The 113,128-nt window shown below is 39.6% G+C and overlaps 13 protein-coding genes, 2 long non-coding RNA genes and 1 pseudogene across 21 annotated transcripts; 7 read left to right on the top strand and 9 right to left on the bottom strand.

Moving 5' to 3' along the window:
• Positions 1 to 5,832: 5,832 nt before the first annotated feature.
• Positions 5,833 to 6,921, bottom strand: LOC116206782 (calcium-binding protein CML42-like). Its single transcript, XM_031539586.1, has one exon. The coding sequence runs from the start codon at positions 6,725 to 6,727 to the stop codon at positions 6,164 to 6,166; it is 564 nt and encodes a 187-aa protein (XP_031395446.1). The 5' UTR covers positions 6,728 to 6,921; the 3' UTR covers positions 5,833 to 6,163.
• A 5,896-nt stretch (positions 6,922 to 12,817) lies between these two features.
• LOC116207978 (probable LRR receptor-like serine/threonine-protein kinase At1g29720) lies at positions 12,818 to 20,054 on the bottom strand. Its single transcript, XM_031541125.1, has 9 exons — positions 19,981 to 20,054; positions 19,802 to 19,867; positions 16,606 to 16,642; positions 16,398 to 16,522; positions 15,626 to 15,662; positions 15,417 to 15,541; positions 15,180 to 15,241; positions 15,052 to 15,069; positions 12,818 to 13,014 (listed from the first exon to the last, which is right to left on the bottom strand). Exons 1-9 carry the CDS (start codon positions 20,052 to 20,054, stop codon positions 12,818 to 12,820), a joined length of 741 nt encoding a protein of 246 aa, XP_031396985.1.
• Positions 20,055 to 24,237: 4,183 nt separating this feature from the next.
• Positions 24,238 to 24,882, bottom strand: LOC116207975. The gene has a single exon (XM_031541122.1). The coding sequence runs from the start codon at positions 24,880 to 24,882 to the stop codon at positions 24,238 to 24,240; it is 645 nt and encodes a 214-aa protein (XP_031396982.1).
• A 2,109-nt stretch (positions 24,883 to 26,991) lies between these two features.
• LOC116208856 lies at positions 26,992 to 28,199 on the bottom strand. The gene has a single exon (XM_031542420.1). The coding sequence runs from the start codon at positions 27,981 to 27,983 to the stop codon at positions 27,360 to 27,362; it is 624 nt and encodes a 207-aa protein (XP_031398280.1). The 5' UTR covers positions 27,984 to 28,199; the 3' UTR covers positions 26,992 to 27,359.
• A 2,798-nt stretch (positions 28,200 to 30,997) lies between these two features.
• LOC116208512 lies at positions 30,998 to 35,407 on the top strand. The gene is made up of 8 exons (XM_031542000.1): positions 30,998 to 31,433; positions 32,859 to 33,006; positions 33,100 to 33,250; positions 33,347 to 33,472; positions 33,548 to 33,628; positions 33,976 to 34,168; positions 34,440 to 34,716; positions 34,851 to 35,407. Exons 1-8 carry the CDS (start codon positions 31,242 to 31,244, stop codon positions 35,105 to 35,107), a joined length of 1,425 nt encoding a protein of 474 aa, XP_031397860.1. The 5' UTR covers positions 30,998 to 31,241; the 3' UTR covers positions 35,108 to 35,407.
• Positions 35,408 to 44,082: 8,675 nt separating this feature from the next.
• LOC116207974 lies at positions 44,083 to 46,279 on the bottom strand (annotated as a pseudogene).
• Positions 46,156 to 50,449, top strand: LOC116208062. 2 transcript variants are annotated; one of them, XM_031541275.1, is made up of 8 exons: positions 46,156 to 46,319; positions 47,752 to 47,899; positions 47,993 to 48,143; positions 48,242 to 48,367; positions 48,443 to 48,523; positions 48,856 to 49,048; positions 49,320 to 49,596; positions 49,731 to 50,449. In XM_031541275.1, exons 1-8 carry the CDS (start codon positions 46,278 to 46,280, stop codon positions 49,982 to 49,984), a joined length of 1,272 nt encoding a protein of 423 aa, XP_031397135.1. In that variant the 5' UTR covers positions 46,156 to 46,277; the 3' UTR covers positions 49,985 to 50,449. The 2 variants fall into 2 exon arrangements, with proteins under 2 accessions (XP_031397135.1, XP_031397136.1); XM_031541276.1 differs by having other exon boundaries at positions 46,237 to 46,319; positions 47,747 to 47,899.
• A 5,050-nt stretch (positions 50,450 to 55,499) lies between these two features.
• On the top strand, positions 55,500 to 55,886 carry LOC116209278 (SKP1-like protein 1A). Its single transcript, XM_031542872.1, has one exon. The coding sequence runs from the start codon at positions 55,509 to 55,511 to the stop codon at positions 55,752 to 55,754; it is 246 nt and encodes an 81-aa protein (XP_031398732.1). The 5' UTR covers positions 55,500 to 55,508; the 3' UTR covers positions 55,755 to 55,886.
• A 2,962-nt stretch (positions 55,887 to 58,848) lies between these two features.
• On the top strand, positions 58,849 to 72,738 carry LOC116206871. 3 transcript variants are annotated; one of them, XR_004156811.1, is made up of 11 exons: positions 58,849 to 59,227; positions 59,933 to 60,108; positions 60,214 to 60,284; positions 60,730 to 60,870; positions 60,958 to 61,029; positions 61,124 to 61,195; positions 61,513 to 61,584; positions 61,680 to 61,748; positions 61,858 to 61,929; positions 72,018 to 72,255; positions 72,343 to 72,738. It is a non-coding gene; the product is annotated as an uncharacterized LOC116206871 (long non-coding RNA). The 3 variants fall into 3 exon arrangements; XR_004156810.1 differs by having other exon boundaries at positions 61,680 to 61,929; XR_004156812.1 differs by lacking the exons at positions 72,018 to 72,255; positions 72,343 to 72,738 and adding an exon at positions 62,543 to 69,739 and having other exon boundaries at positions 61,680 to 61,929.
• Positions 72,739 to 82,761: 10,023 nt separating this feature from the next.
• Positions 82,762 to 84,092, bottom strand: LOC116206869 (protein LURP-one-related 5-like). The gene is made up of 2 exons (XM_031539697.1): positions 83,612 to 84,092; positions 82,762 to 83,268 (listed from the first exon to the last, which is right to left on the bottom strand). The coding sequence occupies exons 1-2, from the start codon at positions 83,888 to 83,890 to the stop codon at positions 82,837 to 82,839; spliced, it is 711 nt and encodes a 236-aa protein (XP_031395557.1). The 5' UTR covers positions 83,891 to 84,092; the 3' UTR covers positions 82,762 to 82,836.
• Positions 84,093 to 93,294: 9,202 nt separating this feature from the next.
• Positions 93,295 to 94,173, bottom strand: LOC116206870. The gene is made up of 2 exons (XM_031539698.1): positions 93,928 to 94,173; positions 93,295 to 93,672 (listed from the first exon to the last, which is right to left on the bottom strand). Exons 1-2 carry the CDS (start codon positions 94,019 to 94,021, stop codon positions 93,389 to 93,391), a joined length of 378 nt encoding a protein of 125 aa, XP_031395558.1. The 5' UTR covers positions 94,022 to 94,173; the 3' UTR covers positions 93,295 to 93,388.
• A 1,223-nt stretch (positions 94,174 to 95,396) lies between these two features.
• On the top strand, positions 95,397 to 98,851 carry LOC116206864 (2,3-bisphosphoglycerate-independent phosphoglycerate mutase). Of its 2 annotated transcripts, none has more exons than XM_031539690.1 (9): positions 95,397 to 95,761; positions 95,923 to 96,050; positions 96,150 to 96,300; positions 96,396 to 96,599; positions 96,711 to 97,135; positions 97,268 to 97,460; positions 97,550 to 97,645; positions 97,734 to 97,892; positions 98,430 to 98,851. In XM_031539690.1, exons 1-9 carry the CDS (start codon positions 95,597 to 95,599, stop codon positions 98,592 to 98,594), a joined length of 1,686 nt encoding a protein of 561 aa, XP_031395550.1. In that variant the 5' UTR covers positions 95,397 to 95,596; the 3' UTR covers positions 98,595 to 98,851. The 2 variants fall into 2 exon arrangements, with proteins under 2 accessions (XP_031395550.1, XP_031395551.1); XM_031539691.1 differs by having other exon boundaries at positions 95,399 to 95,761; positions 97,737 to 97,892; positions 98,430 to 98,848.
• A 45-nt stretch (positions 98,852 to 98,896) lies between these two features.
• On the bottom strand, positions 98,897 to 101,388 carry LOC116206865 (ataxin-10). The gene is made up of 3 exons (XM_031539692.1): positions 101,208 to 101,388; positions 100,330 to 100,968; positions 98,897 to 100,224 (listed from the first exon to the last, which is right to left on the bottom strand). The coding sequence occupies exons 2-3, from the start codon at positions 100,931 to 100,933 to the stop codon at positions 99,341 to 99,343; spliced, it is 1,488 nt and encodes a 495-aa protein (XP_031395552.1). The 5' UTR covers positions 100,934 to 100,968; positions 101,208 to 101,388; the 3' UTR covers positions 98,897 to 99,340.
• Positions 101,389 to 103,088: 1,700 nt separating this feature from the next.
• Positions 103,089 to 108,138, top strand: LOC116206866. Its single transcript, XM_031539693.1, has 15 exons — positions 103,089 to 103,435; positions 103,561 to 103,688; positions 103,828 to 103,960; positions 104,736 to 104,892; positions 104,971 to 105,049; positions 105,406 to 105,446; positions 105,533 to 105,649; positions 105,784 to 105,864; positions 106,372 to 106,434; positions 106,522 to 106,573; positions 106,889 to 106,963; positions 107,246 to 107,293; positions 107,381 to 107,416; positions 107,512 to 107,586; positions 107,722 to 108,138. Exons 1-15 carry the CDS (start codon positions 103,276 to 103,278, stop codon positions 107,794 to 107,796), a joined length of 1,320 nt encoding a protein of 439 aa, XP_031395553.1. The 5' UTR covers positions 103,089 to 103,275; the 3' UTR covers positions 107,797 to 108,138.
• A 13-nt stretch (positions 108,139 to 108,151) lies between these two features.
• Positions 108,152 to 112,137, bottom strand: LOC116206867 (bifunctional protein FolD 1, mitochondrial-like). 3 transcript variants are annotated; one of them, XM_031539694.1, is made up of 6 exons: positions 111,894 to 112,137; positions 111,148 to 111,435; positions 110,102 to 110,418; positions 109,374 to 109,610; positions 108,855 to 109,022; positions 108,152 to 108,681 (listed from the first exon to the last, which is right to left on the bottom strand). In XM_031539694.1, the coding sequence occupies exons 2-6, from the start codon at positions 111,344 to 111,346 to the stop codon at positions 108,511 to 108,513; spliced, it is 1,092 nt and encodes a 363-aa protein (XP_031395554.1). In that variant the 5' UTR covers positions 111,347 to 111,435; positions 111,894 to 112,137; the 3' UTR covers positions 108,152 to 108,510. The 3 variants fall into 3 exon arrangements, with proteins under 3 accessions (XP_031395554.1, XP_031395555.1, XP_031395556.1); XM_031539695.1 differs by having other exon boundaries at positions 111,907 to 112,137; XM_031539696.1 differs by lacking the exon at positions 111,894 to 112,137 and adding an exon at positions 111,512 to 111,822.
• Positions 108,614 to 109,295, top strand: LOC116206872. Its single transcript, XR_004156813.1, has 2 exons — positions 108,614 to 108,741; positions 108,811 to 109,295. It is a non-coding gene; the product is annotated as an uncharacterized LOC116206872 (long non-coding RNA).
• Positions 112,138 to 113,128: the final 991 nt, after the last annotated feature.

The raw sequence follows: 113,128 nt of genomic DNA, 5'->3' as shown, positions 1-113,128 counted from the left end.
GATATAAGTAACCTTAACTTGGGTGGTGCTAATTGTTAAACAAAGGATGATAACTTGAGAAGGAGAGAGGCGCCGGTAGGGGACGAAGCCGAGCGCCACTGTCCTAGGAGAGGTCACTATAGACTTATAGATCTATCAATGTTTCTCTTTACAATCACAATCGTCATTGCGCTTTACAACATCATCCATTGCATCGCAAGCATGATTGGTGGCTATCGAGGTACTATTGCCTCCGGTTTTCTATATTTTTCCATTTCTTTACTTGTAAATTCGGGTACTGATGGTCCCAACGCAAACCCCCTTCTAAAATTGCCTACAACCTAAACGCTCGCTCCCTCTCATCAACTTGAATAGGTTCATGATTTTACTTTTATTATTTTAATTTATTTTTTAAAAAAATTAAAATTTATTTTATTTCTAAAATGTTGTGGTAGGATTTTTATGGAAAATGAAGTAGTAGAATTATAAGAATAAAACGTTTAATATTAAGAAAAAGATGAACTAAAAAAAAGAATTAGGATAAAATAAGTAGCTACAAAATGTTGATGATCAAAATTAAAAATTTCTTAAATAAATTTTTTTATAAAAGGATGAACATAGAAAAGTAAGTAAATAAATTGGATGAAAATGAACCAAGAAAAAGGAAAATGACTAACATAAAAGTATCCAAAACTATAGCATGTAAACGATTAAAAAATAGAAAAAAGACTAAAATTGGAAAAACAACCAAACTTAGAGTACGAAATATATAGTTTTCCCTATAATAAAATTGATCCAATAGCTAATTGGGGGCAATGGTAATCTCATAGTAAGAATCAAATCTATAATATTTTAATTGACAGGCGAGAGCGTGCCCCGTGGTGTTACATCCTTTTTCTCAAATTCTTCTCGCTTTAAAGGGTTACTAGGGACATGCCCGCACTTTGCCGCTGGAACAAAGTCCTCTCATATAATTTGTTAGATAAATTAATGTAATATTAACAAATAATTTTATTTCTTATACCCGCTTATTTATATATGATTATAGTATCTTAAAACAATAGATGTTGAATATCTATAAGTCTTCTTGTATGAATAAAGGAAAAAAATATTACTTATGATTCAAAAGTTAAGTGAATAATTAGTATACTTCCCCATGAAAGGTACCTAAAATTTGAAAAGAAAAAAATTATTGCATATATCTTAATTTGTATATATTTCTAATATGGAATTTTTCTTGAATTTTCTAGATAAAAGTTGAGGAAATTTTTTTAGAAATAAGTGGTCCGACTATACAATCGAATTATGTGGTATAGAGAGTCGACCGAATTACCTAATACTTTATTCGGGTTGCATGAAGTAAAATCTTGTAGTTATTAAGGAAAAAAATTGACTAAAGGCTGTATACTGTATGGGCAAAAAGCGTGACGTTATATTTACTTATGAATACTAAAAGTTTGCTTCCATAAGTTTGCTTCTAACAATTATGATCGAATCATTTGACCTGACTGGTCAACTGAGTTATATCGTTACCTTGTCAGCTCAGATTTAAGAAAATTAAAATAAAAGAAAGACACAATGAGAGAAAACCTTTACTACCCGCATCCTAAAATTTGGGAAAATATATTGTATGTAGTACTTTTAATATTAAATTTCTTCTAACTTTTCAAAATAAAAATTGAGAGAAAATTATTGCTTTGGAAATAAATGGTACAACTATAATGATTGGATCAATTGACCGAACAGGTCAACCATATTGTCCGATACCTTATCATGCCATATTTGAAAAAATGAAAAATGGAAAAAATTCTAAAAACACTTGTAAATTTAAAAAGTTAAAAAAATATATCTTTTTAGAAATAAGTGATATAATTATAACGATCGAATCATTTATCCTCACAAATCTATTAGATTACGTGATATCTTATTTAGGTTGGAATCGAAAATATTAAAAAATAATTTTGATTTGAAGATTTAATTTTTTTTAAAAAAAAAAAGAGAGGCAACTGGGTAAAAGCTGTTAACTCGCCCCAAGGGCCCATAAAGGGAGCATGATCACTATCTTTTATATAATAATAATATATAAAATATATAATAATAATATTATGACCCACTAATCTTGTTTTGTACTTAAAAGCAAGAAGAATCATGCGATATTCCTGTGCTTGGACATAGCCCATAATAGCGTTCGCCTTCATGAAATTAAATGCAATAATTCATCATCTTTTAATAAACAAAAGCAATAATAATTTGACAGATGGAAATAATTGCAATTATCATTCATGACTAATGCAAAAGACGGTTGATATTAAGGGAAAAACCCATTTTAGAACTACAAGAAATTGTTAGAACTTTGAACCTGCAAAAATAATGTTGTGTAAAGCTTTACAGGTGTCCGTTTGTTTAGAGTTTATTATCTTTATCATCTTACTATACTTTCATGTCCTACAAAATGTGATGTCCTACTGTTGTGAATTGTTATTTGGCGGCTGCCAAGTTAAGATTCTGACGATCAATGAATTCATGGTTTCGACAATCCATTGACAAATATATAGGCATAAAAACACGATGAACGAGAATTGAATTCAAAATTTCTTAATTATAATTAAAATGCGAATAAACTTCATCATAATTAACCTTTAATGATTCACAATCTATATTTTATACCCTTCATTGATGATTTTCTGGGGAAAAAAAACACTCATCTGGGATCACTTAAATGTACTAATTATATATGTTTGTTTGGTCTAATAAACGGATCCTAATACTGATTATATACAATTAAAAAATAAAATCTCCAGATCAGTGGTTAGTCAATTTTATCGTTATCATAATCATTCATCGATTTTATTTTATTTTTTATAATTCTGGAACTTAGAAAAGAGAGAGGACAATAATTTGAGTGATGCCACATGTATATCGGAATATTAAATTATAATTCTTTAACAAATTATATATTTCATTTTCCTATGTCATTTGCCCCTTCGAGGAGACTCAGGAGAGCTTTATCAACTCCATTGATGATTCATGTGACATGAGAGGACAATACTCTTTATGGTAGGACCCGGGAAGTAACTTCTGTTGTGACTGCCTATTTAACATGTTCAATTCCATTCATATGCAATTAAAGTGGCAGTTGATCGATATGCATGTGTATGCGAATCGATAATATACCATATCATCTAAGTATAATAATAATGTCATCTCGGAATAATTACTATAGATCCATTTGTGGAGGAGATCCTGGAATGCCTTGTATCCACGCTTTTTGTGGTGGCAATGGGATCAATGGGACCCTATGAATATCCCAAATCATTCTATTAGACACGAAGATACAACATCGCTTCATCAAAAGGATTATCGAATCGACTCTTAACTCCTTGTTATTCGGGTACTCATCCACTTCCGTTGCATTATTTGTGGTTCGCAAACAGATCTACAATAACATCACATGATGACCGAGAGCATATACAAATCTAACATATGCAACAATCACCCATCAATGTATACACACACACACACATAATATATATCTTCTGCGCTTGCATGGCATCCTTTATTATCTTTATATGTGCATGATCGTGCGTGGTAAGTCGAAATCGATCAATCTACACCAAGTAGTCAATCACCTGGTCCTCTGACGTCCTCCAACAATAACGAATTCTCCTTAGGCAATGGAGAATATAGTGTTGCTCCATTCGAGGACCGATACCTGGTATCGAGAATCATAAATGGTCGGTCCATATTAATCCGTCCATATTAATAAAGAAGATGAAAACCGGCCTATTACCTTGATAGTGTGGCTTGATCTGTCGAATAAAAGTAAAAGAGGGAACATATGCACTTCTGGGTAGGTATCAGATAGAAACTTAGAAACCAATGCTGTCCTTTGCTTTATAAAGCAAGCACACACTTACCCAGGGCGAGCCAAAAATAAAGTTCACGAGGGACAAATTAAAAGTTTTGGGACAAAAGTCAAATAATAAAATAATTCAGGGGGGCATTGATGGTTTTTTAGGGGCAAAAGTTGAAATTTTTACAAATTTATATGTGAAATTTTTAAAAAATGAAAAAGTAGGGGGGGCCCCGAGCCTTAATGGCTCCGCCCCTGCACTTACCACTAATGTTGTAACGTGCAACATATAATTGGACCCGTTCGATCAATCGGTGTCATCGAAAAGGGACTTCGACCGTATTACCTTTTAATCCACTCGGTAGTTATCCCTGACTGTTTACTGAACTTACTTCACACATGGTACTGTCGATTCACACGGTACTGTCAGAATCAACCGGATTCGAGCTCTTTATCATGACATGGTTGACAAGCGTGGATATGTTAAAGCGTGTACCCTTACGAGATAGGGAAATTTCATCTTAGGCCCAAACTTTCCTCAGGCAAGAGAAATCCGAAACCGTGTGTGAAAAGGGAACTCGGGAGGAATCATAAACTTAGGATAGCTATGAGAGACATATCACATCAGCATCGGTCATCAAAATCAGATCCAATTGGGTCCCCCCTTCCATATGCGTCCCGATAATACTCGATGAGATGAGATAAGGCGAGGGCCGGCGACATTTCAGGTTGAACATGGCCGGGTTTTTGGCCGCTCTCCCTCCACAGCAATAATTGACCTCGGCACGAGTTAAGAGTCCGAAAGTACATCCGCATGCGTATGCGCTTTTGGAAGTTTCATACTCCAGCATCTTCGCGAGTTTGAATAATATAGCATTCTAGATAGTCGTGGACAGGCAAGAAAGGAGAAGTTCCATTTCGCATTGGGTTCTTATACTGATGTGTTGTACGCTGATGTCTTGCAAATCGACAGTCTTGATATTGACCTTATAATAAACGTCCTTGGAATATCCGCAAATTTATGTACGTGTGTGATACTAACAAACGAACCGTCTAAATGTATAGATTCGCTCTCCGAATGATACGAAATTACGAGTAGAGATGATCTTAGAGGTGCAGAAGAAGAATTCCTGCTGCAAATATGAAGTGGTAAACAAAAGAAACGAGGATGTATTTACATCGACATCTTCTCGGGAAGAATCACACAGAATTTTCGAAATAGCTGGATTGATATTGATCACGATTCCCCCGGACCAAATTAGGAGAAAGTTCCCTTTTATATGTTCTTGGACGTAATGGGGCTGATATACAGGACCGATTATCCTTCCCCAGACTGGTTTGAACAGGCAATCGACACGTGATCTAGCACGTACATTACGAGAACTCCTTTAGGACACCTTTCGGTAGGAACTGAAGTTAAGATCATAATACGATGATCGAATTCGCTTGCCCTCCGTGTCAACTGGATTTAGGATACCTTGTAGACGTTTGTGTGCTCAAATATCCCTACTCTATTACACAAATCACAGCTTACCCTTGTCTTAGTTAAAAGTGGGCCAAAGTTTATAGGGAGCAGGTGGTAGGCCGTGAGGGCTCAGATTCGGCCCAACCCATGGCAATAAACGGGCCGAAAATTTTGTGGACTTATCGCCTCATGGGCCCATTTGCAAACTACTACTTTCCCATTTTATCCTTAAGAAGTCTTCTATATCATATATATTCTTCTTCTTTTTTTGTTTTTATAATAACGAAGGATGTTCAGAATTCACTGACTCATTTCTTCGGTCCGCGTGGATGTCCTGCGAGCTCACAAAATTGGTAAATTCGCCAGAGACTGTTGGCATCAAGAGGATTTGACTTTGAGTGGAGAGAGAGTAAAAAATTATTCACACTTTGGCTAAACCAAACTCCTTGAAGGTGATCTTCTTCTTGTTGCATTTACTAAACATATGCATTGTTCAATCTTGGTTGTAGTGTAGGTACTAATGCAAGATTTCCCAAAGTTTAATGTCATCTTAATTTATCATTTATCATGATGTGAGACAGATGATGCAATTCTGTCGCGTTTTTTCGACAAGTTCGTATTTATGTCTATCTGGGACTATGGCGACTTTCACTTTATATCAGGTTGCAATGAAAAATAATAAAGGGAAAAGAAAGATGCATATCCCAGTACGATAGTCCTAACATAAAAGTAAAGGCGTACATATATATGTGTATTGTGTAGTAAGACGTAGAAAGCTCACCACGCAAATCCGCTAGCATCGTAACACAATACTTCTTGGGAACGAATATGTAAATATTGAATCTTTGTATATTTGGAATGTCGAATCAAGTCCTCTTGTTGATGACATTGCGCATCATGTCCTTAAACTCGGCAAAGTCGACGCGCCCATCTCGGTTCCGGTCAACGGATCCGATCATCTGCTCGACCCGTGCCAACTCCTGTCCTTCCACCATTCCCAACTTCTTGAGCACCGCCTGTAGCTCCTTCGCGCTGATGTACCCGTCCCCGTTCTCATCAAACACGTTGAATGCCTCGTGCAGGTCCGTTTGCTCCTGCACCGCCGCGTCGACTGGCTCCAACTCACTCTCGCCTCCGCCGAAGAAGTCCCTGTCGAGCTCCCGGTGCAGGGCTTCGAAGTCGTCGAAGCGGAGGCCGGCAGAGCCCGGGGGGATGTGGGACCGGATGGCGGACTCGAGCTCGGAGGGGGCGGCGTCGAGGCCGAGGCGGCAGAGGGCCTGGCTGATCTCGTCGATGGTGATCAGGCCGTCGCCGTTGCGGTCGAAGAGGTCGAAGATGCGGCGGAGGCGGAGGGAGTTGAGGCTCGGGCTGTGGAGGCTGAAGGACGTCGATTTCCGGGATAAGGACCGACCGTCCGGGGCTGCGGCCATTGCAATAATGCAATACTGGAGATCGGCTAGCTCTGTCGCGGTTGATGAACGTCTCTAATATTGCGAGTGAATGCAATGATGAGGACGTTGAAGAAGTTGAAGTCAAGTGTGTGGTGTGGTTATGCGGAGGAGCTGCCGCGTGGGACGGGTGGCGCCGGCCGCAGCCGCGGTCCGCGGGATGTTTCCGTGTTTCGAGATCTCCGAGACGACTTGTCCACGGTATATATGGTCGGTCTCGGTCAACTCCCGAAGTAAATTTTTATATTTGTTTTGTTATTTTTAATTTCTTCTGGCCAGTAGATTTTTTTTTTTCCGTAGGAAGAGGAAATATATTATAAATTAGCCAGAGTCCGCCTAGGCGAATCGGTCGATACAAACAGTACGGGTATTAGACACACTTATCTGATCAGCCAAAATAATGTCTAATGTCAAGGACTCGACCAGGACATAAAATACATATCCTGATGATAGTAGGAGTTATCCCTAGTTAGGCGTGCGAGATAATTGGCAACAGAATTGGCCAATTATATCATAGATAATTTGGAAATATGAATGTGATATGGGGTCCACCAAAGAATTGATTTTTGTTGTGTAATAAATAGAGTTAGAGTCAGAGTTAAAATCTTAAAATTAGATTGCAAAACCAAACGGAGTGTCAATACTCGTAAGTTATTGATTGAACTTAATTGAACTTCATTGATCTACTATCAAAGAATTGTCTTTAATTATTGCTTTGGTCAGAGATCTCTCATACAACAATTTCATGGGTTCTCCTCTGTCGACTTGCCAACAATAGCGTGTGTAAGTTCTTTTTATATTTATCGTAGAAATCAGAAAACTGGGAAAACTTTTCTTTTTGTCTGGAAAGATGTTTCTCATCTGATGTTTTCTCTTTCTAAGTTCGTTTCAACACTTTTCCAGAAACTTGATTTCGAGTTTCCCATCCACGACAGCTAGGTAAGCATTTGGGTATTATTTGCTGCTTTTCTTGTACTTTTGGATAAGTGATCATCTTCATTCAAACTCCAAAGCTTCCAATATGTACAACAACCCCTACTACTCTTTTTTTTTTTTTTTTGTTGATAAAACAAACTTGTACAAAGAGCCTACTTTGGGCACAAAAAGCTGGCCCAAGAACAAAAGAGTGTAGAAGCTCTCAATAAAACAGGAAGAGAAGGGATGGATTACTCACCACATATCTAACTACAATCTCAGAGCCTAAGATAAGCTCAGTTTGTATATCAGGATTAAAAGGGTACCTATTAATAAGTTCATGGTGTACAAGAGGTACCATTTCCCTCAGCCTAAGCCCAAATATCTTCCGGATCAGCTTTGCAGTAGGATATAATGAGGTCATGAGCACTTGTTATATAAACGTTACCTGTGTTGCAGTTGGAAGGTAATTCTCAAATGGCGTCACGATCTCCCCTCTCCGGTTCCTATATGTCAAAGCAACTGGTTCTCGTAGAGGAAGATAAAGGCTGATGGAGTCATAAACTGTGTCCTAGTGAACCCCATAAGCTCAGCAATGCCAATCTATCAAAATTATTACAACAAAGTTACATTGCAAGAGCCAGCTCGTTCGTTGAGAGATATAGAAAACAGCCTGAGGCATTGGAATGCGCGCCTCAACTATGACTCCCTGTGTTTGACACGGCATCACCATCCGGATGAACTTGATGGAAAGGCCAAGTAAGACTACCTTGTTCCATGGGGATGTTTGTGTTTGTTGACCTGGATTAGCTAATATATAGACTCTCTTTTTTCCCCTCTTGAGATCAATATGAATTTATGAAGGTTACATACATCAAGAATCAGAAGATCTTTATCCTCTTGTTTGACGAGAAGCTTCTCGTTGAATTGTTCGATGAAGTCCACCTTATTGCGATGACCATCCTGTTTTGATAGGATGGTTAACAGTGCTTAAACCTTTATGTATTGACAGGATAGATGATAGCACTCAAAGCCTTCAAGCATCTTCAGATTCTTGATGTATCCTTATAACTTCATATTGATCTCAAAAAGAAAAAAAGGGACTCCATATATTAGCTAGTCCAGCACAGCAAACACAAACAACCCCATGGAGCAAGGCAGTCTTACTTAGCCCTTCCGACAGTGGCACAGGGAGTCATAGTTGAGGCGCGCATTCCAATGCTTCAATCTGCTTTCTATATCTCAGGGGTGTGAGGGTCCGAATACCCTATTTTTTTCACGTTATCTATACCCTATCTTGTAATGGACATATTTCAAGATTTTGGAACCGAACCCTATTCTGTTGAGTCGTTGAACGGAACCTAGGGACTTGTATTATACCACAGGTTCCGGGTATCTTGTTGGAATCTGTAAATTTTTTTTGTCTCGTTAAATAAAACCGAAAATTTCGCATGCATAATTAGTAATCACGCAAAATAGAATGTCGACATAGATTTATATATTTTTAAATTAGTGACTATATCTTTTAAATATATAAATATTTGAATATAACTATATAACTATATATATATAATGGGGGAAATTATTTTGGGTAAATGGTGAAACTTCATTGATAACAAAATGAATTTACATCAGAAACCAGTATCATTTACCCCTGTACAGAGCAGAAATAACTGAAACTACCCAAAAAAAACTACCCCCCAAGTCAACTAAGTGCAGTATCAAAGTGGTAAAACATATGCCTCACAATGATAAAGTGTACAATTTTGCATGAGAATCGGGGAAGTATGGACAACTTCGCTTGCACATCCGAGAGGATCCTTCGTATAATAACTGTTGGGGATGAGACTTGCTTCCGGTAGATCCTGACGTTCCTCTCTCTCCAGATGCAATAAATGTAGTGAGTCCAAAGAAGTTTGAGGCATATAATGTCAAACTTCTTTTCACGGAGAGAGGAGACCGAACAGAGTTCCGTATTCCAGTCGACATTGGGTTTGTTCAATCCAACCCGAGCTAATAAACTTCTCCAAATCCCTTGGGTGATCGGGCATTCAAAAAAGAGGTGATCTCGGGTCTCCAACTCCAAACTACAAAATTCACATTCGGTTGCAGCAATCGAGATTCTCCAACTTAGAAGCCCGTCTTTTGTACTCAATCTATTATGTACACAAAGCCAGCTAATGAAAGAGGATCAAGGGAACTGCCCCTCAAACCAGATTGCAATCCTCCATTCCATCTTTAGACCCCTGGGTCTTAAGCATTTCCATGCATTTGCAATAGAAAATGACTCGGATTTGTGAGCCGTCCATGTGACCCTATCATGGTTGGAGGGTCGGATTGTTGCTGCGAGATCACGGATTAGAGCAGCTTGCGGGTCCGAGCTTCTAGGCCAATGCCAACAGCCATCAACTAGAATCGAACTAATTGTTGTGTGTTCTTTGAGCGACGAAAAGCACTGGAACCCCTTAGTGTAGTGATCAATCAAAGATCCGACCGGTAACCACATGTCATACCAGAAGGACACATTCGCGTCGGAGCCAACACGATAACAGATATAGGGAGACATCAAAGTCTTCAACTGCAATAGTTTTCTCCAGTTCCAAGAACAATCACCAGGTATCTTTAAAGACCATATACTTCAGCCTTTGATTGGATATTTAGCAGCCCAAGCAACCCAAAGAGACCCTGAACGCATGAGGAGAGACCAAAGGTTTTTTAATACGCATACCTTATTCCACAGAGTTAGATCCTTGATGTCGAGTCCTCCGTCAGACTTTAGGAGACATATAGTTTCCCAACTGACCTTTGCTCCACCTGTATGCTGCTCAAGGCCTTTCCAAAGAAAGGATCTGCACTGCTGCTGCACCAGTTTGACCACTTTCTTGGGAAAGAATAAAGTGGGTACACCAGTAGCTGGTCATGCTGAAGAGTACAGAATTGATCAACTGTACCCGATCCGCGTAGGACAGGTGCTTCACTGACCAGCTCCTGATTTGCTTTAGGATTCTCTCAGTATGAGTCTCACAGTTCTTCGAGGAAAGCTTTCCAGAGACAAGAGGGAGCCCCAGGTATCGCACCGAAAGAGTACCTTTCTTAAAGCTAGAGTTGTTCACTAGTATAGAGATACCTTTCTTAATGAGGGAAATTATTATCGAGTCTGGATATCGGTTTCAATTCTAGTTTTAGGTACCCTATATGCAATAACCGGAATCGAAATCGATTTTCACCGGTATCGTATTTTAATACCCAGACCTATCCTATTTTCAATACGCGCTACCCAGATCCTACCATAATGGGTAGGTTCCGACCGGTTCCGAATATACTCGGTATCTGTGCACACCCCTCCTATATCTCTTAACCAACGAGCCAGCTTTTGCAATATAACTTTTTCGTAATGATTTTGATAGGTTGGCAATACTTAGCTTGTGGAATTCACATGGACACAGTTTATGACCCCATCAGCCTTTATCTTCCTCTACAAGAATAAGTTGTTCTTAACATTCAGGAACCGGATAGTCTCTGTTTGAAACTTCTGAGGGGAGCTCGTGACGTTGTTTGACGATCACCTTTTGTGGTACCCCGACTGCAACACAAGTAACTTTTATATAACAAGTGGCCAGGATCTCATTATTGCAAAGCTGATCTGGACTATAATTGGGCTGAGACTAAGGGAAATGGTACCTCTTCTACACCACGAATTTCTTGAGAGTTACCTTTTTCATCCTAGTTTACAAATCAAGCTTGTCTTAGGCTCTGAGATTGTAGTTAACCGGGGAGTGTCTAACATAGTTACTAAGTTGGAGTCTCCCAGCATAGGACAACTTTCCAACGATTCTATCGGTTATTCTTCCAATAAGGGGCTTGCACACCTTATCCCTGAGTATACCTGGCAATAATAGAACTCCCAAGTATCTCCTGGCAAAGAGCCAGCCTTGAATCCATTTTTAGGAATCGTTTCTCGTGCTACATTCTAGTGATACCAGCATGGAAGATCTTAGACTTTTCGGGATTCAACTTCAAGCCGGACATTTTATAAACTGATCAAATATTTGCAGGATGCCTCTAATTAAACTACCCTTGCCCTTAAGGAATATTATCAAGTCATTGGCAAATCCTAAGTGTGGTCAATTCCACTTTCTTACAAGATGGATGATAGCCAAGCTCCCTTGGAAACAATGAGTTTAGACAACACTTCCACATGCAAAACCAATTGATAAGGAGAAAGGGGACAACCTTGCCTCAGGTCCTTCTTTCATAATACCATTGATCAAAACAGAAAATCTAGGGCTGGTAATGCATTCAGAGACCCAACATACAAATCGAGTAAGAACTACATTTGCTAGCTTGTTTTATCATCATATTGTATTAGCATGCATTTGCTAATTTTCTCTTTTATATCTTGATTTTAGACTCGATTGGTGCTTGAAGAAGAACCTTCCATGCTCCGAGAAAGCCCGATGTGAGTCCATTGAACATAAATTATCTTGTTTTTCTTTCTTTTCAATGCAGGTAGCATGGCTCTTTATTACTTAAAACATCAAAAATACCACATAGTATAGATTTGAGCTCACAAACAAAGCTGGGAAAACTCAATCAAAGTAGACATAATTTGGTCAGAAACTAAAAGGTAGAATCAAACGGTACAGATTTCAGGGAAATGGTGTAAGTGGCACTGGATTGACTGAGAAAGTAAAGGTATTTGCTATTATCAATGAAGGGAGATGGGAATGGAAGAGGAGCAAATTAGCTGAAATGCATATTATTGGGAGTGAAGCTCAGGGCATAGAGAGAATGAGGTGATAGGATTGTTTGGATTGCTCATAAGAAGGGCACTTATACTGTAGCAAGTGCATGTGAGAAGGTCAGCTAACAGGATTTAAGTCTACAAACAAACAGTATATAAAGGAATTATATATGTTGAACTGGACGAGAAAACACATTGCAGAAATAATACATTAGAATTTAATTAGAATCTTGCTTGACAGTCGAGTGACCCTCCTCACGTATTCATGAACCATGTAATCATTGCCAATTGAAAACAAAAACAACCATCACAGGTAATCTCAGTAGCTTAAGAAACAAACTCGATCCGTACTTAATTAACTAAAAACTTACATTATTCCAGTGGGTCTAGTGCTCATGTATGTCTTCTCCACTTCATAGATTTTTCGCCAATCCGAAGTCCGAAATCTTCGCATTGAAGTCTGTATCAAGCAGCACAATTGTCACTTTAATGTCTCGATGCACAATTTTGAGGGCAGACTCCTCGTGCAGATATGTCAATCCTTTGGCAATTCCAATGCAAAATTTCCTCCTTGTGGCCCAGTCTAAGTTCAATCTCTGCTCCTCACGTCCTGAAGGAAAATCAATGAAAGAAAAAAGGAATAAGACAATGGGTGCAGTAAAATCTGATTAAAAAAAAAAAAACATTAACCACGATATTTTTAAGAATAAATGATTTACTGGAAAGTGCCCGTTCAAGATTGTATTGGTTCCCTTCCATACAACACCCATGCGGCTTTACAAGATTATGGTGTTTTGGGTTAGAAATTTTGCGTATCTCATTCAGAAATTCTCATTTTCCCCGCTTTGATGTTTTAGACAGTTGCTTCACGTATATTAAAGTCCTATCTCGTAGCTTACCACTACAAGAAATTTTGTATGTAGTGACAAATTATATTGCTACGAAGGAAATTTTATCACAAGAAAAGTAAATTGTGATAAGAATGTTAATTATATTAAATAAAGTCTCATAATACACATATTTGATATGTATGTAGATACATATTTATTTATATGTATAAACATTTCTTCAATATTATATGAGTTTTCATATAACTTACATATATGTATATACATACTTAATATGCATGTATATACATACTTAATCTGTATATTGTGATAATAATGCTAAATTATACTAAATAAAGTCTCATAATGCATATACTTAATATGTATGTAGATACATATATAATTATATGTATACACATATCTTCAATATTGTGTGAGCGCCACAAATCAAGTATTCCCATAATAACTAACATATATGTATATACATATTTTGATAAATCATGACTCACATTATATAATGTTTTCATCGCGAAAATAAGTTTATCACTATAAGTTATAAGATATTGTGACAAAACGTTATTTTATCACGACATACTTATTAGGACGAGCTTATTAGGATGAGCTTATTTTGACAAGACCCATAATAAATTATCATCTATTTTGATGACAAGCAGTCTTATCTATTATTGTGTACCCTGCAATCAAATTCAATAACAATCCTTCTGCACTACTCGGAATGAGCCCTTAACGCCATTAGGAAAAGTTTATTTTGATATGACCCATAATAAATTATCATCTATTTTGATGACAAGAAATATTATCTATTATTGTGTACCCTGCAATCAAATTCAACAACAATCTTTCTACACTATTCGGAATGAGGCCTTAACGCCCCTAATCTAGTCCAATCAGATGGTAGAGACATTGAACATCAACCTTAAAGCCCCTGAGACGACACAAGACAAAAGGGAAAGCGGTCATGATGTGACTAGACTCGGGAAGGACTCGTCCTATGACACGAGGATGATCAAAACAAGCCTCAATGGACCCCTAGATACCTTATTCAGATCAGACCTGAGCGTGAATGCAATGTAAATCGATCTTAACTAGCCCCAAACAACATGAAACGTAAGAGAAATCGACTCGAAGGTGTCTAGACACAAGAAGGATACATCCCATGAGGTAAAGGTGACCCAAACGAACACTTAAAGTCCAAAAACAAGACAGACCACCAAGCACAAGTGCCGTAAATTGACATTGAGGGGCCCATAATGATATGAGACAAACCTCTAGAGACCTCCACAACCAATACTAGTTTATACCCATAGTCGACAAAATCAAAACAAGGATAATTCTACCAAAATAAACCATTCCCAAGTCAATGCAAAAAGCGGCCATCCCACATCTTAGCCGCTCATCCCTTCAACATCCATCCTCAATATCACGTATCATCTCCTATCACCGTTTCAATTCAGCTCGTACCCAACACAATATCAAGCATAAGCCATTGTTTATTATTATCAACAAACACAACCCTTTATCATCATTCACTTTAGCCCACATCATAAACACAATTCATAGCTGACAAAATCAAGCAAAATCATTCCAGGAATCATCCAATAACTCAGCCTTGAACAACCCACTGTAGTAGAGTCTAAGGAGCTCATTGGACCCTCACTTCCAATAGGTATATATTTTGATTAGATTACAATTTTAGAAATTTACTACCTTGTAGACTGGTCCAAATCCTCATTCTCCAATCCGATTATTCGGATCGAAGTTTTCTATAGTAGCTCTGAGTTGTCTTAGAGTAAACTCACCAGCCATTAATTCTAGCTCTAAAAAAAGAAACAAATATTAAATTACACGAAATAAACATTTGTAAATGTAAAGAAAAAAACCATAGGTGACTAATTACTTTACATGAACCTTGATTAGATTGTACTACTAGTATGATGCAAATGAGTAAAGCTATTACAAGTCCCACGATTTGACGTGTTGACATTCCACCTGGAACATTTAAGTCTACAAAAAAACAGTATATAAAGGAATTATATATGTTGAATTGGACGAAAAAACACATTGCAGAGATAATACATTGGAACTTACTTGGAGTCACGATAATAGTAGTTATGAGCGGTCCGTACACCCCATTTCAGGAATAGCCGATGTTCCTTTTCCTAACCAATAGAGGTGGATCTCCAGCATTGAAGTTTTCATGTCAACCATTGCATTAAAATCTCGATAAACTCCAATTCTAGCACCTCCAGCTGCTTCCATGATATTGAAGTTTTCTAACACTTTCTTACCCTGCAATAAAGATGAACTACTTATTAATCTAAAAGCTTATCATTCAATTAATGGAAGAACAAAAGAAGTGAAATTTACACTCACCTGAATATATACATCGAATACTCGTTTGCTGAGGCTACTGAATGTTTGATCATCATAAAATTGTATTTCAGCAAAATGAAGACGGACTCGGTCATTGCCCGGGATCATGCATAGGCCGTAGTGTTTGAGAGATAGGGAGCAAGTCATGCAGATTGGTATAAAGCTGAGTATGATTCATTTATAATGAAAGGACTATTTGTGGTGTATGAGATGGAGTGTCGCTCTCATGCTTGAGTGCATCGTACTAGGCTAATTTGGTGTACAACGTCAATGAACTAGAGAGCGACAAACCGTCGCTCTATACAATTTTTGTAGGAAACAAAAGCAATGTTAAGTTGCTTTCTAGTTCATTTCCATCGTACACCAATTGTAAAGCGCCCCTAAGTACGAGAGCGACACCTTGTCGCTCTCTAGTTCATATGCATCGTACTGCAAATTAGCTTAGTACAACTCCCTAAAGCACGAGAGCGACGTTCCATCGCTCTCTAGTTCATTTCCATCGTGCACTAATATTAGCCTTATACAACGAAAATCAACTAGAGAACGACGGAGCATATTAGACTTGTACGACGAAAATGAGCTGGAGAGTAGCTCTCGTGCTTGGGTGCGCCATACTAGGCTAATTTGGTATATGATGTAAATGAACTAGAGAGCGACAAAGCGTCGCTCTCGTGCTTAGAGACATCGTACAAGGCTAATATGACACCATATTAGCAGTTATGAGCGGTCCGTACACCCCATTTCAGGAATAGCCGATGTTCCTTTTCCTAACCAATAGAGGTGGATCTCCAGCATTGAAGTTTTCATGTCAAATATGGCATTAAAATCTCGATAAATTCCAATTCTAGCACCTCCAGCTGCTTCCATTATATTGAAGTTTTCTAACACTTTCTTACCCTGCAATAAAGATGAACTACTTATTAATCTAAAAGTTATCATTCAATTAATGGAAGAACAAAAGAAGTGAAATTTACACTCACCTGAATATATACATCGAATACTCGATTGCTGAGGCTACTGAATGTTTGATCATCATAAAATTGTATTTCAGCAAAATGAAGACGGACTCAGTCGTTGCCCGGGATCATGCATAGGCCGTAGTGTTTGAGAGATAGGGAGCAAGTCATGCAGATTGATATAAAGCTAAGTATGATCCATTTATAATGAAAGGACTCTTTGTGGAGTATGAGATTGAGCGTTGCTCTCATGCTTGAGTGCATCGTACTAGGCTAATTTGGTGTACAACATAAATGAACTAGAGAGCGACAAACCGTCGCTCTATACAATTTTTGTAGGAAACAAAAGCAATGCTAAGTTGCTTTCTAGTTCATTTCCATCGTACACCAATTGTAAAACGCCTCTCAGCACGAGAGCGACACCTCGTCGCTCTCTAGTTCATATGCATCGTACTGCAAATTAGCCTAGTACAACTCCCTAAAGCACGAGAGCGACGTTCCATCGCTCTATTGGTCATTTCCATCGTACACTAATATTAGCCTTATACGACGAAAATCAACTAGAGAACGACGGAGCATATTAGCCTTGTACGACGAAAATGAGCTGGAGAGTAGCTCTCGTGCTTGGGTGCGCCATACTAGGCTAATTTGGTATACGATGTAAATGAACTAGAGAGCCACGAAGCTTCGTCGCTCTCGTGCTTAGAGGCATCATACAAGGCTAATATGACACCATATTAGCAGTTATGAGCAGTCCGTACACCCCATTTCAGGAATAGCCGATGTTCATTTTCCTAACCAACAGAGGTGGATCTCCAGCATTGAAGTTTTCATGTCAACCATGGCATTAAAATTTCGATAAATTCCAATTCTAGCACCTCCAGTTGCTTCCATGATATTGAAGTTTTCTAACACTTTCTTACCCTGCAATAAAGATGAACTAATTATTAATTTAAAAGCTTATCATTCAATTAATGGAAGAACAAAAGAAGTGAAATTTACGCTCACCTGAATATATACATCGAATACTCGTTTGTTGAGGCTACTGAAGGTTTGATCATCATAAAATTGTATTTCAGCAAAATGAAGACGGACTCGGTCGTTGCTCGGGATCATGCATAGGCCGTAGTGTTTGAGAGATAGGAAGCAAGTCATGCAGATTGGTATAAAGCTGAGTATGATCCATTTATAATGAAAGGCCTATTGTGGTGAATGAGATGGAGCGTCGCTCTCATGCTTGAGTGCATCGTACTAGGCTAATTTGGTGTACAACGTAAATGAACTAGAGAGCGACAAACCGTTGCTCTATACAATTTTTGTAGGAAACAAAAGCAATGCTAAGTTGCTTTCTAGTTCATTTTCATCGTACACCAATTGTAAAGCGCCCCTAAGCACGAGAGCGACACCTCGTCGCTCTCTAGTTCATATGCATCGTACTGCAAATTAGCCTAGTACAACTCCCTAAAGCACGAGAGCGACGTTCCATCGCTCTATTGGTCATTTCCATCGTACACTAATATTAGCCTTATACGACGAAAATCAACTAGAGAACGACGGAGCATATTAGCCTTGTACGACGAAAATGAGCTGGAGAGTAGCTCTCGTGCTTGGGTGCGCCATACTAGGCTAATTTGGTATACGATGTAAATGAACTAGAGAGCCACGAAGCTTCGTCGCTCTCGTGCTTAGAGGCATCATACAAGGCTAATATGACACCATATTAGCATAGTACGATTGTACAACACCCCTAAGTAAGAGACCAATGCTCCTTCGCTCTCTATTATTTTCGTCGCACACAAGCGACGCTAAGTCACTCTCTAATTCATTTCCGTCGTGTACCAATATTAGCCTTGTACGACGCCCCATCATTCTCTAGTTCATATGCGTTGTACTCCAAATTAGATTAGTACAATGCCCCCAAGCGCGAGAGCGACGCTCCATCGCTCTGTAGTTCATTTATGTCGTACAACAATATTAGGGTACAACACTCCCAAGCACGAGAGTGATGCTCCGTCGCTCTCTAGTTCACATGAGTCGTATTCCAAATTACCCTAATACGACGCCCCTAGGCATGAGAGCGATCCTCCGTCGCTTTCTAATTCATTTTCGTCGTACATCGATATTAGCCTTGTACGGTGCCTCCAAGCACAAGAGTGATTTTCCATCGCTCTCTAGTTCATTTCTTTCATACACCAATATTAGCCTAGTAAAACGCCCTTAATCACGAGTGCAACACAAATGAACTAGAGATCAACGAGGCATCGTACTCCAATTTTTCTTTTTTAAAGGTGTGGGTATAGGTGTGGGGCCCACCTAGGACCTATCTGTTAGAGTGACGTGGGCAATGTTCATTGGTGGAGGGGTGAGCCCATAGGTTGTAGGTGTAAAAAAAAAAAAATGACTTGCTCAACTTGCAACAAGAGGTCACCCTAATAGGACTTTCCCTCCAGTAGCTGAACCCTATAACTTCCGTTAGTTTAATTGTATGTTCGGGCTTTAGCCTGCTTAGTTCCCAAAAATAATAATAATAAATACAAGAGAGAACAATAAATAATGACAATACAATTTTCGATTCAAACGGTTCGACGCTTATTTTATTTAAATAACGTTTCGAGTTCGAAGAATTTTATCCCTTATTTCGTTTAAGCTTATTGAATTAGTCATGACCCAATTGAATTTTTAGATATCATAGTTCACATAAAAAATTTAAAAATAAAAATTCAGAGGTGATCACAATGGGCCAAAGTTGGCCCACTCGTTATCTAACATTGCTAAACCCCCAGTGGCCCAAATTGATGAAGGGCGTAGTGCCTTAATGTCAACTTCCGATTAATTTTCTTTTCTTTGGCATTTTTTTTGGAAGTTGGTGTTAATTGGAGTTAGAATCTCTCTAACGTAAGATTTTTGCTTAAAACAGATGTTAAAAGCGTATCATTGTTGAACTAGTCATGATATTTGGCTATTCTGAATGTCTCGTTATAATTAATGTGCGATCCATAACAATCAACAGCTGTGATTGACTCGATACAGATAAGTAAAATTTTCTTTCTTTTGAGATACTTCTTGAATCCTCGGCCTCAGTATCTACAGTTTAAACAGGTATGGGATTAGTCCAAGTGAAATCACAGTCCACAAACACTCAAGAACAAGAATTTGTGGGTTCCCCAAATGATTCAAATGACTTGATAAGAAGAAGGGTATGGGCAAGAAGGCCAGCTACCAAAGGTTTGCAAGCACCATTCCTGACAATTGAATCGACACGGTCATAGGTCCGATGACAGAGTATCTGCAATACATATAACAGGAAATAAGAGTGCCGTTAATATTACACCGACTAGGAACGGAAGATATATGTGACAAAGAAAGGCAACAAATTGTTGAAAACCACAACATCCTCACATCCTCTTCCAAACAATCATTGTCGAAAACCACAGCATTCTCACATCCTCTTCCACACAATCTCCGACAGCCATCGACGATTTTCATCGTGCTTCTTTTGGTTCCACATGCACAAGAGGAGTAAGTCGAATGTAGTTCTATACTTTTCCTACCCAAAGTGTGATGATGTGATTTTCTTGAGTTTTCTCTTAAAAATTAATCACTCTTTCAGAATTGGGCTTGGTCATCCAACTCAGCCCAGCAACATTGGCATATAGAGGCCCAAAAGGAAAAGCCCATTCAAGGAGTCCGTCTAAATCATCAAACTGTTAGGCAATGAGCAGAATTTCCTTTGAATACGAAGCATTTTGTGCTTGGAATTTCGAAATATATAGCGCAACTTAGTAAGCTATAGGCCAATGGACTGGTTACGATACTGATCGAATGAGAACGTTACTGGCTCGTAGGCATGCTTGGTGATGGGAGAAAAAGGATCGCTAAAAGTTATGGCACGCGATTCCGAAAAATGAATTTGATTCACAACTTCGCCTTCTTTTTAAATGTTTGGCTTCGAATCTTCATGTTGAGAGTCCCAACTGTGAACCTACAAACCAAGACATCGACTACAAGCTTCTTCAACACCCTGAGGGAACGTGACCCTGCCCGGAACCTCCACTTGGCTCTCTGTCTCCGTCGTCCCTGCCACTGCATTTCTCATGAGGTCCCCCAAGGCCATGTCCGCCGCAATATTGTCCATCTGGAGGGTCAGCCTGCCTCAGTGCTATGATGATCCCATCGCCGGGATCTCCTTGGGGGGAGTGCTTGGCCTCCCCTACCCTCATCCGCCTGTAGTACAACAACCACTCTCCACTACCATGCCTAAATGAGGTGCAGTTGCAAGAAATGAGGATGCGAAAGTTGAATGAGAGGCTGAAGGAGATGTTGAGCTCGATCGTTATGACGGAAGACGTGATCCCTGGGGACACCCCGTCGAGGGGCGAGGAGAGGACGTCGATCCTTGGGGTCCTGAGCTTGAATACAGTCAGCAAGAGCATGAGGAAGAAGAGGACTGCCCCTACTGCCATGAACCTTCTTCTTCCCATACTATCCCCGGTAATGGTGACATCTTGGAGGTCTTGTTTTCCCTCATACATGTATAGTATGGCTCCCGTGGATGGAATCGATGGAAATGGTTAAGCAATTTGTTTTTGTAGGATAATGCCGGGGGACGTTTGGTTCGAGTATAACAGATAACGTCAAGAATGAAAGGAAAAGTTAACTATAAAATTATTCTTCCTGGATTGGAGCCTGAAATATGAGATAGTTCTGCTCTTTAGATTATATTAGATTACTGGAATATAGATAATAATATTATATATGTGATTTATTTTTAGAGAGACAAGATAAGGGTCCTAAAACTGAAATGTCATTGTTATTTAAAAATTTCATGTGTTTCAAATGCAAAATATTTACCCACCACGAGTGTAACTTAATTTTAATTTGAGAAAGTGATTACAATGGTTAGCTTTACAATCAAATGCTGTAAGACACGATGCAAAATTCAGACTTTACAACGTTAAATACTCTCTTCACATTTGGTTCAACACCCAAATGCGTATGGCCCTTTCCATGCAATATGGGTGATGATGCAAAGCGTAGAGCGAAAACCATCAAATTCATGGAAAAGACTTTCATGAGGGCACTAGAGTTGCGAATTCGAAGCACTCAGATCGGGTACAATGGAAAATGCGGCAGCAATACGTCCGGCATGACGGATCGAACCGACTTTGGATCTTGAAAATTTACGATGACAGAAATACATGCTCATAAATTGTTTTTCAGCGAAACAAAATCAAAATAAAATTTCATTATTTGGATCTCATATTGAATGTGATTTTCGTTCCCTTTGCTTTCTTGAAAGTTTTTGGACCGAGTAGATCGTGAGGTGACGTGTGCTGTATCAATCAACAATAGTGATTAATCATGGAGCTTTCCGAGAAATTCTCCCATCTTTTTCCCCCTTTAGATTTTGAGTCATGCAAGCAGTTTCTTTTTTCTGGTAGATATGCAAGCAGTGCTCTCAACGCCTCTGCAACATCTGTTGTATAGCTATATCTAATTAGATTTCATATTACTCATAGTCCGAAGCTCGAAAAGAGTTAGAACAGACACCGATCACAGTACATACGAAATGTGGAATCGATAATATATTGAACTAACTGAAATGAACATGGCATAGACGTATCAACTCTGTACCATGTCATATATACTTTACCTACATGTCCAGCAGTTATCAGCACACTTTTCTTCCGTGTGCTTCTAGCAGATCCGAGACGTATTTCAAGCAAATAAAAGATAAGAACTGAAAGGGATTTGAAGCTTTGGCAGGAGATTCATCAGTACGGCATATGGAACCTGCAGGACGATGCAAGTCCATCTTGTTTTCTCCTTTCAGAGCATGACGGGGACAAAGAAACAGCTTGTCGCCAAACTACGAACTTTGCTCAATCCTATATCGTCGGGTCATGTTTGTTGCATCATTAACATCACGCAAATAAACACTAGACAGAGTTTCCACTGAAAAGATATATAATTGAAAGCTACTAATGGAATATCCGAGCAATCAAAGAAAGATATGACGCAAAATTCTTCTGAAGCGAAATTCTTGCTCAAATCAGGTGTAGAAGGTTTCATGCTGAACTAGTTTCGCAATTGATTATTACGTGTACAGTCACAATTATTGTGAAGTCCACAGAATCAACAGTTGCAATTGACTCGATACAGTCGAGTAAGATTTCTTTCTTTTTATGTATCCGTCAAACCCTTGGCTCAAGTAACAACAATTTACACAAATGTGGGATTCATCCAAGTGCATTATAGCCCACAAATACCTCAAGAACAAGAATTAGAAGATTCAAATGACTTACTAAGAGGAAGGGAAAGGGCAAAAAGAAGGCCAGCTCCTAGAGGTTTACAGTCACCATTCCTGGTAACTGAATCGACAGAATCGTAGGTGTGATGAAAGCGTATCTATACAAAAAATAAGTCAACACAACTGTGGTTAATATCACGCCAATTAGTGATGGAATATGTGACGAAAAAACAACAGTGAACTATCAAAAACGCAACATTTGACATCTCTTTCTCCCGTTCCTCACAATCTCCGACATCTATCGACGATTGCCATCATGATGCTATTGTTCCACTTGCACGATAGGAGTAAATCAAATCCATTTCTGTACTTTTCCTAGCCAAGCGTGTGTGATGATGTGTTTTGCTCAAGTTTTCTCTTACAATTGATATCACACAAATAATAATGTTGTTTGGAATCGTGCCGGCCCGATTAAGAAATTCCCAGGCCCATAATTAGAAAATTGGGGCTCGGTCATTCAAGTGGAGACCCAAAAGGAAAAGCCCATTGAGGAGTCGCTCTAGCAAAGCCTATACAGCAAGGCAAAAAGCAGAATTCTCTTCGCGCATGAAGTACTTGGAATATCGGTTTATATATTGTTTGAATAATCAAACGTAACTTTACTTTACATTAATTTACTTTTTTCTCAATTTAACAAAAAAATTATTTTTTTTATCTTTTTTTAATTTTCTCTCATACTTTTCCTTACCTATTATTATAATTAATTTTTTTATATTAAATTCTATGAATTATTCAATACTTTTTCTTCAATTCAATAATATAATAATTATTTTTTTATCTCTTTTTCAAATTCCCTTACATGCTTTCTCACAACTACTTTTGTTTCAATCTCGTTAAATCAAACTAAATCAAATTAAATCGAAAAATCAAACTAAATTAAATCAAATCAAATTTAATTTCGTTATCAAACTCAATGATTAATGTAGTAACTTAGTAAGCTGTAAGCCTATGGCATGGTTCCGATGGGATAGTACAAGCACTTGATCGGCTCTTGGTCATGCTCGGTAATGGGAGAAAAGGATTACTAAAATTTATAACCCGTTTGGTTTTAGAGTCGGTTTTTTAAATCTTAACTCTACTCGCTACACAACAAAAGTCAACAACATAATTATTACTTTTTTATTTTTCTTCAATTTTTTTAACCATTTAATTCAATTTTTAATACTAAATTATCTAAACTATTCATTACTTTTTCACATTTTTTCTCATAATTCAACAATACAATCATTACAATCAAATTAAAATCAAAACTCATCTTTACTTAACTCTAATATCAAATGCGCTATTAATATCTGCAACGTGATTCCGATTTCGGAATTTTGCACTATATCCTACCGGATGTGAATTCACAACTTTGCCTTCTGCTTGCAAGCTTGGCTTCGAATCTTCATGTCGAAAACCCCGACTGTAAACTTACACACCGAAACAGCCACTATATGCTTCTTGAACACCCCGAGGAAAGTGACCCTGCCCGGAACCTCCGCCCGGCTCTCCATCGCCATCTCCCCTGCCACCACGTCCCTCGCGAGGGCCCCCATGTCCGACGCCATCCTGTCCATCTGGAGGGTCAACCTGCCCTGTTGCACCGATGACCCCATCGCCGGGATCTCCCCAGGGGAGAGCTCGGCCTCCCCGACCCTCATTCCCCGGTAAGACAGCTCTGTCTCTCCAGTCCCATGCCTAAATGAGGCATGGTTCTGGTTTGAGATAAGGATGCGGAGGTTGAGGGAGACGTTGAGCTCAATCCTTATGACTGGAAATGTGAGCCGGGGGGACACCCCATCGAGGGATGACGAGAGGACGTCGATCCTCGGGGTCTTGGGCTTGAATACGGTCAGCACGAGCACGAGGAAGAATAGGGAGAGCAGGAGGAGGAGGAAGAGGACGGCCCCTATTGCCATAAGCCATCTTCTTCTCCTCCTCCTCCAGTCACTGGCAATGGTGACACTGACAGCTTGGAGGTCTCCTTCTTGGCCTTTTTCTGCAGACATGTTTACTACGATTATGATACAAAGCTAAATGATAGCACCCAATTTTTCCGATTCAGCAGTTCAATCTATGGACTGAATTGAAGAGAATGGCTATGGAATTTGTATTTGTATGAGAAATGCTTTAAATGCAAATTAAGAGTAGGACCGAAAATCATGAAATGAATGGAAAGAATCTTTCATGGGGCAGTGGGGAGTTGGAAAGCTCTGATCAAATTGAATAGTATTCGATTTGGGTACAACAATAAACTCGGCATTGATGCATCTGACACGATGGATTGTCAAACCGACTACAGATCTTGAAAACTTACTATGAACAGAATAATAATTTTTTCATTCGGCTCTAATTATTTTTCCTTAAAGTTTCAGAAAAGGTGCAACAGCCAAGGAAGGAACGAGAAGTTATTACGTTGTTTAATTTTATAGCAAGGCAATCTAAGGTAAAATGATAATGCAGGTTTCCTTTCCTCTTATAGAGAGAGGAGGCATAAAAGGAAATTGGATATTTGTAATTTGCATTATTCGGATCTCGATGCAATTTCCGTTCCATTTGTTTTCTCAATTCCGGGCCAAGTAGATCGTGAAGTGGTGTGTGCTGAATCAATCAATGATTGTGATTGATCACGGAGCTTTCCGAGAAAATTTTCAGTCTTTTTACCGGCAGATTTCGATTCATGCAAGCAGTACTTTCTCTGCCACATCCGTTGCAAACTTCATTATTCCTCATATTTCAGACCCCAAACAGAGGTAGAACTGAAACCGATCACATTGCATATAAAAAGAACCAGTTGACAAGAAATCAAACATGACACAAACGTATTAACTGTCTACCATGTCATACTTATTCCAATAACTTCGCCTACATGTCCAGCAGTTACGTCGATTTTCAGCTCACTTTTCTTTCCTGTGCTCCAACCAAACTTAAGACATTCGCAGAAATCCTCAAAGAATCACAGAAAAACATGACTGGAAGCTTTGACAGGAGATTCATCAGTCTAGCATATGGAACCCAGAGACCATGCAACTCGTTCTTGTTCTCTTCTTTCAGATTACAGGGATGAAGAAACAGCTCCCCTCACCAAAATACGAACTTCACTCAATTCTATATTGTTGGGTCATGTTTGGAGCATCATAACATCACGTGAATACAATATACAGAGAGTTTCCACTGAAAAATATACGATTGAAGCTAATCGTGGAAAATCTCAGCAATCAAAGAAAGAATGAATATATGATTGAAGCTAATCATGGATAATCTCAGCAATCAAGGAAATAATGAACTATGTGTTAGCAAATCAAAGAACTAAAGTATCTAGGACATGGTTCTCTCCTCTATGGAAGATTTCCCAGATCAATGACACCAAAAATTGCTAATCAACAAAAGCAGGAAGTCGTTGAAATGATGTTTCAACCGCAAATCTGTAATGTCTAGACAAATTTAGCATGGGGATCAAAACATGGAATTTCATCCGATTCAGCAAACTATGAACTCCGCGGATTAAGACAGACATCATTTATACAGGCGAAGACAAACTGGTAGAAGCTCTTCCCTGTTGCAGATATTTTGTCACCAAATATCGAGAGTGACAATAACCAACTTTCACTGTGTTCCATGAATCCCTTCCCCTGGAGTCAGATTTTTCTTGGCTTTAATTTAAGACAACATACCTGGTTACCTTGTGAATCAGCTCCCCCCAACATCAGTATGCGGGTTAACGTAGCATTCAGTTGCATCACACATCACAGCAGAAAATCCCAATCATACAAAGTTCAAAGCCAAGCCAAATATCTAGCAGAAAAGCGTCTCACTATCTTCTTTCTTAAGGACCACCAGCAATAACTGAAACATTTAAGCAGTCATGACGAGGAGGCATAAATTGAGTCTCATAGATCAGAGATGGCAATACCTTGTCACGATACAAAAGAACAATCAATGCAATAATTTTAATAGTTAGGTAGACTGATACGGAATAAAATGACCTTCCCGATACGAATCACAAGAGCCTAGCTGAAAGTCGAGGTTGGTGGTAACATAACAGTTGGGTGAAACTATCTTGGTTCTTCAATGCTGCATAGATTCTTACTTTGGGAACAAGAAATTCCCTTTGGATCAACAGAAACCCAATTCTCCAAGAAATCCCATTTCGTCTCCCGACAACTCCAGGAAGACAATTCTCACTAAATACACGAATAAATTCCCAATGGTCATGCAAAAGGCAGCTCAATAATTGGCTCGTAAATGCACATAATTCCCGGCTCTCCGAGAAGATCTTTACGCAGTAAACCTTCGGCCACTCGAAGATTCTTATGAGATTTTTCTCAGTAACGAAACAATAGTGAATCAAATACTAAGAAAGAAAGGGACAGTGGAAACTTTGTACTACAATAACTCTGCCGCTTTCGATTCAGTAATGAGCTTTACCTTTACACATCAAAACAGAGAATGGGATTCCTACCGTAACCGACAAGAAGAGGAAAAACTACAACTTTGTCTTATACTTACAGTGCTGATTCCCTACAGTCCTGTTGGAGACCAACAGAGTCAAATCGCATGTAGTCGTGGAAACCACGTGAATCCGGAAAATGTTCATCAACGTGACCTTGCCGGAGATCTTCGTGTAAGTGTTGAGCGGCAGCTCCCCAGCGATGACGTCGCCGTAGGCCTGGGAGTTCGAGAGGAAGCGGTCGGCGAGTAGGGTGAGGGTGAGGTTCATGGCTTTGGTCTCGCCGGCGGAGATCTTGTCGGCGGGGAGGGGGGCCTCCCCGACCAGCTGGCCCCGGTAGTTGAGCCGGGCGGAGCTGTTCTTGTACCGGAATCCCACCTTGTTAGGGTTCTCGACGGAGAGGGCGACGTCGAGGGTGACGTTGAGGTTGACCCGGAGGCGGAGCACGTCGAGGGAGACGTCGAGGTCCTTGAGGCTGACGCCGTTGACGGTGGTGACGGGGCGCTTGGGCTTGTAGACGGTGAAGGCCAGGATCACGATCAGCAGGACGATGCCGATGATCACCGCCAACGTCGCCCCGCAGCAGATGGTGGCCCGCCTGCGCCTGCGGCGGCGGGCAGCCTCCCGTCCCTCCGGCAGCTTCTCTTTCTCCACGTTCATGGCGATTTTGGGGGGCCCCAGAGAGAGAAAGAGAGAGATCTCAACGCGGAGAAGGAGAAGATGGGCTGTCAAGAGAGATGATGGGGGGATGACTGGGGGCGAGGGTGTGAAGTTGGGAAGGGAAGAGGAAGAAATTGACGCCGGGAGATGTCTGCCTCGTGGGCCGGTGGGGATTTGATTGAAAGAGCGGCTAACTGTTGGGCGTTGGGCAGTCCTTTTAATGTCTCTCATGGAATAAGCACCTTCTGCAAAATATTATTATTGTTAAGCATGAATTAGTGTTTAATGAATATTACTATATCTTGCCAAACAAAATGAATACTACATTTTGGAGGAAAAAAAAGACATTTTTAATTCTATAAATTTGACTTTCAATCAATTTTAATCCTATAAGTTTCAATAAAGTCGAATCAGTTTTATAGGATCGAAAATGTATTTTTTTCCTATATTTTGATATGCATTATTCATAAAAAAAAACCATATTTTGATGCAAGGAAAGAAGTTTATTCGCTACATATGGAAAGAGATTTGAACTCATGATTTCATGGACTACTCATGAAAAGTCCAAATTACAACATCCTTCCCCTCGCACTGATTACAAACCGAGTTAATTTTAACAGTTGGAGATGAGCTTTTTTCTAAAAAGTCGATAGGTGGTTATAAAAGCTAATTTTGCTTCTACTACTTTAGAAAATTTAAATTATAATTTTTGAATCACTTTAGTTTATTATGATATTATCAATTATTTTTCGACAGTTTTACTTCGACATGACTTCTAATGCCACTGTGTCGTAAATATGATAATCCATATAATCATGATTCTAGTAGTTCACATGGTGCATCACAAATATAAATAGAGAATTACCTGTCCACTCGAGGAAGGATCGGCAAAGAATTTAAGCAAATTTCAGAGTTGCTTTATTCATATTAGGTCACCTTCGTTCTTTTGTAATCAATGTTCAACTATCATTCATTTTGATGGACTGAAACCAATAAATCGTCTTGACTAATTTCATGATAGAGAATTTTATAACCCGGATATAGCCGATAATCTCTCATCTAGGCATCATATATATATATATATATCTATATGGAGATACGACGATGGCGATGTATCAAAAATATCAGATAATTGTGCAATCGGCTTGGCACAAGTGGATTCGATTTGATTGGTGTATCATCGGATGGCTACATGGCTGAACTAGCGTGCGAGATTTCCACAGCAAATATATATGTAGTAAAGGGATATAATAAATAAAATTATGAAAGGGAAGTATTAATATAATTTCAATGTTAATTATTAATGGTATATAAATTGGGGGATTTAATTGATTAAATGTGCTGAGGTTAGGCAGTCTAGATCCAGTGGGCCCGCCGCTCTCCTCGGTGGACCATCAGCGACCCTCGCTGGATTAATGGGGCTGCCACCGGCGGAGAAGACCGTTTTAAAGATATCCCCACATGACGGATGCATAAAGTTCTTAATTCACATCCATTGAGCAAGAGAAAGTTAAAAAGCGTAACAAGTAGAGCAAGAGAAAGATAAAAAAGCGTAACAAGTAGCGTCTCAAGTTGTGGGTGAGACGGGATTCAAATGGACTTAAGTTTCTCGAGATTATGTGAGATTCATCATCCACAATCTCGGTCTCCTTTAGCTTCTCACCGAGTCATAGTATGTCACGGTGATTATCAAAGTTCTTAAAAGTAGTACTCTGCTACGTCAAGGTTTGCGTGTTTTGATTGGTACGAGTATGAAAAGAAATACCCCGACTCATGTGCCGAAGTCCGTTTTGCGTGTGGACGCGCCAAGAACTTGACGTGAAAAGAAATATCAACGTCATGTTAATATTGCCCGACTGTTTGGTTTCGTGCATGGAGATAGTATTTTATTATGACGATGCGCATGTTCGGCATGTCTGACGGTATTTATTCATTATTGAAAAGCAATTAAAAATGGTGTAAGGTAGTAGCGCATGTACTCGCATGTTAACTTAGAGATTACATGTTCGATATTTAGTGAGATTATTTGTGCTCATCTATTAGTTATTTATAATTTATTTTTTATTGTACTAGGCATTTTCTTTATAACTGAAAAAAAAAACCCTAAACTGTCCCTTTGAAACCAAATTATTCAGTTTTATACTTGAAATGTGAAATTGCACAAGACTGTCCACAATCTTCTTACAAATTTTCAAAATCACACCATTTAAAGCCCAATGGCCCCGGGTAAGCATGCAGCTCATAACGCCGAAGATGGGAGATTGATCGACCGGACAATTAACTTATGGCTTATGTATTCTAAAAACAAGAAAGAAAAGGACATTGCTTTCTTAAAAAACTCCATGGACATGAATCAATATCTTTTTTTTTTTTGGTATATACAAGAGATTTACTTAGACATTTATACACTGATAAAAAGAAAAATGTACGCAATTTATATCATTCCTCTATTCGAATTTCTTTGTGTCCTATAAGAGAAACACCACATCAATTCGGCAACGAATTCCTGAATCGAAAACTCTACCTTGGCAGATCCTTCCCTATGTGCCATGCATTTAATAAAGGTTTGGAGCTATAGATAAACCTAGGGCATTCAAGTAATTAAATTCCCTTCAACTAGGAGGGAATTGCAATGCAACATAAAGTTTGAGGGGGTATTTCGATTGATCATATCACTTGTCTTTTGGCCGAGCTTAAAATGCTTCTAAAATGACGCACCCCCTGCCACATCTTCTCGGAGACCACCATAACTTCGACCTCTTGCCATCAACCTTGACGAACACAGAAAAGATGCACATTCATAAAAAGCATAAAAACAGAGATGTCTATGACGATCGAGCTCATTATTATACGAGAAGAGACCTAATAAATAAAAAATGCAATGTTTTATCGATCGTGTCAAATGCAAAGGGAAGCATTTGACACGATCGAATAAAGATCTGAGTACAGGATGGAATTTACGATTGCACCATCATATGTCAATAAAAATCACCATTTACCAAATTCGTATTTGGATTGGAAACGGCGACCGCATATACAGTTGTTGTCTTGCTCTGAGGGAGATCTCCTCCGTCCTTCCTCTCCCCAAGAACGTAACCTCGAGCTCCAATCCACAGTAGACCGACTGACGATTCAAACCAAAGCTCGCCTCTTTTGACTAGGTTTCAACTCTCTGCCCTGCAAGCGGAGCGCAGTAGCCGACCCTGTTGTATGAACCCTTCAGCGGGGTCGAGGTGAGCTGTGAGCTTAGGAGAGGCAATGGAGGGGAGGCGGATCGCGGCTAGCCCCCGGCCTTGCTCGGGCCGCCGGGTCGTGGCGAAGAAGCGCCCCCGATCGGAGGGGCTCGTCAACAGCGTCAGGAAGCTCCAGCGGCGCGAGATTTGCTCCAAGCGGGATCGAGCCTTCAGCTTGTGCAATGCCCAGGAGCGCTTCCGTAACATGCGTTTAATGGTACTTCATCTCCCTTCCCCCTTCTCTCGTTCTATCTGGGCTCAGTTCTTGATATGGTTTGATTTGGTGTGGTGCCACCGTCTTCTGTTGCAATTAGGGTTGCAAGGGGTGAAATTTGCTGAACTGTAGCTGATTAGTGATTACTGAGCATAGCGATTGAAATCTTTCGTGAAAACCTCGGGGTTACTTGGCTTCAGGATTAAGTTGATCTTGGGTTAAGGGGAAATCTCAGTTGTTCTATGGAGACACAAGAACTGTGTAGTTTCTGTTGGACATTAATCATAGTTGTAAGCTTGTTGAAGATAGTATAATGAGGTCGTTTGGGTTTTGAGAGCAGAAGCATTCGTCTACGAAGTTACGAAGATTATTCCATCTTTAACTGTTCTCCTTCAAGATTGTTTGTCAATCTGTTCCTCGTTTTTGAGCTAAATTTGAAATCTACTGCTTATTGCATGTACATCTTCAGTTCTATTTTAGTTCAAAATGGTGAATGGTCGAAGGAGGGTTTTCGATGGATTTCAATTAGAAGGGTAGCTTCTCAAAATGACAAGGTGCGGCTATGGCAAGATTGAACTTTGGCAAAAGTTTCAAACTTTTCAACTAATATAATGCCTGAGACAGAATGAAGAGAAAAATGCATGTGGTAGCCTTAGAAAGTTTGTTGAGAAAATGCCCTGGTTAATTTAATGGGAAAATCTTCATCCAGGATTGGTAAATAACATGTACAAGATTTATTTTTATCCTGCAAGATCAGTGAAAAACATAATATAAGATTGCTTGTAGCTTGTATTGTACATTGCCATTTGATGATAGATAGTATCCTTCTACATGAGATACTGTATGGAGAAAGGGCTATAGGACGTTTCTTTTGTGAATTAGCACCTAAAGAAGTAGGAAGTCTGGCTTTCTTTCTGGTGCATGAAATAAATAATTGATTAACCCACTTATGTTTAATGTTTACAACCTTATGCTCCACAAGGCAGTTGCGACAACTTTTGTAATCAGAGCTTGTCTAGAATCGGTAAGTTATTTGTGAAAAAATGGCACACCTTAGGGCACGTTCTAAGGCCAAATTTCTGTCAGGCAATCTGCCAATAATAGTTTCTTCATTCATGAAGTTAATAGTTTGCATTTTATGTCATGGTTTTTTATTATTTTCAAGCATCAGTCATGAAGCTTGGCTATTGTGTCTGGCCTGTCATGATTTTTATAGGTTGATGTACCATTGTTGAGAAAGATTAAAAGCATGAGTTATATGACTACATCCTATTCTTCTCAGTATATTCATGTTGGGATGGTTTAATGCTGAAAGTGAATTTACGTGGCAAGCTTTGTTTTACTTTGTCAAGATGCAGATATCATGCTTAGACAGATGCGTTGTATTATCTTTTTCTAAGATGAAAGGTTATCTTTTATTTGGACCAGGAGGAATATGATACACATGATCCGAAAGGACATCAATCAGTGGTATTGCCTTTTCTTATGAAGAGGACTAAAGTTGTTGAGATTGTGGCTGCACAAGATATCGTCTTTGCTCTTAATCACTCAGGTGTTTGTGCAGCTTTTAGCCGAGGTGTGCACAGTCTTTCATCCTAAAAGGTTCTTATTTCATTAGCTTATGGTAAATGATCCAGATGAGCAAGAGTTCTTTGGCCTGTGAATGCAGAAACAAATGAGAGGATATGTTTTTTGAACGTGACCCCCGATGAAGTCATTCGAAGTTTGTTCTACAATAAGAACAATGACTCGCTCATTACAGTTTCAGTCTATGCTTCAGACAACTTCAGCTCCTTGAAATGCAGATCAACTAGGATTGAGTATGTGCAGCACTCTTCCACCAAACTAATAACCCATTTATTACAAAGTTGTAAGACATTATAACAACCCTTCCTTAAATGATGAACTTTCATCAGATATATCAGGAGGGGTCAACCTGATGCTGGATTTGCTCTCTTCGAATCTGAATCGTTGAAATGGCCTGGGTTTGTGGAGTTTGATGATGTCAATGGAAAGGTCCTCACATACTCTGCACAGAATAGGTAGGTATTCTTGCATCCCATGTGCTTCCATGATATGTGTGGTCTTCCTTTACTCATGTGTCATGTGTTTGGCAGCGTATACAAGGTTTTTGACTTGAAGAATTATACAATGCTATACTCAATATCTGATGAACATGTGCAAGAAATCAAGATTAGGTATCTCTCTCTCTCTCGCGCACACACACGCATGCACGCATGCACGCCCGCACAAACACACACACGCACCTTTAAAAGCTTTGGCTGTAGGGATGTTGAGCTGTTGTCACTATTTTCCAAGAAACGCATATGCTTTGAGAGGTTGCTAAAGTACCTTTTCAGGAATTCTGTGTTGGCCATATTTTATCAAAGGTTGCTATCACTATTTACTCCCCTTTCTTTGCTCAGCATTCTGAGCAATGCGGAATTCGATAAATGGAGTCCCCTTTCTTTCTTCCTTTCCTTTTTTTTTTTTTTTTAAATCTCAATTAGATAACATCCTCCCTTTCTCTTTGTTCTCATACCAGTCCAGGTATTATGTTATTGATTTTCGAAAGAGCCAGCAGCCATGTCCCTCTGAAGATCCTGTCAATAGAGGATGGCACAGTGCTCAAAGCCTTCAACCATCTACTTCATCGCAATAAGAAGGTGGACTTCATTGAACAATTCAATGAGAAGCTTCTTGTCAAGCAGGAGAATGAAAATCTCCAGATTCTTGATGTATGTAACCCTCACAACTTCATATTGCTTCACCTCTCGAAAACAAAAAGGACTTCATATATTAGCTAATCCAGGTCAACAAACACAAACAAACCCATGGAACAAGGTAGTCTTGGTGTTTCCATGAAGTCCATCTGGATGGTGTGATGCCGTGTCAAATAGTGGCACAGGGAGTTAAACTTGAGGCGCATTCCTATGCCTCAGGCTGCTTGCTTAATCTCTCAACAAGGTGCTGGTTTTTGCATTGTAATTTTCCTAATGATTTTGACAGGTTCGCAATGCTGAGCTTATGGAAGTCAGTAGGACAGAGTTCATGACTCCATCAGCCTTTATCTTCCTCTACGAGAACCAGTTGTTCTTGACATTTAGGAACCGGATGGTCTCTGTTTGGAACTTCCGAGGGGAGCTTGTAACATCATTCGAGGATCACCTTCTGTGGCACCCTGACTGCAACACAAATAACATTTATATAACAAGTGACCAGGATCTCATTATATCCTACTGCAAAGCTGATCCAGATGATAAGTGGACTGAGAATGAGGAAAATGGTACCTCTTCTACACCACGAACTTACTTATAGTTACCTTTTATTCTGGTATACAAATCGAGCTCGTCTTAGGCTCTGACATTGTAGGTTTGATATGCGGTGAGTAACCCATCCCTTCTCTTTCTTTTGCTGTAGCGGGCTCTATCAACATCAGCAATATCCTGACCGGCAAATGCCTAGCAAAGATTACCGTGGCAAATGGTGGCAGCCCCGACTGCCAGAGTCGCAGCGGAAATGGCGGAGGCAGCGGTTGCAAAAAACAGAGACGCTCGCAGATGAGGAGCACAGTAGCGGAATCCCTAGAGGACATAACCGCTCTTTTCTATGACGAAGAACGGAACGAGATCTATACCGGGAACCGCCATGGTCTAGTTCATGTTTGGTCTAACTGAGCCCCAGAATGTAACACCCTGAGAAATGGACATAGAAACCCTTTATAGAGCAGGGCCATTTCTTATGGCGATTCCGCTCTATGTTGTCATACCGAAAATGACTTTATAGACTCGTCCCTTGTTAGGACAGCCAGGGCTGAGTCCGGGCAAACTTGAGGATAGATCGGTCTGTAAGTGTTTGTCTGTTGTAAAATTAGATGATTTTGCTGTTTCAGGTAATGAGTGTGTAGCCTTAAGCCTTTCATCCTTATTCTTCTCCTTTATGATTTCCTGGTTTAATGAGTGAATTTCTTGGGTATATAGGCTGATGATTAAATTGGCAGGTGATACTTTTTAGTGTTTGTATTGAAATTTCGGGATTTTTGCAAAAAGTTGTGATATTTATAAAAACCATGAGTATATTGAATACTGCACTTTCGTATTGAGTAAACAGCAGGCAGACGTTGATATATGGCTAATTTATGTTCGCATAGGAAATACACGAGCAGAAAACTGGTCCGTGAGATATACGGCAGATCCGATCCAACACGATCACAAAGCCCATGACCATCTCGGCATTGAACCTGGGCATAATCGCTAGGATGAAGACATGTTCGAGAGGGCAACACCGTTGTTCTTGACCCTCTTCCAAGTTATCCTCGCCACAACATTGCCACTGGAGCTATGGGTGCAGCCCTTTCGCCTCTCGAACGATCCCTCGATTATGAAGCCAGACGCTCGGCTGGTTCTGGTCCGGAGGCAGGGTCTCCTCTCAGGAACACCTCCGCATCGGCCTTTGAGCTGTGGACGAGATGGCAGGAGCATCTCCTAGCTGAGAACACACACGGCTTTGCTAGGCTCTCTCCCGATCTGCTGCAGCCATAGCTCTTTCCTCTGTGTGTGTTCCATTAGCTTTGAGTTCTCCACATCTGGTCGATTAGTCAGAAGTTTTTCTTAATCAGTACAGACTCGAAATGATTTAAAAGTACTTCTTAAAACACCCAAAATCAAATAAAACCAGTTCTTAATACTAATCGATATGGTTCGATTTTTGTCATTAAGAACATGGAGATCTTAGATCCGAGTGCACCTTAGGAAAGTAGAATATTATTTGGTGACTCTTTAACACTTTTTGTTAACCTGTTAAATGATGAAAGGATTGGCAGAAGAAATTCGATGACAGTTTCTCAAAATGCCGTCGTCGTAGAAAAAATATTGACTGAAATCACAATTTCTTTCCTTGACTTGCAAGAAAAGGAAACAAATTGAAGTTGCCCATGGTCTCAGAGTTAGGAGAGCATTCCCAGCTCCATCCATGAGCACTAGCCCTCCTCCTTCACTGCAACTCTTCGTCCTCGAGTAATTATCGACCCGAAAGGCCAATCTCCCCTGCCGTCGGTCCCTTGGAAAGCCATGCTGGACCTCTTCAACACGGTGAGCTTGTTCAGACACAGAATCTCAGATTCAACGTCCTCGCCCCTCCTCGTGTTGTAGAATAAATTATATTTAATGATGATGATGATGATGATGATGATAATTGGCCAGATTTTTTTAATTGTTTGATTTGATTAATTTAATTTGTTGATTCCTTAATTGTTTGGTCGTTGATCATCCAAATAATTGCATGGTCAATTGACTTACAGGTTTCAAATATTTCTTGCCCGTTCAAGGAAATTAAAAGGCAATTGGTTTTCTTTCACCGTTGAAATCTATTAATTTGTCTTATTAGAATCTTGAAGTTTTGCAATGCTATATATATATATATGCATATATAGTGTACGGGCGATTGCTTGCATTTTTGAGAGCAAGAATTCTATTTGAAGTTCATATATTATATGATATCGGGTTGGGTTCTACGTGTCATGTTTGTAGTCACGATTTCTCCTCGTGGGCATTGTATCCCTGGGTTGGGTAAGTCCATTGAAGTCGCGCTACAGTTTTGCGGGGAACCGTATATCCTCAAGAAAGTTTCCTGAAAACGCCTTACCCGCACTTCGTTCTTCATCCTTCCTTCTCAATTTTCACCCGTCAAATTTTCTTATTTTCTCCACGTCTTGAATTATAACCCAACACCTCGGCAGGAACATCTTGCAAAGGCTATATGCTGTTGCTGGATGAATCTTATAGGCATTCCAAATTAATTAACCCCGCGAGATGATGTGGTCAGTATGGAAAATTTGGGAGAAAAGGATTATATGTTTTAATGTGGAGAGAGAGTTTGAGATATGGGTTAAAAATTACTCATCATTGGGAGAGCTTTCGTCCTACCCCTCCTTTTCAACACTATTGCGGTTACTTTCTTTCCTTCGGTGGAGAATGTGTTTCTTCACCAAGCTTGAGCGAGGCGGTGGAGGCGGTCAAGGTCGACAAGCTAGCAACACATCAGGGCACGAGGTGTGGCACTGTGCCACACCTATATATATATATATATAACACTGTTGCGATGGCCATTTAGATACTATTGTAGATCAAGGAATGTTGATGAAGTCGATATAGAAAGCGGCTTGAACATTTGTAGGAAATGGTGCATGTCGACCAACTGAAAGCATATAAGTACTGTCCCCTGCACAATATTCATTGTAAGCTCAGTGACATAGGTGAATGGTAGGTGACAATGTTTTGCTTCAATGGCCAAATGATTGTTGAGTAAATTGCAATCATATCTTCTTTCTTTTTTTTTGTTTATGGATTAATGTTCGATTTGAATTTTTTTTGGGTGAACAATATATTTTTGTTATTAATATGCATATAAGTGTGTTGAACTTTTTAATAGGAGGGTCTTCCCCCCCCACCCCAATAAATTGTTCGCAAGCTATAATTATAAAGAGGTACAAAATGATCTTTCAAATAAAATATATATGACTTTTCCACAAGTCTCAAATAAATCAAACTCCCCTACCTTTACTACAAACTCGCACCACTATAGCTTTTTAGGTAAAACCTGAGTTCCTTCATCAATCGGCTCTTTGAGTCTTTATCATTGATCATATTCATCCCTCATAGTCAATGTCCTAAACAGACTTGTGACCGGTAGAAATAGAATATTTCGGGGAAACCAACAAGTACTTCTTCCCCAAGACCCTCATAAGCATTAAGTCCTGCCTCTATGAAAGGTGCCAAAAGCTGCCCGAGTCCTCTCTCCTTCGCCCCTTTTCTTGTAGCAGTACAGACCGGTTTGAACGCCGAGCGCCCATACAGTTGGGAGTTTGATATGGAGGAGAAAATGCAAGAGAATGAAGGGTCACCAAAGGATCGGTGTATGAAGGGAGAAGACATGGGGATGAGTTTGGTGGAAGCTTCATGAAGTTCACGAGGCCCTGCCTCGAGATTGAAGCAGTGATGAGCTGATCGAAGAGAAAAGGGAAGTGGAGATGATGGACCTGGGTGACCCTGAGAGCGTGCTGGACATGGAGGACAGTTCCTCTTGCCTTCGAAGCCCTCCGTAGCTCGGGATTGTCAGCAGGTTTTTTTTTTTTTTTGGATAAATGATGAAACTTCATTGATAACAGATGAATTTACATCAGAAACCAATACCATTTTCCTCTATACGGAGTAAAATAAAAAAATACCCAAGAGCTACTCCCAAGTCAACTAGTTGCAGTATCAAAATGGTGAAACATATGCCTCGCAATGATAGAGTGTGCAATTTTGCATGAGAATCGAGGGAGAACAGACAACTTTGCTTTCACATCCGAGAAGATCCTTCGTATTATAATTGTTGGAGGCGAGACTTGATTCCGGTAGAGCCTGGCGTTCCTCTCCCTCCAGATGCAGTAAATGTAGTGAGTCCAGAGAAGTTTAAGACAAATAATATCCAGCTTCTTTCCACGGAGAGAGGAGACCCAGCAAAGTTCCGTATTCCAGTCGACATTGTGTTTGTTCATTCCAACACGGTCTAATAAACTTCTCCAAATCCCTTGGGTGATAGGGCATTCAAAAAAGAGGTGATTTCGGGTCTCCAATTCCAAACTACAGAATTCGCATTCGGGTGCAGTAATCGAGATTCTCCAACTCATAAGCCTATCTTTTGTACTCAATCTATTATGAATACAAAGCCAGCTAATGAAAGAGGATCGAGGAAACCGCCCCTCAAACCAGATTGCGTTCCTCCATTCCATCTTCTGGCTTCTGGGACTAAAGCATTTCCACGCACTAGCAACAGAAAATGTCTCGGATTTGTGAGCCGTCCATGTGACCCTATCACGATCAGAGAGTTGAATTGCATTAGCGAGATCACGGAGCAGGCCAGCTTGCAGATCCGAGCTTCTAGGCCAATGCCAGCATCCATCAACCAGAATCGAACTAACTGTTGCGTGCTCCCTAATCGACGGAAAGCACTGGAGCCCCCTGGTGCAATAGTTTATTAAAGAACCGACCGGTAACCACTTGTCATACCAAAAAGATACATTCGTACCAGGGCCAACACAATAGCGGATATAGGGAGACATCAAAGTCCTCAGCTGCAAAAGTTTTCTCCAGTTCCAAGAACAATCACCAGGTATCCTTAAAGACCAAATACTTCGGTCTTTGATTAAATATTTAGCAACCCAGGCCACCCAAAGAGACCCTGAACGCACGAGGAGAGACCAAAGGTTTTTGAGTACGCATACCTTATTCCACAGGGTTAGGTCCTTGATACCGAGTCCTCCATCAGACTTTGGAAGACATAGAGTTTCCCAGCCGAGCTTTCCTCCTCCTATATGCTGCTCAAGGCCTTTCCAGAGGAAGGATCTGCACTTCTGCTGCACCAACTTTATGACTTTCTTGGGAAGAATGAAGTGGATACACCAGTAGCTGGCCATGCTGAAAAGTACTGAATTGATCAACTGTACTCGTCCCGCGTAAGACAAGTGCTTCACAGACCAACTCCTTATACGCTTTAGGATTCTCTCAGTAAGAGCCTCGCAGTTCTTCGTGGAAAGCTTGCCCGAGACAAGAGGGAGCCCCAAGTATCTCACAGGAAGAGTACCTTTCTTAAAACCCGAGCTATTCACCAATATAGAGATGCCTTCCTCAGTGATGCCTCCCGTGAAGATTTCAGATTTCTCAGGGTTCAGCTTGAGCCCAGACCAGTTGTAAAAGATGTTCAACACTTCCAGAATGGCAACAAGAGACTCTTTGGACCCGTTTGTGAACAAGAATAGATCATCAGCAAAGCAGAGATGGGTGAGCTTGATAGACTTACATCTAGGATGGAAGCCGATTCTGCCTTCGTCTGCAGCAGTGTCCAAAAGCTTTGAGAAGACCTCCATGGCAATAACAAACAAATAGGGTGATAGGGGGTCACCTTGTCGCAATCCCCTTTGGCCGGCAAAGTAACCACATAAGGAGCCATTGACAGCCACTGAAAAGTAAGGAGAGGTAATACATCCCTTGATCCATCTGAGAAATGATAGGGGAAATCCCATGACCTTCAAACAGTTAAGAATAAAATCCCAGTTCAAGGAGTCAAAGGCTTTCATTAGGTCAATTTTGATAGCACAACGGGGGGTTATTCCTTGTCTATGGTAGTTTCTTACAAGCTCATGAGCAAGCAAGACATTGTCAGATATTCTCCTGCCCTGCACAAAAGCTGTCTGGTTTAGGCTTATAACATCAGGAAGGACCCCTTTCATTCTGTTGGTGATCACCTTGGTAATGCATTTATACACCACATTGCAGCATGAGATAGGGCGGAAGTCCTTCATGCGATCAGCTTTCTCCTTCTTAGGGACAAGTGCTAATATTGTAGAATTCACCTCTCTGCGCAGCTCGCCTGTCGAAAAGTAATGTTGTACAGCAGCAAGGAAGTCTTTATGAACAATTCTCCAAGCATGCTTATAAAAATACACCGTGAAGCCGTCTGGGCCAGGTGATTTATCATTTCCCATTGAGAACAGAGCTGATTTGATTTCCTCTTCTGTGATAGGAGACACAAGCAGTTGTTGTTGAGCCTGAGAGATCTTCTTTTTGAGAATAGAAGAAAGTTGCGTCGCAGAGGTGCCCGCTACGCTTGCATCCTTTTCTCCTAGAAGGCTTTGGTAAAAGTTGACTGCTTCCGCTTTTATTTGATGTATATCTTCCAGCTTGGAACCTGAGTTAGTGTAGAGTACTCGAATGGAGGTTCTTGCATTTCTTATCTTCACTGCCTTATGAAAGAAAGAAGTGTTCTGATCCCCCGCTTTTAACCATGCCACCCTTGACTTTTGTCTCAGTAGTTTCTCCTCTTTATCCATGGCTTCTAATAGCTCAACCCTTATAGCGATTTCCTTTTCCATAATTTCAGAAGACATGCAATTACTTTCAAGAATTTCAGTTTGGATCTGAGCGAGTTGAGTTTGCAAGGCGTCAACTTTAGCATGCACATCCCCAAAGTAAGATCTATTGAAATCTTTCAGATGTCTCTTTAGATTCCTCAATTTCTTGTAAAGCACTGCCATAGGATTACCTTCCTGGACCTCCATCCACACACGTTCCACAAGTTTCAAGTACTCTGGATGCTCAGTCCAGAAATGGAAAAACTTAAAAGGCTTTGGGCCCGCATTCTCTTTGGCACCAAATCTCAACATGATAGGACTATGATCAGAAATTCCGGGAGAAAGAAATTCCACTGTTGAGGCAATATCCCGTTGAAACCATAAGTCATTAACCAACGCTCTGTCAATCTTCCTAGCTTGAAACCCCTCCTGTCTTTTGTTGCTCCATGTGAAAAAACAGCCGGTATAGGGGTGATCCTTAAGCTCCGATGTGCTAATGAAGTCTGTAAATTCTCTTATACTTTGATCAACAACAATTTCCCTCCCAACTACTTTGGCCTCTTCTAATTCTTTAATTGCATTGAAATCACCCATCAACATCCAACTATACCTCATACCCACTGTTAAAGTCTGCAGATCATGCCATAACACCCTTCTTTCCGACAAGTCATTTGAAGCATAAACAAAAGTCAAAGCAACCCAACCAACTCCTTTGGGAACATTTACCAATAAATGGATATATTGACTAGTTTTGCTAAGGAATTGCACCTGCAAGTCCTCTCGTACCAGAATCCACAATCTGCCATTATGGGCATGCTGATAATTTTCCATCAACAACCAGCCCTTCCATTTATTCACTATCTTTAGACAATTGTTTTCCTTTACCCGTGTCTCAATGAGAGCAAAAATCCCTATATCGTGTTCCTTCGCAAACTTAAAGACCATTTTCTATTTCAGAGGGTCATTTATCCCTCTAACATTCCAAGAGGTAATTATCATGATAGTAATTTAGGAGGTTTACCTCCCTTGCCCGTTCTAGGTTTCCTTTTGCCTTGAACTTTCTGGGTTGATTTCACCTCCTCCACTGTAATGCTCTGATTCTGTGTTGTAACTCCCCGACGCGAGGATACCTCCAGCTCATCATCTGAGCTGATCGCATCAGAACGAGACTTCACATCTTCTAAGAGAACTTGCTTGCTATTCACCTGTGAGGACTCTCCTTTGGAAGGGACTTCGATATTGTCCCCGTGCAAGTCACTCCATTCAGCCACTTTTCCTTGCTCTGATGCAAGGGGGGGAGTGGGAGTAATAGAGTTGGGGACCTCCAACTCGCAAACTCCCTGTCCAGCGAGCATTCCAGCATCAGGAGGGGACAGTTCAGCACGTTCAGCATCAGCTTTTTCACCAGCCCGAGGAGAACTCCCTTCCACAGGGGTTGGTGTCAGTATTGCTGGAGTGGCTGCAGATGGGTTGCTGCAACTGTGACCGAAAACTTTGCATTTGTCACACTTCTCAGGCAGCCATGGGGTGTCCACAAGAACCTCTACTGTGTGTTCATTTCCCAAATCAACATTCAAAACACTTGGAATTTTCTTCCCAAAGTCAATTTCTATACATACTTTAGCATAATCCAGTCTCGAGCGTAGGGCAGTAGCTCTATCCATGTAGAGTGGTTTACCAATCGCACTTGCTAAAAAGCTGATGCCTTTAGGATGGAAGTACTGAAGGGGAATTCTCCGCAATTGGGCCCACATCGGCATCTTCTTCAAACTCAGTTCCTCTTCAGTGAAAGTCGGACTCCATTTTTGCAAGATCAGAAAATTGCGCTCTACATGCCACGGTCCTGTTTCTAGAACCCATGTCATGACATCCTCATTAGGAAACTGGAAAATAAATAGGGAGCCCATGGTGCTAACCGTAACCTTCCCTTGTTTACCCCATAAACCGTTTACAACAGCAGCAATCTTTCCAAATTCGGGAGTCTTGCCCAAGAATCGACCAACAAGGGTGTAGCACCATTGGTCGAGTCCCATCTGCAGGATCTCCGATGGAGGTTTTACATTACAGTGGTCGACTCCTTCAAAGTACTCAAGATTTTGGTTTACCTTTGGAAAAACTTTTCTCCAGTTTAATGGCCCTTTCGGTGCCAATTTCTCACCGGAGATGGGTTGCGGAAGACTCTGGACACCATTTGTTACTGATTGAGGAGCCGATTCCGCCATTGCTGGTGAAGATTTGGCCTCCCACAGGCCTCTCAGCGGCGGAACCAGGAATCAGGCAGGCAGGAAGCAAGCAAGCAAGAATCAGGGGACGACTTGTCAGCAGGTTTTTGATGGACATATAAGCTCCTAATAATCGATCTTAGAAACCTGAAATTCAACAGCTCAAAAAAGAGCTTCGGGTCTACCCATTCATAGACCAACAGATCAATGATGTTGATATGTGTGTGATCTTACTCGTGTTTGGTTTGTCCTCTCTCGTCCTTGGTTTTGGTATAAAGTCCTCTAAATTTGCCCTGTTTTGGTCAGCTGTGACAATCAGGAGCCGTCTCTCGGGTTTCTTATAATCATGCGACATCTTTACTAGCGATTAGAGTAATTTTCTGTGTCAACAATTCGAGTATTTTCAATTCAACTTGGTACTCTTTGAATAAGTCTTTCATAGCCAACTATGCTAAGATACACAATAAAATTGCACATCAACCGACTAGCAGTCAAGATCATTATTTTGTTCTGTACAATCAATACGACTCCAAGAGAATGAACTAATCAAAAGCACCTAAACATCCATTGAACTATGCAATATCGGAGCCAGCCTAAAAGATGTCTGACCATACCAACTTATACAGATGTTTGATCTATGCAGTCTTCGCGCAATTGATGTGGATTTGCCAGCTAGTTGCTGTTAACACCTGCAGGCTCGAGAGCTTCAGCATGGCCTCTGCAAAGTCTCTTCTAAATTGGGCAGTGTCCCAAGCATATGCTCTGACGCAACTTCCAGTTTCTTCTGAACTGGTCAGTTGCTGATCCGCAAAGTGGATTCATCTACCTTTCAACAGGCTGCGATAATATGGAGCCCCAAAAGCAGGGCCCTCAGCTGGTCTCGATTCCAGCCCCTCATAGCTCATCATTGTCTCGGGCTCTGCCGCTGAAGAAGCCGGCAATCCAGCAGCTCTAACCGAAGGTGATGGAGCCACTGAAAGTTTCGGGGATGATGCTGAAGGAAATTTACTGCATCGGGATCTCATCAGGTTAAGGAAACTGCTCTCAAGAGATGGGTCGGGGCTATTTGTCCCAGAAAAATTATAGAGACGGTCCTCAAAGAACTTACAGTGAATCGATCCGATACTATGACCACCTACGGAAAAGGTCACGTATGCTTTCCATCGATATGGAATCAATTCTTAGCACTAAGATAACTCAGCTCAGTAACGAGAGGGGTGTGTGACTTTATCGAAACAGAGTTAGGATAAGGTAGAATGTAATCATTACCTAAGAGACTCACAGTTTCCCGCTCATCAAATCCCCTTGCTCCAAAAGATGCGAGAATTTCCGAGAGATCACTAAAAGGTGAAGGAAGTTGATATCCTGCCATTTCCGCGTATGAAATTCATACCGTCTCTTCTACCAGTTTGTAAAGGATAGAACGGACCACCAACCTACAATTAACGCATTTCTCATTCTCAGGTATCATTGTTAAACCAACGAAATCAACCCCATTGCATAGAATAATAAGAGCGACAGGGTTTTACAGTAAGAAGGGCTTCCCGAGCAGTCAAGACCAGAATGTCAGCATATGACACTGTTCTAAGGCATGCTTTTTCGATCTCGAACTTTATAGCTTCTATTTTGTCATAGCCCTTCAACAGTTCGTTGGGGGATGCAATCTTTCTTCAATGCCATTCCATTCATTGTGTCCAATAGGATAGAGGCATCACATCCCTATGTTGCAGCCCCCGCCCACAAATGAGAAAAGATCACCATAATGACGAGAAAAGGTGTGCGAAATAATTGACAACTATTGAACGAAATCGAAGAGCAGGAGAAGAAGCTTATTCTAGAACTGAATCGACCCGGTACCTGCACTGATCCGTTAGCAAAATACACTCTGATAAATAAAGAACAAACTCATCCACCACTAAAAGAGAGCAAAAATATCATGCTGAAGTATAAATATATATGCTAAAAGCACAGAATCGTGAAATAGTCGAATCACAAGAATGCATAATATGGGTTTAAGGATCGAGGCCAGATCACCACATTATGAAAAAACACGATGAAATCCTCACGAACTCATAGAAGCTCGCACAACGATCTTTTTAACTCTGTAACATCGAATCAACAAAGATTCTAATGCAAGCAGTACAGGAACCAACCAAGGCGCTTCCGATCTCTACAAGCGATTGGCGAGGGCAAACTTCCTATGAAAGGACACAGACAAGAAATTAAGCACCCACCTCAATGAAGCAGTCGTGGAAAGCTAGCCAGAGAAGAGATGGGAAAGGTGTCTTCTTCGTTTCGGAAAGCACGAGCAATGAAAGCAGATACTAAAGACATTTGACACAAAGCGGTTGGGACATCCTCCCTATCGTATCAAATTCGAGAATAATTTAATTTTTATGCATCGATCAGATAGTAATGCACCTTGCGACATATAAGTTCCGATAAAGCATCTTTTCCATTTCAATTAGTGCATTGTGATGTATGGGACATATAAGCTCCAATAAAGTCTCTTTTTCATTTCAATTAGTGCATTGTGACGTATGGAACATATAAGTTTCAATAAAGCCTCTTTTCCATTCCATTCCATTCCAATTAGTGCATTGTGACGTATGGAGGCCTTACAAAGTTTGATCGATTTCTGGTGCTCGTTATTTCTTATGAATTGTGACGCATCTCATTAATCTCATATCAGGCAAGACGAACTACTCTTCCGTAAGAAACCGGATTACCAGCATGCGCAATGCCCAGGAGCGCTTCCGTAACATGCGTTTAGTGGTACTTCATCTCCCTCCCCCCCTTCTCTCGTTCTATCTGGGCTCAGTTCTTGATATGGTTTGATTTGGTGTGGTGCCACCGTCTTCTGTTGCAATTAGGGTTGCAATTAAGTGTGAAATTTGCTGAACTGTAGCTGATTAGTGATTACTGAGCATAGCGATTGAAATCTTTCGTGAAAACATCGGGGTTACTTGGCTTCAGGATTAAGTTGATCTTGGGTTAAGGGGAAATCTCAGTTGTTCTATGGAGACACAAGAACTGTGTAGTTTCTGTTGGACATTAATCATAGTTGTAAACTTGTTGAGGATAGTATAATGAGGTCGTTTGGGTTTTGAGAGCAGAAGCATTCGTCTACGAAGTTACGGAGATTATTCCATCTTTTACTGTTCTCCTTCAAGATTGTTTGTCAATCTGTTCCTCGTTTTTGAGCTAAATTTTGAAATCTACTGCTTATTGCATTTACATCTTCAGTTCTATTTTTGTTCAAAATGGTGAATGGTCGAAGGAGGGTTTTCGACGGATTTCAATTAGAAGGGTAGCTTCTCAAAATGACAAGGTGCGGCTATGGCAAGATTGAACTTTGGCAAAAGTTTCAAACTTTTCAACTAATATAATGCCCGAGACAGAATGAAGAGAAAAATGCATGTGGTAGCCTTAGAAAGTTTGTTGAGAAAATGCCCTGGTTAATTTAATGGGAAAATCTTCATCCAGGATTGGTAAATAACATGTACAAGATTTATTTTTATCCTGCAAGATCAGTGAAAAACATAATATAAGATTGCTTGTAGCTTGTATTGTACATTGCCATTTGATGATAGATAGTATCCTTCTTCATGAGATACTGCATGGAGAGAGGGCTATAGGACGTTTCTTTTGTGAATTAGCGCCTAAAGAAGTAGGAAGTCTTCCTTTCTTTCTGGTGCATGAAATAAATAACTGATTGACCCACTTGTTATGTTTAATGTTTACAAACTTGTGCTCCACAAGGCAGTTGCGACAACTTTTGTAATCAGGGCTTGTCTAGAATTGGTAAGTTATTTGTGAAAAAATGGCACACCTTAGGGCACATTCTAAGGCCAAATTTCTGTCAGGCAATCTGCCAATAATAGTTTCTTCATTCATGAAGTTAATAGTTTGCATTTTATGTCATGGTTTTTTATTATTTTCAAGCATCAGTCATGAAGCTTGGCTATTGTGTCTGGCCTGTCATGATTTTTATAGGTTGATGTACCATTGTTGAGAAAGATTAAAAGCATGAGTTATATGACTACATCCTATTCTTCTCAGTATATTCATGTTGGGATGGTTTAATGCTGAAAGTGAATTTACGTGGCAAGCTTTGTTTACTTTGTCAAGATGCAGATATCATGCTTAGACAGATGCGTTGTATTATCTTTTTCTAAGATGAAAGGTTATCTTTTATTTGGACCAGGAGGAATATGATACACATGATCCGAAAGGACATCAATCAGTGGTATTGCCTTTTCTTATGAAGAGGACTAAAGTTGTTGAGATTGTGGCTGCACAAGATATCGTCTTTGCTCTTAATCACTCAGGTGTTTGTGCATTTTTTAGCCGAGGTGTGCACAGTCTTTCATCCTAAAAGGTTCTTATTTCATTAGCTTATGGTAAATGATCCAGATGAGCAAGAGTTCTTTGTCCTGTGAATGCAGAAACAAATGAGAGGATATGTTTTTTGAACGTGACCCCCGATGAAGTCATTCGAAGTTTGTTCTACAATAAGAACAATGACTCGCTCATTACAGTTTCAGTCTATGCTTCAGACAACTTCAGCTCCTTGAAATGCAGATCAACTAGGATTGAGTATGTGCAGCACTCTTCCACCAAACTAATAACCCATTTATTACAAAGTTGTAAGACATATTATAACAACCCTTCCTTATGTGATGAACTTTCATCAGATATATCAGGAGGGGTCAACCTGATGCTGGATTTGCTCTCTTCGAATCCGAATCATTGAAATGGCCTGGGTTTGTGGAGTTTGATGATGTCAATGGAAAGGTCCTCACATACTCTGCAGAGAATAAGTAGGTATTCTTGCATCCCATGTGCTTCCATGATATGTGTGGTCTTCCTTTACTCATGTGTCATGTGTTTGGCAGCGTATACAAGGTTTTTGACTTGAAGAATTATACAATGCTATACTCAATATCTGATGAACATGTGCAAGAAATCAAGATTAGGTATCTCTCTCTCTCTCACACACACACGCACGCGCGCGCACAAACACACACACATACCTTTAAAAGCTTTGGCTGTAGGGATGTTGAGCTGTTGTCACTATTTTCCAAGAAACACATATGCTTTGAGAGGTTGCTAAAGTACCTTTCCAGGCATTCTGTGCTGGCCATATTTTATCAAAGGTTGCTATCACTATTTACTCCCCTTTCTTTGCTCAGCATTCTGAGCAATGCGGAAATTCGATAAATGGAGTCCCCTTTCTTTCTTCCTTTCCTTTTTTTTTTAAAAATCTCAATTAGATAACATGCTCCCTTTCTCTTTGTTCTCATACCAGTCCAGGTATTATGTTATTGATTTTCGAAAGAGCCAGCAGCCATGTCCCTCTGAAGATCCTGTCAATAGAGGATGGCACAGTGCTCAAAGCCTTCAACCATCTACTTCATCGCAATAAGAAGGTGGACTTCATTGAACAATTCAATGAGAAGCTTCTTGTCAAGCAGGAGAATGAAAATCTCCAGATTCTTGATGTATGTAACCCTCACAACTTCATATTGCTTCACCTCTCGAAAACAAAAAGGACTTCATATATTAGCTAATCCAGGTCAACAAACACAAACAAACCCATGGAACAAGGTAGTCTTGGTGTTTCCATGAAGTCCATCTGGATGGTGTGATGCCGTGTCAAATAGTGGCACAGGGAGTTAAACTTGAGGCGCATTCCTATGCCTCAGGCTGCTTGCTTAATCTCTCAACAAGGTGCTGGTTTTTGCATTGTAATTTTCCTAGTGATTTTGACAGGTTCGCAATGCTGAGCTTATGGAAGTCAGTAGGACAGAGTTCATGACTCCATCAGCCTTTATCTTCCTCTACGAGAACCAGTTGTTCTTGACATTTAGGAACCGGATGGTCTCTGTTTGGAACTTCCGAGGGGAGCTTGTAACATCATTCGAGGATCACCTTCTGTGGCACCCTGACTGCAACAGAAATAACATTTATATAACAAGTGACCAGGATCTCATTATATCCTACTGCAAAGCTGATCCAGATGATAAGTGGACTGAGACTGAGGGAAATGGTACCTCTTCTACAACATGAACTTACTTGTAGTTACCTTTTATTCTGGTATACAAATTGAGCTCCTCTTAGGCTCTGACATTGTAGTTTTGATATGCGGTGAGTAACCCATCCCTTCTCTTTCTTTTGCTGTAGCGGGCTCTATCAACATCAGCAATATCCTGACGGGCGAATGCCTAGCAAAGATTACCGTGGCAAATGGTGGCAGCCCCGACTGCCAGAGTCGCAGTGGAAATGGCGGAGGCAGCGGTTGCAAAAAACAGAGACGCTCGCAGGTGAAGGGGAAATTTCGCCTTGTAAATTTATGTTCGCAGAGGAAATACAAGAACAGAAAACTGGTCCGTGAGATATATGGCAGATCCGATCCAACACGATCACAAAGCCCATGACCATCTCGGCATTGAACCCGGGCATAATTGCTAGGATGAAGACATGTTCAAGATGGCAACACCGCTGTTCTTGACCCTCTTCCAAGTTATCCTCGCCACAACATTGCCACTGGAGCTACGGGTGCAGCCCTTTCGCCTCTCGAACGATCCCTCGATTGTGAAGCCAGATGTTCGGCTGGTTCTGGTCCGGAGGTAGGGTCTCCTCTCAGGAACACCTCCGCATCGTCCTTTGAGCTGTGGACGAGATGGCGGGAGCATCTCCTAGCTGAGAACACACACAGCTTTCTTAGGTTCTCTCCCGATCTGCTGCAGCCCTAGCTCTTTCCTCTGTATGTATTCCATAAGCTTTGAGTTCTCCACATCTGGTCGATAATTCGGAAGTTTTCTTAATCAAAACAGACTCGAAATGGTTTAAAGTACTTCTTAATCAGTTCTTAATACGAATCGATATGGTTCCATTTAAGTCGATTTATTGGTTTCAGTCCATCAAAATGAATGATAGTTGGACATTGATTACAAAAGAACGAAGGTGACCTAGTATGAATAAAGCAACTCTGAAGTTTGCTTAAATTCTTTGCCGATCCTTCCTCAAGTGGACAGGTAATTCTCTATTTATATTTGTGATGCACCACGTGAGCCACTAGAATCATGATTATATGGATTATCATATTTACGACACAATGGCATTAGAAGTCATGTCAAAGTAAAACCGTCGAAAAATAATTGATAATATCATAATAAATTAAAGTGACTCAAAAATTATAATTTAAATTTTTATAAAGTAATAGAAGCAAAGTTAGTTTTTTTTTTTATGAATCATAATATCCGAAAGTTCAATTGAGCTCCGACTAATACAGTCGAGCTAGGTAGGCCCATGAAAAAGTAGAATTAGTTTTTGTAATCACCTATCGACCTTTTAGATAAAATCCCATCTACAACTGTTAAAATTAACTATGTTTGTAATTAGTGCGAGGGGAAGGATGTTGTAATTTGGATCTTTCATGAGTAGTCCACAAAGTCATGAGTTCAAATCTCTTTCCACACGTAGCGAATAAACTCCTTTCCTTACATCAAAATATGGTATTCTCTCTCTCTCTCTCTCTCTTTTTTTTTAATAAATAATGCATATCAAAATATAGGGAAAAAAGACATTTTCAATCGTATAAATTTAACAATCAGTCAATTTTAATTTTATAAGTTTTAAAAGTATATAATCAGTTCTACATGTTTGCTCTGTGAGACACTTTTCGTCCGTTCCGTAACAGATCTTAATAGAGCTGTTGATGTGGATTTAACAGCATTAATATTGTCCACGTGTCAATTTCTAATTGGCTGAAAAAATAATAATTAAATAATAATAAATAAATAAATAATAATTTTAAAAAAGGGAAAGGTACCAGATTCGAGGCTTCCCTTTCGATTACCCCTCCCTCTCGCCAACCTTATCGAGCCCCAAGGGGAGTCCCTGATATGGTATCCTACCCTTTTTTTAGGGATAATTGCACTATATAGTCTAACGTTTGAATAAATTTTTAGATCTATCCCAAACTTATATTTGAATCTCTCGTGCGCTAGAAATATGTCTCATAGTTATATCAATTTAGACCAAAGTTTATAGAAATAGTGGAACAGCACGTCACGTGCTTCTTTTCCTTCAACCAAATTTCTTTTTCTAGTGAGTTTTTTTTTTTGGTTAGATTGTACTTAATATTTTATTGTATAAGTGATTCAACTTTATTGATCAAGATGGTATTTACAGTGGACCCCTTGTTCATGAAACCAACATAAAAAACAAAAGACAGAAAAGCTACTGCAGCCACAAAAACTCAGCAACTTGAGAGTTTGCAACTTCATTGGCATTGTCTCAATTACTCGAGCCACAATCTGTGATGCACCCGTGGACTTTTTCTGAATTATCCTCATGTTCCTCTCCGTTATGATCTCGTAAATATGGATCACCCAAAGCAGCCTTTGAGCGGTGTTATCAAAAGCATTTCAATCTTGAGATCGAACACAATTCTTCGTTCCAGCCAAAATGTTGCCTCTTCACAGGCTACACCAAATAATCCTGGTGATTCTAGATCCATAAAAGATATATATAATCTCCAGATTTGATCACCTTAAGGCAGAATTCGTACTCAGAATGCATTTCGCAGTCCAACATTCAATCCTTGGTGCTTTAGAATTAGAAAATTAGAAACCTAAAGCACCCAAAGTTGGACATAAAAGTCCAGATTTATAGACATTCAATAATCAGAACTTAACAAAAGATGTGGACGTTGCAAATGATAGGACAAATAAGCATAATATATGTTTTAACTTTCAATGACAAAAGTCAGAGTAATAGACATCACGTTGAATCGTAAGGGATCAAGAGCCATGAAATCCATGGATTTTGCCGAGACAAACAATCCATTAACAAGAGTAACAGAACCTTTCGCCCCTTCCAAAGCTTCCTAAAAGATAATTGTGAACGTATTCGTTAAGGAAATAAAGGAATCTGGAGTAATTAATGAACAGAATATTGCTAACCAAAAGCGGCTCTAGTCTACAGTCAGATGAATGAACCCCAAGAGCTCGCATGAGAGCTGGTTTAAATGCCCTATTCTATGGCGAAATATTCCTAGATGTTAATGAGCAGGACATACTTCTATTTGTCGATATCTTCCCTTTCGTCCAAGCAGGATCCCTGGTATCCGCCTTACTGGGTAGAATGCCTTCCGCTGTGTGTTATGGACCACGAGAACATCCGACAAGCCTAGAGATTAATATTAAGACAGTTCGAGGCCTTAGACTACTGGTTCATAATATCACTTCCTGAAGAATGAAGAAAAATAAAATATTGAAATGGCATGTTTTTTGGGACTGTACTTAGACCACCCTTTCCCTCGAGTTTTTCCCTTCAAACTCAACAGAAGGGTTAATATATCGAGAAACCACTTTGTTAGATCTCCCACAGAAAGGCAATAATTTCAATCACATGGTAGTCTTAAGCCCATAAGCTTCACATTACATTGCATAGAATCAGAATGTAGAGAGCTGTACAAATGCATAAGTAATCGTACTAGTGATTAAAAATCACACAGTTTCCCAGCGGACAAAAACATGATTAGAGTTTTCTTGTCTTTGGTAACGAGGAGAGGCATCGAGAGAAAAAAAAAAAAAAGAAAAGCAAAAATTAGAATTGACACTCCAGGAAAGAATAAACTATGAATTTTCTCTTGGTCAGAATTACAATGAATAATGAATGGGCACAAAATCGATAAAACATAATAAGAATGGTCTATCTATTGAAACCTGGTAAGCACATGGCATGAATATAAGCAATCTCCAAGGTATTAAAATACACACAATATTAATTAGAAACAACATCATCTAAAATATACAGGGGGGCCTATAAGAAGTAGAAGAACTAATATAATGAACTTTAAAAAAAAAAAGCAACAATAATCACAAAAAAGCGAACCTGGGCAGAGCAATGCAACCTAGTAGATGCGGAGCTGCTGAGGAAGGAGAGCGGTGGGATCTGTTGCTGTGTCGAGAATCAACAGGCAAGAGGACAAAAGAATTTTCTATGCCAAAAGTCCATGATATTACTGCTGCTTCTTGTCCTCTTTTACTAAAGCATTCGCTGAGCAGACCGATTAGATCATTAGTTTATAATTGTTAAAAATGATTAAGCCAATTAAAACCATGTTAGCTTACATAAGTAGCAAGGACCGATATTGCTGTTGCATAATAAAAACTCAAAAAGCAGCAAGAAGACAATAGTCTATATAATACTAAAAAAAGCAAAATTCATAACTAATAAGCCCAAAATTGTTAATATAAGACATCCCAACCATGCCAATGCCGCCTTAATCCAAAAAGAATGTCAAGTCTTCTTAATCTCTTTGCCACCAACAGAAGCTTGCAGTGTTGATCATTTGCTATGTGACTATGATCCAGATCCAAAGATGTATGGCGCTCCATTTACTTTTTTCCTCGAAAATCCATTCGGCCATTGATAAACAACTGCCGCTAATAGTCGCATTATCGTCGTAAAGGAAAGACATTTGTTTTTTTAATGGTGATAGCACATAACTTCCATTAAAAATGCATAAGCGACTACCCTAAAACCTGGATTTAAGTTAGATTGAAGAGGTTCAATATTTTGTAAAGCATAAAATGTTAAAGAGTAGATTGTTCAGCAAAAGAAGTATATAAGCTATGACGTTGCAAATCAAGGACGAATACAAGTCAATAGGACAGAAAAAAACAATTGCATTGTAGAAATGGTAAATTGCCCTGATCCAAAGATGTTTCAATATGATATAAGTTTTTTTTTTACTATTTGATGACACAAAATATTTCGAAATTATTTCAATTTAATACAAACCGTCATCTCACCATTGAGGCTATCAAGCTGTCCTTTACAATATCTGTAAATTTTGCATCAATCATGTAACTTATGTAAAATATTTTATACTATTAAACTACAACTTTAAAATATTTTATACTATCATATTTTACATTATGTAATTTCGGATGGAAAGATAAGACTGCGATTCTAACCTTTCTCTGCACTATATGACAAGCTCCCTTTTATTGTTCACAACCCACTCTTTTTTAAAATTGCTTTTTCCACCTCTCATGACGTCTCCTTTACATGGAAAAGGAGCTTTTCTCCCACAGTTGAAGGATCATCTGTTACCTCCCCACACATGCCGACAAAAAGCACATGACATACAGAAAAATAAAATGATCAATTGTTTTCGTAGTAGAATCATAGGAGATCATCATATATGTGACATTGCTAATAAACTAGGATTTCTCATTTCAATCCTGAGTGACATTTGTATGCTACTTGAGCTTCCATGATCAATCGTCTCTTCTTAAAAAGAAAAGAAAAAGTTTAATTTTTTGTTTTTATTACTAAATTCAGTTCATTATTCGTTGCTCACTGTTAAAACTTTTTTTCTCTTAAAATTTCAAAAATAAATGAATATTCAAATAAGTAATAAATTTTTCGAGCAAGTTTGTTAAATAAAAGAAAGTGATATTAAGTTAAATATAATTATGATTGACTGACACGAATAAAATAGGGAGGAGAATCCCCCGATAAAGTTGACAAAAGTCAATAATAGACGGTTTATATTAGGGGTGTGCACGGATACCGGGTATACCCAGAACCGGTCGGAACCTACCCGTTAGGGTAGGGTCCGGGTATCTCGTATTGAAAATAGGGTAAAGTCCGGGTATCAAAATCAAGAACCGGTGAAATCCGGTTCCAGTTCCGGTTCCACTTACAGGGTACCCAGAATCGGAATCGGAACCGGATGATGATTATTAATTAAAAAAAAAGAGAGTAAAGTTAGTGCTCAGGAGTCGGGAGGAAGACAGGAACTCTGTTACTCACTCTGTAACCTAAATCAAATCGCCTTTCGGTCTCGTCTCAGCTCCTCTTCGTCGCTCGCCTCTCGTCTCCGACTGTCTTTTCCGTCGCTCTCCTCTCGTCTCCGACCGTCCTCAGACCATCAGGCACATGATCGAGGACGACTGCGCCGACAATGGGATCCCCCTCCCCAACGTCACCAGCAAAATCCTCGCCAAGGTCGTCGAGTACTGCAAGAAGCACGTTGAGGCCGCCGCCGAGAGCAAGTCCGAGGACCGCCCCTCCCCCGCCACCGCCGCCGAGGACGAACTCAAGGCGTGGGACGCTGATTTCGTCAAGGTCGATCAGGCCACGCTCTTCGATCTGATTCTGGTCGGTCAGTTGCTGCTCTCCTAGAACCCTAATTGCTGAAATTTCAATTGATTGTTTGTGATGTCGACGTTTCTCATAACTTCGATAATTGCAGAGGCCGGTAAATTTGTGATGAACATATGTTTTTTGGTGGATGAGTTATGAGTGTTGTTCTTGCGTGTTCTTTGTGCTGCTTGATTTTGCTTTTCTTGCCGTTGACATTTTTTTTCATCTTCCGGCCTGCAATTAAGCTTCTAGATTAGTTTGATGAGGTGCCCTTTTCATCGTAGTTATAAAAAACAATTTGGTGGAGCTGAGGAGTAATTATTAACTGTTGAATTCTTTCGAGTCTTTTCAGTTGTTGCCTACTTAAATTTTAAGGTTGCTGTTTGTGACGTGTGTGACTTCTCATGATATTTGAGCTTGTTCCGGTTTGACAATGCTTGTCTATTTCACCAAAATAACAAGGTTTTATTAAGCCGATGAATTAGAGTAGTTTGAACATGTCCTTGTACGAAAGTCGTTGCTGGATTTTGATGGTGGCTTGCTGCTAAGAAACAGCATATAGTACATGTTATTTCCTGCTTTAAGAATTAGCCTGTCAGGTTAGTCATGAAATGCAAGAGATTGTAGCTGGAGATCACGTCAATGTGGTCATGATCCCATATACTTGTGATGTTAGATAGGATCTAGCTGATTGAAGCAATATGGTTGTATGAGCTGAGTGAAACTCTCTGTAGAAGTCTGTTGATTTGTTCAGCTTCACTGTGCATATGGTCATGAATTGTGGTCGGAAAATTTACAGGTTCCGGGTAGGTTCCGATTCCAGGATTCAACTGGGTAGGGTCCGGTTCCAAAATCTTGGAACCGGTCCCTTATAGGGTAGGGTCCGGGTATCGCGAAAAAAATAGGGTACTCGGAACCGATCACCCCTAATTTATATATAGGTAGGGACATGAGTACTACATATATATATATATATATATATATATACGCATATATATATATAGCTTTGTACAGAGTGATTATATACACCTGATCAGTTCTTTTGGCTCTGCTCCCTCTTTTCCTCTCTGCAACAGCACAGAGTAGAGACATTGATTCGTGACGGAGAGTTCATAAAGAAAGGCTGCAGAGTGGCTCAGAGATCGATGAGCTGGAGCTGCTACATGTACACGTAAACAGATACATACATACATATGTGTATATATATTGATAAGGCTACATATATATATATATATATATACACACTCCAATAATTGTTAGAATATACGGGAGAAATGTTTATAATATATTTACTTATTGCTAGTAACGTAAGAAGCTTTTAATTTATTGCTATAATTTCTTTTCTTTTTAAATATCTCAATATTTTGCTTTCTTGGTTGTGATGACTGATCTTAATTGCGATTATCTCATCTCAAGCACATCAATAATATTGGATGTATGATAATGACTTCTCACTCTAAATTCTAAAGGAACATTTCAAGAACTAAAGATATATATCTTTTGGGGTGAAAAACTAAAGATAAATTGATTTGGGAAAATTCACAATTTTTTTCTCTCTCTGCGCGCCAAAATATCATTTGAATAATTAGAGGATTTCATGCTGATCTCACCAGTTTCCTCTCACATAGGGATTGGCTAGAATTGTGTGAATGCTAAGATTGGAATAATGAAGAACACATACGGTGTACACATTACAAACATATTGGTACATTTTAGTTCAAAGAATAGTTATTAGATCAGCAGTAACTTGCATGGTTTTGGTGCACTCAATTAACAGGCAATATTATCAGACAGACGGCACCACATCGTAGCTACCGTCATTTTGACTTGTGAAAATTGATCTATCCCCTTAGGAAATTGTTTCGAGTGTTGATTATTGATCGGCCTAACCGCGTAGGTGATCATATTGCGCAATGTTACCCACGAACTCATCGATCAAGCCTCTTAAATAAACTATGCATAGATTATCCATGCATATAGGCTAGCTCCGATTATTACCAACTTGGTTTGAGCTAAATAAGTCGCAACTCTAGGAATACATGTTTCAGACTCAATGCATATATAAGACCTCGTGGATATTAACTTCATATATATAGAATCTTTTGAACGAAAACTTGCGGTTTCATCCTAACACAAAAGTTACAATGTGCATGCGTTAGGATTCTCTAGCTAACTAGCTCCTTAGTTACCACAACGAGTAATAAAAGTGGATTTTGCGTGAAACCTCAGCTTCGGCCTCAGGTTGGACCAGCAGGATGAGTTCAGCCATGATCACTCTTACGTTAACGGCCATCTCGATCGGCAAATGTCAAGCTCATCGATCACGTGCATCATTAGCCACTTTTTCAACTCTTTGGTCCGTCTAAAAATCCCCGAATTTGTTGTTGTATTGCATGTAGAACTTATATACCAGACAAACATCCTCTTTTTTTTTTTTTAATAAGTACCACGCGAATGTTATATCTAACTAAATATGCACATGATAATCTCTATCTTTTGACAAAATTTGTCATATATTACATTTTCAGAGACGTTCTTTACCATGTAAGACATATATATCAAATATATTTTTTATTGATGGTAACTCTAGGAATAGTTTTGATACTGCCCATGTATATGTAAGTGCTGAAAGTTCCATAGGTTTAACTCATGTTGTACAGTTGGTGAAGGGTGTTTGACGCTGTAAGTACATATGTTTTTGATGAATGAAATACCAACACTTTTCCAAAAAAAAAAATAAAATTTACGGTCTACAAATTATAAAACATGCATATTATATAATAAAATTTACAAAAACATAAAAAGTTGAACTCATATAAATACCATACAATGCACGAGCTCTACGACTAGGTGAATATAATAATGGGAAGAAATTGACCTAAAATCACTATTAGTAAGACTATAAATTGACTAACGGATTAAAAATTTTGGATAATTAGTTGACTAATAGACTTGGTTTAGTTAATGGAACTACGTAGGGAAGACCATCATTATACTTGAATTAATATCCTTTTTTAGGCTCTGTTGTTTTTCGGCTCAGGTCACTTTCGATATGCCATTAGAAGTAAAAGTTTTCTTTTCTCTGTTTCTATCGCTAATATAGCGTTCAGACATAGGCTCTTCCCCCCCGCCCTCTCTCTCTCTCTCTCTCTCTATTGTCTGTCATGTCCAACCCCTTGCTTCTCTTTGCTCAGAAAACAAGAAAACTCACTCCCTTGCCGGAAAAGCTCTCGCTCTCCCTCCAGGCTTTACTCAGCCACGAGGAAAGGAAGGAACAGAGAGCGTTTCCCGTGCAGTTCAAGAAAATGTTGCAGTCGCTCTTACCGGAGACGACATGGATTGGGCATGGCGTGAAGTAGCTCGCCGAGGGCGTTGGTCTGCTTCAGTCACTGCGGGCCGATATCTTCTTCTAAGCTCCCCGTTCTGATCACCTCTGCCCTGCGCACACATTGAAGGAAGGAAGGAAGGAAATGAGCGCTTGTTGTGTTTTTGTTTGTTCCTTCACCTACCAGGTACGTGCTTGCAAAGATCCCGTTTTTAATTTTTTGGTTGGTTCAAGCCGTAGTTAGCTTAGAAGGGGTTCCTGGGGAGGGCTTTCTTTTCACCTATGTTTCTTTTGATCACTCGAAAAACCCGAGTCGTAGTGCAAAGATCCCAATTTTTTTTTTTTAACGATGGGTTGATATATTGACTTCTCTTGATTTGCCTATATATTTAAAACGAGGGTTTTGCAGAGTAGCGAGTCTATGTGCTTTGTGAAGAGCTAAACTCAATAAAGAGCACCACTGGTTACGAGCTAAAAGAAAAATAAATTCTAATATATTTTATTCACTTGAGCAGTAATTTTTCTTGATGCAGACTTCTGGGTTGTTCTGCTCTGATTTGCATATACCTATAGCCAGTGGTTGGTTCTGTGTTTTAGTTAACCCGATATTACGACTCTTGCAAGCACTCATGGCAGCAGAAGCTTGAGTTTAGTTGATTGATTTTCAGACATATGGTAGTATGCCTTTTACTTATGTACGGAAAGAAATTGTTTTTGAACACATACCATTTTAATGGAAACAAATTCTTTGGGCTGAAACTGAGAATGTCTCTCTTTAATGGACGAAGCTTCATTTGCATCATATGGCTTTTGCGTATTGATTAATTTAAATCAATATGATGAATGGCTGGCTGTTTGTGACTCTTTCTCTTGTTTGGCAACGTCCTGGCAGTTGAAACTCTGGAGGTTATATCGAAATTGCTTGATGGATTTGACGAATTTGTTGAAACCAGCCCCAACTTCCTGCAGCAGAGGCGGGGCTGGTTTCAACAATTTCGTCAAATCCATCAACATCCTCAACAATGTAACATGCACCCACGTGAATGATGCCTGTCACGTCACCCACATGTAACGTTTCTCAATTGTATTCCCTCTCTTTTTATTGTTTATGTCTTTCTTGATCTCATTTCCATCTGTTTGTTCCTGTTCCTTTGTCGATGTAATTTGTTAAAGTGAGCTCAACGTCTCAACTTGACCGGCTTTGTGCCTGAAGAAGTGGAAAAGCTTCCTTATTTGCAAGTCCTGTAAGTATCTTTCTTTTTTCCTCTATCAATGAAAATTCTTTTGATTATATATATATATATATATATATATATATATATATCGTAGCCAAATAATAATATTAGTTTATGAAAAGTTCATTCCGACCATTCTTGTTTGAGTGTGGCATATATTTTATTTGGCAAGCAAGGAATGAGGTGATCCACTCTGCTTGTTTCTATTAAAGAGTGGATATAGTCTTCCATGAGGTATGCAGTCAGTGTCATAGGGAGCTCTTAGGATTAGAGAATTTGGGAGCTATCTGATTTAATAATTTTGCTTTGCAAGTCCTGTGAGTGATCCAACTTATGAGAAGTTAGCAATGCTTATCTTGGGGAATTCTTTTCGGATGATTATGTCATGTCCTTGCTTAATATGATAAACTACGTTTTTTTTAAAGATGATTAAACTTCAAATACTTTGTTGCAGCCATCTAAATCGCAATTACTTGAATGGAACAATTGCCACCAACCTAAGCCAAATTTTGCTCATCTCCTTGTCGCTCCTCGGGAATCGGATCACTGGAACAATCCCCAAGGAAATTGGAGATATTGCCCCACTTGAATAACTGTAGGTTATAAAAGTGGGAATTATGGATTTGGTTATATTATACATGTCTTAATAAATAGAGTTGAAAAGGTCTTCCCTCGTCTACAGTATATTGGACGACAACTTACTGGGAGGGCCTCCACATGAGAACCTCGGCAATTTGAGTCGATTGAGGAGACTGTAAGTTTTACAACTATAAACACAAATTCAGTGTTCATTACATACCAAACATCAATGTAATGAACATCTATTCTAACATTTGTTTGCTTTGCAGCCTTCTTGGAGCGAACAATTTCACCAGAAGGATCCCAAAGTCATTTTTCTGTTTGAATCGTCTAAATGACTTGTAAGTGTGGAAGCATTTGAAAATGTTTACTCGGAGTCTAATATTTGTTTTTGTGTTGCTAGTTTATACTTTTCATAAATAGATGTTATGCTAGTTTATACTTTATTAATTATCATAAAGGTGATATTTGTCATAAACAAAAAACGATCTTATGTACATCTGTACGTTTTAGTAGAATATATATAAGGCAATAGTAGAGTAATTGTGGAATTTTATATTACATAGAAGGGTATATTTGGAATGCAAAAGTTGAGAAATACGGGAGCTTCATAGAGATATGTATATATACATAATCTAACACTAGAATGTGATTGCAGCCAGATAGATGGGAATTCATTGTCTGGGAAGATACCGAAATTCATTGGGAATTGGAGGAATCTTACTAGACTGTGAGTATTGCAGCTATTACCTTACAAGCAAAAAAAAAGAAGAAGTAGGTTTTTGACATATTTTGTTTCTTAACTATCTTATAATCACTTTGCAGCGACATGCAAGGCACGAGAATGGAGGGGCCTATTCCTCCTTCAATTTTCCAGTTGACAAACCTGCAAGGGTTGTGAAAAACTATTTCCCTAAATAAAGTTTTCTCTCTGGTGTTCTTTTGAGAAAATATTTTGATCGGTTTTAAGTGATTGACTTTTTCAAATGTTACTGTGTCTCAGGATGATTTCTGATTTGAGTGGGTCGAGCTCACTTTTCCTCAAGTTGCAGAATATGACTAGACTACGATACCTGTGAGTTTCTTCTTGACTGTCTTCTACTTTCTGATCAAGATCAGTGGTGCTTACTACATTAATCATCAACGTTGTCAACAAATACATAACACCCTACTGTCTGACCAGAGGGCCAAAAAACTTGGAGGAATTGAAATCCCCCTTGATAAAGAGGCACGCAGTCCTCAAGTAACAGATTCACAAGCCAAAACAAAGTGGCACATTGGCCCAAAAAACTGTTACGCAAATCTGAAACAAAGAAATCTCAACTATTGACAGCAACTCTCCAGTTTGCTAAGATCTGCCGTTGAGTGCTTGTCCTTGCTTTCCTGCATAAATTCTCGACTCCACAAAAGCCTCCCTTCTACTGCTTTCCTTATAGAGCACCAGATTCTTTCAGTAGTAGGAGCAACACCCTCATGGAGTGCTTGGTTAGCATAATAGATTTCAGTCTTCTTTGGGTTAAGCCTCAGTTCGGGCATCCTATAAAACCCTTAAAATATGTCCATTACAGCTTTGAGGGAACCGACATCTCCTTTAAGAAAAATAAGGAGGTCATCGGCAAATCCCAAGTGGGTGATATTCACCTTTTCACAAAAAAGATGATAGACGATTCTGCTTTCTTGTGCTGCAGACTCAGAAAGCGTGGACGGAACTTCAATGGCCATGACAAAGAGATAAGGGGATAAGGGATCTCCCTGTCTCAACCCCTTCATTCCTCTAAAATAACCATCCATGCTTCCATTAATGGCAATAAAGAATTTAGTACCAGAAATGCACAGTTAGTAAATTGCTCAGACACCCCAATAACATTGAATATATTCTTCAAAAACTTCCAACTAACTGAGTCAAAGGCCTTCCTTGTATCAGCTTTCACAGCACATCTAGGAGAACCACCCTCCTTCCTATATAGCCTTTAACAAGCTCACGAGCAAGAAGGATGTTGTCCCCAATTCGCCTCCCATGTACAAAGGCACTCTGAATGGAGGAAATAAATTCAGACAGGAAGCGCTTAAGTCAATTGGCCAAAATCTTCATAATACATTTGTAGATTACATTGCAGCAAGAGATTGGCCTAAGCTCTGTCATCCATGAAGGATTAGGTATCTTGGGCACCAAAGTGACACAAGTGCTATTGACTTCCCCCCAGGAATTTCCATGTGGAGAAAAAATTCAACATTGCAGCCATGAAATCCTTCCCAACTTAACTCCAAGATGCTTTATAAAACTGCACACTATATCTATTCGGGCCAAGTGCTCTATCAATATCCATTCTCTACAATGTATGTAACTGCAGCGATATGATTCTGCACTAGAGCAATATTCAGCCTATAATGCAAGATTTTTTGTAAACCAGAAATGTACCTCCATTAACATGATGATCTGCAGTGCCCAGTAACATGCTGTAAAAGCTAACTGCTTCTTCGGTAATCTCTTTAGGATCTTGAAGTCTCATACCATCTTCCGCAATTAACAATTTTATTGTGCATTTTTCCCTCCTCATCTTGACAATCTTATGGAAATAACTTGTGTTTTGATCACCTAAAGAGAGCCACTTCACCCGACCTTTTTGGTTTATAGAATGCCTCTTCTGCAATCCTGGGTTCAATATAGCTCTTGTCAAGTTCCTTCTCATTAGCTAGAAGAGAAGAACATGAACTACTTTTAACGATGTCATCCTGCTCTTCTATGAGCTGCTGCTTAATGTGTTTTACCATAATGCTCCTTATTGGATGCCTTCAGCTCATACTTCAACAACTTCTGCTTCTTACATAAGACAAACATTGGGGTGCCCCGCACTTCAACAGACCAGCTTTTTTGCATGAGGTCCTCGTACTTCTCATGTGAGGTCCAGTAATAGAAAAAACTTTAAATGGCTCTTGAAGAGGGTAGTATTTTGATCCACTGTGATAAGGCTTGAGGAGTGGTCATAAACAATGGGGGAAAGAAACTCAACCATGGACTTAGGGAAGCCACCAAACCAGTGCTCATTCACAAGGACTCTATCAAGCTTTCGCGCAATGAAACCATCAATCTTCTTGTTGGTCCAAGTAAAGTAATTTCTAGTCCAGCTATGCACGTGGAGATTAACGTCATCAGGTAGTAATTTAAACTCGGCCATACGAGGGAGGTCACTAGTATCTGAGTTGCTTGTTTCTCCAATTTCTTTTACGATGTTAAAATCCCTTGCTAACACCCAAGGAGCCTCCCCCAACAGATTCTTCATGCTTTTAATTGAGTTCCAAAGACTTTCTCTCTCTCATTGTGATTGAAGTATAATGGCAGAGAACCAAAATTTAGTGGAGGTACCAGTAAGATGGACAGCACAATGAATTCCTTCCGTAGATCTCTCCACCCCAACAATATTTATAGAACCATCATGTAAAATCCACACCCTACCCAAAGGATAGTGACTGTGATTGTGGATAAAATTCCAGTTTCTAAAGATACTATCCTTAATCCTTATAGCATTCACTTCCTGCACTCTAGTCTCAAGAATGCAAACCATGTTGATCTTTTGATTAGTAAGCGGGTTCCTAAGCTCCTGATGCTTAAGGGGCCTATTGAAACCCCATATATTCCATGTTAGGAGTTTAACCATTTGAAACTCCCGCATGAGGTATCTGACTACTGGAAGAACATCCAGGTAGCTCTAGACTTCTGCCCATTCTTACTTTTCCTCTGCGGCTGATTTATGTCCTGCATTTTTTCATTGAATGCTCGAACAGCAGTTCGAGGTTTCTTTATTGAGAAAGGAGAAGGCTTCTTGAGCTGCGCCTTCTCAGTAGTTTCGCGTAGAACAACAAATGTATTCTTCGCCTTAATAGTCTTAATATCTTTCTACCAAGGCAGTGGACAGTGACTAATATGCCAAGGGCCATTTCTTAACTCAGCAATGAACAATCCGAAGTCCGAAGTCTGAAATCTTCGCATTGAAGTTTGCATCAGGCAGCACATTTGTAACTTTAATGTCTCGATACACAATTTTGAGGGCAGACTCCTCGTACAAATGTGCCAATTCTTTGGTAATTCCAATGCAAATTTTTCTCTGTGGCCCAATTTAAGTTCAACCTCTGCTTCTAGCGTCTTGAAGGAAAATCAATGAAAGACAAAAGGAATAAGACAATGGGTGAAATAGAATATAATATAAACAAAAAAAAGAAGAAAAAACATTGATCGCGATATTTTTAAGGATAAATGATTTACCGAAAAGTGCCCGTTCAAGATTATTGTTCTCGAGATATTCATAACCCAGCAACAATTGATTCCCTTCCATACAATACCCATGCAGCTTTACAAGATTATGGTGTTTTAAGTTAGAAATTATGCGTATCTCATTCAAAAATTCTCTTTTTCCCTGCTTTGATGTTTTAGACCTTTGCTTCACGGCTATCAAAGTCCCATCTGGTAGCTTACCCTGTAATTAGATTAAACAAAAATCTAAATGCATTGCTCGGAATGAGCCCCTAACACCCCTAACCAAGTTAGATCAAATGGTAGAGGCATCGAAAATCAACCTTAAAGCGCCCAAGACGACACGAGACAAGAGGGAAAGCGGTCCTGATGTGACTAGACTTGGCAACCCCGACCCCTCCACCGAGGTCACCGGCGACCTCGGTGGAGGGGTTTGGGTTGCCGATTGGTGACCCTAACACCCGAATCGACCGAGGACTTCGAGTCGGAGATCCCATTCGATTTGAGGGCTAAGATCTCCAACTGGCGACCTCGACCCCTCCATCGAGAAAGCCGGCATCCTCCATAGGTCCCAGCAACCTCAGTGGAGGGGTTGGGGCGCCGATTGGCGGTCCCAATCCCCAAATCGACCAGGGACTCTGAGTTGGAGTTCTCAATCGATTCGCGAGCTGGGGCAACCAATCGGCGACCTCGACCCCTCTATTGAGATCGTTGGCGACCTCCGTGGGTATCGACAACTTCTGTGGAAGGGCTGGGGTCGTTGATTGGCAGCCCAACTCGCGAATCGATCGGGAACTCCAACTGTGAGTCCCCGGTCAATTCAGGGGTGGGGGCCGCCAATCAGCGACCCTGACCCCTCCATGGAGGATTCCGGTATCCATAGAGGGCACTGGTGACCCCGAACCCTCCTCTTTTGATTTTCTTTTTAGGATTAAAATGAAAAAAAATGAAAAGTTGAGGATATAAATGATAAAATGAAAAAAGATTTAAAACCGAAATGATTAAAAGGTTAAAAGATTAAGGACTAAAAATAGGAAAAAAACTAACATTATAACCTCTATGGTTAACGGAGTACACTAGAGGGGGGCTAATTGTCCCTAACAAAAGCACATGGTACAATTTGTCATAACCTCAAATCACAATGGTGATTTTTGTATTTTTCCCTTTAATTAATTTTAATCAGCTTGGTTTGGTGCTACCGCAATTTCATTTTATGCAGTAGAAGCAGGTGTTCGTGATGAGTCAATATTCAGAGTACGACGTGTAATTATTTGCTTTACAAAATGTTAGTTGTCAATTTGTACCATCCTCTCCTCTCCTCTTGATATCAACTACCAAGCAGACCGGCTGTACCTAAATCCATTCAACAACTTAGCTATTAAGTTTCATGTCAGTCATGGACAAGAGAAACATTCATTCATTCCAGTCAAGTCAGAGTCGATCTGGAATCTCGTGAATGAACTCGGACCTGACTTTTGTGGACTTTCCCCAGAAGAGGAGGAAATAGGCTTACCTTGAAATAGGTTCTTGAATTCGCCGACTTTGATTGACTAGAGACAATGGAATTTCCATCCTACCCTCAAGCATGCTCAACATAGAAGACATCTGGGGTCGGCGACCGGAAGAGGAATCCATGCACATAATTGTGATGTGGAGCATCTTCATAGGTTCCTCCTTAAAGTAATTGGAGACGATGCTCTGGTCCACAAGCTCTAAAATTTTTCCTTGCCTATGCAGGTGTTAAGACCTTCATGTTCATCAGAAACAAGAAACAATGAGAAAAATCAAAACCATCAAGGCATGTTTGGTTGGTTTGTACGTGAAATTCTTGTTTCACTTTTTTTCCCCTTTCTTTCTTTCTTTTTCTTTGGAAATTTAAAATCATATTAGAGAAGACTTTAGAAGCATTTCTCTTTTTTCTTGTTTGTGCCAGAAATCAGAAACCGAAATGGGAAATTGTGCAAGGAGAGTTGATCGATCATGTATGTCTTACGCAGTCACGGAGATTTAAGCATGGGTCCGGTGGTTGGTATTTATGTTGCACTTTCTATTGACAATCTCCAAAGTGACGATCCCCAAGTTGAAAACATTTGCCTTGACAGTCAAGTGACCCTTCCTCACGTATTCAGCAGCCATGTAACCACTACCAATCGAAAACAAAAACAATCGTAAAAAATTAACCTCGGTAGCTTAAGAAACAAACTCGAGCCATGCTTAACTAAGAACTCACATTGTTCTAACGAGTCAAGTAGTCACGTGTGCCAATTCGAAGTCCAAAATCTTCACATTGAAGTCTGCATCAAGCATTACATTAGTCACTTTAATGTCTCGATGCACAAATTTGAGGGCAGACTCGTGCAAATGTGCCAATCATTTGGCAATTCCAATGCAAATTTTCCTCCTTATGGTCTAGTCTAAGTTCAATCTCTGCTCCTCGCGTCCTAAAGGAAAATCAATGAAAGAAAAAAAGAATAAGACAAAGGGTGAAGTATATGATATAAAAAACAACAAAGAAGAAAAAACATTAACCCCGATAATTTTAAGGATAAAAGATTTATCGAAAAATGCCCGTTCAAGATTGTTGCTCTCGAGATATTCATAACCCAATAATAATTGGTTTCCGTCCATACAACACCCATTCGGCTTTACAAGATTATGGTGTTTTAGGCTAGAAATTATGCGTATCTCATTGAGAAATTCTTATTTTCCCTGCTTTGATGCTTTAGATAGTTGCATAACGGCTATCAAAGTCCCATATGGTTGCTTATCCTGTAATCAAATTCAATAACAATCCTAATGCATTGCTCAGAATTAGCCCCAAACGCTCCTAATCAAGTTAAATCAAATGGTAGAGGCATCGAAAATCAACCTTAAAGCGCCCAAGACGACACGAGACAAGAGGGAAAGCAGTTCTTATGTGACTAGACTTGGCGACCCTCGACTCCACCAAGGTCTCATATCATTATGGCTTCCTCAAGAAGAATACATCTCATGAGGTAAAGGAGACCCAAACGAACACTTAAAGTCCAAAAACAAGACAGATTACCGAGCACAAGTGCCGTAAATCGACCTTGAGAAAGTCGTAATGATATGAGAGGAACCCTTAAAAACCTCCACTATCAATGCTGGTTTATCCTCATAGTCGAGAAAATCAAAACAAGGATAAATCACCAAAATAAACCATTCCCAAATCAATTGCAAAAAGTGGTCATCCCAAGTCTTGGGTGCTCGTCCCTTCAACATCCATCATTAATATCACGTATCATATTCTATCACTGTTTCAGTTCAGCACGTATCAAGCACATCAAGCATAAGCCATTGTTCATTATCATCAACAAACACAGTCCTTTATCATCATTCACTTTAGCCCACAACATAAACACAATTCATAGTTAACAAAATCGAGCAAAATCATTCAAGGAATCACCCAATAACTCATCAATGAACAACCCACTGTAGCAGAGTCTAAGGAGCCCATTGGACCCTCACTTCCAATAGCTATATATTTTGATTAGATTACAATTTCAGAAACTTATTACCTTCTAGACAGGTCTAAATCCTCCTTCTCCAATCCTATTATTTATATCAAAGTTTTTGGTAGCGGCTATGAGTTGTCTTAGAGTAAACTCACAAGTCGTTAGTTCTAGCTCTGAAAAAAGAAAAAAATTAAATTATATGAAGCAAACATTTGTAAATGTAAAGGAAAAAAAACCACATGTGACTAGTTATTTTACTTGGACCTTGATTAGATTGTACCACCACTGCTACCAGTATAATGCAAATGAATAAAAGTTATTACGAGTACCACGATTTGATCAGTTGATATTCCACCTGCGACATTTAATCTACAAATAGTATACAAAGGAATTATATATGTTGAACTGTTCGAGAAAACACATTGCAGAGATAATACATTAGAATTTATTGGGAGTTACGGTAATAGCAGATATGAGCGGTCCGTACACCCCCTTTCAAGAATAACCGATGTTCTTTTTCCTGACCAATAGAGATGGACCTCTATCATTGAAATTTTCATGTCAACCATGGCATTAAAATCTCAATAAATTCCAACTCTAGCACCTCCTGCTCCTTCTATGATATTGTGGTTTTCTAACACTTTCTTGCTCTGTAATTAAGATGAACTAATTAATCTAAAAGCTTACAATCGGTAATCGTTTGATCAATGGAAGAAGAAAAGAAACGAAATTTACAGTCACCTAAATATATATATCGAATACTCGTCTGTCGAGGTTCTTGAAGGTTTGATCATCATAAAATTGTATTTCAGCGAAATGAAGATGAACTCGGTAATTGCCCGGGATCATGCACATGCCTTGTGTTTGAGAGATAGGGGGAAGTCATGCAAATTAGTACAAAGCCAAGTGTGATCTATTTTTAATGAAAGGACTGTTTGTGGTTTATGGAGCCTTAGCGTTTCCCACGGATGAATCGTTGCTGATGTAGGCTCACTTTTCGAAGGCGATGAAATAAGATGGCCTCCCTTGCCTTGTATCTTCCATATACTCATTAGCCTCGACCTTCGGCTTCTCCCCTCCGTAGTTAATGTATAAGGAGCGATCTAGATTTGTATTAGTAGAACACAAAAATGAATAAAAACAAATGCATGGTCCACTAGTACAATCAAGTACATTTTTTTCATTCTGATTTTTGCTCTATTAATACAAATATAGACCGCCTTTATACATCAATTGTGGAGGGGAGAAGCCGAAGGTCGAGGGTAATATGAGTATATGGAGAATACAAGGTAAGGGGGGCCATCTTATTTCATCGCCTTTGAGAAGTGGGCCTACAACAACACTGGTTCATCCGTGGGAAACGCTAAGGCCCCATAAATCACAAACAGTCCTTTCATTATAAATGGATCACACTCGGCTTTGTACCAATCTGTACGACTTGCCCCTTATCTCTCAAACAGTGTGACGTATGCATGATCCCGGGCAACTACAGAGTCTTGTCTTCATTTCGCTAAAATATAGTTTTATGATGATCAAACCTTCAGCAGCCTCGGCAGACGAGTATTCGATGTATATACTTAAGTGACTGTAAATTTCGCTTCTTTTCTTCTTCCATTGATCGAACATGTATATACTGATTGTAAGCTTTTAGATTAATTAGTACATCTTTCTTGTAGGGCAAGAAAGTGTTAGAAAACTCCAATATCATGGAAGCAGGTGGAGGTGCTAGAATTGTAATTTATCGAGATTTTAATGCCACTGTTGACATGAAAACCTCAATGCTGGAGGTTCACCTCTATTAGTCAAGAAAAAGAATATTGGCTATTCCTGAAAGGGGGGTGTACGGACTGCTCATATCTGTTATTATCGTGACTTTAAGTAAGTTCTAATGTATCATCTCTGCAATGTGTTTTCTCGTCCAGTTCAACATATATAATTCCTTTATACACTGTTTGTTTGTAAATTAAATGTAGCAGTTGGAATGTCAACTGGTCAAATTGTGGGATTCTTAATAGTTTTACTCATTTGCATCATACTTGTAGCAGTGGTGGTATAATCTAATCAAGGTTCAAGTAAAATAACTAGTAACATATGATTTTTTTTCTTTACATTTACAAATGTTTGCTTCATGTAATTTAATTCTTTTTTCAGAGCTAGAACTAACAGTTGGTGAGTTTACTCTAAGAAAACTTGCAGATGCTATACAAAACTTCGATCCGAATAATAAGATTGGAGAAGAAGGATTTGAACTTGTGTAGAATGTAATAAGTTTTTGAAATTGTAATCTAATCAAAATATAAACCTATTGGAAGTGAGGGTCCAGTGAGCTCCTTAGACTCTGCTACAGTGGGTTGTTCATAGCCGAGTTATTGGATGATTCCTTGAATAATTTTGCTCGATTTTGTCAGCTACGAATTGTGTTTATATTGTGGGCTAAAGTGGATGATGATAAAGGGTTGTGTTTGTTGATGATAATGAACAATGGCTTATGCTTGATGTGTTGGGTACGTGCTGAACTGAAACGATGATAGAAGATGATACGTGATATTGAGGTTAGATGTTGAAGGGAGGAACAACCAAGACCTAAGATGGCCGTTTTTTGCAATTGATTTGAGAATGGTTTATTTTGGTGGATTTATCCTTGTTTTGATTTTCTCAACTATGGGTATAAAGTAGCATTTATTGTTGAGGTTTTTAGGAGTTCGTCTCATATCATTACAGCCTTCTCAAGGTCGATTTACGGCATTTGTGCTTGGTAGTTTGTCTTTTTTTGAACTTTAAGTGTTCGTTTGGGTCACCTTTACCTCATGGGATGTATCCTTCTTGTGTCTACACACCTTAGAGTCGATTTCTCTTGCGTTTCATGTTGTTTGGGGCTAGTTAAGATCGATTTACATTCCATTCACGCTCAGGTTTGATCTGAATAAGGTATATAAGGGTCCGTAGAGGCTTGTTTTGGTCATCAGGACCGCATTTCCTATTGTCTCGTGTCGTCTTGGGCGCCTTAAGGTTGATGTTCGATGCCTCTACCATCTGATTTGACTTGATCGTGGGCATTAGGGGCTCATTCCGAGTAGTGCATTAGGATTGTTATTGAATTTGATTATAGGGTAAGCTATCGGATGAGACTTTGATAGCCGTGAAGTAACTATCTAAAACATCAAAGTAGGAAAAATGAGAATTTCTAAATGAGATACGCATAATTTCTGATCTAAAACACCATTATCTTATAAAGCTGCATGGGTGTAGTATGGAAGGGAACCAATTGTTACTGGGTTATGAATATCTCGAGAACAATCTTGAACGGGCACTTTTCGGTAAATCACTTATCCTTAAAAATATCGTGGTTAATGTTTTTTCTTCTTTTTTGTTTTTTTATATCATATTCTACTTCACCCATTGTCTTATTCCTTTTTTCTTTTATTGATTTTCCTTCAGGATGCGAAGAGCAGAGGTTGAACTTAGATTGGGCCACAAGGAGGAAAATTTGCATTAAACTTGCTAAAGGATTGGCACATCTGCACGAGGAGTTTGCCCTCAAATTTGTGCATCGAGACATTACAGCGACAAATGTGCTGCTTGATGTATACTTCAATGCGAAGATTTTGGACTTCGGATTGGCGAAAATCTATGAAGTGGAGAAGTCACACATGACCACTTGACCCGCTGGAACAATGTGAGTTCTTAGTTAAGCACGACTTGAATTTGTTTCTTAATCTACTGAGGTTAACTGTTGATGGTTGTTTTTGTTTTCAATTGTCAGCGGTTACATGGCTCCTGAATACGTGAGGGAGGGTTACTTGACTGTCAAGGCAAATGTCTTCAGCTTAGGGGTCGTCACTTTGGAGATTGTCGGTGGAAAGTGCAATGTAAAATACCAACCACGGGACCCATGCTTGAATCTTTGTGACTAGGCAAGACATACATGATCAATCAACTCTCCCTGCATACTTTGCCGTTTCAATTTTTGATTTCTAGCACAAACAAAGAAAATAGAAATACTTCTAAAGTCCTCTCTGATATGATCTTAAATTTCCAAAGAAAATGGGGGGAAAAAGTGAACATAATGTTTTGCTTATGTTGAAAAGCAAGTACACGTCGTGAGGAAAATAGGAAATTTATGTACAAACCAACCAAATATGCCTTGATGGTTTTGGCTTTTCTCATTGTTTCTTGTGTCCGATGAGCATAAAGGTCCGACACCTACATAGGCAAGGAAAAGTTTTAGAGCTTAGACTAGAGTTTCGTCTCCAATTACTATGAGAAGGAAGCCATGAGGATGCTCCACATGATTCTGTGCATAGTCCTCTTCGAGTCGCCAACCTCAGATGTCTTTTGTATCGAGTATGCTTGAGGGCAGAATGGAAATTCCATTGTCTCTAGTCAATCAAACCGCGGCGATTGGTCCTCCTGAGCCTCTATCCTGAGCCTTCCAGAGCCTATTGCAGGGTAAGCTCGTTTCCTCCTCTTTTTAGGGAAGTCCATAAAAGTCAAGTCCGAATTTATTCAAGAGATTCCAGATTGACTCTAACTTGACTAGAGGAGTGAATGTTTCTCTTGTCCATGACTAACATGAAACTTTGTAGCTAATCATTTGGAAGGGTTTAGGTACAACTGACCTGCTTGGTAGTTGATATCAAGAGGAGAAGATGGTATAGAATTGACAGCTAACATTTTATAAAGCAAGTAATTACACGTCGAACTACTCTGAATATTGATTCGTCACAAACAAGATCTTAGCAATATTTAAAATCAAAATCTTTAGTTTGATTTTCCTTTACTCCAACAAGGCGATTGAATTACATCACACCTACTTCTACTGCGTAGAATGAAATTGTGACAATACTAAACCAAACTGATTGAAATTAATTAAAGGGAAAAATACCAAACTCCTGTTGTGTGGGGTTGAGACAAATTGCATCATGTGTTTTGTTAGGGACAATTAGCCCCTGTACTCCGTTAACCATGGGGGTTACGACATTAGTTTTTTTTTTAGTCCTCAATCTTTAGCATTTTAATCATTTTGATTCTAAATGTTTTTTCTTTTATCATTTCCCTCCTCGACTTTTCATTATAGTGCTAGAAATAAAATCGAAAGGGAAGAAGGGGTCAGGGTCGTCGCCGAGGTCATCGACATCCTCCGTGGGTACAAGCAACCTCAGTGGAGGGGTCGAGGTTACCAATTGGCGGCCCTAACCCCCGAATCAACCGGGGACTTCGAGTCGGATTTCCCAATCGATTCGGAGGCCGGGGACGTCAATTGGTGACCCCGACCCCTCTACTGAGGTCACCGATACCCACAGAGTATGCTAGCGACCTAGATGGAAGGATCGAAGTCGCCGATTGCTAGCCCTAGCCCGCAAATCGATTGAGAACTCCGACTCGAAATCCCTGGTTGATTAAAGGAATGGGGCCGCCAATTGGTGGCCTCGACCCCTCTACCGAGGTCGTCGGTACCTATGGGGACGCCGACGACATCGATCGGCGCCCCTAACCCCTGAATCGATTGGGGACTCCGAGTCGGAGTTCTTGATCAATTTGTGGGCTGAGGCCGCCAATCAGCAACCCCGACCTTGACCCTTCCACCGAGGTCATCGACATTCTCCGTGGGTACCGGCGACCTTGGTGGAGGGGTCAGGGTCGTCGATTGACGGCCCTAGCCTGCAAATCGATCGGGAACTCTAACTCAGAGTCTCCGATTGATTTGGGGGTTGGGGCAACCAATTGGCGACCCCTCCACCAAGGTCGCCAGTACCCACGGTGTGCTCCGTGGGTAGGGCGGCCCCGACCCCTCTTCCCTTTTGATTTTCTTTTTAAAACTAAAATGGAAAGTTCAGAATATAAATGATAAAAGAAAAAAGATTTAGAACCAAAATTATTAAAATGTTAAAGATTGAGGACTAAAAATGAAAAAAAAAACTAACATCTTAACCTCCTATGACTAATGGAGTACACTACAAAGAGGTTAATTGTCCCTAACAAAAGTACATTGTACAATTTGTTCCGATCCCAAATCACAAAGGGAGTTTTTATACTTTTCACTGTTAGCAATTAGTGGTGCTTACTACAGCAACAGCGCTAGCTAGCTAGCACGCTCTTAATTAAGAAAAGCCTAGAGAGACCAGTCACCAGGGTAGAATCGAGTATTTTTAAATGAGAAATAATAGGGTAGTGTAGTCTAGGCTAGTCTAGTCTAGTCGATATGCACTACAGACCGACCGACCTATTGAAGTGAAAGGACATTGATGAGAAGAGCCAACTTGAAATAGTGCGTCGTTACGTTACGTGTTGCAATATCTTCCCGGAGCAATTATGATAATTAGCACATGAGGAATGGGACTTCTGCAAACTTTTGATCGTTTTATTTTCTGCTGGTAGCATGCCTCGGACATATGAAAGGCATGTGGTATGCGTATCCCGCCAAGGACGGAAAAAGCTCCTTACGCTAGCTGGGCTTTCATTCCATTCTCTCATCTCATTCAGTTTTATCGGAATGGATTTCGTTTTATGTTATGTTCAGATTCTATATATCACTACTCCAATTCACGTTACGCTACATCTGATTTGATGCATTTTTTTCCGAATCGTCCATATTGTTTTTATAATATTGGAATATCGTGATGTACTGCACCCCCTAATTTAAATGGAAAGGGAAAAAGTATATTATTAATTAATTGTTTTTAGTTTAGGCAAATAATAATATAGCATTGCCCGACCGCGCGGCTTCGGACGACCACATCATTGTCATCATTTATTCCATTGATGACTGCGGTTAGGAAAACCTCCAACCAATGCAATGCCAATCTCAGACCCAGGGAACAGTCGATTCCCCCCGGGCAATGGTGATGGGGTGGCTTAGGGGCCAGTAACGCGCCTATGGCCTATGGGGTGGCCGACGACCATTTATATAGCCGTCGCCCAAAGCCACATATCAAGGTCGTAAAAGCCTTTGATTGAGGCCAAATCTCAACCCGACCTCCAGGTAGAGGCTTTTTCTGGCCTCGATATATAGATGACCCTGCCCAGCAGGCTAGGGCCCAAGGGCGTCCCCTATTTATTTTTTTAAAAAAATCCAACGTGAATTCATTTTTTTTTTAAGAATCTCCATCCTGAAACTGATAGTTAAATTTGGGAGGAGTCCACCGTGAGAAAAGGGAGGAGGAGGGAATGGTGGAAAAAAAAATAGGGAAGGAAGAGTGAGTGGATAATAGAGTTAGTGGATAGTAATATAACAAAATTACCATCATAATCCCTGTCAGCACCCAATTTCGGTCCACCGGCTTCAGAGGGGTAAAATCGTCATTTTTGCCATCCATCGGAGGGAAGTATTTCTGGTTAATTGCTTGAGCACTCGCGACTTTTAGAGATATAACATTTCCTCAATTTAGCGCCAATTTACCATTTTTTTTCGAAAAAATACTCCATGGGTAGTCTTTGAATTTTACGTGCGCCAACGTCAATTTTTAATATTCAGGACTAAAATTAAGGCCGGAAAATATTTTGTCGCATAACATTGATCCATGATTTTTTCTGAACACAATGCCGGTCTCGGATAATTTTTTTCGACATCCAATTGCAAAGACAAGAATTTTAATCTTTACGCGCGTTAAATTTGAATTCTTAAATCTTAAAAAAAAAAAGAAAAAAAGGGGGGGACAGAAAGGACGGAAAGGACGAACAGGTCAGGAGCCGGTCAAAAATCGGTCAGGAGCTCTGACCGGCCACTAACCGTTACCAAAAAAAATAATCATCAGAGGCAACAGTCGCTTGACCGTTGCCCCCCTCTCCTCCCTTTTCCCCCAATTTTTGTCTTCTTCCTCCCTTTTTCTTCTTTTCTTCTTCTTCTTCCTTTCAAAAAACAAAAACCGAAAAAAAAACCCTAAAAACCCGAAAAAAAAAATCCTAACCCGAACTCCCTCGCGACCGCCAGCTCACGAACACTCTCTCTCTCTCCCTCTCTTTCTTCAGTTCCCCCCTCCCACGCATAGAAACCCTAGCCGCAACATTCTTCCAAAAACAGAAAACCTAGGGGCTTTCTCTCGCTCTTTCACGGATTCTCCCGGAAAATCCAAAAAAAAAAATCAGCAGCTCATATCTCACACGCCATTCTCAGTAGCTCACTGATCCTCTCGAGGAAACCCTCATCTGTCTCGCTCTTCCTCGGCTCGTCTCGCCCTCCCACAGTCCGAACGCCCTCAACTCACTCTCTCGGACTTAACCCTCCCTTACTTCACTCTCCCTCAGCTCACTCACCGCACGGGGCCCCCCGAGCTCGAACGCTTCCCCCGGACGACCTGCATCAGCCCGGACGACTGCCCCCCAGCTCTCCCCTTCTTCTTCTTCTGTTTTTCCATTCTCACTCTCACGTTTTTTTTGTGTTCATTTCGGGCCGACGTAGATTCTCAGCGCCCCCGAGCCATTTACCGTCGTGTCTAGGAACCTTCGGAGAGCTCGAGCCTCCTTAGCCAACGTGGAGAAGCGGCTCGAGCAGCTCGGATCGGCCTTCCTGCCATCCAGGCGTTCTTCATCCAATCGGGTCTGCCAAACCCGGCCGGGTACCCGATCCAGCAGCTCGCCGACCCAATCCAGCTCAGTTCGGCCCAGCGGCTCACCAGCCCAGCTCAGCCCAGTCAGGCCCAGCAGCCCAGTGCGGCCCAGTCCAAATCCCAGCAGGCCCGTTCGGCCCAATACAGCTAAGACCGGCCTAGCCCAACTCGTCCGGCATTGGGCTGTGTGGGTGATCGGATTTGTCTCGAACTCAATTTTACGAACTTTTCATTTTGTCTCATTTCAGTCCAGAGGACGCATTTTTATTTTTTCAGATCTGCCCCGAATTTTAAAATTATTATTAGTTAAGTCCCGGCCATTTTTAATATTTTCCAATCAGTCCTTGGATTTTTCAGAATTTTCTAACCATTCCTAGGAACTTTTCAAGTCGTTTCAGTTGAGTCCCGAGGCTATTTTCCACCCTTTTCAGATCTGACCCGAATTTTAAATTCGTTTCAGTCGAGTCCCGGTCATTTTTAGCGCGTTCCAATCAGTCCCTGATTTTTTCAGGATTTTAGAACAGTTCCGTAAACTTTTAAGGTTGTTTCAGTTTGGTCCTTGGGTCTTCTTTTCACTTTGCAGATCAGTCCGAATTTTTAAATTCATTTCAAACAAGTCCTGGGATATTTTCAGTAATTCTTACACAATCCCCATTTTTTTAGAATTTTCAAATCAGTCCCCTGAAATTTCATCCGAATTTTCAAATTAGTCCCTGTTCTTTTAAAATTATTCAAATCAGTCCCCGAACATTTTTTAAAGATACTCAACCCTTTCCTACTTGGATCCCCGACCGACGACGTATGTACCCCGTTTAAATATTTTTGTTTATGTAATTATATGTATGCAACATGATAATACGTGCTCTTTGCATGATTTTTTTGTTTTTCCATGAATCGGTGCCGTTTTATCGATTCCATTAATATTATGTTTGTGTATGTTTGTATGTGTTCATCACGATCATGGCGGCACCGATTGTGTAAAATTTGTATGTTTGTCGTGTTTGACGTGATAATATGCTCTTGATCCGTGTTTAAGTGCTTTATTTTCTCGTTTTAATCGAAACCTCACATGAATCGGTTTAATCATGCAAACTCGGCTTAAAATTAATTTTAAATTCTCAAGACCATTGGAAATTAGAGTTTATCGAGCAGTCCACTAATGGCCATTCCGACAGCTCGAAATCCGTAGACTAAAGCATTCGGTAAATTTCCAATTAACCTAAAAATTCCATACACGGGGTAATTGGGGCGTTAAATTTGGTCAAATTAAATCACTTGACTCTTTTAAATGAATTGCACGAATCGATTAATAATCTATAATCACGTTGACAGTTCAAGAACTGTTAGTCATGCCCCTTTTAAAATTCACAATTTCAAAAGCACCGAGATACGTGTCACGTAATATTGATTTTCCATACACACACATATTTTCCAGTTGAAGGGCATGATTACTGGTTCTTGTTCTGCCATCACCCTAGTGTAGGTTTGTGCTTAGAATGGGTCAAAACACGGGAAAATAAATTAATCACAAACTCGGCTTAATTAAACATGGGCAAATAGTTGAGCAAAGGGTTAGGTTTCGAGTTTTAGATAAAAACACTCTTAATCTGTAAAAGTCACATTGTCACAATACAGGAAATTCTAAAAACAACACACACATCCGAGACTCGATTACAAACATTGTGTTTGTCGGGTGCACAAAAAAATAATGCCGAATGCTACATGCCATATCTATCATCCTGTTTGTTTGTTTTAAGGTAGGATTTGTATGCCAAGATACCCCGGTTAATAATTGATTAACTCACGTAAATTCGGCAATAACAAAACTCATTGTTTGTTTATTTGCACTTACTTGTTACATTTTTGCACTTGTTTGTTATGCGGGTCGAGCCCGATCCTTTAGGATTCGATTCACAAGGGGTCCAACGCCCCAACCATAGAACACGGGGTCCAATCCCCTAACACTGAGCGCGCATCTTAATTTCAATTTCAGTCTTTTAAAACCACACGGTGAGCACGAGTGAAATAATAACCCAACGCGAATCGACCGGGATTCAGTTGTTGTAATTTGCATTTTATTTATTTGAGAGGACAATGTAATGATTTATGTTGTACGTTTATTCATGTAAGAATCCCGGTCGGAGAGTTGACAGTCGGAGTTTTTCTTCGAATTTACGGTGTCAAAACGCATAAGATAAGCGGAACTTAATTAAGCGGTAATTAAATAAAAAATGGTAAGCCTAGACAATGTAGAGTACCGATAGAGCATGCGAGATATATGCTCGCATGTAACAGAACCCCCGAATTCGGAATCTCGGGTTTCACAGACCATATGCCTTAGCAATTAGGTGTACCCCGTACCCCTAGACCCGGGTAACTTGTTGGCCCTCAATTTTCGGGTCGTAAAATGGCAAGTGGCGACTCCTTCTCACGTGCGTCCGTTGCGCGTCCCCGGGAAGGTGGACACTCCCAAGCAGCGTTGCATTAGGCGCGCGCGCGCACGCGTGCCCCGACGAGACGAAATTCGGGTGCGCACAATCCCAATATAATAGTTATCATTAGTTAAATTATACGTAGTAAGGGCGATTTCGGCAATAGAAAGTGAGACGAAAAAGGGAATCTCTCCCTTTATAATAGTATGGATAATAGTATTGATAAATCTATGAGATTTTTTTTAGTCAATTTCTTTGCAGAATAATATCATGAATATTTATTCAAATTTTTTACATATAGATCTATGAGATTTTTGACTCAAAATCTGCTTCAAATTTAGTGTAATATTTTTCTTGTAATAAATCTATGTGTCTGCCTTAATTATAATCAGAAAAGAAGTATAATAATAAAATAACTAAAATATGGAGAAAATACTGTCAGGTGAGTTAAAAAATATTGTTACAACTAGAGTTCATGCATACGAAGATTGAATTTGTGTTATTCAATTTTTTGCTTTTTTCGAAAACAAACTTTAACAGAATTTTTGGATTCTCTAATTTTTTGCTTTTTATTTTTTTTAGACATAATTTATTACAAAATCATTTAATTCTCCAATTTTATGTAATATCATCCAATGCAACACACAGGCTTGACGATTATATATGTGAAATCAAGAACACGATGGAGATGGTCAAATAACCTCAAAACGCTCGGTTCTTAAATAATTCTCGATTTTTTGAGTTTTAAAAAAAATTTACGATATTTTTCAATAAAATAAATTTTAAATTTTCAAAAGGTATTTCATGATAAAATTTGAATAAAAAGGAATATATTTTTAAATTTTCTAATGAGATATCATTAATTACAAAATACTAAATCACAAACTTTTCAAATTTTAAATTCAAAAATGATTTTGAGTTTTTCTCATTATTAATAGTGAATATTAAAAATTAACATATTGGAATTTTATGAATTTTTATCATTTAATGGAGCTTTCATTTTTTTGAGCTTTTCTAATTTTTGCAATTATATTTAATAAAAATTATTCTTTTGTAATTTTTTAGTAATTTTTCTTTATCTAGCGTTATAGATTTTTCATTGAATGTAAATTACAATTTATAACAACTTAAAATAACACTATGTATAATAAAATTGACAAAGAAAATGTATCGCGTTCTATTCCATGCAACGTACCGGCCCCACGATACCATCCGAAAAAACTGTCCACGGGCTCTTCTGACCAGGGCACCGGTCATGGTCGCTCAAGGCATTGTAGATATCAAACTCGGCGCGCCCGCCCTTGTATGACACCTCGCAGAAGAACCTTAACGTTGTAAAGTTGACCTCAAAGTCAAATCCATACTTGTTGGTTCAGCCAGATCACATGGGTCCCGAGGTCATCGTCCTTGGACTTGCAGTGGATGGTAAAGCTCTCATCATCAGGCAGTCCACTGGTGATTTCGGCATAGGTCCTTGCGGCCGATGTGGTTGTTACTTCCAGCAACACGGATGATACGAATACTTCGAGGATATAATAATACGTTTAGCCAAACTCATACTTGCTTAGATTTAAGCACGCACAAGCAGCAATGAGGGAGATAAGAGAACACAGGAAGAATTGGAAGAACCTCACTTGATGTGGTAGGTGTAATAAACTATATGTTAATTTATAGGAAATCAAATAGTGTCAAATAGGTTTATTCGAGCAGTTTAACTCTTGTTTCGCTTAAATAATGTCTCGGGTTCGAGTTTTTGTGAATGTAGAAAATTCAAATTGGAAGCTTTACCCCTTAATAGGCCAACCCGGCTCGAGTGAATTAGTCAGAGCCTAGTTGAGCTTTTGGATACCGAGAACCGGGATTCACACAAAAAAATATATATGTGGTAAAAGAAAAGATACTGTCCATAAATGCAATATACGTTAGGAATGTCATAGCAAGTGAATTTAATTTATTATGAGAAACTTGCCTTTTATATAGACTAGAAAATAAAAATATCTGTGTGTTGCCGCGCCGTAATTCTCAGAGTACATTTTTTTATAGTTCAATTCAGACTATATAAGTTTATCGATTGGAACCAATACAGAGGCAAAAAGAAATTAATGATTGAAATTATAATTTCATTCGGAGGATTAGGATTGCACAAATATATATTTCATTCAAAAATATTTCTTGAAAGGAAATTATAAGTATATCCAATATCGATCTGCTGCATACAGAATTCTCATTCTGTAGTTTCCAGTATGGCCAGATACAGACCCAAAAACCGAACTTCCCCACCGGCATACAAGTGAGGAGCAGTTCGACATAGTTCTCTATCAGTGGTGGCCACTGCAAATTTATGTTTGAATTGGAAATATTTATGAACATTGTGAATCGTTCCAGAACACAAAGCTTGGCCAAAAGATTTATGACAGATCTGATCCGACTCGACCACGAAACCCATGACCATAGATCTCAGCATCAAACCCTGGCTTGATCACCAGGCTGAAGACACCATTCGAATGGACAACACCACCGTTCTTCACCCACATCCTAGTTATCCAAGCCACAACCTTGCCATTATACGAGATCTTCGGATGTACCTTTTTCGCCTCTCCAGCAAGCCCTCGGTTGTGAAGTTGGGCACCCAGCGGTGTCGGGTCCAGCAGACAGGGTCTCCTTTCAGGAACACATCAGCCTCGGCCTTGGAGCTATGGAGGAGATGAGTCGAGCTTCTTCCCCTCACTTTGTTAGGCTCTCACCTGATGATCTGCTGCAGTCATTTCTTTGATCTACTCTGTATAAGTTCCATCGGCTTTGATTGCTCCACACTTGGTTGATACTCACAGATAGGGAGCCGAATCTGAACTCTGTCACCGGCTTACGGGTTGAAATGCAGTTCAACATTGATGGTGCGTTTGGATTCAAAGGTAACTTTGATTTTGATTGTGGAAAATGATAAATGAGTTGGGATTAAAAATTTGACTTGGGAAACGTGTGTTTTTGTTGTGTAGTGTGTTGAGTTAAAGTTAAAGTTAAAATTTTTTACTTAGGAAAATATGTATTTTTATTGTGTAGTGTGTTGAGTTAAAGTTAAAGTTAAAATCAAGTTGATTTTAACTTACAAACCAAACAGGCCTAATTCTCTATCAGTAGTTTTGGGTATCAGATGCTGGCAGAAATACATTTTCCCTAAAATGGCGATCGCGGAAGCTTTACTTCAGAAGGTGAAGGCGAGATTTGGTATTGCAAATTTATATTTCGGATAGGAAATACATATGTACATGACAGCAACATTCAAGAACACATAACTGGCCCATAAGATTTATGACAGATCCGATCCAACACAATCACAAATCCCATGACCATCTCGGCATCAAACCCAGGCTTAATCACCAGGCTGAAGACATCGTTCGAGAGGACAACACCTCCATTCTTCACCCTCTTTCTAGCTATCCTTGCCACAACCTCACCGCTCGACCTCCGGATGCAGCAGTTTCGCCTCTCGAATGATCCCTCAATTGTGAAGTCAGGCGCCTGGCCAGATAGGGTCCGGCAGGCGGCTTCCTTTCTCAGGAACACCTCCGCCTCAGCCTTGGAGCTGTGGAGGAGATGGCGGGAGCATCTCCTTAATGTGAACACTCTCAGCTTTGTCATGCTCTGTCCTGATCTGCTGCAGCTATAGCTCTCTCCTCTGTATGCGTTCCATTGGCTGTGAATGCTCCACATCTGGTCGATCATTCAGAAGTTTTACTTAATTAGTCGAGACATGAAATGATTCCAAAGTATAACTTAAAACACACGAAACCGATCAGCAACCGGTTCATAATACCAATCAATCGGTCCATTCAAACGACGTACAGACAAGAAGATTTTAGATCGGTCCCTTAGGAATTAGTAGAGCATTATTTCATAACTATATGACCTTTTGTTAACCTGTTAATTGGCAAAAGTATTTCCAGAGGAAGTTCGATGGCAGTCTCTCGGAATGCTCTTCTTGTACAGAACAATTTCGAATGGAACACAATTCTTTTTCCTTGACTTACAAGAAAAGGAAACAAATTGAAGTTACCTGTGGTCTCAGAGTTAGGAGAGCATTCCCAGCTCCATCCATGAGCACTAGCCCTCCTCCTTCACTGCAACTCTTCGTCCTCGAGTAATTATCGACCCGAAAGGCCAATTTCCCCTGCCGGTCAAACACAGTGAACCCGTCGGTCCCTCGGAAAGCCATGCTGGACCTCTTCCACACAGTGAGCTTGTTCAGACACGGACTCTCAGCTTCATCCTCACCGACACTTTCCAGGAACATCTTGCTCCTGCTATTCACAGCTGCAGGGTGGATCCTAAACATTCCGAGTTAATCCCGTGAAATCGACTAGTCGGTGTAGAAAATTTAGGAGAAAACTAAGGGTGGAGTTCCTGAAGAAAAGAATGTTTCAATGTGATGAGAGAGTTTGGAGCTTGAGAGACATATATTAATGGGGGAATTGATGGAATTACTAGCCAGCATTAATAAGGTGGACTATGGACTGGGAAACAGAGTTCTGTTTAGCATAGGATGGGGCGGTTTTGCTTAGTGGCAAACAGTACTCATTTGAGTGTAGGGTCCTTAGCTTTCATTCAATTGCAGCCATCAATTAACCTTTTTTATTTTATTAAAAAAAATTATAATTCATTCATCTTTTTTTTCTTCGTCTCCTTTTTTTTTTATTTTTTTTGAAAAAAAATACAAAAAACCCCTTGTGGTTTTAGGCGGGGATGGATTGCACCTGTATTTTTGTTAGGGATAATTAGCTCCCCTATGGTGTACTCCGTTAGCCATTAGGGGATTACAATGTTTTTTTTTTTTTAATCATCAACCTTTAGCCTTTTAACCATTCTGATTCTAAATCTTTTTTCTTTTATCATTTTTATCATCAACTTTTCATTATAGTCCTAAAAAGAAAATCGACAGGGAAGGAAGAGTCAAGGCCGCCAATCGAGAGTCTCCGATCAATTTTGGAGTTGGGGCCATCAATCGGCGACCCGGACCCCTCCACTGAGGTCGCCGATACCCACGGAGGATGTCGGTGACCTCAGTGGATTCAGTGACCCAGACCCCTCCTTATCTTTCGATTTTCTTTCTATGACTAAAATGAAAAAAAAATGAAAAGTTAAGGATAAGAATGATAAAAGAATCAAAATGATTAAAATGCTAAAAATTGAGTAAAAATGAAAAAAAAAAAATTAACATCGTAACCCCTCATGACCAATGGAGTACACCACAATGTGGCTAATTGTTCCTAACAAAAACACATATGAAATTTCTCCCGATCCCAAATCACAAGGAAAATTCTTATACTTTTCCCCTTTTTTTAAAATTATAATTCAGTATCCTTTTCCGTCTTCTTTTCTGTAATTTTATGTACGATTGATCGGAATGTTTAGGAATTCCACGTGGAAGAATAAAAAAGAACTCCATGGATTTATACAAGAAGAACGGGTTCCACCGTCTAATATATATAGTTTTAAACTTTCAAATTGGACATGATCTACAATTATGAGTCCACCAGAAATTTCACGGATTTCATGTTTTCCTATGTAAGGACTAATAATAAAACATACTGCCGGCACAGCTAATTAATATTGCTTTAAAACTGTATTCTGATCACGATGAACGAATTGCACTCGCGTAGATAAGCTGGATCGGGAAGATCATTCTCTGTATCAGTTCAAGATATATACCTTCGATGAGATCATCAGGATAGCAATTCTATTTATCTAGTCGGCCAAAGGACGTGTTGTAGTGAGCCAATGGACATGCTTTAATCATTAATTAAGTGCAAATAATCATTAATAAAGTGAAAAGGGGGCTTTAATTAATGTTTAAGATTTTTTGTCATTTTGCATAAAATGATCGATGTGGTCGAGAGAATTGGTGAAGCCATCATTTCTCATATGCTCACATATTGTTTAATCTTTCGCAGCATGGCATCATATTCATACATATTATTTGTCTTACGCTCCCACACGGGAATCAATACATTATAAATCCTCCCCCACACCTATCATGATCAATCATCATCAGCCCTATCCGTGCGTCCCATAAAGCCCTAATTTACGTATATTTAGGTCAAGAAATTGGACTTTATACATAGTAGCTTTCGAAGTTTCCTTGCCTTCTTAACTATGAAAAGGAAGATAAAAAAAAAAAAAAAGAGGAACTTATTACATGTTGTCGACCCCGGCTGGAATTATGTCCACAGCATCCCTACCTAATTCTGCCATTTTCCAGTTTATTTTCGTAGGAAAATGTTATTTCCCTATATTATTATTACCGATAACGTACGGCAAAAGAATAGGAAAAAATATGATGTTTGTTTTTTCATCCTATTTTTGGGGATTTTTCTCAAGTTGTTCCTGTATTAATGGTTGGATCAGCTATGGATATAGACGCATGTAGTGTATATCTCTTGTATCATATTGGTGTCTGGGCACGAGTCGTAGACTGGCGTATGTACCGCGTGACATGTGCGCTGATCAATCTCTCACGGTGAGCCGGTCAGTTGGACGCCAGTGCTCGATCATCTTTTGTTCATGGACGAACCATGTATATACACCAGTGTGTTCAATGGGTACCTCTCTCCACGTTAGATTATCTTATCATTACAATTTTTATATCGAATAATCCAATACGATCTTGGATGCCCCGAAGAGAAAAAGCAGAGACTATATATAGAAGCATTCAGACTTTGATCGAATATCAATCCTGAAGTTTGAACTCGTGGGGAAGGTTAATGCAGCAATATATAGTATATACAAGATGCACGGTTTTATGCGTTCCATATATAGTCTCTCGACTGTGTTTTATGTACTTTTGTTTACGTATTCAAGTTGGCAATATAATATGGATAATGACCTTAAGCGAGCTGTTTAATTAATAATTAGTGCCCTAATCAACATTAATTTATAACTATTATTCAACAAAGAGTGGTTTTCGTACATTAATTAATTATTCTATGCTCTAGGAATAATGCGGCGTGTGAGAAGTTTCGAAACAACGTTCAAATACCATGTGACATCAATTTGTCTGTATAAAGAATTTTGTGGTCTCTCTTCTAGTAATTAAATTACAAGTTGGCTGCTGAGGATAACTTTTCTTTATGAGCAAGAATCAATCGTGGTCAAAGATTTGAGGAAGCAATTTGGATGGATTTTATATCTGTCTCTAACTTGGTATTAACACTTGCCATCTCATGTCCCTTCAAAATCAGATTTAATTCTAACGGAATTTTATCGATTGCGATGGCAAATTGTTAAAATCCAGGGGGGAAAAATTTGATCGCTAATAACATGAGAACCTTTATTGCTATAATCTCATAAGAAACTTTATCCTCTTTCTCTTTTCATTCTATTTTGACTTGCATCACTTGATATCTGAAAATCTAATTCAAAATCGATTGAGCGTGACCAACCTACACTGGGGTAAATCTCTCACAGCATGAATTTTCTTTACTCACAAAACTCGAATTCAATATTTTATTTAAGGGGAACAAACATCGAACTATTTGAATCAACCCACGTTAGTTCTTTATTTTATTTTTTTGGGTAAAAGAAATAGGTGGCTAATTATCACATAAGATATCCACAGATAAGAGAAAAATAGTTCACCGAACAAAAAAGAGAAAATTATGTTTTCTTATGTCCTCATTTGTATATTTCTTAAATTTTTCTGATTTTATCGCTTTGATACCTCTTTAGTCTTTATTTTTTATAAAGTTATACGAGCTACCATAATTTTGAGAGAAATCACAATTTTCTTGATCGAAACCTCTTATCAATTGTCGATCTCATGAAAAATGCGGCTTTTTTTGGTCATCATGATACATGATATTTCTTGATGATGTATCGATATCTTATTATAAGAAGCAGGAAAAAAAAAGAAAAAAAGAAAAAAGTACTTCAGTATAATTTTAATGTGTACATTCCCAAGATTTCTTTAATAAATCTTATCAATCCAATTTCGTCAAATATTAAAAAGTTTAATTTTTACTATCAATATTTTACTTTCGATTTCTCATCATTTTTTTCTTTGGTGTTTATCTTAATTGAGATTTGTAACAAGCATCTCGATCCCCACGTGTCAAATCAATTTAATTTCGATTTCCTTTCATGGGGATTAGCTAGAAGTGTGAATGCTAAGATTGGAATGGAGAATATATATGTTGCCCAAATCAAAATTGAATTGGTTCATTTTACTTAAAGAATTAGAGCAACTTGCATGGTTTGAGTTAGAATGCACTTAATTAACTGGCAATTTATCATAGGGCACCATATTCTTCATTTTGTCTCGTGAAGATTAATATATAAAAAATGAACTAAGTAAAATATATATTTGTATAAATTAGACGAGTGATCTGTTTCCTAGTTAAAATGCATTTTTTTCCCCTTTAAGAAATTCTTTCAGGTGTTGATTAATTGGAGTAGGTGATCATGCACATCACTCCATCAGCTCCATCGAGTCTCTAAAATAAACTACGTACCTTTTTAAAAATAAATTATTTGAGTAATTTGTTAACTTAGCATGTGTTTCTTTAAACTAAAAAAACATGTGCTGAAAATTTAAGATTTATAACTTAAATGATTTAACAATTTTAGTGTTTTAGAATATTAATTAAAAGTTCAGTAATTCTTCGAGAAAAACGAATCCACTTTATATTTATACTTGAGCCCGCAACTTTTGCTTTTTAAAATTTTGGACCCAGCACTTTTATATTATTTTCATATTTTCCACGTTTAATTTTGTCGGTGTAAAGATTTTTATTAAGGAACTTAATGTAGCGAGTAATACTAAGAAGATCTAATATGACCAAGAACATGGTTTTCCAATTGGGAAGTATTTAAAACTATGATTGAGATAAAGAAGGGAGAATCGTTAGTGTAATGTAACAAATATACTAATTGATTTACTCCTTTTAGGAAAAGAAATATTAGCAACTAATAAAAAGTATGATTTTTTACATATTCATTGATTTTGATTTATTATATGCTAAATAGATTATTACATAAATTGATAGAATATAATTAATATATTATTGAATAGAATTTTGTGGACCAGCGGCAGGATCTCCGTCTATTTGCACAAAATGAGGATGTGGTCGAGAGAATTGGTGAAGCCATCATTTCGCTTTACGCTTCCACACGAGAATCAATTTCAGTTAAATCCTCCCCCACACCCTTCATGATCACCGTCAGCCTATCTCTTCCATAAAATTAATTCCTAATTTACGTATATAATTTTAGGTCTACAAATTTGGATATATATATATATATATATATATATATACACACACACACACACACATATGCTTTAGAAGTTTTCTTACCTTCATTGAAAAAAAAAAAACTCACATTGTTATCTACGCCGGCCGGAATTATATATATGTTAGTAGATCAATCCCTACTTAAATTTTGCAATTTTCCGGTATATTAGACGACATTGATGTCTTCCTTTATTTCCGGGTGATCATAGGACATCGGATGTTTTCTTTTTTCGACATTTATCTCAAGTTGTTCGTGTGAGGAGATTCTGTTATGAGAACAAATACATTCATTACGCTGCTCATCTTAATCTTTGCTAGCCGTAGTTTAATATGCGGAAATTTTTCCGCTTGCAAATCGTTAGGGGTCGGGTATATATATCGCTTGTATCATAAATATTTGTATCTGGACTTCTATGAGTCACTGCTCCCGCACATACCATATATATTGCCGTTTGGATTTGGATTTTGGAGGCCAAGCTTGATCGGATTTTGGTTCATGAAGGAACCACATTATTAGTTGGTGCTTTGATCACCACTTCTCTCCATCTCGGATCTATTTATCATTACGATATCTAGATCGAATGCAACGATCTAGGTTGGACTCTCTTAAAAGAAAAGGAGAAACTATGTACAAAAGCATCATAAGGCTATGATTGGTATCGACCCCAAAATTTGGCATTACGGGAAGGTTCATGCAGTGATAGCATACAGCATGTGCGATTTAATGCATTCCAAACTATTGAATTTCCACTCAACTTGTATGGGTTTTAGTCAATTCGTGGTTTATTTCTGCATACACGTTATCACATGTCATTAAATATCCGCCCTTAACAACTGACTTTGAGCCGGACTCATTTTCCGTACTCGGGTGAGGGGGAACTTACACGAGACGCACTCTTGGCTGTGCTCGGATACATTGGGGCCTGACGTGATGTGGGTGCGCATACGCGTAATTTGAGCTCTGATACCATGTAAAATTTATACTTGAACTTTATACGGACTTGAGCTCATTTACAATCCAAAAATTTAAAGTTGATACGTTGCTGGACCCAAACCTTATATAAGCTTGAGGTCGAAACCGAATATGGCGTGGTGTGAGCTTTTCACATGTGCACGCGAAAGCGTAACCCGCTCTAATATTATATTAAATTTTCATTGGACTCATACAAACTTGGACACATTTTCACTTAAAAGCTCAAACTGATAAGTGTTAGTATCTGAATTTCATATAAACCAATAGATATTGATTTATCTTTTCCATGTGAAATTAATATCCTCAACACAAACGTAATCTGCCAGTACATTATATATGTACTCAATCGGCATTTATAACATCGCTATGGTAATGACCTTAAGCTAGTCGATTAACCTAATTAACAGTAATTATTACTGAAGAGTATTGAACAGAAAGTGGTTTTCCGACATTAATTATTTTATGTCATAGGAAAAATATAGGGTGTAAGAAGTTTCAGAACAACGTTTAAATAAATCCCATACGATACCAAATTTGTCTCGACAAAGAAATTTGTGGTCTCTCTTGGAGCAAATTAGTTTCAAGTTGGCTGATGATAATTTTTCTTTATGAAGAGGCAATCATGGTCAAAGATTTTGGAAGAAATTGATTAGATTTTATATTGTCTCTAACTTGTTAACTGCTACCCTTAGTCCTTTCAAAATCAGATTAAATTAATGGGAATTATCACAAGGGAATTTTATAGATTGTGATGGGGAATTGTTAAAATACAAGAACATAATTTTTTGTTGCAATGACATAAATAGAACCTTTATGCTAATCACAAGAGAATTTTTAAAAAAAGTAGCTAAATTAATGACATAACGTGTTCATGCTTACCAATAAAAGAGAAGTATATATTCTCATCTATCTTTTCAATTAATGTGCTTTATTATACATATCAGATCGATACCCCTTCTATTTTTTTAAAGCTATGAGTCATCGTTGATTTTACAGAAATCACAATTTTCTTGATGAAATTAGCCTCTAATAAGCTGTCGATCTCGTGAAAAAATGCAGATTTTGGTAAAGCGTGATACTTTAGTTAATTAACAATGTGTCACTTGATGCGCAGAGAAAGTACTTGAGATAGGTATCAAGGTGTGCACTTCTTGGATTTTTTTGATTAAATCTTAAATTTCAATATATAATGAAATTTTCAGTTTTTAAAATATATATTATTTTGAGATTTCCTATAGCTTTTAAAATTTATTCGAAAGAGAAAATATCTTGAGTAGAGATGTTAGGATATCTCTTGAAATATTAGAATATATTCTTTGGGTATCACGTATAGTATCTTGTACGAATCGAGAAGGTGTCTTAGTGTCGAGGAAGCATCGGTCCCTTTGGCCTGGTGAGAGAGTCTGAAATAAAGGGGAATAGTGATGGTATGATCTCTCTAGAGTTCAGAGTGAGAGAAGATAGAGACAATTGAGAGGTTAGTTAGACTCGTCTCGATATAATATTGTGTAATGGAGGTCCAGATATATCTGTGGATTGTAGTCTCCAATTTAACTGTCTAGTAAATTCTTCTCGCGAATGTTTTCCTTGATATTGAAAGTTTTACCGTAAATTTATGGTATTCAATTTTATTTATCTGTTATCTCATTTCATGATTAAGGCATTTTACACAACATTTACTAGTTTTTATCATATTCTCTTGGGCTGATGTTAATTCGGATTGTATCAAGCATCTCAATAATATATTGTACAATATTCACTCCAATAAGTATGCCATAATTAAAATAGATTGATTTGGGATTAACTAGAAGTGTGAATGCTAAGATTGGAATGGAGAATATGGTGCACAAATTACAATTAAATTGGTAAGTTTGTTAAAGAATTAGGGCAACTTGCATGGTTTTGAGTCAGAATGCACTTAATTAAATTAGCAATTTATCATACGGCATGACATTCTTCATTTTGTCTCGTGAAGATTAATATACAAAATAATTAATCTTACTAAAATATACATTTCTATTAAAAAAAAGGAAAAAAAAAAGATGTTTCCTGGTTAAAGTTTTTTTTCCCCTCTGAGAAATTCATTGATCAATGTTGATTAATTAATTGGAGTAGGTGATTAGGCACAGATCAATCCCATCAAGCCTCTCAAATAAAGTATGCATAGACTATTCATAGACTCCAACGACCATTTGAGTTTTTTTCTCTGAATCGTAACTCTACGAACATTCCGATTCTCTAGCTAGTACTAGTAGTACAAGTAAGGTCAATCTCGATCGGCAATTAGAGCGAATCTTCCTCTCAAAACTTTCGGACACATCCTAACACAAGGTTAGGTGACATGCTTTAAGATTCTCCAGCTAGTACTAGTAATTCAGTACTACGAGTAAGGTCCATCTCGATCGGCAATGTCAAGCTGGCGCCCAAATTAACAGGCATCATTAATTAGCTCCTTGTTCAAGCACTAGCTAGGAGGTTGAGCATAATCTAGATAAAGGATAGGCATTAAAGCCCCATGGAATATGGTTGTTACAGATGATCTTGTCATGATCGACAAGGATGTGGCAGAAATTAAGGATATGTTGTTCGAGATGTAACCTAAATATGTTCAATTCGTCATGATATTATAAGTACACGTGAAATCACGATTCCTACGGCCAGAGAATGCAAATATATTATAATCTTGAACTCATCGTAAATCACTACTGAGTTTTATTTTTTATTTTTTATTTTTGTAAATGAGGGGCCGAAACCCAAAAATACATTAAAATAAAATGAGTCTAGTCACTCCGGGTATTTAAATAATGAAAGATGAAACAACTGAGGATTTATGTCATCAAGATTATACTATTAATCTATACAAGACATGTCCTATAGCTACTTCATTAGATTATATACCACACTGACTCTAAAATTCTATTAAACTCTTAACTAATTTCACGGAAATTTATCAAATGGAATGAATAATTTTAGAATATTCTCCTTATTAACTCTACGAAGCTAGTGTTTTTATAGTACATTATACATCCACAAACAAATAGAAAAAGGAACGATGTCGCCGAGTATTAATTTGTATTCGTCCATTGGAGAAGTGGGCGCGATGTGAACTGTGATGGGATTCCGATTCCAAAATTAAAACTCTTTGGGTTAAAAAATTAAAACCCTTTCTAATTAATTAAAAGGATTAAGTTTCAAATAAAAGTATGAATTTTATTCTCTTCTTTAAATATATAAATAAAAATAAAATTTATTGCAAAATTTAAGTACATACTAGGTGAAAACCATTCATGTGTCGTGTGCATTACATGGTACAAATCGGTTATTATGTGCAAAATTTAACCTCGAGATCACGGGTTCAAATGCCATCTCCCGCAACATTAATGTTGTGATAAAAAATGAGAGATGATTTTGATAACTTGTAATTGATCACTTTCGTTTTTTTAAACTTGGGGCGAGGGGGCTAGAAGCGTTCAGTAAGTATACTATCACCGGTTAATTATACCGACTTTCTTATTCCATCAAATGTATAACTTGCAATATCTGTGGTATAGGAGGAGCTTGTAATCTGAAAGTACTACACAGCACAGGATGTGCAATTGCAGGTCTTGGGGACAAAGGCGCAGAACCCGAATGGCTTTTTCGGGATTTGGCAGTCGATGCCGAAGCAGCACGGCATGGTCGTGCAGGTCGGTGCAGGGGAGGCCGCCGCACAGCACTTGCAAGGCAAACAGATCTGGAACGGGGCGAACTGCTGTCTCGGGTCATCATTCCCGGCCTCAGGGATCGGGTAATTCTCAACCGAAATATCCGCAGGCTCGAACTTGTATGCAGCCTGCAGGTCCGCCTGAACCGACTTAACTGCAAAGTTGGAAAATCGTCCAATCAAATTATGGGCCAAATTGATACTGTAAATCATGTCTTGACAGTAAGTGGTTCAATCCAAACACACATATCGGACAACCATACATGACAAGAACGGGCAGACAGTAACGAACAAGACTGTAAGCCGGCATGGCAATAGTCGTTAGGCTGGCAGAACGATGCATCGACAGTGTACACATATGGGGACTCTAGAAGGGAAAACAGAGCCGTTCGAGTCGAGGATGCACTGACCCGGATTTCTTGCAGCGAGCTCAACGACAGCAAAGACGGCGGCAAAGAGGAATAAGATGAGACTTCGGGTAAGATTGGCTGCAGAATTTGCCATGTCCCTGGTTGCTTAGCTGAGGGATGGGCGTGCTTGAGGTGTTGTTTATGTTTTGTGTGGTGGGAAAGATTTTGGAGGTGAGACTATGAGATTTTGTGAGCAGGGAGGAGGAGAGTGTGGGGACTAGGAAGAAACGGTGCGGCCCTCTTTTTCTTCTCATTGGATCGGAAATTTTTTGTGTCCGCAGAATCATTTCCAAGTGAAAGAGACCCATGCGATGGAGACCTTTGATGTTTGTGGCTTCACAATGATTGCATCCCGATGCCAATTTTTCCGGGGACGATATCTCGTGCAGTCACCGCTCAAAAAGCTCGGAAGCTCGGATTCGATTGAGTTCTTCGACATTGCGCTTCGAATCATCCATGTACGGCAATCCAATATCGTAATATCTATATAAGTTACGAAAATAAATTCTTTTCCTATATATATATATATATATATGTACACACTTTTGAGCTATACAAATATCAATTTACTTACATATTAATTTATGTAATATGTTTCAAATTTTTTCTACTTTTCAAATAAATATTTTATACTATTTCCTACAATGCACGGACTCCGTAACTAGTTAGAAAAAGGAAGAACAAATAACAGTAACTCACTGGTCTAATCGACCAAGTCTTCAGGTACAAGCGAATTGCCAGAGCAATGTACATGTTTCCCCATCATGAAAACGATAGAAGTTCTGACCTCAACATCATTTCCGCAATGCTTTACAAGGCATAATATACCCATTACTCTGCCGATTGTTGCAAGACCGCCCTTGCGAGTGCTTTCGAGACACTCGACACTACAACACTTTCTTCGATTTGCATCCTCGATATCTCGATACTCCATTTCCTATATTACTCATCAGGCATGCCAACCTTTTTCACTCCACAAGACTTGCCAGTAGAGAGGACAGAGGAGGTCTTTGATCTTGGGAAGGCAATTGAATTCACTCTTGTGAACTGATATTTCCATGGGCCGGGCCGTAAGGTATCCTTCCCGCCAAGCCTGGACCGGTCCATCTCTCCATTGGACGTATCACAGTACGGGTTCTTGTTAGGCTAAGGAAATATGAAGAGGCTACATTGGCATATCGTCCTCCCGGGAGTGTGCCGCTGAGATCACGGTCGTGATTATCCAACTTCCAGGAGCATGCCTTATAACTTATGATCGAGACTGCCCAGTTCTCGACTTATCTTCTATATGAATCAAGAGATTTTATCTCAGTGATAAAATGCGAGATTTCTTTATTTCGCTAAACCTTCTTTGTAATCGAAAAAAAATAAAACAGACGTTTTCGAGGGCGAGTTGCAAAGTTGACATGTGATACGTGTCATGTGTCCAGGGCCATGCCAAGTGTCGTCCTCCCGTAACCTGTCAACCCCCAACGGCTGTTAATGGATTCTTCTCGTTTCTTCTTCGTCTGCTCCAACTGATCTCTCTGGAAGCAGAGCCCATCTTGCCATCCATTAACCTGCTCAGAGCTCGATCATACCCGGCCTCTTCTCGCTTGAATCATTTCGCGGCCAACTTCCGATCATCTATCTGTTGACTGAACCAATCCTTGATCATCATCGAACTGAAATGGGGAGCTCGGACAGGAACTTGTGGAAGCTGGAGGACCACCCGAAGCTGCCGAAGGGGAAGCCGGTAGCTGTGGTGGTGCTGGACGGATGGGGGGAGGCCTCGCCCGACCCCTACAACTGCATCCACGTCGCGGACACCCCAACCATGGACTCCCTCAAGAAGGTTGATCATCTTTCCTTTGCAATGAATGCCTTCCCTTTCATATATCAGATTCCGCGGGATGGAGTTTTCGCTCTCCACCGCTTCCTTTCGTTGTGTGATGGCTCTTTACATTTAGATTTTGTTTGTGGAATGTTAACTTTAATGTGTTTCGTCATCGAAAGGGTGCCCCAGAGAAATGGCGTTTGATAAAGGCTCATGGGACCGCAGTAGGGCTTCCATCGGACGATGACATGGGAAACAGCGAGGTCGGTCATAACGCGCTCGGTGCGGGACGGATTTATGCTCAGGGGTATGCTCACGGATTTTGATTCTTTTCTGGTGCTTCTATGTGTTGGTGGAGTAGCACATTCGATGTATATACCTTGTTTATTTATGGTATGCAATGCAGTGCAAAGCTCGTGGACCTCGCCCTTGCTTCCGGGAAGATTTATGAAGGAGAAGGTTTTAAGTACATACAGGAGTGCTTCAAAAATGGCACGTTGCACCTGATCGGATTACTAAGTGACGGCGGTGTCCATTCTAGGCTCGATCAGCTGCAAGTAAAAGCTTTCGTGTTTGGTTCTCCCTTTTTCTGCTTCTTGAGTTGCTAATTCACCTAGAGATCAGCATTGAAATTACCACTTATTTGATGCAGTTGCTGCTCAAAGGATCAGCCGAGCACGGCGCCAAGAGGATTCGAATTCATTTCCTCACTGATGGGCGAGACGTTGTGGACGGCTCAAGTGTAGGCTTTGTGGAAACTCTTGAGAACGACCTTAGGCAGTTACGCGAGAAGGGAGTTGACGCACAAATTGCGTCTGGTGGTGGTCGGATGTACGTGACCATGGACCGTTATGAGGTATGTGCCTGGATTACATGTGACTGATGATTAGAATCTATTTACAATCCAGTGGGATGAACACAGAACAAATAATGAGATAAATAATTGCTACTTGACGGATATCTGCAGAATGACTGGGATGTCGTTAAACGGGGATGGGATGCACAAGTTCTCGGCGAAGCACCTTACAAGTTCAAGAGCGCCATCGAAGCGGTGAAGAAGCTCAGGGAGGACCCCAAGGCCAACGACCAATATCTGCCTCCCTTTGTGATTGTTGATGAAAATGGCAAACCTGTTGGTCCTATAGTGGACGGCGATGCTGTGGTCACTTTTAACTTCCGCGCAGATCGCATGGTCATGCTCGCAAAGGCACTCGAGTATGAAGATTTTGACAAGTTTGATCGAGTACGTTTCCCTAAGATCCGTTATGCTGGAATGCTTCAGTACGATGGAGAATTGAAGCTCCCGAGCCATTTCCTCGTCTCTCCACCTGAGATACAGAGGACTTCCGGGGAATATTTAGTGCATAACAGTATAAGAACATTTGCTTGCAGGTGTGCTACTCGAGACTCAATCTTTTCTGTTAAAGATGCAAGTTGCATTGGTAATATAAATTGGTCTGACGGAATCAACTGGTGCATACTGATTAATCTGTTACGTTTTTCTTCCCATCCTTTTTCTATTAGTGAGACTGTGAAATTCGGCCACGTCACTTTCTTTTGGAATGGGAATCGATCCGGTTACTTCAACCCTGAACTGGAGGAGTACGTGGAGATTCCGAGCGACATTGGTATTCCATTCAACGTGCAGCCGAAAATGAAAGCACTGGAGATTGCTGAGAAAGCCAGGGATGCCATCCTCAGCAGAAAATATGATCAGGTAATTGGGCTGATGGTGCATTGTTATCAGTAGACTGTCTAATCCGACTTAGTACTCAATTAGTTATCGTTCATGTTAATGTTGGTCAGGTTCGGGTAAACATACCAAATGGTGACATGGTAGGGCACACAGGAGATGTCAAAGCAACGATCATAGGGTGCAAGGCTGCCGATGAGGCTGTGAAGGTCCGAGCCTAAACTTTTTTGACATGTTTCATTTCGATTCTCTCTCTGTAAATACTGCGAATTGCTTGATGAGAGCTTTCGTTTATAGCAGACAATCCTTGATACCGTCGAGCAAGTGGGGGGAATATATGTTGTTACTGCAGATCATGGGAATGCCGAGGACATGGCCAAGAGGAACAAGTCGGGACAGCCTCTCGTTGGCAAGGATGGCAACGTTCAGATACTCACTTCTCACACACTTAGGCCGGTAAGCAAGCTTACCTTATATTTTCCCGTGAATTGCGGAACGATGGGCAGTTAAGGATTGGTATGCTCGTCCACCGAGGTTGTGGATCAAGGCAACCCGAGCGTAGTTCAGGTCATGCCTAAAGATTCAAATCCTATAGCTATACAACTTGAACGCATCGTTCTTTCTCATGTATCATCCGAGTCCTTGTAGCTCATGTAGAACAGAGCGGATCGGAGACTCGCACCCAATCCAAGCGTACCCGAGATTCTGCCTTATATATTTCTTTATATAGCTTGAAGTAATAAGTGCATTAGATGCAATTCATTTGATTGAAATGATGAAGGAAATCAGCGTAATTCGGGATAAAAATACAAATTAATAATTTGAATCCGTTGCGATCCCCTCTTGTTCCAATGTGGTAACTATCAGAGATGAAGCCACATCACAGCAATGATTATCCGTTTCTTTAGTCACTTCAACTTCGTAAGCTATGGTTTTATACATCATTAGTACTTCCTATAAATACCAGTCTTGACTGTAGATCTTTGTCTGTAGGTTCCTATAGCGATTGGAGGCCCTGGATTGCTGCCAAGCGTCAGGTTCCGCAAGGACATACAAGAAGCCGGGCTTGCCAATGTAGCAGCCACAGTAATGAACTTTCATGGCTTTGAAGCTCCCAGTGATTATGAGCCAACCCTCATCGAGGTAGCAGATAATTAGAGGATGTGGAAGCATTGTATTCGCGATATGAGTCTTACACTCCGAACTAGATAATGATCATGCAGAACCGTGTTATTGAAAAATAAGACACAGAAGGGTCGATCATTCGATTGTCACATGCCGAGTTTGGGATGCTGATATTTTCAGTACTTGAAAGATACATATGTAGAACTTTGTCTGATTGTTTCCTGAGGAGAACTCTTCGGCTTAAAGCATTTGACTATGAAGTAATGGAAATTTTTCTCCCGATTAAACTCCACGTTGCTGCTTGTGGCCAAATTCTGGAGATGAGCTTTAATCCATGATCCATGAAAAAAGACCAGATATTTTCCATTAGAATGACTGAGAGTTCGATCACAGTTACATGGTATAGAAAATGGAAAGAACCCGACCCCAGTCTTTTTAGATGGTTATGCATAAATAACAGAAGTACAATTACAATATAGATCCAATGCGAGTTCGGCCATCTCTCTCGAACTTGGAGAAAAATTATTTCATGTCAATGAGTGAGAGACCCGATAGAGCTCGCAAGTGCAATGTTGAGCAGGACAGGGCCGACTAGAGCCACCAAGGACCACAGAGGCCTTTTACAGCCAAACAGTGTCCGAACATCAGTTGACCCGCATCAATTTATATTCCACTCGTACTCAAGATACATCAGGACTTGACCATTTCAGATCCGATAACGAAAGGAACCCACGCTGGTGAACAATTCCTTACTTCACTTCTCTAAGCATAAGCAAGAATCATGGTCGAGGGCAGTTTACAAGCTTTGGACGTCCTGTTCGAGGATCTAGCTCTACTCGGAGGCCCAATTCAGCAACCTCTGGTACATCCACGGATCCTTCAAGCTTCAAATCAGATACTTCTTGTTGGTTTTTGGGGTTATCCAGCAACAAGTTTCTGATAGCCCAGAGACCCCACTCTCTCAAGAACGGGTTATCTTCATCAGTAACGCATTGCTGCAAGAGGAGAGGAATCCCTCCTTTCTCTCTAATCTCATCTTGCACATGTCTCCTTCGGAATGAACAGTTAGCAATTACTGCAACGAGGTCCCTCCGAAATCCTCCATACGGGCATACCTTTGAACCGACAGAAGCTCTACCTTCCTCATTTTCGACATGCTTGATGGCTTTTCTGACTATTGCTGGTGGCTCGAGGTCACGGAGAAGGTCCAACAGAAAGTCTAAGAGTCCACGGGAGAGAAGAGCCAGAACAGCCGTCTGCACACTGTCATCAGCATCTCCAAGACCATCCTGTGCACATACATCTCTCAAGATGGTGAGCGAGTATCCTAGAACATCGATATTGGCAACTCCCGTCGGTAAACCACACTTGCGTCTCGAGTGAAACTCCACGAGCCCCACTGATCTTTCATATACCTCGAAAACAAATGAAGCAATATCTGCAGAGACTCTAACTTCTTCCAATCGCTCGTTCAGGATCTCCGCAACAATGCTCAGCAGATATGCCTGCTCTGGCGAGAATGTATCATCCTTGACCGTAACATCTTCTTCAGTATTACTAGGAGCAGGGGCGGTACACAACTTTGAAAAGAGGCTAGGTAAATGTGGCCCTTCTAAGCAGATTCTCGAGAGAAGCAACTTGAACCACATTTCTCCGAAACCAACTGTTTAGCCAGCCAGAAAATCTGAAATGTTAGGGACAAGATTAAGCAAAAATGGTGCACATATCGGCAAAGAGGCTAGAAAACGAAGGCAGTAACCCACTTTACCTGCAGAAACAGTTCTTACGATCTCAGCCACGAGGCCCAGACCATCTTCTCCACACAGCTCAGCCATGAAAGCGTCATTACCATCAGAACAAGCGTATACAATCATACATAACGGATCAATTGTCTCCCTGCTGCGAACTCTAGCAAGATCTAGAAATTCATTCGGAAAACACTGCATCCACATAGAAGACTGGTGTTTCTCTCCAGCCAATGAGACATTAGCCAGAACCTGCAACCCCATACGGATTATGCCAGAGTTTGGAACAGAAGATTCCACCTCAGTCCGCAAGACTTCTAAGATAACCTTCACTCCGTTTTGCTCTACGAACAAGTCCTGGTTGACAACCTCTCCAGCACATAGGTTCCTGAGAAACTTCAAGGATAACACGAGAACTTGACGTTGTGGATGCTGCCAGAGTTCTCGGGTGAGACGAAGCACCACAGCCAAGATGTTCTTGGAAGCAAGACCTGAGCGACCGGCCGCGGTCCTTGATGTTTCGATGAGAGCCTCCAAGGCTTCTCTAACAGACGACGCATTAGCAGAAGACAACAAGGGCTGAACTACTTCTTCTGGTAAATATGCTTCAACAGCTTCGTTCCCCATTTCCTAGTGAATGCACCGATCACCAATGCGCAGTCCTGCCAGAGAGCAAAACCTTCGACTTTAGCAGTTGTCCAAGCAACTCAGGCAAGTACTCTATTCAACTTGAGCTCGTATTGGGGCAACTGGACCCCCACTGAGATTCTCGGGAGGTCTCCATAGTTCAATCATTGTACCAAAAATTGAAACTTTTATCCAGCTCGGTTGGGACCATCACCATCAGGTCGAGCAATCAACTGCAAATCAATCAACTGGCCGGAAAAATCTACGAACTTACCGTTATATGAGAGTGGAAGATCGGGGAAGGAGAGCGAGAGCGGCTGTAGAAGCGGAAGAAGCTGCGGGGTTGCAGATAATCGGAGGTCGGTCGGAGGGGAAGGAGACGGAGGGAAGCGAAAAGGAGAAAGGCGGCCGGAGCAACGAACGCTGGGCTGGGGCGGGAAGAGCAGCAAGGAGAGACGAGGCGACGAGAACATAGATGTAAATGGGCCGTGTGGGCCTTGAAAGTATTCAAAGTTGGGCCTTGAAAATGTTCAAACTGGCCTAGTAAATTGTGCCGGAAAATTTTCTCGTTGCCTCGCCTCCGGTGGCCGTCGATTAATTTTTGGTGGAATCGGCAGCAAAATTCGATATAGTTGTGATGGTCGAAGGGGTGATATCAGTCCTTGGGTGGATCGGAGGACCACCCAAGTAAGTTTACGATGGATGGAACCATTGCTCCGTCAGGAATATGGGAAAGGCTTGGGCTTACTTATCCCGACGGGACCTCATGAAGGAGCGGGAGCTCTTGAGAGGTTCCATATCGCGGAGCCTAGGCAGCACTTCAGCTGCAGTTGAAACCGATCACTAAATTGTTGGATCGAGTCAGTGGGTGTTTGGTATATGGGAATTTATTCACATTCCTAAACATGTGAGTTCAAATTCTCATACCCTACAAGATTGACATGTTTCCCGTTTAGTTTCATGATCAGATTTTAAAATCATGATTTTGATTTTAACTCTACCCACTACACAACAAAAACACACGTTTCCCAAGTCAAATTTATAATACCATCTCATTTGTCTTTTTCCACAATCAAAATCAAAATCAAAATTATTTTAACTCTGAAACCAAACACCCCTTTAATTAGGTTATGGATTCTTATTTTCATATTCTCACTTGAGTGATAATATACATTACCACTAGGTGTAGGAAAGTGGATTCCCACCTTTATTACCTTAAAAAAAACATTATTAGCAGTTCTGATAGAAAAAAAATATATATTAGTAGGGCTAAAAAGTAAATTACCGGTAATTTAATTGGGGAGGATAAATCTTCAAGTAATGTACATTACCAGTAATGTGATTACTGAAAACGTGCAAAACGCACCAAGTGAAATTAGAATTTTCGTTTTTTTCCCCTCTTATTTTAGTAAGCTGATAAAAAAAAAGAGAATATTTAGGAGATCATACACTAATATCTTGGAGGCTGGCATAAGATGAGCACCCCAAATAGAATATTCTAGGACTTTGGCACTCAAGTTGGATATATATAAACACAAAATAGTACAAAGCATTAGCATTATATTTATTGATGATGGGACAGACTTAGAAAATTGACCATTTCACTCGTTACTTTCACACGTTATTAGGCCACATTAACGTCTCACTGTTCACGTTCAATATTTCAATTAATGACGGAAAGCACATTCATGAATTTTTTATTGAAATTTATGACCACTGCAACTTTATCGAATTTCACTATTATTTTCTTCTTCTTTCATTTGGACATGTCACATTTCGAAAATTCCACAACGTGTTTAACAAGGAAGAAAAGTAACTTTTTTTAATGCAAACTATAATTATAATTGGAATTAACCGATTTCTGATTCCTTATAAATCAAGTCTAGTAGGCCAATTGTGTCTCCACCGGCTCCTTTTGACTCCAACGGTCCAACCAACTAAAATTATTAATTCACCAAAAAAATAAAATAATGAATGCAGATGAATAAATCTATCATTCCAACTAACCAAATAATTATCATTATGATCATTCGTTCAATTTTTTTTTAAACATCATCTTATTTAATAAAATTAAATTAGTAATAAGAAGATATATAATATATTAAATAAATAAATACAACAAATAATATAATAATAAATAATAAAATAGTAAACGGGGGCCTCCTCATGCACCGACCGCCACCGGGAGCATTTGATACGGCGCGTCGACTTCGTCGTCTTCTTGCTCTAGCCGGATTTCTGCAAATTCGCGCCAAGTTGAGCCCTAATTCCTCAGATCACTGTCCCTCCGGTTCGGAAAGTGCCATCCGTTTCCTTGCCATTTCCGCAGCTGGCCGTTGACTATGGCTTCGACGGAGGGTCTCATGCCCATAACCCGGAGCTTCCTCGCTTCCTACTACGACAAGTACCCCTTCTCCCCGCTCTCCGACGACGTCCACCGTCTCTCCTCTCAGATTCGATCCCTCTCCTCCGATTTGCTCTCCCACCTCCCCCCTAATGAAGGTTTCCTTCTCCCCTTCCCTCGGTTGAGTCCTGTTTGACGTTTCTTTTGGGCTCGGGATTCCATTTCCGGTTAATGCCTGTGGTTGAGTTCGAATGTTTCATTGATCTGCTTCTTTTGTGATTAGGCGAGAGCGAGTTGGTGGAGGAAGCGGACCGCAGTGCTCCCCATAAGGTTGATGAGAACATGTGGAAGAATCGGGAACACATGGAAGAAATTGTCTTTTTGCTCGACAGATCCCGTTGGCCGCCTGCGGTAATACACTGGAGTTCACTTGTCAATACGCTGCATTTCGTTCACTACTGAGAAGTCATGATGTGGAGATGTGCACTTCTGCTTTGGATAAAACTTGATTGCTTCTGTATTCAGAATCTTGTTTGTTTGGTACGTGCAGCTTCGGCAGCAATCTGCCCCTGAACTGGCCGAGCTCGCTACCTCTTTCGATCAGATCAGGGACAAATTTAAGCGGACCTTGAACACATTGATGTCTTTTCAAGCTAAAAACTCCGAGCGCGTGTTCAACACAGGTTACCCCTTCCTTCCTTTCTGTGAGGAACATGCTACAGATGCAGATCATTGATGCGGTGCACAAAGATGTAATTTTGCTGAACACAAATGCGGAAATAGTAACTCTGTTTGCAAGATTCACAAGAAATGAGTAGAATGGGGTGAAATGCCGAATAGAATAGATTGAATGATGTTTCCACGTTTGCTTTTTTCTGGGAACAAAAGGAACGGGTTGATATCCCTGAATGTATATAACAGAAATATATGGGAACAAGGAGTGAGACTATTCCAATATGCCCTATTTTTGGGTATCAAACATGCCATTAACCATTTCTTGGGATTTTGATCTTTCACTTATCGAAGTTGTTGGAGTTTATTATATCTACTCTCTTTTGGGTTATATAATTGGAGGGTGAGTTGATCTCTACCCTCTGGTATTTTTTTCAGTTAACATGGTAGATTAATTTGGCAATCTCTTTCTTGTGTATCAATGCAAAGTCTATGAGACTTGCAATTTATTTTGTCTTTCTTGTGTATCAATGCAAAGTCTATGAGACTTGCAATTTATTTTGCCTAAGTGTTTGGAGATATTTAATATGCAGTAACCCTGTTAGGATTTGAAGACTATTTCTAGACTAAATTAAACTTTGATTCATTTTGAACTATTATGCCATGGTGATGCATGCCTTGGCACATGTTATTACTTCATCAATATCAGCTGCAAAGAGTAGCATGGTTAGTGGTGGGAAACATTAAAGAAGACTTCATGATTGAGGCATTTATCGAATTTTGCAGTTATGACTTATATGCCTCAAGACTTCCGGGGAACACTTATTAAACAACAAAGGGAGCGGTCTGAGAGGAACAAGCAAGCAGAGGTTGATGCAGTGGTTAGTTCAGGTGGATCTATACGCGACAGATATGCTCTGTTGTGGAAACAGCAAATGGATAGGTATGACCCATGGTTTCTATTTGATTTTTACATTGCAGAATATGAGATCTCATTGTCAAATTCCGAACTACTGTCCAGGAGAAGGCAGTTGGCTCAGCTTGGCTCTGCAACAGGTGTCTATAAAACCCTTGTGAAGTACCTGGTCGGAGTTCCACAAGTACGTTCCATTTCCATTCTCATGCTCATGTATATGTTCTGCTTCTGCTGGACCATGTATCCATTCACGTTAAATGAACTGTACAACATATGCATGAGTTGGAGCTGAATTTTGTGGCTTGACACCCAATAAGAACCCGGTCTCAATTTATGTCCCTCATAGGATAAAGAATTGGGAATGATGTGATAGTTCCCCTTATTTTGTTATTCCAAGTGATTGAGATTGTTAAAAGTAATAAACTTGGGGGTATAATAATTTAGACGGATATGTTGATCGTATTTTGTAGACATTTGCTTTTCGTGGTTTCCTTTGGAAATCGTCAGTGTTTAACAAGTGATACTTTTTTGCTGGTGCAGGTGTTACTAGATTTTATTAAGCAGATCAATGACGATGATGGGTAAGTTGGTTTTCTTTTGATGTTGTTTTATTTTGCCTAAATCTATCGGAGCAGTAAAATTCATCTGATAATTTATTTAACAACAGACCTATGGAAGAGCAAAGACAGCGTTATGGGCCTCCTTTGTATAGTCTTACATCAATGGTGCTTTCAATAAGACTCTTTCTTTCACTCTATGGGAGGCGGTTTCAGACTAGAAAATTGTAAGCCGTCTTTCCATTATCCTAAATATTTGATCGATTCTTGTATAATTATCCAAATCTATAATTTTCTAATAAGCCATGGCAATTTCTACTGCTTCTTTTCTTGTGTTTACACTATTGGAAAACTGTAACAGAGAAAGTGATGAAGTAGCTGTTCTGGAGCAAGCAGTGAACGTTTATATCTCAGAATTTGTTAGATTCATTACATTTATCAGGTATTTTATTCTAAATGCAAAAGAATGATGCAATCTGAAGTTGATACCTCTAGCGTACCTCAGCTTGTTCTTGCCAATTGTTTGACAATCCTTCATATTCAGCTGTATCAATTACTTGATATCTCAGATTTTAGTAGCGTTCCATGTAATTCCTAGGGATTGAGAGGGGAAACAGAAATAAAGGGAAATAGTTAACAGAAGCAATGGTAATGATTGTTGGTTTCTTAATGGTCCATTAATAAGCATGTCTCTGGGTTTTTATACGCTGATATATGCATGAAATTATCCTACTTACTACTAATAGATTCCTTGTTAGAACAATTGAAAATGGAGGAACCTATTGATTTCCCATATGATTGATATAGTTTAAAGTTTAATATTTTTCTCGTGTGAATGGAATAAGAAAACAATCAGTTAATCTATGCATCTGTGTTAATTGCCTTTGAATATTGGTATCAGTTTTTTATTGCACGTATTGATCCTTTTTTCCCCACTTTTTCCTCTTAGTGAGGTCTTTGCCAATTCTCCATTCTTCATTTCGGCAGAGGAAGCTGGTGCAATTGAAGCCAGGTAGCGATCTTTTCTTTCAAGTTTCTTGCCCTTCTATTTGCAGGACCATGTCTTTAACCTTCACTTTGTCCTGTCACTTCCGTGTAGGAATAATGATGACTTCAAGGAGATAAGTATACCTGCTGGTAAAACTCATGAGGTGAGTTCTAAATTTGGCTTCATTTTATTAGTGATAGTGTATCTAAGTAGACTTGCACTTTCTGCATTATATTCATTAGCATTAATAATGGTGAGCAATTGAATTTCTCTTTCATGATGAAAGGGAAACAGTGACTTCTGTGTAAACAAAGATATCCTGCAAGCAGAATTCGTTGACAGATAGTATCTCTAGGATATGCATGTGTATTTTGTGATACGGGTGGGCAGGGGTTGCTTGTCCTTCTGTGATGATTTTTCCCTCTCGCTGCATTCCTCATGTATGTGTTACGAGGTTTAATTTGGCATAATGTTCCAGGTTTCGTTGACAGTGGATTCACTAAACTCGTATATTGCCTGGGATTTCATGCTTGTACAAGGAAAAGTGAATCTGGTATGAGGTTTATGCTTGCATTTCTTGGTTTACAGCAGTCATGTTCTTCCAGTATGATGGTTTCTTTGGCTCCATTTTTGCTAACCACTCTCTTACAAGTTACAATGTTTTTGTTTCTTTTGGAAGTATATGACAAACTGCTTTAAAATGAAAAGTGCTATTTAAGTACGTTTCCTGAGCAAGCCTCCACCTGATAGTTTGTTTCCTGTTCATTGATTACAGCGGTTTCTATAGATGATCACAGTTCTCTTATGGTGAAATTCTGTTTCTGTTACTGATCAGGATATCGGATTCAGTGTGGAATGTCTAAATGCGTCGGGCCAAAAAACGGTGAGTTGGTCCATTCATTTGTTTCATCTCACAATCATATATTCCATCTTTTCTGATTCTTCATCTTGAATGGTGGTGGCCTAATAGCTGATACTGCCCTACCGTCGCTATGAGGCTGATCAAGTAAGTCACAACTGCATTCTATCTCATTGATGGTTGATTTATAAAAACCGAGCGACACCTTGGTAAGACATCTAATTTCATTTCTTCATAAATAGGGCAATTTCTGCACCTGCATGGCTGGAAATTATAAGCTCATCTGGGATAATTCATATTCTACTTTCTTCAAGAAGGTAAGCATGACTCTTTTCAGGATTGGTTGTTAGTCCTTCTCGGTGGCTATTTTATTTTCTTCTCATGTAAGAATTTTCTGTTGATTTTCTTCCCCTACCATCAATTTTACTGCGTCTATTTAATTGTAATAATAGGCATTGCGATACAAGGTGGACTGCATACCTCCGGTTGTGGAGCCAGCTCAATCCACAGCAGAGGCAGAAGTATGATCAGGATGACTTGTGTATATGTTTTTTAATTGCGAGATTCATGCCTTTGCTGTGATTATTTCCCACATTCGAGAAGATTCGTGCAATTCTTTGAAATGCTTTATCTCAGTCCTCTCGGTGCCCTTGACATTTGACGGCGACTGCACAAGAGGATTTGATTATCTGGCGTTGACAGTGGAAGCTTCTGTACTAAATGTCTGCAAAAATTTACCTAGTCCAACTGATCTTTCTTGCAATCATTCCAAAAAATTGTAAGCCATATTTGCTGTTCGTTGGTTGCTGGAAATGTAGCAATTGGGGAAGACAAGATGTTACAAATGAATGACAAAAGGAGTGATCGGATGAGACATAGCAATTGAGGAAGACAAGATGTTACAAATGAATGACAAAAGGAGTGATCGGATGAGACGTATTCGGCTGCCAGACATTAGTATCATATCCCATCTCTTTGTGCCAGAGGCTCAGCTGAATTCTTAGGTTCTTAGGCATATGTTGGGCTGTTGCATTGAATATTCCTCAGGCCAAAAGCCCCTCCTGTCCATCTATAAAGCTATTATTATTAACCTGACTTTCTAAGTACGGAATCACTCATCTTGGATCATTCCAATGCCGAGCACATAAGGCACCCATGGAGCTGCGACTATGGCTCAAGTTGGAGTTTGAAACACAAAGCTTAGACAGAACAAATTCTTTTCTCCATGAGGAGGCTCTATGTCAGGAAAAGTCGTATGCTCGCTTGGCAGCATCGAGGGTATTTGAAAGAAGCATCGCGATTGTCATGGGTCCAACTCCTCCAGGTACTGGCGTAATAGCCGATGCCACCTTCATGGCTTCTTCATAACATACATCTCCCAGGAGACTATACCCGTGCTCACTGTCTGGGTCCTGCAGGTCCATTTCACTATTCCGATCAGAATCTTAAATCACTAAAAATAGATTCAGTGGGTAGGCATTCGCACAACTCTTCATCCTGATAATTTTTTGCCCTTACTGAATTAGTGTATTGAATGACAGGACAAGAAAGCAGTGTCAACGCAGTAAAGTTTAAGATTGTTCACCTCCACTGGGTACGTCCCAACGTCAATAACAACAGCTCCTGGTTTAAGCCAACTACCCCGTACCAAGTTTGGGACTCCTGCTGCTGAAATCACAATATCGGCCTCAAGCGTGATGTCTTCTGGATTCTTCGTGAATGCATGCACTACACTCACAGTTGCATGGTGCCTCTGCCAAAACAAATATGGGACAACCCTAATCAGACCTCATTGACCTGGTGAATTGCGGGGTCAGCTTACTCCTATAGGGTCTACTATTACTTGGAGCCAATTCAGTCCTCCACTTTAATGTCTGGGTGTTTACTTCCCTTACAACTCTTGCCGACATGGCACATTTTCCAACAATTTGAATGAAGACTAGATTCTTTTGGATGATGTGGTGCCACATCAATCCACCACTGAACAGGACTCAATCAAATAAAACAAAAACTCAATTATTAAGAAGTGCAAGTACTTTTATCAAAAGAGATCATTTTCATTAAAAGAAGTGTTGAGGACTTTCACTATGAAGAGGGCAATTACCTGCAGGAGAAGGAAGGTAGGCAACCCGACAATGTTACTCCTCCCGATCACAACAGCCTTCTTTCCCATAATTTCCACACCTAATCTGATCAAAAGCTCAATGCAACCCTTTGGAGTGCAGGGGATGAAAAGGGGCTCTCTTCCTCTCATGGCAAGATCGCCCATGTTCACTGGGTGGAAGCCATCCACGTCCTTTTCTAAGCTCAACACGTTTAAGATTCTCTCCTCATCCAAATGCTGCCATAAAATATATAGATGCAAGTCAGCAAGTATTTTCATTGTCTCGCGCTATGCCTACTCCATTTATGGGTTCACTAAATGGCCATAGTGCTTGAGACATAGACTAAGAAAACAGAAGGTTTGCTAGAACAATACCTATAATCCTTAAGTATATTAGGGATATCTAACCCAACCTGCTGAACAAAACCTTTTTACTTAGTAACAACCTTATGTTGAAAGATGATATCTTCATGTAAACTGGACTACAAGAACCATCTCCCCTATACCAGATAGTACTTATTGAATTGTCTAGGGTGCATCGGCACCCCTAGTTAGAGATCGTATTATCTTCATCATGTATAGATTTATCCGTTTCTTTATATTTGTTTAGCCACCTAACTGTACCCTAGAGTTGCATGCTAGCCTATAGAAATTTCAAAACCAAACAGCAGAAATTCAGAAACCTCTTCAAAAGACAAAAGATACAGTGCTCAGTTTGAGGAAGTTACATCGGGTAGAGGAAGCTGCACAAGTATACCATGAATGGAAGGATCCTTGTTAAAACTCGATAAGGCCCTGAGAACTTCATCTTCTGAGCAATCATTTGGCAACTCGGCCAGCAAGGACTTAATTCCAGTTTCCTCGCAAGCTTTAATCTTATTGCGGACATAAGTTTGAGAGTCCTTTCTATCTCCAATCATAATCACAGCCAGCCCAGGAATCTTCCTGATGGAGTCCTTCATCCTTCTTACCTCATTAGCTATTCCTAACCTAATTTGCTCCGCGATCAACTTTCCGTCGATTACAACAGCATCCCCTTCTTTGGCTGAGGTGAATATCAAATACAACCATAGCGGTTCTTAACGAAAAAAGGAGATTCCAATTCAGGATATTGATAATGGGAACAGAAAATTGAGATGAGTATAGATTAGAATATACAAGACATATGGTTCTCAAGATAAATTCAGCTCAATCAACAAATTTCACATGATAATATATATAACAAGAGTGAAAATGAACAGGCTGAATGATAACAGGCAGTCAAGCCCTGAAACCCATTCACATAACTTTAGTTAAAATGGATACGCATGCTGGACGCTATTAAGCAACAGGGGAGGTCATATGTTGTTCTATATAAATTCTTGAACATGTCCTGCATATTAATTCTAACAACACAACCAAGTCCTTTACAGGCACAAGTAATTAAGCCAACTCCATCCCTTCCAATATTTTCAGAAAGAAAAGGGTGGAGTAGTAATCAGGAATGACTACAATTGAAAGCCTTTCGTTTTTCGACTCCCAATGCTTATAATTAGAGCTACAAGCTTAGTTCACAATAGGGAGCTGATCAAAGAAAAATAGTTAGAAGAGAAGGAAAATTGCTAAAATTGAAAAGGTAAAATCTTTATTATCACAGTGGCAACAGAACACTTGTTATGGGTTGAAGAAAAGATGTACTAATAATGGAGGAACAATAATGCAATGCAAATGCCACAAATGAAGATGCCATAAAATTGCACAAACATGGAATAAAAGACTTAGAAAAACAACTTACAATCGTCATCAGTCGTTAGAGGATCAGAGCAGGTAAATTTAGGAGCCCAAACGTCGGGGAGGTCAAGCGAGACCAGAGGCGGTGACATTATGATTCTGCCACTGTGTTCATCCATCACGTTATGAACAAACCTTGCAGTGGCTTGTACTGATGGCATAAACTTAGCCGCCTTTTGTCTGAACATCCTCACCGTCAACATAACTGTTCAGACCCTCCAAGTTCCAAAATCATCATTTCGGTTTCCCTCACATCTTTCTCGCTACCTGACCCTCTTCAAAACCAGACAGCCTGCAACGACAGCACCAGAGCTATATCACACACAAACCAAACCTTGGAGCGCGGAAACATAATGACGGTAACTAACCTATAAAAGTACAGACACCCCCATCAATCAGCTTCATAATCGGAGAAAATAGGGAACCTCATACCAAGGCCCGATATCACTCACTAATCGAGTCATCAGCTCCAGCACTTGCCAATCCATCTAATGGCTTCATATCATTATTGTGCCACAACGAACATAGTTACACTACTGATTAAATTAACTCGCTTGAGATTCTACAGAGTCCTAATGAGCTCAACTCAGTTTCTACATACTGAACATGACAAGGCTTTCGGTAATTCGTACCAGAAACATGAAACACACGGAGACGTGCATACATACGATGACTGTTGGAAAGTTCATTGATAGGTGACCCCTATACTGATCAAATTCGGATTGCAAGGCACGGAGTTCGAAATTTTACCACCGAAATCAACCTGGAAAATCAGAAGACGAGAAGAAATTGCAATTGAGCTCAGTCAACCGAAGAGGATTAGAACTTCGAAGGCTCCTGGCCCTGCCTCAGCCTCAAGGACTTCGTCGATGGCATCCAACGGCTGCGGACTTCAGCATCTGCTCCGCCACCTCCGAGAGTGAAGCGGGGGCGCCACTGGCTTGCTGACGACGAGGAAGAGCTTCACTTCCGCGCCGGCTTGTCAGTGTCACGTGCTTCAGTTCATTCCTTTTCAATACTCCGTGGCCCCGAAGTTTGCTTAAATTCTTCTTTTGACCCCAATTCTCTGTACTCTTTACCATTTTCGCCACTTGTGTTATGCTGTACGGTTTCTCTTTTCTTTTTTTGTTTTCTGGCTTTCTGATGGGGACCTAATCCAAAATTCTACTTCTGCAACATAAAACACAAGATCATGCGAGATAGACTGCCCGTATTTCCTGGACCAGATCTTTGTTATTTCGGGTAACGGCATTATGTATCTTTCACGAGGTGCATAATATTGTTGGACTCACGATTTAGATACTCTATCGGCGATTCAGCAAGCAACGTGTATAGACCAGTTAAGGAATTACACCTTTTTTTTAAGACGAAACCAACAACAAAGTTCGAAATCCATCCATCCGATTCCATGAACCAAAAGAAAGTCGCACGTATCTAACTAGCCAAAACTATTACAGCATATATCGATGCTAACCATTGCATGGGTTGCCATCAACATAGTCTCTAATCATGTACTTTTGAGAGATCTTCATATTCGTAAATAGAACTACTCATGTACCTTTATTTATTTTTTCATTTTTTTATATTATAGTTAAAACCATAGACCTTTCTTTCAAATAAAAAAAAAAAGAGTCTAGGAAAATCTTCCTTAACTTCAGATTGTTTTCTGGGGGCTAATTTATTTCCTTACAAACAAATATGTGTATATGCACGTTAAACCTGACAGGAAGAAGGAGACATCATGGGTCATTTTTGGTGTATCAGAAGACAAATATAAGTATTTCGGGAGAATATATGCTCTTGTTTGTGTTGAATTTGAACGTATAAAAGAATGTACTTAACAAAATGAATTTATTTAGGAGATGTGATTATATTTATAAATTTATATATAAGAGTTTAAAATAATATAATAATCGTATGAAAAGTTGGGATAAACATTCTTTAAGTCTTATGGGGACCATTCCATTAAATTGGAAAAAAAATAC

This window comes from Punica granatum, chromosome 5 (genome assembly GCF_007655135.1).
Source record: "Punica granatum isolate Tunisia-2019 chromosome 5, ASM765513v2, whole genome shotgun sequence".
Lineage (NCBI taxonomy): Eukaryota > Viridiplantae > Streptophyta > Magnoliopsida > Myrtales > Lythraceae > Punica > Punica granatum.
This window is presented reverse-complemented; position numbering and strand designations above follow the sequence as displayed.

Excerpts from the sequence above, each read along its gene's own strand:
- LOC116206782 (XM_031539586.1), bottom strand. The coding sequence starts at position 6,727 with ATGGCCGCAGCCCCGGACGGTCGGTCCTTATCCCGGAAATCGACGTCC.
- LOC116207978 (XM_031541125.1), bottom strand. The coding sequence starts at position 20,054 with ATGGCTGTCGGAGATTGTGTGGAAGAGGATGTGAGAATGCTGTGGTTT. Across the intron at positions 19,868-19,980 it reads ATGATTGTTTGGAAGAGGAT|ATACTCTGTCATCGGACCTA; the intron begins GTGAGGATGTTG and ends TATGTATTGCAG. Across the intron at positions 15,663-16,397 it reads CTGGAGATCCACCTCTATTG|TAGCCTCAGCAAACGAGTAT; the intron begins GTTAGGAAAAGG and ends TCAAACATTCAG.
- LOC116207975 (XM_031541122.1), bottom strand. The coding sequence starts at position 24,882 with ATGTCTGCAGAAAAAGGCCAAGAAGGAGACCTCCAAGCTGTCAGTGTC.
- LOC116208856 (XM_031542420.1), bottom strand. The coding sequence starts at position 27,983 with ATGAACGTGGAGAAAGAGAAGCTGCCGGAGGGACGGGAGGCTGCCCGC.
- LOC116208512 (XM_031542000.1), top strand. The coding sequence starts at position 31,242 with ATGGAGGGGAGGCGGATCGCGGCTAGCCCCCGGCCTTGCTCGGGCCGC. Across the intron at positions 33,007-33,099 it reads TTGTGCAGCTTTTAGCCGAG|AAACAAATGAGAGGATATGT; the intron begins GTGTGCACAGTC and ends CTGTGAATGCAG. Across the intron at positions 33,251-33,346 it reads TGCAGATCAACTAGGATTGA|ATATATCAGGAGGGGTCAAC; the intron begins GTATGTGCAGCA and ends AACTTTCATCAG.
- LOC116208062 (XM_031541275.1), top strand. The coding sequence starts at position 46,278 with ATGCGCAATGCCCAGGAGCGCTTCCGTAACATGCGTTTAGTG. Across the intron at positions 48,524-48,855 it reads GTGCAAGAAATCAAGATTAG|TCCAGGTATTATGTTATTGA; the intron begins GTATCTCTCTCT and ends TTCTCATACCAG. Across the intron at positions 49,597-49,730 it reads GACTGAGACTGAGGGAAATG|CGGGCTCTATCAACATCAGC; the intron begins GTACCTCTTCTA and ends CTTTTGCTGTAG.
- LOC116209278 (XM_031542872.1), top strand. The coding sequence starts at position 55,509 with ATGATCGAGGACGACTGCGCCGACAATGGGATCCCCCTCCCCAACGTC.
- LOC116206869 (XM_031539697.1), bottom strand. The coding sequence starts at position 83,890 with ATGTTTAGGATCCACCCTGCAGCTGTGAATAGCAGGAGCAAGATGTTC. Across the intron at positions 83,269-83,611 it reads TCCTAACTCTGAGACCACAG|ATGTGGAGCATTCACAGCCA; the intron begins GTAACTTCAATT and ends ATGATCGACCAG.
- LOC116206870 (XM_031539698.1), bottom strand. The coding sequence starts at position 94,021 with ATGGCAAATTCTGCAGCCAATCTTACCCGAAGTCTCATCTTATTCCTC. Across the intron at positions 93,673-93,927 it reads GCTCGCTGCAAGAAATCCGG|TTAAGTCGGTTCAGGCGGAC; the intron begins GTCAGTGCATCC and ends CCAACTTTGCAG.
- LOC116206864 (XM_031539690.1), top strand. The coding sequence starts at position 95,597 with ATGGGGAGCTCGGACAGGAACTTGTGGAAGCTGGAGGACCACCCGAAG. Across the intron at positions 97,136-97,267 it reads ATAAGAACATTTGCTTGCAG|TGAGACTGTGAAATTCGGCC; the intron begins GTGTGCTACTCG and ends TTTTTCTATTAG. Across the intron at positions 97,893-98,429 it reads CTTCTCACACACTTAGGCCG|GTTCCTATAGCGATTGGAGG; the intron begins GTAAGCAAGCTT and ends CTTTGTCTGTAG.
- LOC116206865 (XM_031539692.1), bottom strand. The coding sequence starts at position 100,933 with ATGGGGAACGAAGCTGTTGAAGCATATTTACCAGAAGAAGTAGTTCAG. Across the intron at positions 100,225-100,329 it reads CGTAAGAACTGTTTCTGCAG|TTGGTTTCGGAGAAATGTGG; the intron begins GTAAAGTGGGTT and ends CTGGCTAAACAG.
- LOC116206866 (XM_031539693.1), top strand. The coding sequence starts at position 103,276 with ATGGCTTCGACGGAGGGTCTCATGCCCATAACCCGGAGCTTCCTCGCT. Across the intron at positions 106,435-106,521 it reads GCTGGTGCAATTGAAGCCAG|GAATAATGATGACTTCAAGG; the intron begins GTAGCGATCTTT and ends ACTTCCGTGTAG. Across the intron at positions 106,964-107,245 it reads TACAAGGAAAAGTGAATCTG|GATATCGGATTCAGTGTGGA; the intron begins GTATGAGGTTTA and ends GTTACTGATCAG.
- LOC116206867 (XM_031539694.1), bottom strand. The coding sequence starts at position 111,346 with ATGTTGACGGTGAGGATGTTCAGACAAAAGGCGGCTAAGTTTATGCCA. Across the intron at positions 109,023-109,373 it reads CTACCTTCCTTCTCCTGCAG|AGGCACCATGCAACTGTGAG; the intron begins GTAATTGCCCTC and ends TTGTTTTGGCAG. Across the intron at positions 108,682-108,854 it reads TTGGGACGTACCCAGTGGAG|GACCCAGACAGTGAGCACGG; the intron begins GTGAACAATCTT and ends ATGGACCTGCAG.